Source organism: Manis pentadactyla, chromosome 12 (assembly GCF_030020395.1).
Source record: "Manis pentadactyla isolate mManPen7 chromosome 12, mManPen7.hap1, whole genome shotgun sequence".
NCBI lineage: Eukaryota > Metazoa > Chordata > Mammalia > Pholidota > Manidae > Manis > Manis pentadactyla.
In genome coordinates this window covers 81816643-81948872 of record NC_080030.1, presented here as the reverse complement: position 1 = coordinate 81948872, position 132230 = coordinate 81816643, and the positions used below count along the sequence as shown (strand labels likewise).

Genomic DNA, 132230 nt, shown 5'->3' with positions numbered 1-132230 from the left:
CGAGGCCCCGCAGAGCCCTGAGTCAGCAGCACTGGGAAAGCCCCAGCTCCAATGCCTGCATGTGGGCGCCCCTGAGCAGCAGAGGCCCTGGGTTTCTGAGGAGCAGGCACAGCTCTTGATATGAGACCCAGATTGATTGAGCAGGGTTTGACCTGGAAAACCACTGCTGCAGACGCATGCAGCACCCTGGGCCCGAGGGGCCTCATCCTTGGCTGGTGGCCCCCTCCCTGGCCTTGGTGGTCTCTGGGGGTTCCAGGGTGGTCTCCTCACCACAGCAGGAGTGGCCAGAGGCTTGCAGATGGTGCGGGGTGGGCGGCTGTCCCTTTCCTGGGTGGGGCACCGGCAGGGGTGCAGGGCGGCAGGGTGGGGGTGTGGCCCGCAGTGCTCTCATCCTGCAGGAGATTCCTCTGGGGTGCCCTCTGGGTTCTCCCCCTGACTAGCAGCCTCCCTGTTACCCTGTCCTGCTGTCCTAGGTCTGGGTGCTTCCATCCCTCATGCTGTTTACATAGTGGGTGATAAGGATGTGACCAGTCAGGCAGGGCCAGACCCCTTCTAATTTATGGTGGATTTGGGCCCTGGGATGAGATTTGACCCCAGAACATTTCCTGCACCACTTCTACAACAGACTGAGGACTTGTGTCCCCCAAAGCAGATCCTGAAGCCTGACGGGGGGCCATTGGGAAGTGCCTGAGTCGGGAGGGTGGAGCCTCCATGAGTGGCATCGGTGCCCTTGGGTGAGAGCCCAGAGAGCTCTTTTGTCCCTTGGGCCATATGAGGACACGGTGAGCAGACAGCCCTCTAGTGACCAGGCCCCAGGCCCCAACCAGACACCAGATCTGCCGTATATCAGATGCCCAGCCTCCCAACTGAGAAGTAAACACTGGCTGTTCAGACCTCCCTGCCTCTGGTGTTTGAAATCAGCCATGACCACACACTCCCTTTGTTCTCTGTCCAGCAACACCAGAACGCCCCTGCACTGGGCTCGCCGGTGGGCTGGGCCCTGGGCCCTGGTCTGCTGTCCTGCCCGGCCCCCTCTGGGGCCTCCATGGTCAGGGGCAACATTAGAGTCCAAATGCCCCTTGGGTGCCTGGGTTTGAAAGCTCCAGGACCCAGAGGACCTGCCCAGGAGTTCAGGAATGAACGCACTCCAGAGCTGCCCCAGCCTCTGTGCCCTGTCGTGTTGGCTCTGTGTGGGACCTGAGCCCACAGCAAGGACAACTCCGGAGCCCAGGGGCAGCTGTCTGGGCAGGCCGTGCCCACCACGGGCGACACGGGCCATCCTGGAACACAGAGGAACATGGGCAGGGCCGGGAATGCAGCCCTGGAGGAGGAGGGCCTGGAAGCCAAAGTGGAATGTTCTAGAAAATTACCCTTGCACTGTGGGCACCCAGTGTATTTCCACCCTTTGACTCCTGCTTCTCCAGTTCTCATTATGACATATTTATAGTCCAAATTGCTGAGACCTCTGAAAATATCCAAATCTTCACACCCGTGTTCTCACCTGAGGGGCCAGGCTAAGAAGAGAGAAGTGAGGGTGGGGACTCGGGAATAGACCACGGAAGGAGGGGCATGTTCCAGGGGAAGTCAACGGCAGCCTGGGGCCCCCATCTCCATGGGGACCCCTGAGGTCTGGGGCTAGCAAGGACTCAGTGTCCCCGCAGCCTCTGTATGTGTTTTTGTGGTCCTCCCTGGCTCCACTGATGCAGTGAAAACATGGCAACGGTGGGGAGCAGGGGCCCCAGCGGCCTGGAGCACACTCTGCTCAGAGTGAGAGACACCACCTGGCCATGGGGTGGGGAGGCTGGCTTGGGTGGCTCAGGGCTGGGGCGTCAGTGTGACGGGGGACCCGCGGGGCCCTGGAGAAATCCGAGCTGGCCCCAGTGCTGACGGGCTCTTCCTGGCCCAGACAGACTGCTGCTCCCCCCGGACAGCCTCCTTTCACCGCAGCACTGGCGGTGGCTCCTGAGGGAAAGAGCCAGGCCTGAGAGTGCCCTGGGCACCAAGACCCCCACCCCCAGCCCATGCCCCCTGCTCCTCTCAGGCCAGGACCCAGCATCACCACAGCAGCTGAGGGCAGACTGGGGCTTCTGGGCTGGGCCTTGACTCATCCCATCCCTGCTCCTCACCTCATGCCGCGAGACCTGCTCAGAAGGCACTGGATTGGCCCTGTCCCTGGGCTTCTTCCTGAACTTCTGGTGTCACCAAAGCAGCCCAGGTTCTCTGTGGCCACCGTATGGGGAGCCCCACTCAAGGCCAGATGTACAGACTCTGCCTACATGCACCACTAAGGTGCTCACGTCTACAGGGGTCTGCCAGTCCTGTTCCCACAAATGACAATGCAGAGATGTGATAAAAGCCACCTATCAAACATAGAATTCAACGTCACCTTTCTGTAAAGCCATAAGCCATCTGGGCCTCAGCCAAGAAATGGCCTATAAAATCCTGAGTAGTGACATTTCCAATATAAAGAATATTTTAGGCAGCTGTTTCCAGGATTTATCTGTGTGAGTAATTTTATGCCCCAACCTATTACGTGCTCAGTGTCTGATGCCCTGTTCAGCAGCTCCTACACATTTTATTAATTCACATCTTCATTTGGGCATTATAAATATAAATACAGGTAGAATAGAACATAGTGCAGGGAAGACTCAATGTGGGATTCATTTTGTGTCATCTTATGGATTCCTTGCATTGCTTGTACTGAATGTGATTAAGGCACAAAGTAAGCTAGGTCACTTGTAATAAAACCTAGATTAATCATGGAAATGGGTTGGTTCCAACTTGGGGGTGATAGAAGGACTCCCCCACCATTGCCCGTTCTGTTTGGAACAGTAGGTGACAAGTGACAGGTTTTGCCTAGGTTCTCTGTCTGTCCCTATCCAGTGTATCAGTAGTTCCAGGTTATCACATCCTCTTTACCTTACCTTTATAATTTTGAGATTGCAGGGTAGAAATGAGGAGTTGAAGTGAAGCAAAATGCAGTGGTATTTTTTTCCCTCTGATTTTTCAACAAACCTAAGTAGATAAAAGATTTCATTAAACTTGTTTTTCTTCTATATATGATACTTTATGCTGAGAAAAACAAATGAACTTGATAAAGGCTTTCCAAGAAGCCTATCTTACATGCAGAGAGAAGGATGGTAAACTGTCCTTAAATTGTGTTATTAATCTGTATATGTCTCTCTGCTTACTACACATCTACATACATCCTGGGTAATTATGCCTATTTAGCCTGAACTATATCTTTAAACATTAATTTATAAACTTCCATCAGTAGGGAATGCCCCTCTGTTCTGTTTTGTTTTTTTTCTGGCTTATCAATATTTTATTTAATGGTTCATACTTTTCTGTCTTATCTGAAAAATCATTTTTAAAATTTTGGTATAATTAATCTACAATTACATGAGCAACATTATGGTTACTAGACTCCCCCTCCCATAATCAAGTACCCACCTCTACCCCATTACAGCCACTATACATCAGCATAGTAAGATGCTACAGAATCACTACTTGTCTTCTCTGTGTTATACTGCCTTCCCAGTGCACTGCCACCCCCGCTGCCACACCCCCTACAATTTGTGTGTGAATCGTAATGCCCCTTTTTCTACTTATCCCTCTCTTTCCTCCCATCCTCCCCAGTCCCTTTCCCTTTGGTAACTGTGAGCCCACTCTTGGGTTCTGTGAGTCTGCTGCTGTTTTGTTCCTTCAGTTTTTGCTTTTTTCCTACATTCCACAAATGAGTGAAATCATTTGATGCTTGTCTTTCTCCATCCTGCTTATTTCACTGAGCATAATACCCTCTAGCTCCATCCATATTGTTGCAAATGGTAGGATTTGTTTTCTTTTGTTGTTGTTGTTTGTTTTTAAATTTATTTTGGTGTCATTAATCTACAATTACATGAGGAACATTACGTTTACTCGACTCCCCCCATCACCAAGTCCCCCCACAAACCCCATTAGGGTCACTGTCCATCAGCGTGGTAAGATGATGTAGAACCACTACTTGTCTTCTCTGTGTTGCACAGCCCTCCGAGTGCCCCACCACCACATTATACATGCTAATCATAATGCCTCCTTTCTCCCCCCCCCTTATCCCTCCCTTCCCGCCCATCCTCTCCAGTCCCTTTCCCTTTGGTAACTGTTAGTCCATTCTTGGGTTCTGTGATTCTGCTGCTGTTTTGTTCCTTCAGTTTTTGCTTTGTTCTTATACTCCACATATGAGTGAAATCATTTGGTACTTGTCTTTCTCCACCTGGCTAATTTCACTGAGCATAATACCCTCTAGCTCCTTCCATGTTGTTGCAAATGGTAGGATTTGTTTTCTTCTTATGGCTGAGTAATATTCCATTGTGTATATGTACCACATCTTCTTTATCCATTCATCTACTGATGGACACTTAGGTTGCTTCCATTTCTTAGCTATTGTAAATAGTGCTGCTATAAACAAAGGGGTGCATATGTCTTTTTCAAACTGGTCTCCTGCATTCTTAGGGTGAATTCCAAGGAGTGGAATTCCTGGGTCAAATGGAATTTCTATTTTTAGTTTTTTGAGGAACTTCCATAATGCTTTCCACAATTGTTGAACTAATTCACATTCCCACCAGCAGTGTCAGAGGGTTCCCCTTTCTCCACATCCTCACCAACATTTGTTCTTGTTTGTCTTCTGGATGGTGGCCATCCTGACTGCTGTGAGGTGATATCTCAGGGTGGTTTTAATTTTCATTTCTCTGATGATTAGCGATGTGGAGCATCTTTTCATGTGCCTGTTGGCCATCTGAATTTCTTCTTTGGAGAAGTGTCTGTTCAGCTCCTCTCCCCGTTTTTTAACTGGATTATTTGCTTTTTGTTTGTTGAGGTGTGTGCGTTATTTATATATTTTGGATGTCCACCCTTTGTCCGATATGCCATTTATGAATATATTCTCCCATACTGTAGGATGTCTTTTTATTCTACTGATGCTGTCCTTTGCTGTACAGATGCTTTTCAGCTTGATATAGTCCCACTTGTTCATTTTTGCTTTTGTTTCCCTTGCCTGCGGAGATATGTTCATGAAGAAGTTGCTCATGTTTATGTCCAAGAGATTTTTGCCTATGTTTTTTTCCAAGAGTTTTATGGTTTCATGACTTACATGTAGGTCTTTGATCCATTTTGAATTTACTTTTGTGTATGGGGTTAGACAATAATCCAGTTTCATTCTCTTACATGTAGCTGTCTGGTTTTGCTAACACCAACTGTTGAAGAGGCTGTCATTTCCACATTGTATATCCATGACTCCTGTACCGTATATTAATTGACCATATATGTTTGGGGTAATATCTGGACTCTCTATTCTGTTCCACTGGTCAGTGGGTCTGTTCTTGTGCCAGTACCAAATTGTCTTGATTACTGTGGCTTTGTAGTAGAGCTTGACATTGGGAAGCCAGATATCCTCTGCTTAACTCTTCCTTCTCAGGGTTGCTTTGGCTATTTGGGGTCTTTTGTGGTTCCATATGAATTCTAGAACTATTTGTTCCAGTTCATTGAAGAATGCTTTTGGAATTTTGATAGGGATTGCATTGTATCTGTAGATTGCGTTAGGCAGGATGGCCATTTTGACAATATTAATTCTTTCTAGCCAAGAGCATGGGATTAGTTTCCATTTCTTAGTGTCCTCTTTAATTTCTCTTAAGAATGTCTTGTCATTTTCAGAGTATAAGTCTTTCACTTTCTTGGTTAGGTTTATTCCTAGGCATTTTATTCTTTTTGATGCAATTGTGAATGGAATTGTTTTCCTGATTTCTCTTTCTGCTAGTTCATTGTTAGTGTAGAGAAAAGCAACAGATTTCACTGTATATTAATTTTGTATCCTTCAACTTTGCTGAATTCAGATATTAGTTCTAGTAGTTTTGGAGTGGATTCTTTAGCATTTTTTATGTGCAATATCATGATATCTGCATATAGTGACAGTTTGACTTCTTCTTTACCAATCTTGGTTCCTTGTATTTCTTTGTTTTGTCTTATTGCTATGACTAGGACCTCCAGTACTATATTGAATAACAGTGGGGAGAGTGGGCATCCCTATCTTGTTCCCAATCTTAGGTGAAAATCTTTCAGCTTCTCTCTGTTAAGTATGATGTTGGCTGTGGGTTTGTCATATATGGCATTTATTATGTTGAGGTACTTGCCCTCTATACCCATTTTGTTGAGAGTTTTTATCATGAATGGATATTGAGTTTTGTCTAATGCTTTTTCAGTGTTTATGGAGATGAACATGTTTTTATTTTCCTTCTTTTTGTTTATGTGGTGGATGATGTTGATGGATTTTCAAATGTTGTACCATCCTTGCATCCCTGGGATGAGTCCCACTTGATCATGGTGTATGATCCTCTTGATATATTTTTGAATTCGGTTTGCTACTATTTTGTTGAGTATTTTTGCATCTATGTTCATCAAGGATATTGGTCTGTAATTTTCTTTTTTTGTGGTGTCTCTGCCTGGTTTCAGTATTAGAGTTATGCTGGCTTCATAGAATGAGTTTGAAAAGATTCCCTCCTCTTCTATTTTTTGGAAAACTTTAAGGAGAATGGGTATTATGTCTTCTCTATGTGTCTGATAAAATTCAGAGTTGAATCCCTATGGCCTGGAAGTTTTGTTCTTGGGTAGTTTTTGATTACCAATTCAATTTTGTTGCTAGTAATTGGTCTTTTTAGATTTTCTGTTTCTTCCTTGTTCAGTCTTGGAAGGTTGTATTTTTCTAGGAAGTTGTCCATTTCTTCTAGGTTTTCCAGGTTGTTAGCATATATGTTTTCATAGTATTCGCTAATAATTCTTTGTATTTCTGTGGGTTCCATTGTGATTTTTCCTTTCTCATTTCTGATTCTGTTTATGTGCGTAGATTCTCTTTTTCTCTTAATAAGTCTGGCTAGGGGGCTATCTATTTTGTTTGTTTTCTCAAAGATCCAGCTCTTGATTTCATTGATTTTTTTTTCCTATTGTTTTATTCTTCTCAATTTTATTTATGTCTTCTCTGATCTTTATTATGTCCCTCCTGCTGACTTTAGGTCTCATTTGTTCTTCTTTTTCCAGTTTCAATAATTGTGACTTTATTCATTTGGGATTGTTCTTCCTTCTTTAAATATGCCTGGATTGCTGTTTACTTTCTTCTTAGAATTGCCTTTGTTGCATCCCACAGAAGTTGCAGCATTGTGCTGTTGTTGTCATTTGTCCCCTATATTGCTTGATCTCTGTTTTTAATTGGTCGTTGATCCATTGATTATTTAGGAGCATGTTGTTAAGCCTCTGTTTGTAAGACTCTTTGTTTTCTTTGTAAAATTTATTTCTAGTTTTATACCTTTGTCATCTAAGAAGTTGGTTGGTAGAATTTCAATCTTTCTGAATTTACTGAGCCTCTTTTTGTGGCCTAGTATGTGGTCTATTCTGGAGAATGTTCCATGTGCTCTTGAGAAGAATGTGTAACCTGCTGCTTTCAGGTGTAGAGTTCTGTAGATGTCTGTTGGTCCAACTGTTCTAGTGTGTTGTTCAGTGCCTCTGTGTCCTTATTTTCTGTCTGGTTGATATGTCCTTTGGAGTGAGTGGTGTGTTGAAGTCTCCTAAAATGAATGCCTTGCTTTCTATTTCCTCCTTTAATTCTTTTAGTATTTGTTTCACATATGTCGGTGCTCCTGTGTTGGGTGCATAGATATTTATAATGGTTATATCCTCTTGTTGGACTGCCCACATTATCATCATGTAATGTCCTTCTTCGAGACCTGTTACTTCTTTGTTTTGAAGTCTATTTTGTGTGATACAAGTACTGCAAACCTGCTTTTTTCTCCCTATTGTTTGCATGAAATATCTTTTTCCATCCCTTCACTTTTAGTCTGTGTATGTCTTTGGGTTTGAGGTGAGTCTCTTGTAAGCAGCATACAGATGGGTCCTGTGTTTTTATCCATTCTATTACTCTGTGTCTTTTGATTGGTGCATTTAGTTCATTTACATTTAGGATGATTACTGATAGATAATTACTTATTACCATTGCAGGTTTTGGATTCGTGGTTACCAAAAGCTCAAGGGTAGCTTCTTTACTATCTAATCGTCTAACTTAACTCTCCTATTACGCTATTATAAACACAGTCTGAATGATTCTTTATTTCTCTCCCTTCTTATTCCTCCTGCTCCATTCTTTATATGTTAGGTATTTTAATATGTACTCATTTGTGTTTCTTTTGTCTGTGTTTGTGGATAGTTGATTTTATTTTTTGCCTTTAGTTAGTATTTGGTTGGTGTGCTTTTTTTACTGTGATTTTATTTTCTCTGGTGACATCTATTAAGCCTTAGGAGTGCTTCCTTCTAGAGAAGTCCCTTTAAAATATCCAATCAAAAGACATAGAGTCACTGAAAGGATAGAAAAACAAGACCCATCTATATGCTGCCTACAAGAGACTCACTTCAAACCCAAAGACTTACACAGACTGAAAGTAAAGGGATGGAAAAATATATTTAATGCAACTAATGGGGAGAAAAAGGCAGGAGTTGCAGTACCTTTATCAGACAGATTTTTTTTTATTAGAACAGACAGACTTAATGGACATCTACAGAACACTCTATCCAAAAGCAACAGGATACACATTCTTCTCAAGTGCACATGGAACATTTTCAAGAGTAGATCATATACTAGGCCACAAAAAGTACCTCAGTAAATTCAGAAAGACTGAAATTGTACCAACCAGCTTCTCAGATCACAAAGGTGTGAAACTAGAAACAAATTACACAAAGAAAACAAAAAAGCCCACAAACACATGGAAGCTTAATAACATGCTACTAAATAATCAATGGATCGATGACCAAATAAAAACAGAGATCAAGCAATATATGGAGACAAATGACAACCAGAATTCAATACCACAAAATCTGTAGGATGCAGTGAAGGCCGTGCTAAGAGGGAAATATATTATAATATAGGTCTACCTCAGGAAAGAAGAACAATCCCAAATGACAGTCTTAACTCACAATTAATGAAACTAGAAAAGGAGGAACAAATGAGGCCCAATGTCAGTAGAAGGAGGGACATAATAAAGATTACAGGAGAAATAAATAAAATTGAGAAGAATAAAACAACAGAAAGAATCAATGAAAGCAGGAGCTAGTTCTTCAAGAAAATAAACAAAATAGATAAACCCCTAGACAGACTTAACAAGGAAAAAAGAGAGTGTACACACATAAACAGAATCAGAAATGAGAAAGGAAAAATCACTATGGACACCACAGAAATACAAAGAATTATGAGAGATTACTATGAAAAATTATGTGCTAACAGCCTGGATAACCTACAAGAAACAGACAACTTTCTAGAAAAATACAACCTTCTAATGCTGACCGTGGAAGAAACAGAAAACCTGAATAGACCTATTACCAGCAAAGAAGTTGAATTGGATGATATTGGAAAATATTCAGCATATATTTGCAGTCAAATGCATGTCACAAAGAGTTTATATAATTTGATTTTAGTTCTTCAAAAAATGTTTATAAAGCACACAAATAATGTATCTTGCAATCTGTCTTCTAACTAGGTCTATTTTTCTTTCTTTCATCATTTCTGTCATCTGCCTATCTGTACCTATAAAGAAAACATAGTGGAGAAACATAAAAATTTTAAGAGTATTTCTCCCTGAATTAAGGAGTTATGAGCTATTTTTCTTTCTTATCTACATGTTTCTGCATTTTCTAAATCATCTACAATTCATGTTTTTGCTTTGCATTTTTTTACATGTACCTACTGACAAAAATATATACATTAAAAAGATAAATCATGTATGATTTCTCCTTTTAATCTCTTAGTTGATAATGAATTGTCCTGGTTTTCTTCAAAAACAGTGAAAAAATTGAGAGAAATCTTTACCAATATTAGATCCTATGAGATTCTGTTTGATTTAATCCCTGCTCCTTTGCAAGAAGTAAATGTCAGCTAACTCCAAAACGTTGCCAGATGTTAGGGGTTTATGCATGCATATTTGCTCATTTGGCAATATTAGCTCTGGCTTAAGTCAAATGTTACTTATAGGGGAAGGAAAAACCATTGATATTTAAAGCATCCTCATCTATATATGCCACACACACACACACACACACACACACATTTTCTCTATTTCTGTTTAGATCCTATTCAGTTCTTTCTTCCCTGCCTCCACTTCAAATAATATTTTGAGGGTATTCCTTGCAAGTTATTCTATATAGATCCTACCATCTAGGTAGTGGTGAAGTGCCACCGTTTTGGTAGTGTGACCAAACTACGGATTTCTAGAATTGAGTTTAATGATTGCTACTGAGATTCGGCAGTAGACTTGATTGTTTTAATTCTCACAAGTCTGTACCACTCCTCTGCCCCAGCCAGCAAAGTTTAAAAAGGTCCCATGGACAAATGGAGCTTCCAAAATTCTTTTAATAGGTATACTTAATAAATGTTGTTCTGTTGCTCTCACGTGCTTCAGCCACAACCATGCTGAGCCCCTTCTTTCAGCACAGGTGAGTCCGAGGGCATACCTACGCCGGGCGCTATTACTGGCCCTGGAAACACGCGCAACAGGAAGGAACCCGAGACATCATGAAACTCTCATTCAGCTTTCCCTAAAATAATGCCACTGGAACAACATCTAGAACAACAGCTTTGTATTCATGCCTGTATATTCATTGTTTAATTAAGCCTTGCGTTGCATTTGGCTCATGAAGAAAATTTCTCTCTTCTTCCTTGAAGAATTTTAAAGAAAATTTAAGGTGGTCTTTTCATTCATGAAAAGAAAGAAAATCTATGTTTACATTGTCTACTCTTTTCCAAGGCTTAATACAAATTTCCAAAATAATACTTGAAGACACAGTATAGATCACATTTTCATTTAGAAAGATGTGTGCCCATATAACCCAAAGATTTCCTATCACTATAAGGAAAATTTGGGTATCATCATTTTAACTTAAGCTCCTTCATAAAGCTTAAAGGTACTAGGAAGACTGCAGATGAAATTAAACTCTGACAGAGGCTTTGGACTGACGATAGTATTCCACTCACTGGCTGAAAAGGCAATCAGATATGCGCTCTTATGTCAGACAGATATGAGTGTGAATATATCCTGTCAATTACTAGCACTATAACTTCTGACAAATTACTTTATTTTAAGTAATCTGGGGCAGTAATAATCAACTTACAGAAGGTGGGGAGGTATTTAAGTGAGAGAGCATATATACAGTTACTACAACATCAAAATGAAAGAGCTCAATAAATGGTAGTTTCTCTCTTCCTTCTATAAACAGTGCAAGCAGTTTAGAGGAACTTACTCTAGAGTGTAAGGGGATGGAAACAGAGCCCTTTTAGGGCTCGAATCCTATCCTCACCACTATGATACTTTGGTGTCCTAATTTACACATCACTTTACTCTTAGAGATGGTGAAAGGATTGAATGAGTTATGCTATATAAAGAACACTGGCTGAAGTATAGTTAGTAGCTTTTCTTACTACTGTTTTATTATTAAGGAATAGAAGGAACCCTCTCACCCAGGGCTAACCCATGTGTAGCTACTCTGTCTGCAAATTTGGTGAGATACATGTAAGGAAACAGTACTTCTCCTATCCCTGAGCTAAAGAAGTTTAAGAAATCAATCAACATTTGTACATGATCAATTCTCTTTATTCAATTCTGGTACTTATAACTTGGGGAGCTCATGAGAGAACCAAATCATCTTGTAATTATGCATGGGGAATAATTTTCCTGGGACAAAAATGACTGCATAACCAAACCAGCAAAAACAGTCATCACTTCTTGGAGTCATCAGCACCCTCTGGAATTCCCGCATGTGTGCCCAGGACATTCCAACTTACTCTGCTTCAGTGTATAATTAGCTCAGTTCTCTCTTGCCCTTCTTTCTCTCTCCTCTCTCCTAAGGAGCCAATTTCTCAAGATTTTTTTGAGCATTCTTTCTTCCCTAAGAGTTATATTTCAGTCTTCCCATCTCTAACTAGTTATTTTATAGCCTCTGATAAGTTATAGCTTTTGATAGTCTTCTTTAATGAAGACTTAAGCTAAATAATTTTGCCAGGTATCTTTTATTTACTTGACAAATTCTTAAGAAAATATCTTGATGTTCTATTATTTTAGATAACAATAGAAGAATATATCTGTAAAATTATTTCTTTTCCAGCTTTATTTTGAAAATAAGAATTGTAAAAACACGGAAATTGTAATATGTGTGTATTATGCATGTATGTATATTATATGCAGTATAATAAAAATATATAAAATATTGAACCAATAACCCTTAAAAATATTTTTCTCTTTTTCTCTACCCTACAAACACAGCTTTACCTGCTAAGTATATTTTCTAAATAACAACACACATTTTTAGGAATGAATATGGAAGATGGAATTTGCAATGTCTTAAACATGGAGATTAGTTGTGAACACTCATATGTATGCATGTGTGTACACCTACGTCCTATTTTTATTGTGCATTCCTTACTTCAGCCTAATATCCATCCATGTCAAACCCTTGGTTGTGTAAGATGAGGGGAATGAGATTACTGACTGAGGCCTTGGCAATAAAAGCACAGCACTCTGAGGACTTCAGGAAAGCTTTTTACTCAATGCTTCTCCCTCAGGAGTTTACATTTTCTGTTTTATGTCTGGGATTGAGTTTAGTGACAAGCACACATTGAAAGTCTGTGAGAAATGCCATGGGAACTGCTTAACAGCACTCAGATGAGGAGATGGCATTTGAGTCCCCAGCATCTGGCCTGCCTCTTTTGCATTAGAAATCTTAATCAGGTGAACTCATAGGGTAGTCAGAAAAGAGACCGTCTACATACCTGTTTTTGCCAGTAAAAGATGCATCTTGGTTTTGAATCATATCTAAACGTTAGACACTGGAATAATTTTCATTTGATTGGCATGCCTAAGGTAATAAAGTGACTGGTTCTTTGAAACAACATGTAGAACTTACATTTTTCTACAATCGTTCTATGATGTAGAACAGTTTACAAATTGACCCATTTTATAAATCATGTATTTTGCTACAGTCCTCTGCTCTGTGATTCTGCTCAATTTAGTCTACATTAAGTGGCCAATATGTTTCAAATTATACTATTGTAGTATTTGTGTGGCATTTTAGAGACAAAAATTAAGCTGTTGACTGGTAATCAATAGCAAGCTTTATATTTAATACTCAGGGCTTGAAATGGGTACACATTTTATTTCAAATTGTAATTTAATTGAGTTGTTGCAGTAATCCTTCCACCATTAAATATTTCTAGAATTCCAAGTCTGAGCTGTACAGTGTAATGAGCAATGAAGATATTTTTCTCCTTCATTCAGTGATAAGTACAATGTAATTCATTCAATAGTGCGAAATTTTAAAAGGGACAAGAAATGAATATAAAAGCAAATGACTGAATTGGAAAAGTAATAAAAATCTAATTACTGAAGCTGTTGAGGTAAGGTACTTAGCAATGTTAGTACTCTGAACTGTTACTAAAATATAAAATAATTTCATTTTGCAAGATATTGAAAATTCAGGTAAACCAATTGACTTAAATTTGAAATCTTTGAAGTACAAAGAATTAACCTCACCTTCCAGACAATATACTTGAGGTTAAGTAGAATAGAAACATAAATATGTAAGTCTTATTAAAGGAGAAATATCTGCAGTTTCTGAGTTAGATTTCTTTCAATCAAAAACTCCCATTCTGAAATGCTAGCATTCTGACATGGTGACAAATTGCTGGAACAAATGCTAAATAGTTAAATGGACAGATGATGGATGGCCTCATAAGCCTTGCAGGGCAGCCTGTGTAAGATACTAATTGGTTCTGTGGAACTGGTTTTAGTCAATAAATACACTTGAGAGATTTTTTTGTGTGTTGGACACCTTTAAAGAAGGCAGTGCTGTAGGTGACAAAACACTAGCACACTTAGGCCACCAACAACTTTATTACACACAGCTGTGCATGGCATTTCTCTTCTATGTAGATCTAGCCCACACTCAAACACTAACATTCAATATTAGTGCCCAGGGGAGGTTCTGTATGGGTTCTCAGTTTTACCATCTGACCTTTTGAGACTACTTACTTTTGTCACTCCCAAAGATTCCTTAATTTTTTCTTCTTCCAGCAAGCACCTCAGGCTTTTTCAACTAAAATTTAAGTGATAATGTTTTAAAATTTTCCTATAGAATCAGAATGCAAAGAATAATATTTTTCTTCCAATGTATGTGAAATCTTAGTAGATCTAATATTTTTAGAACAATTTGAGTCTCTTCTTTTTAAAAATAATAAAATCATGTACTATGTATTAAAATTCATTTTCAAATTTCCAGAGTCTTATTTAATGGAAGGGAGGGAGAGAGAAAGGGAAGAAAGGGAGGAAAGGATTAATTTCCAAAGAATACTGTGGCTTTAGGAAGTCACCGAGAAACTAAACTATACTTTCTTACATTAGGAGAAATAAATACTAACAAACCAATTTGTTCATTTTTTGCAACTGCTTCAGGTCTTTCTGTACAGTGACAGAGAAGGTCAGTCACCAATTCCAGTGGTCCAGCAGAGAAGGAAATTCTTGTGAATCCCAAACTGTGATTCCACTTTCAAAATATCCCAGACAATCCTTCCTTCAAGACTGAGCCAGGACTATGAATAGGAGTTATTGTTCTGCCCACAAATATCCCACCTTTGCCCAAAAAAGAAATGAGACAGTTTGTATATGACATGCAAATAAGCTCTGCTGAAGAACTGCATCCATTTAAACTCACTCTAGGATTTACTACTGTGTGACCTTGAGCAGGTTACTTTATCACTTTGTACCTTAGTTTCCTCATACATAAAACTGGCAATAGTACCAGATTCATAAGTCTGTAATTGATGTATGTATAAATTACTAATACCAGCATCCAGAACGTAATAAGTACTCAATAAATTTCAGCTATCATTATTATAATTATGATTATTATTCTGTGTATTTGTTTTCATCTCTTTAACAAACCTAGTTTTATAAAAATTCTGTGAAATGGAGTGTTTAATGTAGAGATTTGGGCTTAATATTATTACAGTCATTATAACGTGAATAGGAAACAGGATATGTATTAACCTACAAAATATTAACCGTAAACCAATGAGTCTTTCTGTTTTAAGGATACTTCTTGCAGCATGCCCAAGTATTCTCTCTGTGTGTATGAGACGCAGCCAAAACTGTGCTAGCAAAGTAAAATGGAAGTTTATCAATTAGCTCAGAAATTTCTGACAGAATGTTGAATTATCTTGGTAACCCTTATTCTCCTGACCTGTATTAACTGATTGCTGTTTTGATGTTATGAATTTTCCTAGCAAATCACCGCTTTTCCTGCTTTTCATGAACAGTGTAAATCTAACCATAACCATTATACAAAATAAAATTTGCTCATTGAAATAGCCAACCTGAAACAAAATGAAGAAAAAGTATTGTAGAGGTTAAAAGTACATTTAGCTGTCTAGAACAACATTAATATCAATAAGAATCAACTTGACCTACAGTGTCCTAAACAAATAGGAGTCAATATTTCTCATAGATGAAGAAATAAGGAAATAGGTAGCTTGTGACATTAGTTTGAGCAAAAATGTATATCTATGGGTAGTAATGGACGTTACCTAGACTTATTGCAGTGATCATTTCACAGTATCTACAGACTCAATATCACAATATCTGAGTCATTATGTTGTACACCTGAAACGAATATAATGTTATATATCAACTATATCTGAAGAAAAAAGGAGCTCAATGATATTGGTCTTAGAATCTTGGAGTTTCTCTACCTTTTTGTCATGGTGGCATGAACTATGCAGCAGCTCTAAGCCTCATGTATGAGTTTAAGAGGACAGACATGAACGGCACCGCTGCATCTGTTCCTATTTTAGGAAATGCAAAACCCTTCTTCAAAGTTTTCAGTACCTTGTATTTGCAGTTCATAAATAAGATCTGTGCCCCATGGCCATACCTCACTGCAACAGAGGTGCAAAAAACGACTAGGTAACCTTTCCAGTCCAGAGAGTAGGGGTGGCAGAAAAGAAACGTGGATCTCTGTCTGGTTAGCCAATAAACAGTATCAGTGCAATAGTATTATTCGTATTCATAGAAATAAAAATAATATTGATAATACTTGAAAAGTGTTTCACCTTTTGCTAAACTGAGCTTTTTGAAAAATGGTTGTCATCCTTGATGTTTACTATATCAAAATTGTATTGTACTTTGGTATATTAAAAACATTTTTAAAAAATTAGATGAAAATGAGAGTAGTTTATTAAGCTAACAATTAAATGAAGCAATAGAGATCAGAAAAATCATTACTGTTATAACAAAGTTAATCAATATGTTCACTAATTTATATGTAATAGATTAAATCAAGAAGTTTTACATATGACTGCTAGAATGAATATATTGACAAATTGATCATATTTTGATGTATAAAACTGTGAATTAATCTCCCCATTATTCACACATTTCTCAGACATGACATATTTCTGTTACTCTTAGAAAAACTTCACAACCTTTTCCACCAGACTATATACAACTAAATAAAATCATAGAACTGTATTTTGGGAAGCAAAAGTTTAAAAAAGTAGAATATCAGAAAAAAGGTTAAGCATTCAAATTAGAAACATTTCTTCAGTAACTGAAATTAAAATGGTGATGCATAAAAAAGCCAAATCTGAATCATCAGTTTCTGACACATTCAATAATAAAATAGTTTTAATGTAATCTTTGATAGTATCAATCATATTGATGTTAATGGCAATTTGATCTGCTCTTCCAGAAACCAGCATTCCATATTTTGAGCACTCATTTCATTTCTCTCATTTATTTATTCAACAAGAAAAAAAAAGTTGTACTTATGACAATGTAAAAGTCATGTTGGGGGTAATTGTAGTTTATTTAGTATCTAAAAAAGGAGAAGTTATCATCTGATATTTGTAAACTGAATGTATTTTAATCCTCTTTTCTCACTTGGTTTTTTCCCCTCCATATAAAAAATATAGTTAAATAAACATAAGCCACATAATAATAAAAACAAAGCTATAATAGTAACAACAATAGACATGTTAATCTCTAAACCTATTTATATTACAAGATTATTGTGGAAAATGCTTTATGTAAACTGGTAAATTATCTAATGATTTTTTTGTTGACTTGGAAACGTGATATTTAGCTATCAAGTGAATGAAATTTAAGGGAGGGAAACATACATTGAAGTAAAATATAATCTTTGTGCTGTTTTTAAGAAAATCAAAGTCATTATGTCTATTTACTATAATCAGAAATATACAGGAAAGAAGCCTATATCATGTAAATTTTTGTCTAAAATTGGAATTTTACCTCTATATGTAATTAACAGACAGTAACTTACATTACAGTGGTTTTCATGAAAATTAACAAATTAGCCTGAATACCATGATGATTAATTATTACAAAGAAGATTATTTTAAGCTTAATAATTTGCTATGCTTCACTGGGGACATCTAAGAAACAAAGAAGCATAGATAATGTTACCAGATACAATACAGGAGGGCAACAAAATTTAAAAACTGGTAAAATTTATGCAATAGGTAACTTTCCAGCAGGAGCTGGAGGAATATTCTTAATATATTAAATTCAAATTTTATACAAATATCTCCAACTTTGTATCTTAGAGGCTTTATATAATTCAGATTCTTGTTTCTGCATTAGACCACTGTCAAAAAAATTATACCAATTATTTTTAAACAGATTGAAACGTAATTGACATACACAAAATTTGACATATTTTAAGTGTAGGTTTTGATGTTTTATGTGTTTATACATCCATGAAATGACCACCAAAAGCAAGAGAGTAGCATGTTCAACACCTTCCTTACAGTTCTCTCCTGCCCGACCCTCACCTCCTTCCCCAGTAGCCCTCTTACTTTCCTTCTTTGTTAGTTTGCATTTTCTAGAGTTTTATATGAATAGAATCATAAAATATGTGCTTATTTTTTTCTGACTTTCTCACTCAGTATAATCACTATGAGATTTATCTTGTTTTGTGTACCAATAGATCATTCTGGTTTATTGCTAGTACTATCCCATTGTATGGATATACACTGAATTCTTAGTATTTGAGGTTGTTATGTTCTATAAATCCGAGCAAAGACTAAATTAGCAGATACCGAGTCATTGCCCCTAAGAAAGTACAGGATTAGGCTCCTGCCAGTCTCCGGTTACATTTTCATCAATCAATCCATTCATAACCCTGTTTTTTGTGTGTTTCTGCTTAAAGGCACTTTAATATACATTTTAATTCATTAACATTGAATTTACAGTCAATAGCACTATAACTCATGTCCCAAAGCAGCTTATCTGGCACATATTTTCTCTATAAGGCAAGCACCAGAAAATGCTTCAGCAGTATGTTTGGGGTCATTTTAAACAAAAGTCACCAACAAAAATCACAAAAATGCAAAAACACGGCATTTAATGTACAGTAAAAAAAAGGAGACTTCTTTACTAGTATGAGAACTGAAACAAGACCTCAGAATGTCACCTTGTTGTTTCTCAGCCTGGAAAATATGTGTGTTGAGTGATTCAAAATTTACACTGTCCTGTGCTCTCTCATGCCCCCCCAGGGCCCATGAAAGTGCTGCAAGTTTTGATTTGGGGGTTACAAACAAATCTCAGCTGGTAGCAGAATTCATAAATGAAGAAATCGTAAGTACAGAATTAGTCAATAATGAGGACTGAACTGCTATTTGTTTATCCATTTGTGCATTGATGGGTATTTGTGTTGTTTTACAGATTTTAGCTATCATTATCACAAATAATGCTATGATGAAAATTAATGTATAGTATAATTGTCGATATGGACATATGCTTTCTTTCATCATAGGTCAATGCCCAAGAATGGAATGGCCTAATCATATGGCTTGTGTAGGTCTAACTTTCAAAGAGTTTCTAACTTTCAAACTGTTTTCCAAAGTGGTTGTAGTATTTTACATTCTCACCAGAAGGATATGAGACTTTCAGTTGCTCCAGATCACTGCCAATACAATCAGTGTTTTCAATTTTACCCATCCTTGTAGGTGTGAAGTATCTCACTGAAGTTTTAATTTGCATTTTTCTAATGACTAATGGTGCTGAGCATCTTTTCATGAGCTTTTTGCTATCCTTAATCTTCACTGTTGACTATCTTTCAAAATTCTCTGCCTATTAAAAAAATTCAACTGTCTTCTTACTGTATTTTGAGATTTTGCATACATTCGGGACACAAGATATATGCTTATTATTTTCCCTCAATCTTTGGCTTATTTTTTTATTTCCCTTTTAAAAGCATAAAATTGTATTTTTAGAAAGTCAATTTCACCAAAGATTTTCTATAATGAATTAATCTTTTGATGCTGTTTTTTTAAGGAAACTTAGCATAAGCCAAGGTAAAAAATTCTCCTGTTTTATTTTAAAATTGTTATTGTTTTAGACTTGACATTTACATAAATGATGCATTTAGAGTTAACTTTTGCATACAGGGCAAAGCACAAATTGTTCTTTTTTGCACACAGATTTTCAATTGTTCCAGTACCATTTGTTGAGAACAGTTACCTTTTTCCTCCTCAATTCCCTTTACAACATTTTCAAAAATTAGTTGTTCATATATCTGTGCGTCTATTGTAGATACTCTATTCTGTTCTTTAATCTATTTGACTATATGCCAAAAACCATATCTTTTCTATTTTTTATTCTAGCCTTAATTTTTTTCCCAAAGTTATTTTAGCTATTCAAGATTCTTAGCATTTTCACACGGATTTTAAAACAAAAGTGTAAATTCTACAAACAAATCCTCCTAGGATTTTTATTAAGATTGTGTTGAATCTATAGACAGGAAAATTTTATATCATAAAGAATGAGTGCTCTGAATCAGCAACACAGTAAAATCTCAGTGTTTACTTGGGTCTTTACATTATGTCAGCAATATTTTATAGTTTTAAATGTGTAAGTCCTAACACATATTTTGTTAGATTTATACCACAGTAATCATATTTTTATTCTGTTGTGAATAAAATTAATCTGTTCATTGCTACAACAAATATGTAACAGAACTGATTTTTATATATTTGATGTTCTATCTCAAAACTGCTAAACTCACTTATACTAGAAGCTTTTCTTGATATAGATAATAATGACTAATACAAATAAAATTTTACTATTCTTAAAAAATTTACCCTGATGGTTATTGTTTGTGGTTTTCTTGTCATACTTTATATGGTTTGATGTCAGAGTGATGATGTGATGATGATCTCCTAATATTAGTTGGGAGATACTTTGACTCTTGAATTTTCTGGAAGGGTTTGTGAAGAATTGGTATTATTTCCTTTTGTTTAGTAGAATTAATCGTTGAATCATGTGGGCCTTGAATTTTCCTCACGGGAAGATTTTCAACTCAGTTATTTAATGGATATTGGCCTATTCAGTTTACCTATTTGTTTCTGAGTGAGTTTTGGCATTTAGTATCTTTTAAGCAACTTGTCTACTTTGAGTTAATAAACATATTGTTATAAAATTGTTCATAATATTATTCCCTTATCAACCTTTTATATTGATAATTTTTGTCTTTTTTTTCCTGAACAGTCTGGCTAAGTTTTTATCAATTTTATTAATTTCAGAGAAACAGCTTCTAGTTTTATTCATTTTCATTATTGCTTTTCTGTTTTCTGTTCATTTGCTTTTCTGTCTGACCTTTATAATTTTCTTTATCTTGTTTACTTTGGGATGAATTTGCTTTTATTTTTCTGGGAAGCTGAAGTCATTAATTTGTGACCTTGCTCCCTTTCTAGGACTAAGCACTTAGTGCTCTAAATTTCCCTCTGAGAGCTAGGTTATATTTTCATTGTCATTCAGTACAAAATACCTTCCAATTTCCTGTTGACTTCTTCTTTGACCTATAGGTTAGTTAGAATTGTGTTTTTGGTTCCCAAAATGTTTGGAGAAATCTTCAGAGATCTTTTTGCTATTTATTCCTAATTCAGAGAACACACTGTGTATGGGTTGAATCTTTTTAAATGTATTGAAACTCAATTTATGGCCCAAATTTTGGGCTACCTTATCCTATGGCTTTTAGGTTGAATGTGTATTCCCCTGTTGTTGGGTGGAATATTCTGTGAATGTCAAATAGGTCAAACTGGCTGATAATGTTTAGATATTCTGTATCATCAATGATTACTGCATTATATGCCTAGCTCCACAGAGTAAGCAGTAAACTATAGTGACAAGAATAGAAGTCTCATCTTTGTAACTCGTTTGCTTATTACAAGACCTGGCACATAGTTGGCATTGTTAAGTACTCATTAAATGAATGAATTAAAATAATTTTAGCATTCAGTATTGGTGAGATTATGAAAGAACTGATATTTCTACATTGCTGCTGATATAAACTAGAAGAAGAGCAATCATGGAATAAGCAGTACTGCCCAGTAAATACACAACGGGAAAGGTGTTCATACTCTTTTACCTTTTCATTGCCGTTTGAGGATTTCTGCATAAACAAACTTTTTAGTTTTTATTGAGCAAGAGATTTTACCTACATTGTTGCTGATCTTTGCACTGGCCCTGTAAGGTAGGTTTTATTTATATCCTAGTCTTGAGGAAAATGAATCTTAGAGAGGTAGAATGATTTGACCAATTATGGGTATTTTGAGTATGTCCTCTTTCCAGTTATTTTGTATTTAAATTAAAATATGAAATCTTAAAGCTAATACATACATTTGCTGAGTGACTAGATAAGTTGGAGTCTGATTTTTTTCAGCGCCACATCCTTTGGACAAATTTTTAAAAATATAATTATATCGTGTTTGCAGTCCAACATTTATGAGAGCAACATATTGCCCTTTCTGAAATTTCCTTCCTTTACTGGTCCACTCTTTCATATCATGTATTTGTTCCCAATTTTCCAAGCTTAGATTCTGTACCTCAAAGGGAGTTACTGTAGATATCATCTCATGCACCCTGGGAAACATCCTTGTGCAAGTACAATATTCCTAACTATTGTAAGGTGGTTTGAGGAAGCATTGCTAACTCACTGACTGATGCATTTTGTCAAAAATCTATTCATCCTGACTACTTTACCTCTACCTCTTGCAGTTCCTGAAATTTGAAAATTGCAGCCCCTCATCTAGAGCATTTTCCTGGACATTAACTGGTATGATAATATGTTTGAATATTAAAGAACCGACTAATCTTAAATGAACATTATATTCTTCTAAAGTAACCATGCTAGACTTAAAGGTAAGAACATTGTCTCTTTAAAAATATGCATAGAATATATAGTTTTATAAAAATACATTTTTCAACCAGTGTTATGCCGATTAAAGATGTGTAGGAATGAAATTTCTTATGGTGGATGATATTAACATGACTCAGAATTGCAAATAATAAATGTCAATAAGAGCAATCTATTTTCATCAAAAGTATCTTGAATTTAAAACTTACTAAAATGGAATTATTATTTAGTTAAACACCCATATAATTTGATTTGAAGTCAAAGTAAAAGCACACTGCTGATTCATGTGTATGTGTTTTATATAAATGGGAGGTTTATCCTGCAGTTTAGTGGCTAAAGACATATGGTAAGTTGAATCGATTTGTAGTTGAGTTTTCAGGTACACTTCTCTTGTTTCAGTGCTGTGTTCAAATAGGGGACATATTACAGGAGTTAAGAGCTAAGCTGTAAAGAAGATGAGGTGGATTTCTAGCCACCTGAGAGCCCTCAGTCATGCTATGTACTTCCTTGCATTTAATCAGACTTTGTGGCTCCACAATCTGGGCCATGGGTCTCTTAGGAATTGATCTATAATAAATATTTAATTTTATTAATACTAAGAACTGTAGCCATACACCAAACTGGACAAACAACTGTTATGTGATTTTCAATAAAATGCTTTACATGTATATGTCATAAAAGCCAAGGGCAGACTTCCCTAGAATATTGAGCTATCAGCTTAACTACTGAATCAAATATAGCTGTGAGATAGAAATTGTCTAAATAAGTAAAATAATTTTATAGAAACACTTGCCTTAGATTTTGTTATTTTTATAAACTCTTGTCCATGATTTGAACTATTTTAAAATTCATAGGTTCTAATATTTCCACAATCTATTCAAACTCAAGCTTGGCAACTAATAAATGTTTCTTCATAGTAGGATATAATGTGCCATTTCCAATTAGCTTTTATAAAATTGGGGAATACCAAGTTCCAATAATGCTATTATTTTCAAGAATAATATCATAAGGCTTTTTTTCTTTAGAAATTCATAATAATTTGGCTTTACTATTCCCTTAGTTAATAATTGAGGTCAGCTAGTACAAAACTAAACCCAAGTAAAGGCTCCTGAAAAATTAGGATTTTAATATAAAAATGTAGCAGATAAAGTTAGGCAGCATTTAATGGTTAGCCTTTATCCATAAGAAACCAGGTTTGTGGGTTTTTCTGGAAGATAAGCTTACAATAAACATTAACCAAACTCTCCAAGTCATGTTAGATTTTGGGAGATATAAAAATGAAAATTACCTTGAATTTACCATTCTTTTTCCTCCCCACAAATTTCTGTGGCTTTTCAGCTATAATCGTTAGTTAATAATAATCATGGGAGACTTACTTTCATGTCAGTGACTTTTAAGGAAATTTTAAGTTAACAACAATGAATGCAAGTAGCTAAAAGATGATGGGTTTGAAACTGGAGAAAATAAGCTAATACTGGTACTACATCATAGTAATGTATTTGTTCTTTCTGCCTTTCTGGTCATTAAAAATAAAGAAAAGGTAGTCATGTACTTGATTTTGCTTTGCTTATTATTAGCATTCTGCTTTTTACTAAAAATCATATCCAAAATTACAGTGCATATACAAAAGTATTCTCTAAAAGGGAACAATGATCAGTTTGATATTTTTAAAGTATATAAAAATATTTGTGAATTGCTTTTCAGCTGTAGTGGAAAAAGTCGTGCCAAAATCCAGTAAGTTTTTCATCTTTGTTTTCCAGCTAACATGTTCAGGGTGTTATCAAAGGAATTACAGGAAGTGGAGGAAGCAATAAGGGAATAAATGGTGATGATATGCTTTGGAAGAAAAAGGTGATCTAGAGATCATTTCTTTGTGCTTGTCATATCTAAGGCCCGTCCTTAAGCCCCCATCAAATTTACCAATTGCTGCCTTAATCATGCCATTCAGAAATCCAAGACAAATAAAAGTAGTCGGTGTCACAGCCATTTTTCTTTAACATTTCACTCTTCATAACTGGAATGTCTCCTGAGAATGCCAAGCTGAGTTTACTGGGGAATATTTCTTAAGAGATATTACTGAGGTCAATCCAGAGATTGCAAACACTGTACTGCTGGGCTAAATATATCAAAGCCATGCTGAGGAGATCAAGTGTATTTCATCTCTAAACTATGAGATCAACTGTATCTCAATCCCCTTGAGCCTTCTAGCTTCTATCATAGTACCCACAATGCACCAGGGGCCGTTTGATACACTGACCTCAAACTGTTACTTGGGAGGTTAAGTAGTAGAGCAAAGCTTGAACAAGCAAGCAGACCACACTGTAAAAGTTTGAAGTGGGGCTAATAAAACTTAGAAGCTGGAATGGTATGAAGGAACTGGCACTGGGGCAAAATATGAATGCAGAGAATTCTTATTTTGAAATTCAAACAGCAGCATTGCTGTGACTAAGCATTCATGGGATGTTTCAGTGAAGAGCGTCTGATTCTACTTCTGTCTGTGCTATATATAATTAATAATAAGGTTATGGTTTCTTTACATTTTCCTCACCATACAGCCCCCGTGAAATGTCCTAGTCAAGTTAGGCTTTATAGTTGGTCCCATAACCCAGAATAGTATCCTCTCCCTTCCCATTGCATCTGTCTCTCTTAAAGGAAGTACCAGCTGGTTCCTCCTCTCCCCACAGTTTCCAGGTTGTGGTCTGGTAGAGTGTGTGTGTGAGCATTGGGAAGACAACGGGGGAAGGGCCTGGGAAATGATTTGAGGTTTTCTATGGCTGTGCTTAAGCAGAGCCTCCTTTTATCAGAGAAGGAAGTGTGATCTGGCAGTAGAGACAGTGGCAGACAGACAGATAGAAAACAGGACAGGCAGGTACTGTGAGAAATCAGCAAAAACAGAAAAAGACAAAGGGGTGTAAGCACAAAGAACAGTGAAGAGAAAGAAAATCTGGGAGAGAAACTGAGTAAGAGAGGCAGAGAGAGACATCTTTGGGGATACTTAACAAAGTAATGAGTGTCTACCTGCCATTATTTTAGGGATGGAAGGCCTGAGAAGATTTTGATTTTAATTTACTTTGTAGAGATATAATTTACATATACTAAAAGCCAGCAGTATTATGTATATAATTCTACGATGGTTGACAATGTACTGAATCATGTGACCACCACCACTCTCAAGATGTAGAACACTTCCACCAAAGCAGCACGTTCCCTCAGACCCCCTTGCAGTCAGTCTTCTACCCCACACGCAGCCTAGACCTGGCCCCTATCTTTTGCTATTAATAGTCCTTTATTATAAAATAATTTTCAGCATGAAAAAATATATAAGGAATAATGTAAAACTCTGCCTACATAGTTACTGCCTGGCTTCCTCAGTCTTACCTTTCTTTTTAAATATCAAATAGAGATAAATTCCATGCTTACCCCTTGCAAATTTCTTTCTCCTGTCTTCATTTGGCATATATCTTCCCTCTGCATATTTTTATTAATTTACTACACACCCCAATGGGCATAAGTTATATACGATTATTTTCTGTTTTTAAAGGCCAGTATAGGTGACATACTACTGAACATACTATGCTGTTGTTTTTGCTCAACATTTGTTTTGACATGTATTAATGATACCTGTTACTATAGGTCATTCACTTTATCCCCTTTAGATTATTCTACTCTACTCTCATTTTTTATATTAATAATTCAGGTTTTTTCCAATATTTTATAATTATAATCTATGAAATAAACATTCTTGCATGTATATTCTTGTACACAAATGTAAGAGTTCCTCTAAGATGTGTATGTGGTAGTAAGTTGCTGATCCAAATATATTTCTCTTAAATTCTCTCATATTTTGATAAATAACTCATCAAAATTATTGAATATATTTACACAAACTCAAAAGTATATATGCGTACATGTTATTCCATTACTTACTACTATTGATATTAAATTTTTCTTAGTGTTCTGACATTCTAATGGTTATGAAAAAGTATTTACTATACTGTATGTAAGCCATTAAATGTTTTCTCCTCTTTGAAAGGCCTTCACATTTTGCCATTGGATGTATCATCTTGTTCTTATTGTTTTGCAGCATTAAAAAAATGTATTGTAGATATTAACTGCATGCTATTCATGTGAGTCGCATCTATTTTCTCTGAGTCTTTGGCACACTTTGATTTTTTCCCCCCGTGGAATCGAGGGAACACAGATGATCATCCCCAGAGGTGGTGGCACCAAGCGTTAAATAACATGAAAATGTCAAGGAAAAATGCCTCAACCACTGTTGGCATTATTACAGTCCTGTTGGAAGACACTGTACCAGGCCACAACATTCCCTTTTTTTTTTGGTAGGTGTATACACAGAACAGAGATCATCTAATGGTGAAAAATGAGATTTCCTAGGCTCAGCTTGTATCTTGCTATTAGAAACTATGCTACAATGAATCACTTTGTGCATATATCATTTCATGTGTGCAAGTACATAAATTCACTCTTTTTTAACTTTTTTTTACCTTTTCACTCTTTCACTTGATTTTTTAAGTGTAAAAATATTTAATTTCAATGCATTCTTAATGCACATATATATCATTCTTTTCCTTTAAGTAATATGTTCTTTTAGTATATAGTTTTAAAATCCTTTATTCATGAGTAGTTATAAATAGATTCTTCTAGGTTTTCCTTTAGGATTTTTTATTTTAGTTCACATTTTTCGGTCTTTAATTTAACTGTAGTGCAACTAAGTGTACAAGAAAACATGAGAAGTTTTTTTTCCCATGCAGATAAAAACTGTCAAAGCCCCACTGACGGAATATTTAAAGTACAGTCTTTCCTCAAGGAATTGCAATCCTGCCTCTGTCTTGTACTTGGATTCTGTTTGTGCACAGGCCTGATTTTTGGCTGTTGTTCCTCTTTCACTGGCCTATTTCTCACAACCACACTATCTTAATTATCAAAGCAATTAGGACAATTTCTGATATTTGGTAGAGTGAATCTGCATCTCATTCTTCAGAATTCTTCAAGATATTCTTGGTTTTTTGCTCACACACACACATTAGATTTTTATTAAGAATTTAAAACATTTTGTTGCTATTGTATATGATACCTATTTAAAAAAACTTTTTATTAAGGTATTATTGATATACACTCTTATGGTTTCACATGAAAAAACAATGTGGTTACTACATTTACCCATATTATCAAGCCCCCACCCATTCCCCAATGCAGCCACTGTCCATCAGTGTAGTAAGATGCCACAGATTCACTATTTCCCTTCTCTGTGTTACACTGTTTTCCCCGTGACCCCCTACACCATGTGTACTAAACATAATACCCCTCAATTCCCTTCTCCCTCCCTCCTCACCCACCCTCCCACATCCCTCCCCTTTGGTAACCACTAGTTCCTTCTTGGAGTCTCTGAGTCTGCTGCTGTTTTGTTCCTTCAGTTGTGCTTCATTGTTAAACTCCACAAATGAGGGAAATCATTGGCACTTGTCTTTCTCCACCTGGCTTATTTCACTGAGTATCATGTCCTCCAGCTCCATCCATGTTGTTGCAAATGGTAGGATTTGTTTCTTTCTTATGGCTGAATAGTATTCCATTGTGTATAGGTACCACCTCTTCTTTATCCATTTACCTACTGATGGACACTTAGGTTGCTTCCATATCTTGGCTGTTGTAAAAAGTGCTGCGATAAACATAGGGGTGCATATGCCTTTTTGAATCTGAGAAGTTGTAGTCTTTGGGTAAATTCCGAGGAGTGGGATTCCCAGGTCCAATGGTATTTCTACTTGTAGTTTTTTGAGGAACCTCCATATTGCTTTCCACAATGGTTGAACTAGCTTACATTCCCACCAGCAGTGTAGGAGGGTACCTCTTTCTCCACATCCTCACCAGCATTTGTTGTTCTTAGTCTTTTTGATGCTGGCCATCTTTACTGGCATGAGGTGATACTTCATTGTGGTTTTAATTTGCATTTCCCTCATGATTAGTGATGTGGAGCATCTTTTCATGTATCTGTTGGCCAGTATATGACACCTATTTATAGTTAAAATTTCTAATGTTTACATGTTGGTTTGTAGATAAAACTTTATAACTGATTATTAGTTTTGTATCAGGAAACCTTATTAATTAATCTCTTTTATTGGTTCTAGTACTTTTGGTTCTGTGGGGCTACATGGGCTATCATTTTATATGCAATAATGGCAATTTATTTTCTTCCTTTCCGAATGTTGCATACCTTTTTTTTCTCAGTGTGCCATTTAGAATTGCAAACAGTATTAAAGAGAAATGGTACTGCTAGCCATCCTGCCTCATTCTTGATTTTTAAAGGAACTATTTCTCATCCTTCTTTGAAAATGAATTTCTGAGATACAGTAGATCAATTTTATCCAGTGAAAGAAATCCCATCTATTACTAGTTGGTAGGAGGATTTTTAAAAATTCAAAGTTGTTGTTGAATTTGTTGGTATCTCTTCCACTTATCAGGATGATCATATATTTTCTCTTTTTTAAATTGCTGTATGTGTGATTTAGCTTGATTATAACTTTAAACAAACATGTATAAGTCTCTGTTTATATGCACTTACATGCACATAAATGTGTACAGACACATTTCTGCATTTAGTTTTTTAATATTTTGTTTATAATTTTTGCATTGATATTTACATGTGATATTGGCCTGCTGTTTTCCATTCTTCTTGTATTTATGCATAGTTTTGGTACCCAGCTTTTACTATTCACATAAAAGTGATCAGGAGACCTTTATTCTCTGAATGAGTTTGTATAAGACTGAGTTTATATGTTTAATTAACATTGGTGGTATTTTGCCTGTAATATAGATAAGGGATGAAATATATGTATGAATTCTATAGCTTAAAACTCATCAGCACTCACCTTCTAACAAGGGAACCTGCTCTTAAGGTTACCAGCAAACCAGAGGGGTTATTCTGTTGGTTTTCCTGTGAAACTCCCTTTGCCATTTTTAAGGTGAGATTTTATACATTTCTGGTTTCTCCTGACTGATTTGGAGCTAATCTCTGATAACAGTTTCAAGTCACTAGTAACAACCTAAACCGTTTCTGAATGTTTACTCAAACAATACATAATAAATCCATTTTAATGTGTTCACTTATTTTATGTACCAGGCATATGTTAAATACTTTATAAATGTTATTTCATTTAAATATGAAGAAAATGTGTGAAGCTAGATAAAGAAACTGAGACACAGAGAGGTGAACTAATTTCCTGTAACTCCACAGGGAGGTGGGGGGGATGGCAGGAATATGTTCCCAGTCTGGTGCAAATTACCTTTGAAGCTGAAATCATTCAAAGAGAGAAATGAAGTGGGAGAAACCCATTTGTGACTTACAAGCAGTTGTCTACTTCTGTTCGCCTGCCCATGTCTCTTGAAGGGCCCCCACCCATAAGATGATGAACTTCCTGCTTCTCTTCCAGGTCCTCGGTTCCCGCCGGCACCACCTGAAGCCCAATCACCCCTCGCCCCCCTAATCCCAGCACCTAGCCAATAGCCACTGGCCCCATAGAAGTGACACCTCAATCAGCTCATGCCCCTTCCTATATAACCCAGCACCTTTCCCTAATAAAGCGGAATTCTCCGGTGAATTGCTGCTGTGTGTCGCTCCTTTCCTTTCATCTCTCACAACCCGACTGCAAAAAGGGACCCCACTCAACCTCTCTGGTCCAGGTATGCCGTGCTCTGCCTTAGAATCACCTATTGATATGGAGATGCACTAAGGCCAGGCCAGAGATTCTGGAAATATTGCAATTTTAATCACACTTCCAAAGGTCATACAGCTAGTGGCAGAGACAGGATTCAAACTCAGGCATTATGTATCCTTAACCCCTGTTTATCTCCACAGGTGATGTGCCTCCCCTCTTTTTTCCAGGTACAGTATTCCCCTAACAGACCCTGACTTTGGCACTTCCTAAAGGCTAACTTTGATACTTAATAAATGTAACATGAGGTATCATTATGTTTTCCAAATATTAACAATTACTAATAGAAAATTAATAGTAAATATATATATGAAAAGCAAGATACTATATGTTTATACGTGTTTAGATTATAAACTATAGAAATGAAAACTTTGCTTTATGCAAAACTAGTGCACTTAGTTGAATGCAGGAAGCTAATTCTATTTAGAACATTCTGAGCTGAGAGACTGCTGTTCACAGAGAAGCATATTGAGGAAATTAAGAAATCAGGTACTTTACATAGAACACATTGCACATATTTGTGCTTCTGTGAATTCTTATTACTTTAAATGGCAAGTACAGTTCTGAGGCCTCTGGAGTTGGCTATTATTAGTTTCTCATCTAAACAAACATTGGGAAGTAGAACCCATGTAGTGTGCTCCTAATTCAGTGTGGCCTAGTTTGATAGCATCGCCCTTACAGTCAACTCACTGGAAATCCAATGGTTTAAAGAAGCATCACAGATCCGTTTGGTGCCCCGGCCTGATCCTCTCAGCATTCCTACCCCGAATAGCCCCCTAGTGTCTCCTGTCAGCCCCTGGGACTCTAGGACTGAAGACTGATTCTCAGCTTACACATAGGCTCGCCCAGAAATGCTGAGGGGTTAATGCCCCCATAAGCAGTCCAGTGATGAATGGAAGTGGAGCTCAAGTTCCCTCAGCTTCCTCACCTCTTTCACAGGGGTTGGGACAACTCTGAGGCATTCTGTACTCTGCAAAGTTCCCCAAGAAGTCTAACCACAGTTTCCCACAGTGCCATCCTATTTAATTATCACACCTTTTTTTTTGGTGGACATGGAAGCAGTTATAACTTCTTTGTTTCTCTTTACAACTCTCTGTTTTACGTTTCTTGGAATCACATCGCAAATAAACTATGTCCTCTCATTACTAGTATATACTCCTATAATTATGACTCTGTAGTTTCTTTTATCTCTAATATTCACATTATCACCCTGAGCAACAGGATTGACTACATAATTTTGGGGCCCCAGTGCAAAATGCAAACACAGAGAAAAAGTGTCCTTAAAGGTACTAAAATATAAAACATTTTTATTTCTTCTGCCATCTCTCTCAACCTGTCAGGGTGTTTTTTATTTGCAATTGAATACTGTAGAATACAGACGCTCAGTGGTGCTAGACAGCCTCACCCTGCCACTCCATAGGTTAGCTCGGAGCCCACAGGCCGCTGGATGCCCCTTCCCACCAGCCACTGATATGCTGATACATGGGTCACTCCAGCCAAGGGCCAAGAAGTCAAGCTCCATTTCCCACGGGCTGGGTGCTCCAACCAATAGTGGACAGGCAAGTCCCAAGGAATTACAGCCTCTGTACAGGACTCACTGAGCACCTGCATCAGCGGTAGGCTAAGGCTTACTCCTACCAAGTTACCCACCAGACTTGCTGTGGTGCTGCAAGCCCTGGGCAGGGATGGGCACAGCCGTGCCCCACTGTGAGGTACCTTGAGACATGCACGTCCAACTGTGGCTCTCTTCAAACATATGTCCAGCCCCCTACCACGGATGAGAGTCAGCAACTATGGCTGGATGGGTACAGGTTGAGGGAGGCACGCAGGTCCCTGGTCACCAGGGGCAGGAGGTGGTAGCTGTCACTGCGGGACCAGTGGGGAGAAAGAGGCCAGGAAGGGCCCAGCTGCTTGCCATTGCTGGGGCGGGCACAGGCAGCACTGAATCTTTCCTGGAAAGGTGGAAGGTGGGGAAAGGGGGTAAACTGGAGGTAGGAATGCATGTGAGTTGAGACTCCAAGCTTTGACACATGTTCTATTGTCCCACTGGACTTCACTGACAAAACACAGGTTCAAAAACCAAATTATTAAGAACTTCAAGATGTTTACCAAAGAGCATTATGTGAAAAGTGCAGGACCCTTCTGACCAGGAGGCCCTGTAATGATTATACTGGTTCTTATATTCGTAGGGCCAGCCCTGCTGCACACCAGTCCATGACCTCAGTTTCCCCTAAAATTACATTCCTATCTTTCTCAATCCTATTCTACTGATCACATCTATCATCTTACAAATCCCTTATGCTGAAGCTTTTGCATTTCCCAGTTTGCAAAGGCTTTCAGAGAAACCACAGACGTACTACACAGTTTACATTATGTACTTACAGGTCACTGTTTATCACTTTTCCTTTTTCAAGTACAAAGACCTATGACACTGAGTCCCCATTCTACCTCCAATTAACTTAAAAAGAATATTCTCCCACTGCCTTAATGGCAGCCAATTTAGAATTTCTTTCTCCATATATATCCTGACATTACCTTCAGCATTTTTAGAATGCCCAATGACATACTTAGAAAGCTAAAGTTCTCTGTCAGCTGCATTTCTGATGAATACCTTCCTCGGCCCACAGCTAGGCTCCTGAAGCCCACCTCTTGAACAATCTTTCACAATCATTCCTATTCTGTTTTAGATCCTGAGCTGGTCTCTGTCTTATGGGGCTCTTCAAAAATGGTGTTGGCTCTCTGGGTACCCACCATCCAGAGGACTCCATGTAAGCCATCGCTGATCGCACACACAGGACCAGAGAAGCAGCGTAGTCAGTGGGGCTGGAAACACGGGGAGAATTTAGAAGGTACAATTTCCTCTGGGTCCTTAATCCAATTATTCCTCTACTAACAAGATCAAATTCTAAGGGACTTCATAATTTACAAATTTTTAACTCCCATTTTCACCACTAAACACAGTTGGAGACAAACAGGAAACTGCTGAGTACAAAGTAATGCTGTCTAACCTTGTCTCAAGCAACACTTGGCAATGCTTCTCATCCGTAAGAGACTCGTGTGGCATTCCCAGGTTTTCCAACTTTCCCTGCTCTCATTTCAAACCCCTCGTATCTCACCTGGCCCAGATACCTGCCTGTCATTCTCTCACAATCACCTCATCCATCAGCCCCACAGAGACCTTCCATACCTCCAGGGGCAGGTCATGGCAGCCACCAGTCTGACGTGACTTCCAGTCAGGTACAGTGTGTGCCTTTATTCCAAGGGCCAAAAATGTTCAATGTGCAAGCGTCCTTAATCCAAGCATCTCCATCCTTATTCAATAAATTGTCTTGTTTCCAACTTTACCAAGAAAAAGACCAGAGAAATGCAGATGCACTGGCTTTGTCCTACAGGTCCACGTCTTTCAGTACCTTTCCTGCCCACCCTTTCTCTGTAACGTTGACCGGTCTATAGGTTCTATCACTTGTGATATGCATGTGACCTCTTGCCTAACTATACAGGAGAGATCAAGTTAAAATTGGCTACCATAGATTATAAAAGAAACTGTAATCTATTAGGCAGAGAACTGAAGTTCATTCTATCTATTGGAAGAAAATTGAATATAAAATTATTTTATATTATTTTTAAAATATTGACTAACATGCTTTAAATGTATAGATTTTTAGCACATTTTTGTTGCTATCTTTTGTGGCATAGCACCTAAATCTTATAGGTTGATTTTTTAATTCCATTTTCTTACCAGAAATTCTTATTAAGAATTGAGTAAGTGAATAAGTAAATATATGACTATAATTACTGAAATAGTATCATAAATAGTATGCTTTTGTAGGGTTTCTTTGTACTTTAAATGGGATATCATCTAAAATTCTTTTCCTACTTACTTTTATTCATATTTCCTACTGTTGGGCAACATAGGGTGTATGGAACTATTTTGACTATCAAAAGTTTAGTGTCAGTGTATGTTCAAAACTTTCTCTTTTATCTTTCTACAGTCCTCAAAGTGAAACACTAAAGGTGAAAAAGTGAAGTGAGAGAGAAAGAAACTTGGTAATAGGAACTCAGGAGACAGCAAAGTTCACATTTTCCACCATCATGTTCTCGCGTTTTTAGCCTGAACTGTTCATTGTTCTTACACTTAACTCCTTAGTGCCAGCAAAAAAAAGGAATGTACTCCCACGAAAAAGAATTACCACTCTATTATAGAGCAAGCAGAGTTTTCATTTAAAGAAAGTTTGTCTCAGTTTTTATTAATGAAAATAAATGTAAATATTTGCATACTCCCTTTTGCCAAACTAATAGTCTGAGAGATGTTTGGAAGCCATTTAAATATTTTTCACTAAGTGGTACTAAGAAAAGATGAGTAATGTACATGTCTCTCTCCTGAAATTCATTTCATGCAAACTAGAAATAATTTTTTTCCAGTATAAACAACTTTTTCAGTGTTAGAAATGAAGTTCACAGAGCTTAAAAATTTTTCTTTGAAGAGGAAACAAAATTCCTCAAAAAACTGCTTTGACTGTATCAATTACTACTTAACCATTCATTCTCATAAAAAAACAACAACCATTTTCTGGTTCCTCCCTGCTTCCCATGTGACTCCTCTCCCTCTGTCGGAGACGCAGGAAGAACCGTGGGAGCCCTGCTCTCCTCCCTCCATTGTGACACAGGAAACAGTTCGGAGTCTTCATAACTACAGCTCCGCACACGCCAGAGTCAGAGCCCTGCCAGTGGCCGACTGAGCGGCTTTGGGAGAGGCTGGGAAGACAAATCAAGGGCAGTGCTTCAGATTGTATAATAGAAGCCTAGAATTTAAGCACACACATTTTCATATTTAGCACCTCTTGAAAGGAAAATTTTATAATAGAACTGCTTTATATTTAGATCGGTACCATCTCTGGTTGCCTTGTCTTGTTACAATCCTCTGAGGACACTCTAGAAATAATAGTGACACAAAAGCCTCAGCATCTTTTGCAGAGGGTAATATTCTTTGTACACAAAGATGTTGCAGCTGGCTCATCCTTACTTGAACCTTTGCTCTGCCTATTTTTAATATGTCCTTGCCTTGTGACTTTGTAATGAAAAGCAGATGAAAACAGGGATAAACATGATTTCTGTTAATGTGAAGTCCATGATGCTTGCTCATTCACTTTTGAACATACAGCACTAGTATGTGCTCAATAATTATTTGTTGAATGAACAGGGCCATTGTGTTCTGACCAAGTTAAGATGTGGTCTTCCTACCATGGCATTTTTGGTAATTAATCTTAAAAACAAACATCCCACACATCCTACTGAGACAGGGACCATGGATGTAGTCAGAGTGAGGGCGTCTGGAAAAAGCAAGGCAGGATAATTACAGTCAGAGCAGTGTGACTACAAGCGAGGAAACCCCCACCAAAACTCCATGTTAAACATTAAGCTCTAGAGTCTTTCTTCAGTGAGATCAGTTGATATTCCCCAGATAAAGGAAAGTAGCCCATGTTTTTATTATACTAATCATTTGTAATCATGTGTAAGATTCACTTTAGCCTGCTAAATGGACTTGATGTCTCATCGAGGACAAACATCCTAAGACCACTTTTAACAAGTCCACACCCCTAAGCCCTTTATCAGTTCCCCCAAATCCTCAACTGCCTGTAAATCCCCTGGACAACACCACCCTGGGCTCTCTTGTCCCCTCCTGGTGCGAGCCAGGAGCTCTGTCGTCTCACTGCATCTCTCAATAAAAGCCTCTCCTTGGCTCTCCTACCATGTGTGTTTGCTAAGTTCATTCTTTGACTCCACAAACAAGAACCCCAGCATCACTATTTTGTTCTTTTTGATACTGTTTCTTATTATAATTGTTAGTCTTATCTATCCTATAAATACAATAGACTTCTGATTTTTATTGCTATATATACTCCCAGAGCCATTCATTTACTTGTCTCACAAATACTTATTAACAATGTACTAAATAAAATGCAGGGAGAACATAGTTCAGCCTCAAAGACTTTATAGTTTGGAGAAGATGTGAATGAAACCATCACATAATGTATTTTAGTCCTAATAAATCTTATGAAGGAAAAGTTCAGGTACTATGATGGCATTAAATGGAGAAAAGTGCTTTGACATTATCGTGTTCTATTGGATAGATGTCACTTTAGTGGGCAACTTTTACCATGAGTTTCATCTCTTATATTTTTGGATCTAAGCTTTGAGATAATTTATTAAATTTAGAAATCTCTTTCACCATGAAACCAATACATAGCTAATAGCTGTATCTAAATTATAAAAATCTATAAATTATAAACACTGATAAAATATATTTCTGATAATTTTATAGCTCATTCCAGTTGAGATGCTATTAGGCAATGCCTGGTAATCGAATTATTAAATAACCAAGTTGTGGAAAAAGTGAAGGTTCCTATGGAAAGGATTCTCACCTGGGCCCGGTCTGCTTGCTCACTACACACGTGTGGACAATACGTTTGTTACTGACTCTATATCAAAGAGCCCTGCCCAGTGCTCTGGGCTGCTGCACAGCTGCAGGGCTGCAGGGCTGCAGGAGAGCAGAGGCTGGAGGGGCAGCAGCGCCAAGGACAGAGGCTGAGACGGCTGCAGGGCAGAGAGGCCCAGAGGCAGAGACCGGCTTGCTGCGTGCAGACTCGCTCTGAGTGGATGGGATTCTAGTGATTGACCCGCCACTGTGAGAATAAAGTCGAGCATAAGCCCTTTCACCCCAAGAAGTTCCCACTCTCATTTTTTTCTATGTAACTCTTATGTGGCTGTGATTGAAGCTTTCAGCAAACCTGGAGAGAAACATGGACCTACTATGGTTTAGATTAGAGGGGAGGAAATAGGGTAATTAGGGCTGGACAGGTGCTGAGAAGGAATATGTGTGTTTTCCATTAAAGAATCTTCTATAGAGAAACTGAAAAGAGAAGGCTAGAATTAGAAGGGTTCCTGTACTACTATCAATAACTTGGAGGGAATCCAAAACTTTCAAACTTCACTCTTCCCATCATTCATGCTAAGCCTCTCAAAACAGAATGGCTGCTGAATAGCTATGTAGCTACAATGTCTACCTTATTCTGAGTAAGATTACCTCTGTGGTACAACGTGCCTGCAGATCTTGAATTAGAGCCCTTAGTAGGTGTGGTTGGGAAAGGGGAATATGTTTTCACCTTCTTGGCATTTAGTCACAGATTCAGGATTTTTGCAACACAGAATGGGACTTAATAGTAGAGATCAGATTTCTCAGGGTTGTTTTGGTAGATACCAGTTCTAGAATGCTACAGGCTCACAAGTAATAGATGTGATCTGGTATCTCTGCACACAAGCAGTGGTGTCACCAGCAAGCCATGTATCCTGATAAAGTTTCAGAAGGGAAGTCCTATGGATGCATATGCCTTATAACACTGTGAGGGGGATGCAGGTGGTAAGAGAGGACTGGTAATTTCTGGAGCTTAAATCTTCATACAAGCTTTCCTATTCAAGGTAGCCTAAATGTGCCTATCTTTTGTTCTCATCCTAGATGCTTTGTGCAATGGCTAAGGACTGGGATATGGTTGCTGAGGTTTTTAGTTGTAACTAATGATTTTGACAGTGCTTATGGATCATTAATCTAAATAGAACTGAACATCTTCCATGAACACAGCTCCACAACAGAATACAGAATTCTCATCACAATAGGATGCATGTCCTTGGAGTGATCATCCAGCTGATGTTCGCACCTTCTTGTGCTTCAGTCGTGTTTGTGCTCGGGATGGACGGCCCGCAACTCTCCCGTCAGAAAGACAAAGGGAGGGATGGTTGTGGCTATGAACTAATAGCCTTGCAGATAAAAAATACACAAAAGCCCACTCAAATAATGACCAAAATAGTTTATATTATAACTTAAAATAAAAAACTGTCACATAAGAAATAGCAAACTGTAACTAATGCTTTTTCTATCATCTTAGGAAAAGGACATTAAAAAATGCTGGACAATAAGACATTAATTGCATTCCTTATATTTAACTTCCACATTTCACTTGCTACCCATAATTTCACCAAAATCGATTTCACCTGTCCTTTACAAAGTATTTCAGTTATTATTCTAGAATTGCATTTATTGGCATGTGGCTATTGAGCAGTTGGAATGTGGCTAGTCCAAACTGAGATATGCTGTAAATGTTAAATACACCAGATGTGAGAGACTTGGAATGAATAAAAGAATGTAAAAATTCCATTTTTATATTGATATTTTAAAAAGATTACATAAATTACCAAAATTAACTTCATCTGTTTCTTTTTACCTTAAAAAGATAAATGTGGCTACCAGAAAAATTAAAAATTACATGTGGTTCCATTATACTTTTATTGGATAGCAACTGGGCCAGAACACTTGAAAACAAAAGTGGTCATATCTTTAACTTACTAGTATCTTTTATACTCATCATCCGCTTTTGGTATGGGATTGTAAAATAAAACAACAATCACACGAGTATGCATGCTTTTTTCTAATGAACGTATATTAGTTTTTAAGTAGAGAAAGTAAAAATGTTATGTTCTGTTTATAATCTTAGAGTTACAGACAAGGACTGCATTTAAGACACACAGCATAAAAGATTAAAACAATGAATAAATCAAATCCTCTTAGTGCTCGTAAAATACATTTTCACCTGATATCGAGTACAGACGGGAGGCAACTAGAGGCAGGAGTAGAGCTCCGAGGGAAAACACGAGAGCTCACCTGCTTCCTGTGCGGACGTCACAGGTCTTGTTAAGTCATCATGGAAGCTCTGCTACTCAGGGGACCGTCCATGTGACTGTGCATGCCACGTGCTCACATTCCTCCCCATTTCCAAGAGAAAGAGGAGCTGCTTTTCTGTCACGGAGAATTGGGAATAACATTTAGTCAATGATGGCTGCATATCTGCGCTTTCCTTTCCTTAGCATGTGTCAATAAACCTTACTGGTTCTAAGCATGGACATAAAGGGACCTGTCCATAAATGATTTAAAGTGTGACTGGTTTAATGATTTTCAGTAAGATACCATAGTGCTATTTTTTTCTTATTGGTTAAGGGCAATTTGTTTTGAAATGTTCCTTTTGTGTTAGTTGCTTGTTGTTTTCAAAACTTCCTTCGAAATTGGCACAATCCCATCCACCATCCATCCCCAAGTCTTCCTGTGAGGCCCTGCGAGTCTCTAGTGACACTTTGGTGTCCTCGGGGCGGCTGCCGAAGCAGCGGGGACCCCCGCCCCCTGCCGGTGCAGCTCTCGGAGGACGTCTAATACGGAGTCCAGCTCTGTGCGGAACTTGTCCAGCTCACGATTCTTCAACTGGGCAACTCTTTTCCACTTCTCGATTTCTTTGCTTTGTTCGGTTTCTACTACTTGCTGGGTTTGCTGTATCATCTGCAAATAGGAAGTCCCTTATTACCGTTAGAGTTCACAGTGGGGTTGTTATAGAAGATCCTCTGAAACTTGACTAAAGTAAAGACAATTTGACTACCACAGACATTTTAAATGACAAACTGCTGGGCTACATTCCAAAGGAAGGGGACAGGGACACCCCTGCCTCAGCCTGCAGGCTGGAGACACAAGGACTGCAAGGATGTTTGCTGAGTCCCTTGAAACAAAATAAGCACCAGCGTGTGCTTACATGCCCCCTACATGTAGCCCTTTCCTCATCCCGATAAGAGCCAGCCTAACAGGTCTGCAGTGGCCACTTCTGTGCAGCAACCACGTGAATGCCATCCACTGTTCCTTAGGTAACCCCTTAATGAAACTCATTTACTCACCAAGCTGGGCTAGTCTGAGTCACTTTTTGGCCTGTCAGTTCCCTCACAACTAAGGAGAAGGGGCTTCTTTTACATCTCCCCAGGAAATTCACAAAGCGGGCAAAGTACATTTAAGAGATTGCAAAGAGCTACAGTGGGACAGTGCCAACTATGGTAAACCAGTGACTGGTGTATCAGAGGAGGGCAGGGAGGAGAGGGCGCCTTATTAACAGGCTCCCCTGTGTCTGAAAAGGTTTGCAGGTGAAGAGGGTAAGAACTGGGAAATCTAGTATCCAATTCTGATACAGAGTTTTATAGTCTTTTTGAAAAAAGCATTTAAAGCATCAGAAAATTTTAATACCTTGGTATGAATCCAAACATCCCTAAAATGCTGTTCCTCCTAAAAATGGCACTTGAGATGCTGTCAAGATAGTTTTAACATACAACATATGCCATTAATGAACCACACATTATAGCACCAGAAATAATGGTAAAACCACATATGTAGCATCATCATGTGCCAGGCTTGGTTTTAAGCATTTTACATGTATCTAGTCATTTACTTTTGACAACATACTAGGAATAGATTTTATGTACTTATTCCCATTTAACAGGTAGGGAAATGGAGACACAGGTAAGTTTAAAGAAAATTTTTTTTGCCCAATGTTCACACACAACCCACAGGAAGCAGATTCAGGATTCACACCCAGGCAACCTGGAGAGTCCTTTGTCTTGACTACCACACTAGACCGCCTCGCTTATGCGGATCTGCTTTTTTCAACTGTGAAATGAGCACCCCCTCATTAAAATGAGGTTTAGTTTTTTCAGGAACCTCCACACTGCTTTCAATAGTGGCTATATAAATTTACCACCAACAGTGCACAAGCGTTACTTTTCCTCTACACTTTTGCTGATACTTACTATTTTTGTCTTTTTGATGATAGCTCTTCTAACAGGTGTGAGGTGGTGTCCCATTGTGGGTTTAATTTGCACTTTCCTAATGATTAGTAATGTTGAACTCCTCTTCATGTATCTGTTGGACATTTAGATATCTTCTTTGGAAAAATATTCAGGTCCTTTGCCCATTTAAAAATGATGTATATACATATATACATCATTTTTGGATATATACCTCTTTGGATATAGATTTATTCCCAAGTAGTACATTGTTTATGATGCTTCTATAAATGGTATTTTTTTTCAGATAATTTGTTACTATATAGAAACAGTATGATTTTTGTATATTGATTTGTATACCTTGCAATTTCACTGAATTTGTTGAGTAACCAAGTTTTTGGTGGAGTCTTTATGACTTCCAATATACAAAATCATGTCATGTGCAAATGGAGACAATTTTACATTTTCCTTTTCAATTCTGGTGCCTTTCACTTCTTTTTCTTGTCTGATTGCTCTGGCTAGGACGTCAAGTACTATGTTGAATAGGAGTGATTAGAATGAGCACCATTGTCGTATTTCTGATCTTAGAGGAAAAGCTTTCAAATTTTTACCACTGAGTATGATGTTAGTTGTGTCTTACTATATATGGCCTTTATTATGTCTAGGTACATTCTTTATATACCTAATCTGTTGAAAGTTTTATCATGAATGGACACTGAATTTTCTAACATGCTCTTTCTGCATTTATTGAGTAGACAAGACTTTTATCTGTCATTCTAGTAATTTTATGTTATCACATATACTTATTGGCATATGTTAAATCATTGTTACATCTCAGGAATGAATCACACTTGATCATGGTGTACAATCCTTTTAACATGCTGTTGAATTTCATTTGCTAATTTTTTTGAGAATTTTTACATCTATATTCATAAGGGATACTGGCCTCTGGTTTTCTTTTTTGGTAGGGTCCTTATCTGGCTTTATTATGAGGGAATGCTGACCTTGTAAAATCCGTTAGGTAATGTTCACTCCTCTTCTATTTTGGAAGAGTTTAGGAAGGGCTGATACTAATCTTTCTTTAAAAGTTTGTTAGAATTTACCAGTGAAGCCATTTGGTCTTGGATTTTTCTTTGTTGGGAATTTTCCATTACTGATTCAATCTCCTTACTAGTCTATTCAGATTTTCTATTTCTTCCTTGTTCATTATTAGAGAGTTTTATGTTTCTAGAACTTACCTCTGTCTTTTAGGCTGCCCAGCTTGTTGACATATAGTTTTCATTATAGTAGTCTCTTACGATCCTTTGTATTTCTGTAATATCAATTGTAATGTCTCCTTTTTCACTTGCATTTTGAGAGTTCCCCCTTTTCTCTTGGTTAGTCTAGCTAATGGCTTGTCAATTTTATTCAACTTTTCAAAGAACCAACTTAGTTTTGTTAATCTTTTCTATCGTTTTCCTGTCCTGTATTTAATCTTGGTTTCCTTCTTTTTGCTTTGTTAGTTTATAAGGTGTTAAGTTAGGTTGTTTGAGATCTTTCTTGTTTTTTGATGTGTGCATTTATCACTGTAACCTTCCTTCTCAGAACTACTTTTGTTGTGTTCTGTAAGTCTTGGTATGTTGTGTTTCCAATTTCATTTGTCTCAAAATACTCTTTAATTTCATTTTTAATTTCTTCTTTGATCCACTGCTTGTTCAGGAGAGTGTTGCTTAATTTCCATGTATTTGTGAGTTTTCCTCATTATTGATTTGTTTCATACCACTGTGGTCAAAGAAGGTACTTGGTATGATTTTCATTTTCCCAAATTTGATCAGACTTGTTTTGTGGCCTAACATACTATCTATCCTAGAAAATGTTCCATATGTGCTAGAGAATATGTATTCTGTTATTGGTGGAAATGTACTGTATATGTCTGTTAGGTCCATTTTTTTCTAGACTGTTGTTCAAATCCCACTATTGCTTTATTGATGCTCTGTCTAGATGATCTATTCATTGCTCAGAGTGGGGAAGTACCTACCATTGTATTGCTGTTCATTTATCCTTTTAGTTCAATTAGTGTTTGTTTTATATATTCAGGTACTCTGATCTGGGTGCATATTTACAATTATCTTATTGATGTACTGATTATCTTTATCATTACATACTTATCTTTTCTCTTCTTTTAGTTTAAAAATTTAATTTGCCTGATAGAACCATAGCTACTATTGCCTTTTTGATTACCATTTGCTTGAAATATCTTTTTCAAATTTTTCACTCTCTGTATGGTCTTTAAAGCTATAATGAGTCTTTCAGCTTTTCACCATTATGATGTTAGCTTTGGGGTTGTTGTATGTGGCCTTTATTGTACTGAAGTATATTCCCTCTGTACCCACTTTGAGTTTTTATTATGAGTGGATGTTAATTTTGTCAAATGCTTTTCTGCATCTATTGAAATGATAGTTTTATCTTTCCTTTTGTTAATGTGGTGTATCACATTGATTTACAGATATTGAACCATCCATGCATATCTGGAAGAAGTCCCACATGATTATGGTATGTGATCCCTTCAATGTATTGTTGAACTCAGTTTGCTAATATTAAAGATTTTTGAATCTATGTTCATCAGGAATGTTGGCCTATAATTTTCTTTTCTAATAGTGTGCTTGCCTGGTTATGGTATCAGGGTAATGCTGGCCTCATAGAATGAGTTTGGAATTTTTCCTTTCTCTTCAATTTTTCTGGAATAGCTTGAAAAGGATGGGCATTGACTCTCCTTTAAATGTTTGGTAGAATTCTGTGAAGCACTGTGTAGTCCTGTTTTTTTTTTCAATTTAAAAAATACTGCTGCAATTTCATTACTAGCAATCTGTTTGAATTTTCTATTTGTTCCTGGTTCAGTCTTGGGAGATTGCATATCTAGGAATTTATCCATTTCTTCTAGATTGTCCATTTTGTTGGAATATTATTTTTCATAGCAATCTCTTATAAATGCTTGCATTTCTATAGTGTCAGTCTTTTTTCATTTTATTTATTAGTGTCCCCCTTTTTTTTCCTGATGAGTCTAGTGAAAGGTTTTTCTACTTTATCTTTTCAAGGAGCAAGCTCTTAGTTTCATTGATTCTTTCTATTATTTTTTTAGTCTAATTCATTCATTTCTGTTTCAATCTGTTATTTCCTTCCTTCTGCTAACTGGCCTTGCTTGTTCTTTTTCTAGTTCCTTTTGGTGCAGGGACAGATTGAGATTTTTCTTGTTTCTTGAAGTAGGTCTGTATTACTATAAACTTCCCTCGTAGAACTGCTTTTGCTGCACCCCATTTACAAGTTAACTATTTTTAATATTGTGTACCCATAACAAATTGATGTAGTTAAGGCTATTTTAATATGCTTATTTTTTAACTTTTAACTGAGAGTACTAAGTGAATTATGCATTACCACTATAACAGTAGAGAATCTGTCTTTGACAATGTTTACTATTACTATTCATTTTGACACCCACATTTATGATTTTACTGTTAAATAGCATCTTTTCATTTTCACTTGTTGACAATTATAATGCTTCTTGGTACAGCACTTATTAAGTTCAATCCTTTTGTGCTCCTCTGGGCCTCATGAATCTGGATATCCATGTTTTTCCCATTTTGGAAGTTTCATTATTACCTTAAATACGCTTTCTGCTCTTGTCCTTTTCCCCGTCTGGGATTTCTATAATGGGGATAGTTTGTTCTGATGGTGCCCCCAGAAGTTTTGTAACATTTCCTCACTTTTTCACTCTTGGCCTTTTTAGTTCCTCTGACTGGTAATTTCAAATGACCTTTTTTTTGTTAGGTCAGATCTTCTGCTGAAGCTGTCCTTTGAATTCCTATTTTGTCATTGTATTCTTCAGCTCTAGGATTTTTTTTTTTTTTGGTTTGCAGTTTTTTGTTGAACTTGTTTTTGCTCATGCGTTATTTTTCTAATTTTGTTTAGGAAGTTGTCTTTCTGAGTGTTCTTATAGTGCACTAAACTTCAGTAAAAGGATTATTCTGAATTGTCAGAACAGTCCACAGATCTCCATTTTGTTATGAATAGTTATAAGATCTTTATTTACTTCCCTTGATGGTGTCATGTTTACCAGATTTTTCATGACCCTTGAGTTGATATTTGTGCATTTAACTGGTCTCCTCTTCTGGACTTTACAAGTTTGCTTCCACAGACAGTCCTTTCTAGTCAGTTCAGCTCAGGGTTTTGGACAGGGCATGGCTGGTGGCATTCCTGGGCAGGTGGGGCTGTCTACTGGGGTCTCTTTTTTGGATGAGGCCGCTGCCTGAGCACCGAGGAGAGGGGGATGCTGGCAGCTGGGAACAGCTGGGTAGGACTGGTAGCTTGGTTTGCTGCCCAAGCACTGCTATAGGATGTGCTCTACAGGTATCTGGATTCTCATCAGGCTTTCTAGTTGGGTACCACTGGTCACTATAGTCAACTTTACATGGGGCTAGGAATTAGTTTCCTTTCCCAGGAGGGGCAACAGAATGTGCCCCAAGGTAGGCACTTATCTTTGTTTGGGGACCCAAATCAAGTAGAACTGTGGACAAAAATCCCTGGATAGATGGTGTTACTAAGTAAATTGGGTTACTCTCCAGACAGGCAGACCTGTTGGCTGGGCTTTCGGCACAAATGCCATTGTAAACAGAGCTGTAGGATGGACTATGTGGCTTCTTGCTTGAATGGGGCAGGAGGCTGTATTCAGCAATAGACGGGATGATTAATTAGCTTCCCCGTCCAAGCACAGTGGCTGAACAGGCTCCAAGGCTGGCGAGTGCTGTTGTTTGGGTCCTGAATGAGGCAGACTGCTCGCTGACCCCCCTTACCAGACAGAGCCACCATCTTGGTTCTGCAGATGGATGCAGCACTGGTTCTCTCTCTACTTTGATACAGCTTTGAGGAGGGCCTCAGTCTACCAAGACCTGAGTGGTGCTTGCATTAACCCCTGTGCCCCTTTTTGATCACAATTTGATGTCCTGTGGTCAAGCTTCACAGATTCTTCCTGAAATCCCTATAATTTGAGAAATGAGTGGGCCTCCTGGGAAGCAACCCATAATGGTGGGTGAGCGCAGTGTTAACCCTGGGCTCTCTTTTTTCCCACTGGAGAAACTGTAGGTTTCTGGGAGTCCCCTGTTGCAGTACTGTGCTAGCCTGGGTGAGGAGGATGCCTTCAGCATGTGGGCACTCCTCTTACCCTTCTAATGCCATCCTTCTTGGTCTCTCAAGTGGGTGCTGCAGTCGTACCTCTGTGTCCGGGATTGTCACAGGTGTGTCTTCTCCATGATACATGCTAGTTGGTCTTCTTGTGAGGGAGACTGAAGTCAGGAATGATCTATGAGAACATCTTGATGACATCCTAATTTAGCGTTTTACCATGTTGTATATGAAACACATCTATTACCTTCTCTATAAATGCCCTACAAGGATGTCCTACAAGTCCTACTACGTTTTTGCTTAAGCAAAGAAAAGCCAATTTTGTAGACCATATTGAAATTATATATTTAAGATAAACACGTATTTGTTGAAAAATCCTGTATATATTTTATAATTGTACTGTATACTATATAACTTACTTGTGTACATATTAGTTGTATTTATAACAAGACTATCAAACAATTATTGGTGATACAGCTATAATAAAGTATGTGCTTATAACAAGTAACAAAGATAATGTTAAACAAATTTATCAACTTATAACCATTTTCTAGAACAGGAATTACAAAGTCCTATACACATATAGGTGTGTCTGTTGAAATGGTGATGCACTATGATGCCTTAGTTCTACTAAGGCTGATGTTTTCTTGGTATTCCATGTTTTTAAGAGAAGTCCACAAATAAAAGTTTAAGAGTAAGAATGAGAAATCAGTTACATTAACTTCTTTGTTCTCCATTTTATATTTCAAAGTTCCTATAATGATGAAAAGCTAGAACTAGGGTTTCTCTGTGGACGTCAGGTCAACCATAAAGCTTTGCATGTATATGATATTTTTTATTTTCAAAGATTATATAAATTTATACTGTTATAGATGGAACATTTTTGTGTGCCCCCACTCCCATTCATCTATTGAAGCTGCAACCCACAGTGTGGCCACACTTAGGGTAAGGAACTAATTAAAGTTAACTGAAGCAATAAGGGTGGGGCCCTGATCAGAGTGCAATAGTGTCCTTGTAAGAAAATGCATCAGAGAACTCTTTCTTTATTCCCCTCCCCCAGCCTGCAGTCCACACACATAGGCAGGGCCACCTGCAAATCAAAGAGGAGAGTTCTCACCGGAAACTGAATCAGCTGTAACCTTGATCTAGGACTTATGGCCTCAGAACTGTGAGAAATGCTATTTCTATTGTTTAAGCCACCCAGTTTATGATACTTTGTTGTGGCAGCCCAAGCAGATTAATACACTGTTTATGTGAAGCTAATAACAGCACCAAGGCTAGCACCTAAAAATAAATCATGTCCTTAGTTCTGCTATTTTTAATTTCTATTAATTAAATTGTTTGTAAGTAAGTGCAGTAATCATACTACTAGTGGTAGGCACATATTATTTTAAATGATCACATTTTAATATAAATATATTTCTTACAAATATTTATTGAAATCACTTGAATATGGAACATGTTTTCCAAACAAAGCCCTGTTCCCAGGGTTTAAATGCCAAACTTTTTAAGTACCAATCAATAATTAAGAAAGAACATGATATAAGTTGCTTCTCTATTTTCCCAGATAAAAGGCATACCAATATTTAGGTATTTGAAATTTGAAGTCTTATTTTGTCTCAAAAGTTATACATTAATTTTTTTTATAAACTCAGCACCCAGTGAAAACAATAAGAAGTTTTGCTAGGGATGACAATACTATAGCAAGCTAGAGATACTTAAAAGTGGCGAATTTCATAATACGTAAATGTGATTTACTACTTTACCTGTTGAAGTTCCTGCTCTCTTTGTTCATGTCTTATTTCCATCTGTTTAATTTTCTTTTCTAAGCCCATGAGATGTTTCATCTCTGGTGTATGGTTTTCTTTGGCTTCTCTCAATTCCTCTAAGAGTTTTGCTATCTAAAATTGACGTAAGAAGTAAATGAAAAACTATGATAAGGAAGTAATTTTTTAACAGGTAGTCTTAAGGGGTAAAAATGTTCATCACCTCTTCTCTGCATAAACTTCTCTAGATAAGAGGTTTATTGTTACAAAGGTATCTTGAGTAGTTAGAATAATTAATAGCTTTCATTCCATATATCAAGGAAGTAGAGGTTCATCCTAGCCCTGAAATGACCTCATATTCCAAAAAGTTTCCAGATGACTGGACTGCCTTCTCCCTGCCACATATACCAGGCTAGTTATGGCACTCAAAATGAAGTTGGGCATTTTTTTTGGTGTATTCAGCTTTGCCATAAAGTGTTTAATAGGCGATTACTTTTGGGATTAAATAACGCATTGAAACCACCCAACACACAGAAAGAATTTAAAAACTATGGATCCTTCTTTAGTCCACTCCCTATAATTCTATTTGCAATTCTCTTCTAGATCTTATTGCTATAATTTATAATAATTCACTCCACAAATAAATGTATGCGTATAAAGTAGAGATAATGAAGTACTGAACTCTTTCTTTGCTGGCTGCTGTTTAGGTCGTGAGGATGCAGAGACTAAAGACAGTCCCTGTCCTCATGGAGGGTTGGTCTAGTGCAGTACCTCCTTTTTCATACCATGGCTCACAGAGAAAATGGTAATATTTTTGGGGCACCAGGAGTAAAATGGAAAAGATGTGAGGAATCTCTAAATTGGGTTTAGTGAAACAATTAATTGCATTTTCTTTATGCTATATAATTATGATAATTTTGTAATTGTTAACATCAAAAGGCAAAGTAAAAAACAAGCAAATGAAAATGGTTAAAATGAACAAATTCAATGTTTTACCTAATAGCAATAATAGTAAAAAACAAAACAAAAAACACCACATACTTCTCCTAAGTAAGTTAAAAAAATGTGAAAATACAAGCAAATTAAATCAGAGTCAAGTCTAAATACTTTAAATGTGGAACATCCCCTGATGGCATCATCAGTGAAAAAAGAAACATGCAGATGTGAATTGGGATGGTTTGCAGAAGGGCCAGGGAGAGGCCTTACAGAACATGCTGTGGTGATGGGTGCCGGGTGTAAAAATCTTATATGCTAAAACAATGATTATTAAAAATTGTAACAAAACAAAACAAAACAAAACAAAAGGATTATTGAACTAAGGAAGTTGTCAGAAGCATTGTTATAAACATACTGGTCAAATATCAACTTTTCTGTCAACTTTACAAAGATTAAAAAATGATTCTGAGTTTGTCACAAGAACACTTCCAGCTATTACTATCTCGTGATCCATAGGTAACCCACTCCTGGGACACCAGACGGGAAGTTCTAGTCCAGTGAGAGCAGTCGGATGGATATGAATTCTCATCGGGTGAGCTACTGTGGAGAGATGGGGATGCGGGAGGGACACAGAACCTAGAGTGGAGGCCTGTTCACTGGACGCAGCTATGTTTAAACTGATGCTTAAATGACAAGTAGTACTAAGTCATGACATTATCATGTGCTTGGCACTATGCTAAGTACTTTATACATGTTGTCTCAGTTACTTTTATTTATCAAACCTTACATTTATTGTCTGATTCCCCAAGTAAAGCATAAGCTCCATGACAACAGGAATTTGTCTACTTTGTTCTCAGTATTCCCACCACCTGTAGCTATGCATGGCAGAGAGTGTTTAACAATTATTCATGAATTAATTAATGAATTCACCTTTCACTGATTATTCATTTGTAAATTACATAAATTTAGAAACTTGGTTCTAGACAAAGAGAAAACGTCCCTTCATTTGTACTCATTTGAAAGTAGCTCTTAAGAGTATAAGGTGGAATATTTTTAAGAAAATCCTTGTAGTTCAGTGAATTTATTAGTTTCTGGAGGTAAATGGGCACACAGACAAAAAATGCATGATCAAGAATGCTTCCTGCTACTTGATACTACAGAAAAACTTATATGGTACCAAATGGCAACAGCCTGAATGTCCAACGGGAAGGCACTGGTAAACTGTAATTGGGAGCCTGGGAGCTAGAATCAGAGGCCCTAGATTCTAATGCTGGCACTTCTACGTATTGATTGGTAAACCTCAGACAAGTTATGTCATTTTTTGTAGTATCAATGTCTTCATCTATAAAAGGAGAATAACAACAATACTTTTGGGTTATGCTGAGAAGCACAGAGCACTTCACACAGTGCCTAGTACATACTGAACAAATGTTTATTATTACTATTTGACTATTATACAAATGTATAGCAAAAGTGGTAATAAAGATATATTAGATATGAAGATGGGATGGGTGATGTCACGATGGTGACATAGGTTATTCCTGCTCCCCTTCACAAGAACAGCTAACAGCTATTCATGAACAAGACACCACTACCAAGAGAATCCTGGAACACGAGGCTGGGGCTGAAGCACTCCTGCACCAGCCCGACCAAGACAGGCCATATTAGAAAAGTAGGAGCAGCAGCTGCATGCTGCCCACACCGCCCCTCCGCCAGGCTGGTGCACACCTCACCGACAGAGATCTCCCGAGCCTGTGGCTCCTCCAGGTGGAAAGGAGAGCCCAGGATGGAGATCCAGCTCCGCAGCATGTGTGTTACTTCCTGGAAGCCCCAACTCTGGTCTTGCCCCATGGAGATTATGGGGAACTCCGTGAGGACTGACTACTGGGAATCTGACTGTGATGGAGAAGTAGGGAGGGGCTGGTGACAACCCTGGCACTGGGGTCATGGCAGACTGAGTTCCATGGTAGACCTGCAGCACCCGGACAGCGATCCCAACTGGCAGTTTTGCTCATGTGTAGAACCAAGTCAGTGGTGCCGTCTGACAAGGTAGTGGGGTGAGGGTGTAGGTCTCCTGATCTGGGTCCTTGAATGAAGAGATTTGCCAGCCCTGGCGCCTGGTCTGTACCCTCCCAGGCATGTGAGCTAAGTCATGGTCTGGACCACTTCTAAGTGACGGTCGCAGCCCCACCCGACCAGGAAGTTGATGGAGCATCTGGAAAGCTGGGTAGCCCAACGACACTAGAGCGGAGTGTGGAAGTCAGAGCTGACAGTCTGCAGAGCAAAGCCAGTGACCTGTCTGGCCAGGGTACTTAGGCTGCTTGGCTGGGACAGGACCACAGACAAAGAACCTCACTGGTATTGGAGCTGGGTCTCCCACCGCCTGAACCAGGAAGGAGACTGACTGAAGGCCCTGCCCACTGCTGCGTACAGCTCTCAGCCTGCCGGACCGCGGGGTCCAACCGGAACACACGGGAAGCTGTGCAAACCTGCAACAGCCCTGCTTACAAAGGCACCTGAAGAGAGCACAGACTCTCACTCACTCTGTCTGGCCAGAGAATTCACGGCACAGGTCTTGCCTGGTTTGGGTCTCCAAACACCGAGCTGAGCAGGCCTTGATGGGGCCCATAACCCCACCTACTGCTGAATATAACCTCAGTCATGAGAGGCTAGTGAGCCTGACCGGAGAACTCAGGCAACCAGCGTTTTCTACCAGTGGACAAAATCCAACCAAGAATTTCACACTAGGCCATCCTCCTCCTGCCTCACTTTGGCAGGGAACCGAGGCAGAAATCTCACCCAGCTGTGCTCAGCCGGCACCCCACTCACCCAGCCTGAGAGCCGGGGCAGTGGCCTCACCCAAAAACAGGCCCCCAGGGCACGCTCCTCCTGCCCAGGAATGTTACCAGCAGACACACCCAGAAGCCCAAACTGAGCCGACTGGGAAGAACTGTCTCTGCCAAGTCAGACCTGTAACGTATTAAAGAGAAGACTGGTTTCTCAAATATGCAGATAACAAAAAAGGAATCAAGGACCATGAAAATCTGGAAACCGCCATCAAGATAAGTAATAAAGCTCCAGGAATTAACCATAAAGAAACGGACATCTATGAACTATCAAGGAACTCTTAAATTTAGAGAAGAACAAGAACATAGAGACAACTAAACAAAATTAGGAAAACAATACATGAACAAAATGACAAGTTTTACAAAGAAATCAAAACCATCAAAAACTCCAAAACAAGTTGAAATTCTCGAGCTGAAAATACAATGACTGGTCTAAAGAATCCAAGAGAGCCTGAACAGCAGACTCAACCATGTAGAAGACAAGAGCCCACAATCCAGAATACAGGCAATTTAAAATTGTCAGAGGAGCAAAAAGGAAAATAAAAATGGATGAAGAAAGCCTATGGGGCTGAATGGACACAAATAAAAGAAATGATATCCACGTTATGGTAATTCCAGAGGAAGAGAAAGAGTCAGAAAGTATACCTAAAGCAATAATGGCTGAAATGTCCCAAATCTGGGGAGAGAAGTGGATATCCAGATCTGTGAAGCCCAACAGACCCCAAGGAGGTTGAACCTGAACAGGGCTACACTGAGACACACCGTAATTGTCAAAAGTCAAAGACAAAGAATTTTGAAAGCAGCAAGAGAAGAGGAAAAAGTTACATACAAGGGAACTACCATAAGACTATCTGTGGATTTCTTAAATGAAATGTTTCAGGGCAGAGAATGAGGTGACAGATTCAAAATATTGAAAGAAACTGTGAATGAAGAATTCTACACATAGGAAAGTTGTTCCTCAGAACTATAGGTTCTGAACAGACAAAAGCTGCAAGAGCTCATCACCACCACACCTGCCTTACAAAGAGGGGATTCTTTGAGGGGAAGTAAAAGAATGGTAACTAATGCTGCAAAAACTTAAGAAGGTAGCGTGAAACTCATTGGTAATGGTATATATAGAGTAAGTTAGATTTTGTAATATGGTGATGGTGGGGCATAATTCATTTATAACTCTAATTTAAGAGTTAAACAACTGTGGCAATAATAACCATAGTTATAATAATCTGCTATTAAATGGTATAAAAGATAAAAACTGTAACATCAATGACCTAAACTGGGAGAGGGAGAAGTACAAATGTAATGTTTAGGAATTCTATTGAAGTTAAGTTGTTACCAGCTTAAAAGAGGGTGTTATAATTTAAGATTACATTACATATATTTTATGTAAGCCTCATGGTAACCACATGGGAAAAACCTTAGTATTTACACAGATGACTATAAAGAAGTAAAAGCATACTGATACCAAAATCAAAACACACCAAAAAATGGAAGGATATGAAACAAGAAATAATGGATTTATAAAACAGAAAATAATGAACAAAATAGCAATGGCAAATTGTTACCTATCAGTAATTACTTTAAATATAAAAGGATTAAGTTCTCCAGTCAAAAAAAACCTCCCCAAATGGCAGGATAGATTTAAAAAAAACAAGGAAAAAACACGATCCAATGATAGACTGAGAGTGAAGGGATGGAAAAAGATATTCAAACAAATGGTATACAAAACAAAGCAGGTATAGCCATACTTACATAAAACAGACTTTAAACTAAAAATGGTAAAAAGAGACAAAGAAGGTCATTATATAATGGTAAAGGGGTAAATCTTTCAAGAAGATACACCAATCGTATCCATTATTTATGCATCCAACTTTGGAGCACCCACGTATATAAAGCAAAAACTATCAATGCTAGAAAGAAAAATAAACAGCAGTACAATAATAGTTGTGAACTTTAATACCTCACTCTTAACAATGGATAATCCACCCAGAAACAGAATAAGGAAACAGGGGATTTAAACATCATCATAAGCGAAATGAACATAACAGTCATAGACAGAATATTTAATTCAGCAACAGCAGAAGACACATTCTTCTCAATCACACATAACATTTTTGAGAACAGAAAATATGTTAGGCCACAAAACAAGTTTTAGAAAATTCAAGAAGACTGAAATCATATCAAGTATCTTCTCTGACAATAATGGTATGAAACAAGAAATCAATGAGGAGAAACTCACAAACATATTAACATTTCATAATACAATTAGTTGGTTTGCTTGTGCTAATTTAATAAATCCCTTAGTAATAAAAAATGGTGTATATGCTTCAAAGAATAGAAAGCACAGCTTATCTGGTTTTTTGGACTTTCTAGAAACAAAAAGATCTTAGACTCATAAAAATGGTGTATTTGCAGGGAGATCTATTTCCTGTGGTGATACTGTCCTGGGTAATCCAGCATCACTGCCATGATTGCTTTACCTATTTCTTTACCAAATTAAATAGTGTAGTACTTAATGTAGAAATGGCCTTAACCATTCAATTCCCCACTGCCCAGAAAATCTCAAAAAAACCCCCACAAATATATAAGTTAATCAGTTAAATATTTGAGCTTCATCTGGAGAAAGCATTATTTCCATAAAGAAGTTATAAATATGTTCTTGACAGGTGACAGGTATTTTCAGGTTATATCTATTTCTGCATTTAAGTTGAACATTTATACAGAAAGATGAATATGATTGAAACAGTTAAGAAATGTTATGTTGGCTCAGTATTTTGTTTATTTCTTACCTCTTTCTGTAGAATTTCTTCTCGAACTTGAGAAACTACAAGAGACTCCTGTTTACCCTGCAGCTCATTAACCTGATTTTGGAAATGCTTTATAAGTACCTAGGAAATTATGTTAGAAGTACAATGTAAATAAGTTTTTCCTTGAACATTATTTGAGAAACAAAGAAAGCCAACTTTTTTTGTATTAAAATATTAAAAAGATCTTAATATTTTAAAATGACCAAATTCAATGTCAGAAATAAACTGCCACAGGTATAAAGTTTGTTGAATTAATTAAACTCACAGAATAAATTTATTTTGTTTTTTTCAACATTTAATATAAAGCATCATTTGTATCACAAATTAATGAATATGAATCTATTTGGTTTCTTTAGTACTCTTCTTCTGAAGTTCCAAAAAAATACCATTTAAAATAAACCTCCATAAAGTCCAAGCATTTTGAAAAGTGACCAATTATCTTTGTAACACTGGGAATAAGTAGGACAATGTTTCTATTAAAGGGCAACTGACTGAATAAAGACAACATGAGCCTAATAATATCTGTGAAATAACTGTCACTTGTATTTTTAGACAAAGAAACCAAAATTTATAAATACTTCCATCAAGAAACTGAAAAAACTTAGGGAATATTTTGATCTCTTATCTCTAATCCTTTTTAAAAAAATTATTATTTTTATGATCAGACTGTGCTGACTTTCATTTAACATACAATTTACCATGTTACACTTAAAACTCTGGGAAAATAATCCTCAGGGCCCTCCAGCACAATGCCACTACTCCTCCTGCCTCTCCCAGACTGCTCCTCAGTCTGCAGTCGTTTGGTACAATGTTTACGCTGCCCACTACCATCCCACTCCTACGTGGGAAGAACTAGACAAGTTATTTGCAAAGTTGTATAATGGTTACTTTTGTAAAGCACTTTACATCTTTTTCATTGAAATATTCAATTCGTTTTTCCGAGCTACTTGAAATTCAATTACAAACCTCATTACATTTCACCCTAAATACTCCAAGTATTTCAACATGCGTCCTTATAAGGGCATTTTCTCATAAAACCACAACATTCTTATACCTAAGAAAATTTATAATAATTTCAAAATATCTAATATCCAGTCCATATTTAAACTTCCCCAATTAAGGGATTTGTTTTTAATCAAGACTATTAAATAATTATTGATGAGAGAGGTGGTGGTGAGATAATTATTCTTAAAGTTTTTCCCCCTCAGCTTGTGTTTTACAATGAAAACCTACAGAAAAGAAAAAGAGTACAATGAATATTCATATATTCTTCAACTTGATTTACAAACTGCTAACTTTTTGCCCTATGTGCTTTTTCCTTTTCTTTTCTGGGGACATGATTTGAAAATAAGTTGGGGATATAAATTCTACTTTAATGCTATGTTTTCACCTTGTTAACAAGCACAGAAGATGGGCCAAACAGTAGATATTCACAGATATTCCAAGTAGGTATATACACTAACCAAGAAGGAAAATACATTTATTCAAGGAAATATGGATGAGCTGTCAGTTACCCTGTCGTTATTCTTAGAAGACTATGCTTCGTAATACTAGAACTGTGGCTACAACTTTGTCTATCCCTCTGTTCATTATTTTGTCCCCAGTGCCTGACTGTAGGCGCCGAATCATTATTTGTTTAATGAATGAAAAGTAATGGGGCAGGAAGAACAACTAGGATAATTACTTGTCAGCTGGGGCTTGGGAAGGAGGGAGATGGTTCAACATTCAAGTACCAAGGTCTTGACCATCCATTACAACTAACTTAGGAGAACACCTGTTTGAGAAATGTAGGGACAAAACTGTGAAATAAGATATTTAAAGGGTATGATTTTAAAGTACAATAGTTAAGCATATGGTAATGGCATCTTGTCCTATTAACAAAAAGCCAATCATTTCACATTTCTATTACCAACCTCAAAAAAGTAAAGTAAAAAACATTACCCAGTTAAATAATGTTCGGCTAACAGTCCTGAAAACAATCATGTTAAAGTCAAAGAAAGTTTGTTAAAGTCATTACCTCTTGAGTTGCTAGTTTGCGATTTAATTCGGCTACTTTAGAAGAAGAATTTTCTACTGCATTTTGGCAAAGGAGTTTCTCTATTTCCCTCTGATGAGAGGCTTTCAGAGACGTGATTGTGCTGCAGCATCTTCCTTGATCCTGTAGAGCAAATTAAAGAAAACCACACATAAAAGCAGCTCTTCAATTGAGAGTTAGCACAAAAATAGTATAAGAAGCCTGAAACTTAAAGAAGCAAAGGGAGAGCATGCCCCAGTATTGTCCTGTGCGAGGTGCTTTATACATTATTGCCTCTGAGTTCTTAGAACCATTCCACAGGCTTGTTATTATTTGCTGAATTTTATAAGGACAAACTTGAGTTTACGAATGAGTGATGTACCTGGGGTCTAGATCACTAAACTGCAGAGTCAGGGTTCAAACACAGCAGAGTTGGACCTCAGAATCTGGGCCTTCCATTTGACTCATCTGGGGCTGAACTTTTGGAAGGAATTAAAGGTTCTAAATGTCTGTGTGAATTTAAAGCAAAGGGCTTGACATTTTACCTTTTAAGATAAACTTAGATTTTTTTGTGCAGACTTTTATTTGGGTAACCTCAGTTCCCTACAGAATCTCCAATGCATTGTCTCTAGGCAACATGCCTCAGTTCCTGGTCTATGCATATGACTCCGGGCTAGCTACTGCGTCACAACAATACAGTGATTTTTATGGCGATTATCAGGGCCCAGGGTAATGTGCACCGAATTCATTCGGACCATTAAGTGTGAGAAACCATTGGTTTTTCTCTGTGACAAAATCTATACACTCAGAGGCAGTTAGTAAATGGTAAAGTTCTGACTAAAGACTTGATACATTTCTTACAGAAAAACATTTTCTCTCTTATTGGGAAAATTATTTTAAAATGACAGGGTTTGAGACTCAAAGCAGGTACTTAGTAAGTCATTGTTGATATATAGTAATATGGAAATTCCCAAACTATAAACAAATTTATCAATTGCTTACTTGAATATATGAATTATTTCTTCATGGAAATAGTGAGATTAGGGTCCTAGGAAGAGCATAAATAGCTAAAACACCCATGATGTTACTGATCTAAAGTGAAAAAACAGCCTAAAATCTGGGACTAGGGAAGATTACTCCTCACTTCTCAGGCCGAGTTATCTGAGAAACAGACTGACAATACTAAAAAAATTACCAATTATTTTTAGGACAATTTATAAGAAAAATCTTTATTTTTAATGATTTCTAGGAAAACATGTGATTCCTTCCAAATAGCTCCACTGCTACTATTGCATTCAGGACTAAAGAAACAAGGTTTCAGTTTGGAGGCAGTATAGTTGCCACGATGATTCAGTCACGTGTGGCTGCCAATCAATCAGTAAGCATTTGTTGGGCGCTCCGGATGCTCATTCTGCTCCTACACCAGGTTGCAGAGTAAGTGTGATCTTACATCAGTTCCCGGGCGCTACAAGGCCGTGTGCGGGCAGTGCTTTCTCGGTACACATCACAGGTCACCCAGGAGTCGGAGGTGGGAGCAGGACACTTCCTGCGAAGCTCCAGGTAGTATTTGGTGGAAGAGGTAGGGCTTGAAACATGCAAGAGGCAGCGAGTATAGTGAGCCCCACAGTGGAGTATTAGACCAGTGATGGGACTCGTGACACGAGGCAGAGAAATTCAGTCTTGATTCTTCAAGAAGCTGGGAGTCAGTGGAGAACAGAGTAACTCAGACACAGGAGTGCTTAAAGAATACTAATGGTTTTTAAGCAAGATGAATGGGGGAGACAGCAACCAAAACCAGGGCGGTCAGGGTGGGGCACCGGCTGGCATACTAGGGAGGCCGCTGCACTGTAGTTCGGAGGAAAGCAAGATGGGACCTATTTCTAAAGTACCCCATAAACTGAACCCAAGAAATGAAGGAAGTAAAGCTGCGCCTGGCAATTGAAAAAATATGGTTATAAACAGAGATGAGGAAGCTGGGAGGAGGACCTAGTTCACAGGTAGAAAAGATAATATTTGAGATACAAGAGGAAGAATCCAAAGGAAAAAAAAAAATACACATATCTATGAACCCAGGGAAGAGAACAAGCCTTGCAAAGTAAATCTAACGTCATGGCTCATAAAAGCCATATGAGTGATGAGTTTGGCAATGGAGAAAAATAAACAGAAAGTCTAAAACTGAAACCGTGGCAGAAAGTCGGATTTTCAAGGAGGGTGAATGAGAGTCAGGAGTCAGTTAAAGGGAAGAGAAAAGGAATTTCGGTCAGAGCTGCTGAGTCATGGAGGATAAGGGGGGAAACTGTTTCAGGAAAGGCGGTGTGTTCAACAACGTCAAGGAAAACTACGCTGACCGGGAAAGGTCGTTCCTGAGAGACCGGGTTTCCAAGAGTGGTGAGGATGAGAGCCGTATTTAAGAATAAGTGAGGCAGAAATGAAAGAAGCTGCTGGCGGCAAAGTGGTACTGAAAAAGGAACAGCACTTGGTTTGATCAAGTGCAAAGGTCTGAGCATGTGGGGCGGCTCAGAGGAGAGGCAGTGGATAGTATCTGAGACTCTGAGGGAGCAAGGGATGAGCAGACTCATTCCTCAAGGAATGTATGGGTGTGATCACTAGGCTAATTCGAAGAATTATTTGGGAAAATAGGACCTTTTCCTCTTAAAATATCACCAGTTTTAATAGTGGCTATATTGTGACAGCATTTTCCTGTGGTAATTATAAATAATGATATTCATTTGTAAGAAGGCCGAATGGGTCAGCTTATCAACGCCATTTGGACACTTGCAGAAAAACAGGACTGGTCAGCCCAAGGGCATGGTTTGGTTTGACGTGGAGAGTCTGCTTCATCGGATTCTGGGCACAGGTAGAGGATCCTACTCTGAAACAGATCTACGCTTAGCAATGTAATACAATTTCTTAGGATTTGTTAATAAGTTCAGATCAAGGTCAAACAAATTACCAGAAGAATTACATCTTACTATTTTCAAATTTTTATCTTTTTATGTCCCCATGTATTTTTGAATTCACATTTTACCTTTTCATGGAGTCTTCTAATTGATTCATTGCTACATCAGATTTCATCTGCAGCTCATTCATCTCTACAGTTAATCTCTGCAGTTCACTTTTCAATCTGCAGTTTTCTTGTAAAACCTCTGGAAGATGGGAATCTATAAAAGCATCTGGTTGGTAAAGTCTGTCCCCCAGCGCTGCAGAGGAGGAGAGCGCGTCCCCTTTCCCTGCGGGTGGCACACCTTTCTTCACCCTGTTTGTAGTCGCTTCCTCTCTACCCTCAGAACTGACTAGAGAGCATTGTCCTTCTCTCCTTCTGAAGCCTCTCCACAGTTTTTGAAAGGTCTTCTATTTCTCTCCCCTTTGCAGCCAGCTCCTCATTAAGTCTCATCAGTTTAGCTTTGGCATGAGCCTGTTCCACCTGGAATTCTATAGACTGGAAATCTTTATCATCTTCATCTTTTCTTTTGAGTTCCAATTCAGCTTTCTGATGTTTAAGAATGCCTATCTCAGATTCAAGGTTTCTTACAGTGACTTGATGGGCTTCCTTCATGTCGCTGAGTTCCTTCTCTGGTGCTTTAAGTTTGGAGGGGTCCCCACACTGGTTCTGAGGTGCTACCCTCAATCTGGAGGCAAGTAGCTCTCTTGCTCCTCTAGTCTCTGTTCATACCGAAACTGAAAGGAAAGAATCCACGTAATGCCAAACCACTGCTATACATTTCACTAGTTACTGAAGGCCTGTGTTCTCCCGTTCATTCATTCAGGCAGTCATCACATATCCTGATGCCTCCAATTCTATGTTCCTTGGGTCTGTCACGTATTGAAATCCCAGTCTTAGAAGGGCATACCATTATATGTTCTCAAGGTATTTTATATAATTTCATAAGTAATGTGTTTCATAAACATTACACTAGACATTTTGCTTCATAAACACTACATCAGACATTCTGTATACCCCAAAACTTATTTTAAATCTCACAAACTTATTATTGTGTATCCTTCTTTATGCAAACTATACTCTGATGATAAATAGCGAAAGCAATTGCTGGTATTGAAGTCTTTAAGAAATAGCACAGTTTCAACTTTCTAACATCAACTTAGAAATCTCCTAGGTAGTAAGTCAGCTTGGAATTTATTTACTGGAGCTTTATTATTGTAAAAGTAATAATCTAATACTTTACTCTGCATAGGGAGGTGCAGCAGTGTTTGTTCATTTACTTAATGAGTATTTATTGAGCTACTGCTGAATGCCAGGCACTGTGCCAGATTGTAGAGGGAAAGAAAGTCAGTTCTTGCCTTACGAGTTCCCGGCCTGGTTAAGGAGAGTGACACGGCAGTAGCTGCAGAGTCCTGTGACTGGGATGGTGGGCCTCCTGATGCAGGGGGCACGAGGCACCTGAGTTATCTGGATGCCCGAGTGAAGGTGGGCAGACTACACATTTAAGTTCAGCCGTGAGGAATGAGTATAAATTTGGGGATAAGTGGAGGCAGGGACATTTTGGAAGTAGGAAGAGCCGTATAAAGACAAGCAAGTGGTTGGTGTGTACTGGGAATCAGAAATGGAAGAGGAATTGGCAGGAAGTAACCAGGGCAGGAGTGAGATGTGGTCAGGGACTGCGAACAAGAAAAAGGGATGGGTAGATTTAGATATATAAAAATGGGGTCATGGGTTGGAATTTATGCCTCTTTTTGGTCAGTGGAATATTAACTGTAATTATTGCAATCATTTCTTGAGTGTCTGCTGTGCTCCAGATATGACACAAGGGCTTTACATACACTCTGCCACTCAATCCTCCTGATACCCTATGAATTTTGGATTAACTAGTTAAAGTGTTTGAGCATCTACTCTGTGTCAGGCACTTTGCTGAGTGGCGGAATACAACAGAGAGCAGAAGTGAGGTGGTCATGACTCCCAGAAGCTGGATGGGGAGAGAGGTCACTCATGATCCTCCAGATGGGGTGGATGCAGTGGAGGGGAGGGGTGCGGGATGCAGTGCTTGCAGAGGGAATCTGTCTGCCCGCGAGTCCAGGGAAGGCTTCACAGGGGAAGCAATGCTTGTTTTGAGAGCTGGACAGGATGCCCTAACTGTGAGGGCCGAGAGTACCGTCAGAGGGCAGAGAACACAAATTACTGTGGCTGAAAGACACGTGGCAAGGAGGAGAAATAGGTCAATGTGAGTGGGCGGTGGATGCATGGTGTGGGGAGGCACTGCGGGGCACAAAGGGGCCTGGCATTACATGCATTCACAGGCCATTTATTTATCTTAAGGGGAACAGGAAGCCATTGAGGGGTATAAACAAAGACAGGTGTGTGTGTGTGTGTGTGTGTGTGTGTGTGTGTGTGTGTGTGTGTGTAAGAGATGACAATATGATTTTGCCTTTGGTGTCAAAAGCTGATTAGAGAACGGGGTGAATGAAGTGGGTATGGGTAGACTAGTCGGGAGGTTCCAACAGTAATTGAGCCATCTTTTATTAATGACAGTAGGAGAGTGACACGGTGATGAAAAGGAATAGAGGAACTGAAAGAAACTTTGGAGTAAAAGTGACATAACTAACAGTCAATCAGTTTTTATCTGTTTTTTACATGAGGAAACAGGCTCGAAGAGGTTAGGTAACTAGTGCAAAGCTGTGAAGCTAAAATAGTGAAAGTCAGCCTAGACGGAAGGTCGGTCTGACTAAAGACAGTACACGTTCCATTCTGGGAGGAGAAAGGAGGCAGAATACCTACGAGGAGGGGAGAGGCAACAGGAGCCTGACAGAGAGTCTGGAGGGGGTGTTCCAGGGAAAGGAGGAAGGACTGATCAACCACCTGCAACGGGCTGGCCCAGCAGCGCAGAGAACCACTGAGACTGGCCTCCCCTCGCGGCCGTGCACACACCTCCCCGAGCACGGCTGTGTGAGTGGGGAGTGGCGGAGACCAGCAACCCGGGGCAGAGGATAAGTCAGGGAAGCTGAAAACTGGCTGGTTAAAGGAGGAGAGCAACTCAGAATTCAGGGAAGTGAGACAAGAAAACAAACCAGGTAAGCGCTGAAAGATTTGAAGAGGGTGGAGTAAAGGAACCCCCACCTCCGTGGTAAGACCTTAACTAGCAGGCCAAAGAATTTCCAAGTTTTCAACCTTTTCCTGTTTTTGAAACTTAGCATTCTACCGTTGTTGCGTCTCTGAGGACAGAAACCTACGGGGAATGAGGTCCGCATCCTAGAAGCAACGCGGCGCGAAGTTGGAGGCTTTGCTCTGTGTCTCGTCAGCAGCAGAACCTCGGGCAGGAGTTAAACTGCGAACATCTCAGGTCCCTGATCTGCAAGGTGAGTCAGCAGGATCTTTCCCTCACAGGTAATCGGAAAGATTACACTGAATGGACCGAAACGCCTGTGAAAGCGTCCGGCATCTTTGCCCTCCAGATCAGCTTCCAGTATTTTTACCCTTTCTTCCATAAATTCTACTGTATTTCTGTCCACTGTATCACCAGCAGCTGATGCAGCCAATATTAAAGCAGGTAAAGAATTGGGATATCTTCTCTTTAGAATTCCTTCCATTTCCTTAACCTATTAAAATATTTTTGTACGTTTGTAAGGTCTGATGTACATTAAAATTAAGCAGTTTATATTTTATCAATCGTGTTTAGATTTCAAAGAGATGTTTAATCTATTTTAAAATGATGTCTTTCAATTAGGAAGCAAGGAGGAATAGGTGATATTTAATGATGTCTTTACAACACTTCTCATTCAGTCTACCATGACACAGCACATGGTCTTTCTGTAAGCTAGAACTGCATCAGGGTCCACAGAAACTAGAGCTAGCTATTATATATGCATATGTGTGCATATCTGTTTTTGCTAACGGTATTATGATTTAAGATGTTTGGAAAACATATGTGAGGATCAAATGACATTTCTCCTGGTAAAATGTGTAGGTAGCAGAGTGCCTAGCATATAGTAAGGGCTTGATAATGTTCGCTTTTATTATAATCTGATCTCAAAAATGACGTTTCCTAGGACAAGATGGGTTGCTGGTGCTGAAAATCCTATTTACAGACTGAACATTGTTCATGTTAGGTATTTAAGGGTCACATCATTTGCAAAACTAACAGCAAATATTTCCATTCATGAAGATTACTTGCACATTCATACATATAATGGAACTTGGGATATAAATACAAATATTTATACAGATGCAAATATTGATAATTACATCTGAAAATTTTCAAAGTTTTGCTTCCTCTGGTATTAAAAAACTAATTATTAGATGTGAGGATGTAAAGGTATATACATACATATGCCACATATATTAAAGAGATTTAGATTTTTAAAAAATCAGTGTTTTAATATACTTACAATTAATGCATTCACTGAAAATTTTAAGATGTATTTTCAATCTAATTTTGATATCTTGAAATGTATATTACAGTTTTGGGGGAAAATTAGATTTTATTTGTAGCTTCTTTAATTTGCTTTTTAATATTCTTTGGTTACAGATATCATGGTGGCTGTCATACAAAGTAAAATATTTTAAAATTCTCACTGGAAATTAACCTATGGAATATTATATTAAATAAAAGCATGAATGCATGTAATCTGAAATTTTCATTGTAACATGCATTTCTAATTAGCTTCATTTTTACATATGCACTATTTAGAAAAGATATTTTACTGTATAATTATAATCTATTTTATATTTATAATTCATACATATGTATCTATAATCTATTTATAGTTATATCTATAATCTATTTTAGAATATGGCTCCAAAATGATTCTAGATATTTTGTGATGTACATTTATTATAAAATATATATTAATATTTAAAATCATAAGGCTAGAAATGTTCATGGTCACCGAATAAGATCTGAAATGTATATGCAGCAAACTACATAAAATGGTATTAATGCATAATATTTTAGAAAGATATAATCTAAGATGATTAAGCAATACATTTTTAATGAAAGTGTTAATAAAAAGAGTATTTACTTTAATAAAGTGTTATATTTCTCATCAATATGGATCACCACTTCAAGTCTTAACTTTGCTTTTGAAACATGCTTTATTTTTTTATTCTAATACATTCAGTTCTACATTACTTCTCTTGAAGTTATCAGGAGGAGGAGTAGTTTCTTTGCTCTTCTCTCCCTCACAATTCTGTATGGTAAACACTGAAAATTCTTGTTTTTACTCATTATTTTGATATAGAACTGCTCCCACTTTAAATAAACCAGCTCCTCTAAATCTTAAACACTGAAAAAATGCCAAGCAATCCTGGACTACATTTATTTCAGAACATTTCTAGCTCTTCAAACTACCTTGTCCTATTTCTTTCCTGGCCACTGAGCCAAACTATCAAATCATACCTTTGATAAAAGAACAGGTCCTGTGAAAGTATCAAAGTTAGTATTTTGCTTTTTTTTTCTTTCTCATAAAACTGGGATAATATTCAGCCCAGTGATGACCTCACCTTTTTGGGTTTGTGATGGAATAATACCTGTATGTTTAAGTGTCATGACTTGACTACAGAATCTTGCTCTTATGAATGAGGCTGAACATCCTTATTTTGTTTAATATTTAGTTATGAATAAAAGTGTTACTTTATAGTTTTAAAAGTAGAATGGAAAAGTTAATATTTCACCTTGAAAAACTACATCAATGAAAAAAACTTTACCCTAATTAGTGTACTATGATTTTTGAAGAAGGTCGTCCAGCCACATTGACCATGAAATATTTCTGAGCCTGTACAGTGAACAAGAACTCAAAATTACGGCCAGCTCTTTGGGAGGCTGCCTGCTGTTTCTAGGGTGTCTCACCTTTCCCGAGCACCACTACCACGGTCCCCGCTCATGGGTCTCCCTTGCTGTACTCCTCTCTCACCTGTCTTTCGACAGAAGGAATTCTAACTCCACACCCAGTGTTTCAGATTTCTACTTCCTTCTTCCCAGATGTCTAAAAAGAGCTGGGATGCAAAAATAACTTTCCATCAATAGTTCTACCATCTAATGAGGCACATTAGTCTAAAATCTCTTTATGTGTAAAGCCACAGATTATATAAAGTGATGCTGTTTACTACTTTTATTAATGTTACTTTAAATGCTACATATCAAGTTTATTTAAAGTGGGAGCAGTTCTATATCAAAATAAACGAATAAAAACAAGAATTTTTAGGTTAATATATTTTGTAGGAACTCCTGGAGCAAAAGAGAAAATAAAAATGCACTATATATGAAATACCTTAATGAAAACTTACCCTGAATACATACTTGTCTCTCTAGATCCTGAATTTTTTTGGCATCAGCTGCTCTATCTTTCAAGTGTATCTTCTGCTGAAGAGAAGGATTTCCAGATTCAGCTTTCAGTTTCTTGACCTGCCAGTAAGTGAAGAACATGTTAAGAAGCATATTTAAAGCACAGCAGAGAAGCACAAGCAGGGCAGCATGATGGTAGTTCCCTCACTCATGCATGAAATCCCAGACGTGGCACTGCATGGAGACAAAGCGGGCAAACAAGCTAAGTCCCTGCTTTCAGGGCACTTACACTCCAGGGAAAGGAGACGGCTGATCAGCTAACAAAGTAAGTCACTCAGTGAATAAAATAACTTCAGAGAGTGACAAGTGCTATGAAGAAAATAAAACAGAGTGAAGGCATGGGAAGAGAGTCGGGGACGACACTGACAGCTGCATTAGATTAGAGAATGTCAGGAAAGGTCTCTCTGGGGAGAAGTTTGAGATGAGACTTGAACAAGGAGTGACACAAGGGAAGAACCTAGGCCAGAGGCATCAAGTGGAACAGGCTCGGCATGTTCAGGAACCAGGGGGAGGTCTGGTGCGGCTGGGGGACAGTGACTGGGGCTGAGGTATGATGACTGGGCAGGCAGGATCCAGACCACATGGGGCCTGACAGGGCACGGCGAGCAGCTTGGATTTATTCTCAGTCTAATCTAAAATAGGCTACACACCTAAAAGCAACCAAATGCCAAACCAGCAATTTGAGTGAACAGAGTTTAGATATTGATTCATGGACACTTACAAGGCTAAGAACTAATTATTGAAGGTAATGGGTCACCTACAGAAATACATTCTGAAATGACTACCTCAAGTCTGAGCTTCTCAATTTCTTCATTTGCTTCTTTAAGCCGAACTGCATCTCTATCCAGAAGTTCCTGATTTTCAGCAAACCACTATAATCTTTTTTGCAGAAGACTGATTTCTTCTTTATGTGTTTCTTCTAAAATTTTTGTTTCATATAATTTTTCACCTATAAGGTAAACTCAGTAACTTGACTGCAATTTTTCAAAATATGGAAATAAACCATATTAAAATATTTTACATGAAAACCAATGCTTATCTTATAAAAGCATTATGAAAAAAATATGAGGTAAAAAACAACTGATGTGTGCCAGGTGGTGTTTACTTTAATCTAGTATTAGTAAAGAGAGTTGAAAATTGTGTTCATAGTCCAAATCCTCAAACTTGCAGCAAAGTTGGCTATGTAGAAATTTTTGATAAGTCAACTATTTTCCCACTCACTTTCATTATAAAAGTAAAGTAATTTCCATGAGAAAATAAATGTTAGACCTGAGAGATAATAAGAATGAAGAATTCCTATAATTATATTAAGTAAAAATTGAAAACATTAAAGAATGCCTATTATGGATGATTTTATCTAGCACAAAAAACTTACATGATGGATACTATTATTATTATCATTCTATTTTACTAGTGAGAAAAGTAAATGTGGTTTTCTTACAAACAGGTAAGTGGACTTTATTGTACGTATCTTACACTGCAGATTATACCAACACAGAGGAAAGATCCTTACTTGAGCAGGTAAGGGCTCCTCCGATCCACCTTCCTAGTCCTGTGCTCTCCCATCTGAAGCTCCAGTCCACAGGTACGCTCAGTAACGTGCTCATGACACACCCTGGGCAGCCCCTGCCACTCCACTTCTGAATTTTCCCATCTGTCAGGACCTGGCTCAAATGACAGCCTTCCCTTTCTGAAACTCTTACACAGCACCCCATCTCATGTTTATTTGCAATTTTTAAAATATTAAATTTTTCTGCATTCTTATCTTTGATTTCCATGGTGGGGAATACCATATTTATCCTTGTGTTTCCTACAAAATTTAGTGCTATTTGTTCATTTGGCAAATAGGTGGGAGCCTATGTTTCAGACCCAGGGATAAAAGGACAGACTATGCCATCAGGAAGGTCACAGTCTAGGTGGGATGACAGACATGTGAACAATGTTTGTCATCCCACATAAAATGCCACAAATTCAAAATAATCCTTGATTTTCTTTAATCCTGCAATTACTCCTGCTAAAACCTATTAAATGTACATACCTATTACAACTAATTAAAAAAAATGTCTCTAAAATTAGGATATACTTCAAGGAACAGCATTTTGATCACACTATCCAATTGCTGTTACTTAAATTCAAGAATAAAGAACAGCCATGAATATGAAGGTAAGCTGCTCCAGCCCAGGGTCTTACCTGTGGCGTAAGCAATCTGATCCTTGGCCTGGATCTCTCCTTATTCATTTTTTCCAAGTCTACTTCAAGAGCTTGTTTGTCCTGTTTCAGTCTTTTGATGTCTTCTAATGAACTTATTTTTTCTTTCTTGATATTCATAGAATTACAAAAGCAAATTATTTCGAACCATAAAAAACTGTGGTATAATCTCTTTCACCCAGTCTATCATAAAAACTGGTGCTAATTATTTTTCCTAAATTTCAGCTCTGATTTGATCACTTCCCACAATTACCAGTAGCTCCCTAGGGCCTACGAGTCAGTTTTAATGATCTAACCCAACGCAGCCTGAAGACCTTCCGATCTGCTCCTCCACCTCCCCTGGATCACTGCGCTGACCTCCTAACTGGTCTGCCTCCTCCGCCTGCAGCACATACAGTCTGCTCTCCTCACAGCGGCCACAGGAATTGTGTTAAAGAATCAGTTACGATCACTCCTCTGTCTGAGGCTCTCTGGCGGCTCCCATCCTCCCAGGGCAAATCCAGAGTCCTCACAACGACTTTCAGCGTCACGTAACCCAGCCTTGCCCACGCCTCTGACCTCAGCTACTACTGATCTTACCCCCCAATTCCATTTCAGCCAGAGACTGCTGAGCTCTTTGAGCGGACCCAGCACACTCCTGCCCCGAGGTGTCTGTGCTGTGTCCTCTGCCCCCAGAGATGTAGGCGGCTCACTTTCTAACTTCATTAGGATTTCGGCTCAAATGAAGCCCCAGGAAGTTCTTTCTAACACAGCAAACCCCACTCCTGTTGCTTTATTTTCTTTTTGCAATGCTTATCACCACCTTTTATGTATTTACTTAAAATTTACTTGAAAAAAGACATCATGTATTTACTTGAAAGCAGTACTTTATTTTGGTAATCCTTTTATCATAAATGCATAAAAAATGCTTGGCATATCAAAGCACTGTTGCATGAATTCTCAATATGCTCTATGTTCCATGCTACTCTTAGCCCCCCTTCCTCTACTTGATAAAAATCATACTTACCCTTCAAAGCTTAGTTCAAATGAGTCTATTCCTGCTATCTCCTCCACTGCATCACCATAAACTTTTCATTGTACCTCTAGTCTAGCATTTATCTCTTTCTGTCTCCTATGACATTGACTTGTGTACAAGCCTCTTCTCTTTATTAGGCAGAAAGCTCTACGGGGACCAAGACTGATTTGTTGCTACATTAGCTCCCCCATCTGTGGTGTTGCCTTCTGAGGTTTCCGTTATGCATGCTGGCTCATGATGGCTTGTTTCTCTGTATAATTTTTAACTGTAGGTAATTATCAGTGGGTTTTTTACCTGTAGGAATACTGTGTGAGCTGGGTTAAGGGTGTAGATTCCAAGAGCACACTTCTAAAAGGTCACTAAAAATAGCCTTTGAATAAAACTAATGCTGTGGTTGGAACCTTACGATTCCAAGAGCTGTTTTGAATTTGTTCCTTCCAGACACACTAGAGGTTATCATTGACTCAGGACCTCAGTTTGTTATTTTTCTCAGTTTGAGCAAAACCAACCCTTGCAGATAGTATCAATTCAAGTATTAAAATACAAATGAAGGTAGAAGGGATGACATTTATATTGAACAGCTGGTAAAACATGGGCACAGAGCAAAGGAGACCTCTACTCTGCCCCATGTACAGATGAAGTTAAGACAGAAAAGCTCTCTTGACATCCTGGGCACTTATGCAGGTGACTGGATTTTTTTCCTAGTTCATTGTTTCATGAAGGGTATGGCCCTTTGAAGTCCTGATGTCCTCACTTCACTTTGCTATTAAAGCCCAAGCCTAAAATGCAAGCCTCACAGTAGATGTTTACTGTTAGGTATTTTTATCCCTCCTTATTTCTGGCCTCTAGAGAGTTCCCTTACTTTTCTTAAGAGCTGGGTTATGCATTTACAAGATGTTTATTATATTCTATGTGGCATTTTCCAGTATTTTCAGTGGCAGTTTTAGTTTCCTATTTGTCAGAAAAATATGTTCAAAGCAGCACACGTCTAAAAGGTCACTAAAAACAGCCTTTGAATAAAACTAATGCTATGGTTGGAACCTTATCATGTTTTTTTCAGCCTTCATGAAATATGGCACTCTTTTAACTTGTTAATTTTTTAGGTCTACTTGATAAGGGGAGGAAAGTGCAATCACTCACTCTTTAATCATTCTATACATGCATACATACATGCATCAAAAGAAAGTTCCCTAATGGATTCATATTTGAAGCTGTACTTTATTTACTACAAAAACCTGTTAAACATCAGTTATTAAACTATGGTATGTTTAGATTTCTATGTAATCTAATTTTATATAATAAATTTATTCTTAAAGGTGGCATGTAATTGGAATTTTTCTAATTTATACAATCATTCAAATAGACTGGAAGGGCCTTTTAGTTCAGTGGTATGGTTCTTAATGGGAAGGAGTGGGGAGAATTAACTGCCCTCCCACAGGGGATGTTTTGAAATGTGGCAGTAGTTTTGATGGTTAAAATGACTGGTGGGTGCTATAAGCACATAGTTCTGGTGACAGGGGTGATAAAAGTTATGCAGTATATGGAATTGTTCTGCTCCAAATAGAATTAACCTGACCAAAATTTTAGAACTTCTTCCATTGATAAATGTACTCTTGAAAATTCTAGAACCGTATGTTTTATAACACAAATCAATAAAAATAGAGAAAAAAGTTATGCAGCAGCTATGGCATTTCACATCTATGTTAGGAAAATGTGATATAAATAGTTGTAGATACAGTCTCTGCCCTTTAGAAGTACACAGTCCACTTAAGGAGACAGGTAAAAAGCTAACGAAACTTTCTATGGTGAATAACTATCTCCAAGTTATTTCCTATTTTAGACATACATTTCCAGTGAGGGATTTATCTGAATAAGGTGTACATGCCCCAAGCGTGGTGATGCCTCCAGTATGACACCATGCGGAAAGTGCCCGGCAAGAGGTCGGATTATAAAAAGACGCCATCCAAAACCAGTGTGATGTTGTTTTCTGTACCGTAAGGTCACAAGCTAATCTTGATATTTCTTAATTTTTTAATGGTATGAAATTTAAATGTTTACTCATAAAGTAATAAAATTTTTTACAAATATAGGAATTTTTATAATCTTTACTCTCATTGATATTTAAAATCCCTATGCAACTTACCTGTGCCACCCGTAGTTCTGTTAAGAGATCTGTAAAATTCCAGTTTCCAGAAGGCTCTGAAGTCTCAGCTACTTGAGGTAGGAAATGACTTTGGTGCATCTGCTCTCTGATTTATTTTGAAAAGAAAAAAATTTTATTTTTCTTTTTACAAGGTACTCCATTTGATGCAAAATATTCAATTCTTAAAGATTAAAAGCTGTAGTGGATATTGAAACCATGTGAGATGCTAAGGAAAAAAGTTTATTTAATCTAAAGTTTAAAATACTAAAAGAAGTTATTTTAAGGGAAATTTTAAAGTTTAATATGAAAGAATAGAATCCTGAAGTTGTTTTTAAAAATATTTTCTCCCAATTCTTAGAGAAAAAAAAAAAATCAATGTCCCAGAAAAATGGGCCCCATTTTTCCTGTGGTAATGTGTGTTGTCACATCATCCTAGACTCCTTTCTGAGGAATACAAGTTGCCAATTACACGTGGAAACTGACAAATAAAACCAAACACAGTCTACTATTTGGACATTAGAATTGTATTTGTTTTTCTAGAGATACTATAGCAAGGAGTTTAGGACTCCATGTAAGAGCATCTAGCCCTAATGTACTAATGAAACAATTAATTGTGAAAGTTCCACTGAGAGCTTCAGTTTGGGATTCTGGAATAGATCTTTTTTAAAAGCTAGACGATATAAGATGACATTTTAAAATACTGAAGCATTGAAAAAAAAGCAGATGTAAATGCTTTCATGCACTGGAACTGGCAGATTATCACAATTGGCCTGGGGTTACACTTACCAGGATTAAGAGGTATTTTTTCCCCTAATTTACACAAAAGTGCCCTTACTTGCCACCCTGTGTACTGTGTAGCTTTGTTTATACAAGGTGTGTCTTTTGCTATTTTGCATAAAGATCAGCTGGAGCTGGCAGCAGCCCTGCCTCTTACTCCCTAGGTTATCTAACAAAAGAATGAAAGAAATATGTGCATAAAAAGAAAGCTCATGACATTCATGGCCAAAGAAGTTCCTTCCAATAGCAGTCCTATCTGAGTGATTAGATATTTATGAAAATGCAAACTGGCAGCCATTTCCTAAAAGCAGGTAGTGCCCTGACTTGCCCATGTTTGCGGGTCTGGCCTTTTACCTAACATGTTAAAGTCGGACGGAGAAACATCCAAAAGATCTTACAGTCTGAACTACGACTCCTAAGTAGGGGCTGGCGTTGGTCGACAACAACTCAGAAGTTCTCTTCCTCTGGAGAAATGCCTTCAGCCCACTGAGAGCCCTGCCCCATGGCCTGGGGAATATCCCCCAGCCCCTTCCTGGGGCATACCTCAGCCGGTGGTATAAAAGGCTAGGGGTAAAAAAGGCTGCCTCACTGGCCTCAAGCAGAGACCAACTCTGTGGGACAGTCTGTTCTCCCAAGCTTCCGGTCAGAGCAGAACGCAACCATTCTCCAGCTGAGACCATATGCTTACTTGCCTTCCCCCACCCCCGTCTTGCTTCTCTTACTCCCTTTCTCCTGAAAGTTATCCTCTAGGAAATGACCTCCCCAAGGATCCTCGCCTCAGGCTCTACTGCTGTGGTATGGAACCTCTCCTAAGACATTACATGATATTGTATGATACATACTTTTTATTATTGTTAATCCCATGGTTCCTTAGGAAATGTTAAGCATCTCAGGCTTAATGACTGATCAAGAAGAATACTGTATATTCAATTTCCTAAAACTGATAATCAAACTCAAATATGAATAGGCTGAAAATACCGAGGTATCCATTAGTCATCTAACACTAAGACAGACCCACTGAATATTAAAATATAAAAGTTACAAAACGATAAATCTTCATTTCTTAGTAAAAATAAATGTATTCTTAATACAATAATAAAATACTTAGAAATAGTCTGTTGGGTTTTAAGAATTTAAAAAGGACTTACTTTAAGGAAGCTAACTCGCTGAATAAACTCTGGTTTTCCTTGAACATTCGCTCCTCATTTTTCTTGTTTTGTTCTTGGAGATCTTTCACTTGATTATATAGTCTTTCATTTTCCTTCATAAATAGAAAATCACATATAGTTAAAATTGCTAGTACTTATAAAACATAAGTATATATGCTCGCAACAGCTATATCCTTTAAATATTTTTAAAGTCTTTCAAATTTTTCAGTTTTTCAGTAAGCAAAATGTTTTTCAAACTACTTATATCATCTCAGAAAAAAAGTTTTACCTGAAAACAATTCTTTCCAAAATGCTTACTTGGAAAAAAAAGTTGCAAAAATGCCCAGAGCCAAAGGGCCTTATGTCAGTTTTGCACATTTCACAGGAGTAAGTGGGTGTGTGGCTGTAGGAATAAGCACATCCTGACTGTGTGGACCAGGGGTGGAAAGGCCAGGGGGGACTATCTGCACCCTCTTTTTTCTGTTTCTGGCTTGGCTTCCCGCAATGAAGAAAATGAAGAGATTGGATACAGTCACAGTGGGCATTCATGTTTCTGGAACTTTCTGTGAGCAGACTTAGAGACTGGATATTTCTGAAAATGTCAGGATGAGGGAGAGCAAGGACTAGACCCAGTTTACCCCCAGCCTTGAGTGACTCAAACTGAGATCAGAAAGCACCAATCTGTGCTAAGGTGCTCTGGGTTATTAACCTCTTTAAGAACCTGATGAAAATCAAGGATCTTTGAAGATCTAATGAAAACCATGTACTATCTTCACTGTATCTGGCCTAATGCCTGGCAGATGATCTGTGCTTAATGTTTGTAGAATTATTGAAAACCAGAAAAAAATATAAATATATACACAGATACACAAATTTTGTGTTATCTTTGTGGGAGGGGGTAGCTGGCATATTAATGGGTCTGTGAAATCCTTAAAAATGCATGTTCTAAATGGCATGATTAGAATGGCAGGCAAAGGGTATGGACGATTCTCATGAACTTCAGGGCAATGTGTCTTTTAAAATCAGTACTTCCACAGGTAGTAAATGTAATCACTGACACTGTAATGCTTTCTCTGGATGTCCCTGGAAGACAATGCTTGTTACTGACAGGTTTGATTCTTAGGCTATGTTGTCAAAGGAGAAAAAGATGAGAAAGGGAGGGATTAAAAAAAAAAAAGGGAGTGGTGGGGAAGAAACTAAGATGAAATCTCATGCTAGGGATCACTAAATATGTCCCGGCCGACTGTCAGGTCAACATCACCAAGGATCCGTCATGGTTCGCAAATGTCTGCCTTCTACAGGACACAAAGATTTTCTCTAATTCATTTTTCACTCATAGTGCAAATGCCAACTGATTTCAGATTTGTATTTCTGAATATATCAAAACCTTCCACTGTAAAGTGTTATAGAAAACTAAAGAAAAATGGGATAGTTTTACGGAAATGGCTATTAAAAAAAACAGGCAACATTCATTAGCTAGTTACTGTGTGCCAGGCACTAACAGGTTGGCTTACACTGTCTTATTTTCATCACAAACTCCATATGAGGCAACTACTACTATCATCATACCCAATTTCACAAATGAGGAAACTGGATTATATGAAAGTTAAAGTGATTTGCTCAAGGCTACACAGCAGGTGGTGGAACTAAGACCAAACCAGATTCTTTGAATCCAAACCCACGCTCTTAAACATTTGAATTCTGTTCATGAAAAAGTTCAGACTAGTCAAATTATTGCTTCCTCATATTTTCCAGAATTGCCATTACCTGTTAAATGAGCACAGGAATACTTTAATATGCTTTGTTTTATAACAAAAGGTTCTCAAGAACAAATTCTTCTTTTGCGAAGTGTCACCTTGCCTGTTGATATCCCTGAAGGAGTGTCTCCTGTTCTTGTATTTCTATTTGGATTTGCTTCAGTTTTTCTTCAGTGACAGGATCAGTGTTTCTTCAAAATGTAACCCACCTCTGTTTTTTGTTTGTTTCTTCAAAGTTACTTAACTTTGAGAAAATGCAAAAGTTGTTTTTTCATTTGGAAGGAAATGATTGAGAAATGAGGAACAGTAAGAAAACTCAAAAGCGCAAAGGCCTAATGCTATCTTATAACCACTATGGAATTAACATAATCATAGTTAAATAATATGAATAGAAACATCTGAAATGGAGTCAGGAATGTCAAAGGGCCCTAAAATAAGGCTGAGAGGCCTTGGGGAAGTTGATCTTATGCACATCCATAACTAGAAGGAACATGAACTTCTGCACTGTGCTAACTACAAGTGGCTATGCCCTGTTGCAGTCTCAGAATGAGGCTTATTTTGCTGAACTCCAATCTAGCAACTAACACAGTGATCTATCCTATATGGAGCAACACTAGTTATTTTGCCTAGGCCATCATAACTCTTTCAATACAACTTACCTAAGACTGCTTTTTTTTTTTGAATAAAACTGTCTTTCAACACCAAGACATATAATAATTAAAATGGTAAAGATCAAGGACAAGGAGAGAGTATTAAAAGTGGCCAGAGTGAGAAAAAAGATCAAGTAAAAAGGAAAGCACATCAGGCTATCTGCAGACTTCTCAGCAGAAACCTTATAGGCTAGAAGGGAGGGGCATGATATATTTAATGCAATGAAACAGAGGGCCTCGAACAAAGAATACTCTACCCAGCAAGATTATCATTTAAATTTGAAGCAGGGATTAAACACTTTCCAGATATGTAAAAGTTGAGGGAATTTACATCTCATAAACTATCTCTCCACAGTGTATTTTAAAGGAACTGCTATAGATGGAAGTGCTCCTAAGGCTAAATAGCTGTCATCAGAGAAAATAAAACCACAGTAAAGGAAGTAGACCAGTTAATTACAAAGCAAATGCAAAATTAAATCAACCCCACAAAGTCAGTCAAGGGATACCCAAAGAGTACAGAATATGATACCTAATATGTAAAGACTGGAGGAGGAAAAAGAAGAAGGGGGGAAAAAAACGAACCTTTAGATTGTGTTTGTAATAGCGTAATAAATGCGTTAAGAAAGGCCATTAGATAGTAAGGAAACTGCCCTTGAACCATTGGTAACCACAAATCTGAAGCCTACAATGGCAATAAGTACATATTTATTGATAATCACCCTAAAGGTAAATGTACTGAATGCACCAATCAAAAGACACAGAGTTATAGACTGGATAAGAAAACAAGACCTATCTATATGCTGCCTGCAACACACTCACTTCAAACCCAAAGACATACACAGACTGAAAGTAAAGGGATGGTTAAAAGATATTTCATGCAAAAAATAGGGAGAAAAAATCAGGAGTAGCAGCACTTATATCAGACAAAATAGATTTCAAAACAAAGAAAGCAGTAAGAGACAAAGAAGGACATCACACAATGATAAAGGCATCAGTCCAACAAGAGGATATAACCATTATAAATATCTATGCACCCAATATAGGAGTATAGGCGTACCTAAATATGTGGAACAAATACTAACAGAATTAAAGGGGGAAACAGAATGCAATGCATTCATTTTAGGAGACTTTAATATACCACTCACACCAAAAGACAGATTAATCAGACAGGAAAAAAGTAAGGAGACAGAGGCAATAAACAATGCATTAGAACAGATGGACCTAACAGACATCTACAGAACTCTACACCCAAAAGTAACAGGATACACATTCTCCTCAACTGTACATGGAATATTTTCAAGAATACATCATATACTAGGCCACAAAAAGAACCTCAGTAAATTCAGAACGATTGAAATTGGGCCAATCAGCTTCTCACACCACAAGGGAATGAAACTAGAAATAAATTATACAAAGAAAACAAACAAGCCCACAAACACATGGAGGCTTAATCACGTGCTTCTAAGTAATCAATGGATCAATGACCAAAAACAGAGATCAAGCAATATATGGAGACAAATAAAAACAACTTAACACCCCAAAACATATGGGATGATACCGCGTTCGCTCCTTGTGGCAGTGACGACAGCGATACGTACACAGACCTGGTTCACTTCAGTTCTTTATTGTTGCTCGGAAGGTCGGGAGAAGGTGAGTGAGAAGAAGCAACAGCCGGAGGGAGCGAGTGAGAGGAAGAATGAGAGGAGAGAGAGAGAGAGAGAGAGAGAGAGAGAGAGAGAGAGAGAGAGAGAGAGAGAGAGAGAGAAAGAGAGAGAGAGTGAGAGTGCTTCTCTTTCCTGCTTACGCCTTATATAAAGGAAGCTGGCCTATGGTGATCAAGATCATGCGTGACCTTTCAGCTGATTGTTAGCATGCCTTCTGCATGAGTTGAGCACGAGCGCGGAAGCATGGGGCAAGCCTAGAGGAGCAACTTCCTTATGCTAATGCCACCAAACCAGGAAGGGTGGCGCCCAGGAAGCGGGCGACATCTTAGGGCATTGGTCAGCTACAGTGGAAGGGCGGTGTTCAGCCATAGTGGGACTCAGCCTCGGCCGTAGGCCGGCCCCTACAATAATCATGGTTTATCATTGTCTAATCTAAAATTTAGTGATGTGTTCTATTTTTATTTTGGTAGTCACAAACACTAACATTTTGAAATAGGGAAAAACACTCATAAAAATATTATTGTCTTCAACTATCAACTTCTACATCATCCCCCTCTTTTCTTTTCCACCTACTGTGACATTACTTCTGTCTTCATTCTTAGTAATTTCAATATACTCACAAGTGAAACTTGCAACCCCCTGGCTTCTGGTTCCTTATACTTCTCTCCACCTAGCTACTTACGCCCACTGGCATACTCTATGTCTTTTTCTATTACCAGTAAACCACTCCTGATTCTCAGTCTCTGGCATTTACGCTTTATCAATCCTGTCTCCCACCTCCCTGGTACCTGGATTGCAAGAACTCTTGGACCCCACTGGGACCCACAGTCTATTGATCCTACCTGTTTCACACTGTACCACACCACTTGATGTTCCTTCTTCCTTCATTACTCAACTTAAATTCCACATACATCATTAGCCCTGTCTTCCTCCTCTCTCAGTTGGCAAAAAACACTCTGATCTCATCTCCTACAATCCTCTTTGCTTACTCTGCCCTAGCCACATGGGCTTCTCTGCTGTTCCTTGAACATGCCAGGCAATCTTTTGTACTTTAGGATTTCTGCACTATTTCATCTTTCTGGAATATACTTCCCCTAGATATCCACATGGCAACTTTTTTATCTCCTACAAGTCTTTGTTCAAATGGCTCTTTTTCAATGAGGCCCACTTTGCCTACCCTATTTAAAATTGTAACCTGCTGGACTCTACCACTAACACTCTTGCTGTACTTTCCATTTTTCTTACATATAACATCATTTACTTATTTATTATGCTTCTTGTTAAATGTCTGTCTCTCCTCAGCAGATGAAAGTGCCACAAAGATGGGGGAGGGTAAATATCTCTGCCTGTTTTGTTTACTGATGTATTGCATGGGCCTTAACTGCCTGACCAAGGTAGGTGCTCAAAAAGTATTTGTTAAATGAATGAATTTGGATAAAGTAAATCCAAAAGAATGTTGGAGGTTAATTTATCTAAAATAAATAAATAATATTAAAAACAAAACTTCCTCTTCTTGCTCCCAAAAAGTACAGAATGAACACTCCTAGAACATTAATGAAACATTTTCATACTCCTCTTTATGATTCTAAAATCTGAGAAATGTTCCAGGTGCTTTTTTTAATCTTAGGTACTAGACCCAATGGACAGTTAATTTCTAATGAGTAGCTGACATCACAGACAGATGTTCCACAGAAAAGAGAACACAAAAGACTTCTTAGGAGAAGGGATTAGGGGTCCCTAGGTTAAGAACAGGAGAAAATGATGCTTGTATTAATCCTCTACAATCATATTTTTGTCTCCCCAGAATAAGCAACATCTACTCTCTGTTCTCCTTCATGCTGACAAAAATCAGCCCTAGGCTTCCCATTTCATATGTACAAGTTACCACAGCAAATATACGCCCACAAGGACAGAAGTAGTAAGTTATTAATGCCTAAAGAATTTTAAATGTAGTCAAAGGGGTCCTGGAATTCACAGTTATAGGAAAAGGCCAGGAAAGATACTGTAAGCTAGAAATGAATTTTCCAATAAAGGTAGCTCTCCTCATGACAAATATCACCACATAACAATGATAAAATTGGTCATTCATTCAATTTAATACAAAAGAAAGGACAAAATGCTTCTGGTTTCCTTGCTCTCCCTTCTCCACTGGGGTCTAAAGGCAGCAGAAATGTTGGTCTGACCTGAACATTTCTATTTCTTTTAATAGCTGCATGGGCTTCTGAGTTGAATATAGTCAATATAAATGACTACATTACGAAATAACAGAAATACTGTGATGTACACAAATGTGTATTATGTGACATGTAAAACATCCTGCCTCTCCAAGTCTATACTGAACTACTCTCCAGATAATTTCTATATTGTAGGTTACCATTTGCATTCTGAATTTATTGCTCTTCTCTGGAAAACATTTTGGATGTTACAAAGCCAGCCAGATGAAGAGGGGTTTGAAACTCCCATCTTCTATTCACTTCCCACACTATGGATCTCACAGCAGGAGAGCCCAGAACTAATGACAAAAATCTCCTGTAAATTGAACCTTTCAGAAATGGAATGTAGTACCTTAAGATTAATCCTTCTCCATAAGGAAGGAAAGTTCACAGAAGAGAAGGAAATAGGGAGAGTAAAGAACATGGAAAGTAAACTAATACACTATATGCACAGAATTATATGATGAAAGGAATATATGATTACCTTTTTTCCTAGTTTGATTTGATGTGGGAATGGATCTCAAGTTTTTGCTTTTCATGCCCTTTGAAGTTTTCTTTTCAAGAGTAGAAAACGTCTTGAATGGTGAACTGGGTTTGCCGTAGCCTGAGCTCCTAACTGACGCATATAGTGCACTCTGGGGTTTTCTCTTAAGCAAAGAAGGGGCACTTCCAGTCTCCTTGTATGGCACCTGTTTCCCAGTTACAGCCTCTTCCTCTCCATAGCTGAGCTGAGATCTGTAAGTCTATGCACAAGTACAAACTTCAACTATAGTTGTAAACATTTAACAGATGGCAAAACCATAATGATTACTAAAAAACATAATTTATGGAAGACAAATCCCTATGTTAAAATTCTCTAATTCATCAGAATTTTAGTATTTTGAAGCACATCTTCAAAGTCAGAACTAAAATAAGCAAAATAATAAACAGAATCAGCTTGCAGAAATCAAGACGTGTAATTTGCTAGTATGAACATGGAGGAGAGCAGGGATGAGCACATTTTGAAATGACATAAAATCTTATCTCTTTTCTCTAGGTTTCTCAAGATGAATGTTTATTAACACCCTGCTTTAACTACACAAGCTCTGGAGATGATTTATAATAAATGTGTAACTCAAAATTATAAAATAAAATAGAATATTGGAATCATGGAAACTATCAATCAGAACAGATCAAGAACAGAGAAAAAAGGAACAGTGAAATAAAAGTTCTCAACAGTTGAGAACAGCATTTATATGAAATGCCAACTTACCGACTTCTGCAGAATACAGACCTACTGGGAAGACTGAGTAAAAAGCACTAGAATGATGAATAAATTTTATTTTCTTATACTACTCAAATCGTAGACTATGTTTACTTAAAAAAGTAAAAAATAGAAAAGATGACTTCTAAAAGAAAGCTAATGCTATAGTGGAAATTTCCAATTTGGGGACTGCAGGGTGTTATAATAAATATTGTTCACAAACATACAGGATCTATATGGAGATTAGTGTCTAATTAATTGCACTAGCTTAAGAAATAATACTTACAGACAGTATTTATATAACATAATTTATCAAAATGTCAAATCTATTTAGATCATAAACACTTACTTTATTTAATTTGTCATCCTGAGGTAATAATGTAGGACCAATAGATATCTTTTTCTTCAAAATATCAAGGTACATTTTATCTATATGTTCTTCCATAGTATTTACTCTTGGACAGCTATTTTCTATACATTTGTTTGTTGTCATTTGTAAAACCACATTCTCTTGAGTTTTGTCAAAAAAATTGGTTGCCAATTTGTGGCTCTTGAGATATAACATTTGAGTTCATATTCAGGAGTGAAGGGCTAACAAATTCAGTTTCTTTACTATCGGCCAATTTCTTACAGCTATAAAACAAAACAGTACATAGATAATGAACCCTATATGACTCCTCAAATATCAGTTTTATTAATACAATCCACACACACACATAATATACATATAAATATATTTGTATTATTAACATATAATATTTAATGTATTTAATATTTGTAACTATTCAAATTAGGTCATTAATGTCAAATACATTATTTACAATTCTGGCCGAAAGTATATTCACATGGTATCATATAATTGCTTTAAATTTTAGGTAATTCTAATGCAGTACAATACAAGGGATGGCATGAATGACTGCGAGACTCTACATCAAAGGAAAGCCAAACCAAGCAAGACTGAGACTGCTTCTGTGCTAGAAAAAAATATAAATTTCTAAATGGCCTTTTTGTAGTATTTTTTTATCAATAATATTTTATAAAGTCAGCATGCATTTGAGGCAGGAAAAGTATTTTATTATTTCTAGAAGAAACTAAAGAAGTAATTGTTATTTATGTTAATGAGGCATGGGGTGTAAATATTAAAAACCATAAATTTCATCACAGTATAGAAAAACTTTAAAGTAGAACAGGAACATCACTAAGATTTTGAAATAAATCATTTCTGTGGTTTAAAACACCTAAATGCAATAGAACATTTCAGACAAGTGGATCTTAAAACTATGGGAATCCCTTAAGGAAACATCCTAAATGTGGTTAAATATCAGCATATTCTGGGGGTTCCAAAAAATATAGTCATTGCTGCTTTCAAACTAATAATGGTCAATTAGATAATTTAATTTTATAATTTATAAAATGAGATTTAAAAAATTAATAGGTTACCATTTCCATAAAAGTAAGGTAGAATGGCTTTTTGGTAATTGTTAGAAGCCTTAAAGTAGCTAGAATCATTAGAAAATAAAATAATTCTTTGGCTCTTTGTGGTAGCAGAACCTGACTAGATGCTCATCAAAACTTGCCTGTGCCAGTTAAACTACGTTTGCTCCCTCCCTCGAATCTGGATGGGTCCGTTTTCTAGTCCTTCCCTTTAGAATGGGAGTGCTCTGGTGACAAGAACCTCAGATACGTGTTGTTGGCTTAATGGCTGGGTTTTGGACAAGGCAGCATACTAACCAGAGGCCAGAGGGAGGCAGTGCACATGTCACAGTGGCAAACATTTGTTAAACTGTCACCCGCAATAGTTTATGAGGCAGACCACATGGCTACAGAGTCTGGGGTATCAAGGAGAAATGGCAGGAGAGAAGAGCGAGTTTTTAAGTGCCAGCTACTATTGGCTACTTCTGGCAATTTATGATAAGAAAGATGAGCTCACAATAGAGTGGGCCAGTCCGAGAGAAGCAGTCAAAGGGAACAGAGAGTCTAGAAACTCAGGGTTTCTTAGGTTCACTCTGTGTCTAGGTTTAAACAGTAAGATTTGGCATTGAAAAATGCTATGAAAAAGCAAGATTTCATAAGACTTCTTGTTTGAAAAGAGTGATTTCAGTTCCTTGGCAAAGATCATATTAAAGGTGTCATCTTCACACTTAAGGTTGTTATTCCAACAATAGCCAGACAGCTGCAATTAAACTGAGAGAAAATAACAGAGGGACAAGAAAGCAAAGACACAAAGCATGTTTAAAACCTTTGTCTAGCAAAAAGTTGTAACTGCAGTTGTTGGCACATGGGACTGAATGGAACCAAGTGGACCAGAAGCCTACTAAACTTTTTGAAGGAACTGTAACGACAAAGAAACCACAACCCTACTTAAAAAAAAAAAGCGAGAGACTTGTTCAGGAGCTTTAACCCACCAGCGAGTAGGAAGTGACCACAGGAGGGCATCCTCCAAGATGGGCACACCCGCCCCCGAAAGCCCACTCCGGCTGCGGCCAGGGGTGACAAAATGCAAGACAAATCTGTCCGGGATTGGAGCTAGGAGCTATGTGAAACAATGTATTATAAGGCAGCTCCTTCTTAAGAGCAGAATAATGGTCTAAATATGGAAAATTCCCAACTTCAAAGTAGGAGGTCTTTATAAGGTCTTTCCAGTGGATTCTGAAGTTGCATTACTGATTGCATAAGGAAACCAAAATCAAAAGTTTCCTCAGAATTTCCCTTTCTGAATGGGAGTATTTGTTGCAGTTTCAAATTACTGGGTGAGGGTGAGGAAGTCACTGCACAGCAGACAATGAGGAGCTAAATCAAGCCTGATGGAGAGGACTGTGCTTCACCTGGCAATCCTGGCGGTTCACATGGACACAGCCCTGAATGGGACTTTGGGTTGTTTGCTTTGGGGATGGGATGAGGGGGTCTTTGTATGAAAAGAGTGAAATGCATACTTGGCTATTAGAATGGTAGATTCTATAAAGACTGGCTAGATGCCTAACAAACTCATATTTCACTTTTCTTTCTGAGCACATAAGCAAACCCCATTTCCCAGCCCTCTTGGACCTTGTTATCTAGGCATACTGGTTCTTGTCAATAGAATATGAGCTGCAGGGATGCAAATGATTCTGTGCTGAGGCAGCTAAAAGGAAATATTCTAAGTCATTTTTTTTTCTTTTCTTATCAACTGGTTGGTTGAGACCATAACAACCTTAAAACCATGTGTCGATGATCAAAGTAGTCTAGGTCCCTAAATGATGGTGGAACAGAGTCCCTCCCCAGCCCCACAGACACACATATGATATGAGCAAGAAATAACTTTCTGATGATGTTAAGCTTCTGAAATTTCAAGGGTTATTTGTTATAGCAGCTAGGATTGCCTACCCTACAGTTTACTAAAGAGTATTTGGATGTGTGTACTAAAGTTTATACTACTGATATTTCTATAATTATTATGTCTTTAAGGTAATTATACTGGTTTCCAACTTCTTAACACAAGCATAAAAAACTATATTTAGAGTTCACATTACTAGCATGGTTCCACCTATGCCCACAAACACACACGATGGGTAAAGAGAATCTCTTCAGTTACACTACCAGAGCCCTAAACAGCAATCCTAAGTGGGCATAACCTGCCCCTTATAAATGCCAACGAGCACTGGAGGTCAGCAGAACAGCAGACTTAGCATTCAAGTGGGTGGGCTTTAGAGTAAGCTTCACTGCATCATTTTCTCTCAACCAGCACAAATGCAGAAACAGGGCAAGCAACACTCCAAGTGACGCACACGATGGGGCCTCAAAATGAATCTGTTGAAAACACAAATGAATGAATGAATATGTGAAAGGATGATAGGCTTTTGACAGAAATATTTCAAGGAGATCAGAGAACTGACAATATATGCGATTAAGAACACAAATTTCCCTGGTTTTAGCCATGTGATCTTGAGCAATTTATTTAACTTCTTTAAGCTTTATTTTTCTTATCTATGAAATGGGGATAGGATAATGATGGAATACACTTCAGGGAGCTGTTCTAAGATGAAATGAAATCTAATATGGAAAGCACTTTGTACAGTAACTCGCCTACTATAAAATGTGATAAAAATGGTAGCTATCATCATCTGGTTCTGGTGAGAGCTCCACCGCTGGACTGGTTCACTTCACTTTCATCACTTGAATAACAGAGATAAAGATGCCAGACAGTCACATGAGATAATGGATGTGATACCCTAAGCGTTACACATACGTAAAACTGTCTTACGACAAAGTTATTGTGAGGTGCTACTCTGTGTGTTGGAAAATAACAGCAAGGTCAAACAGGTTTCCCTTAAAGGGCAGTGGAGCGGGGGCATTTCCAGGAAGCCCATGACTCTTGTGACCAAAGACTCACCCTTGTGAGCTACTGGCTGGTCTGTGACTAAGTGTAAAACTAGCTGGTTTATAAAGAAGGAAATCTATGACTCATACACAGAAGAAAATTCATGTTCCCTCTCACTGTTCAAATCAACTGTCCGAGATATGTAAAGCTGAAAGGATTTTGCTTTTCAGTGAAAAGCTTTAAGACTACTTAATGGTAGCAACTTTTTTGGTAGCATCAGCCTTTTGTTTTAATTTTAGCACTAGAAGAATTTTGATGAACTAAGTCAGGACTAATAAAGAAAGCAGTGACTCACAGGTAGACTCATACAAGCTTCGCATTTATTAATCATTCACTAGGAATAATTAACTAGAAAAATGACTCTAAAATTTTTCAGTGACAAGGCAATAAACAAACAAACTGTACAATTCATTCCAAAAAACTCATACCTGACAGGTTGTAAGTCAAAACCACTGACTCCAAAGGAATTAATTTTGATAGGTTTCATCAGCTCCTCTACTGTGGGCAGACCTAAGAGAGGAAAAAGTTAGAACAGCAACCAAAAATGTTTTGTAAATTGCTAAATTTAATGTCACCACCAAAATTACATTTTCTGATTGACACACTTAGCAAAATGTCATTAATAATAAACCCCGTTTCCCACTGTAAACTTGCTTGTACCAAAAAAGAAAAAAACCTCCTTTGATGTTTACATTTGAAATACATATGCCTATGTACTTGATAGATCGATACCATTTATGTATGGAATATCTAAGTATTAAATGTATGTATATGGGTGTATCCACACACAATCCCTTTCTCTCTCTGTTCTCTGTTCAAAAAGTAACTTCGGTACATGGAAAAGGGTAAAAAAATTGAAAACACTTAAGTGATTTCTTCATTTGGTCAAGGCAATTGGAGGAATAATTGAAATTTTATCCCATGTTCGGCTCTAACTTCACAGTTAAAACAATGATTCCAGATTTCATTTGAACCCTTTAAATAAATTCCGAGATGAGAAACAATCATTACAGAAACTGTATTTAAATTACACTACACTGGAAACTGTTCAGAGAGAGTCTCAATAAATCAACTTTTACCAGATTCTGTAGTAGAGATGTGTTTAGGGGACTCTGTCTTCCTGAGGATGATCTTTCGCTGAGCTCTCGGCTTTCTCCAATGCACTGCTCCCAAGTCCTTCCTCCCCTGCGTCCCCCCTGGAATGGGCTAGATGGTAATAGGCCTGATGCAAAGCTTCAATGTCACTGCTGCTTCGCCCACAAGAAACAGCTGTTGAAATATAAATGTGATCTACACCATAATCACACAAATACATGAGAAACGTAAAACTCTAATATTATCCCTTAATCTGTTAGGAATGGTAAACAAGGCGATAGGACAAGGCTGATATAAATACAAACACTGGTAATACGCAGCATAGCCTACCAGTATGACATCACAGCAGGCTCAATAACTTTTCAGAAAGTCAAGATGTGTCCTGACAAGGTAACTATAAAATCTAACCTCATGAGTTATTGCCCTCTCTTCCTACTATGCTTAATCAACCCCTCTACGTGGGACAAAAAGTCCTAAATGTCCCAAACTGACATAATCTTCCAAGAACTCTCTCTCCCTTACCATTATCACTCACTCTCTCTTTCCCTTCCTATCTTTTTCTCTCTGTCTCTGCTTCCCTGTGCCAACAGCATCTTGTAGTCTGCATTTCTCCAGCTGAAATTCACTCCTCTAACTTTACGATCCAATTTCTTCTTTTCTTCAGCCCTGTAGAGACATCTGACACTGCCCTCTACCTGGGGCTCTTCCTTCTGCACAGGTTCTTCTCCTTGTTCTTCCCACCACTTTGTTTCTCCATCTTTTATGGCCAGTGACTGATCTCAGGGCTCCACCTTTAGCCCCCTCCTAAAAAGTTCTCATTTACTTTGTTTTTGGCCAGGCTATTTCAACAAGACCCTTAGCTTAACTATTACCCATGTGCTCATGACTCTCAAATCTGTCTTTTGTCCTTTTTTCTGAATATTAAACTTTCTAACAGACATTTAGATTGTTAAGGAAATCATATTTAACATATCCTCAATTGAATTAATTATATTCCCCAACAAAACTTGCTCTCCACTACCTCGTTTTGGCTAATGGCACCACTATTCACCCAGTCAGCCAGACAGGAAGGCTGATGTCATGGTTACTTCACTCACTCCTCCTTCCCTATTGAGCTCCTCTGCTACATACCAACCGATAAATAAATTCTGGAAAAATGAATTCAAATAACCTAATGACAATAATGATTTAAGGTTTTTATGAGTTATTTTCTTACTCATTTTGTACCTTTCATTACTAACAGTGGAATTTTCAGAATTAGAGAAAAGAATACAAGAGTCATAGAAAAGTGGAAAAAAAGAACAGAAACAGGATGACCAGCCTACTTTTCTCATGATACCCACGATCAATTTTAGTGCTTAAAATGTAATAGAATACCCATCCTCCTCTTCCTCTCTATAAGTTGTAACTTGCACAGTATACACTTCTGAGAGGATATTTCCAACTCCAAACATAAGAGGTCGCCAAGTGCCACATATAAGACTGTTTAAGAATGCTTTGCAATGGGATATCCTTCTATCTAATGTTTCAGGTTACCACTGCTATTTGAAGCACACCCAATAAATATGATTTGCTTAAATAAATTAAAAACAAAAAAGTAGGGACACTGTTAGAGAAGAATCACTAAGACTTAAGTGGCAGGGATTTTCAGTAGGATCTGAGGAAGAAGATCTTGCCTGCTAAGGTAAACCTAACTTTCCCCCTAAACCATCCATCAGACCCAGAGTAGCACGACTGAGGGAGAAAATTAATCTTTATGAAAAAAGAAAAAAGGCACAAGGTGTTTTTTTCTCCTCTACAGAAATAGCACAATACTTAAGTATGTGCTGAGTATATAAAAAAATATATGACACGTAAATAGCATAGCAGTACTGAATGCTTATACTTAATTTAACAGGTGTGAGGTGTCAAGAAGAGGTTCTAGGCTTAAAGCAACAGTAAACACTCAGAAAAAGAAATGACCTAAAAGTTAGAAATTAGAAATGGAAGACAGAGAGGTATGAAGGGCTGTTCGGAATACAGAGCAGGGGAAGTACTTTTCTCTTGAATCATGAATCCAAACTGATATTAAAAATAATTCCAAGGTCATATGAGTTAATTTTTTTCATGCATTTTATGAAAAGGGCTGAATTTTCTGCCTTTTAAATTAAAAAAGAAAGACCCACTGTGGTCAAGAATAAATTACTAGGGGAAGCAAGGCCTGAAGTGGGCTATCAGTTAGGAGGCTCCTACAATAGCCCAGGGAAGAGATGACGGCGGCTGAGACCAAGGCAGTGCCGGGAGAGGGGCTGAGGGGTGCTCAGATTCTCGGCATGTGGAATTAACAAGGTCTGCAATGATTCGATGCTGGGTGTGAGAGAAAGAGAAGAAAAAAGGGGGACTCCATGGGTTTGGGCCTGAGCAACTGGAAGGGTGACAGTGCTTTCAGCAGAGGAGATGGTAGTCAAGTAAGGAGTGGGGAGATGAAGAGGGCAGATTTGGACACCCCTGTAGAGGGGAGGAGGAAAGTACAAATCAGGTGTCCTTGAAGCCCAGTGAAGAAAGCATGTGAGGGAGAAAGAAGTGGAGGGACTGACTCTGCTAAGGGCTGCTAGTGGGTCAGCTAAGATGGAAACTGAGCGCTGGATTTAGCACCATGGAAATCATTTGCACCATTCATTACTGAAGCTCTCAGGCACTGCACCATGCATGAAAAATTCAGGTTCTGGGGTGTGGAAGGAGCTGGAAGGAAAACCAAGCTCTTAACTCCAGTTTCTGCTGCTGTGTGGGGAGTCAGAGCAGCAAGTCGCACCCAGACCAAAGGGCATCATGTTACTGATACCAGCAGGCCCCTCTTAGTGAAGACAGACAGGTAGCAGCTGGGAGTTCAGAAGGAGGATTCCTCATTCGTAGCCAATTAATGGGCTCCTGGAATATGTAATGAAAACAAACAAGCCAAAGTAGTTCAGAAGCAAAGCAAAGTAGTATTTGGAGAGGCGGCAGCAGCAGTGGTTTTATGAAGGTATCAGAGATCTAATCACCGCCATTTCCAGAAAAAAGCAATTAAGAATAATTACTAAGTTCCCTTAGGGAAGAGACTCTCTGCTTCCTAGCTATACCCTAGGGCTGTCACAAAGTAGATGCACAATAAATATCTGCTTGTTGGCTGGCTGACTGTCATGCATGGTACCTGTTATCTCATTTAATATTCACAACACCCTGTGATACAATAGTGCCAAGAGGAGACATACCAATTAAAAAAAAGAAGACAGGACTCTATGTAATTATTTTATATATTACTGCAAGTCAAGATTTTTCCAATTTATATTTTTCCACTTTAGGAAGTTGAAATATATCAAATCTTGTTTTGCAGAGCCAAGGGTCTAGTCATGGAACAATACTGTCACCCTGACTGTTCTAGTCATACAGCCAAAGCTCAAAATGGTACTTGCCCATGAGATAAATGGAAATATGCAAAGGCTAGCTCTGGCCCTCATTTTTATAGTTACCAACCTTTCCAAAATAATAAAGCACAAAAAATTTCATAAATATTATTTTAAAAAGATGATCTTTGATAATGCATCATCTGAACCTGTTTAATACTGGAAGAAACATGGTAAAAAACAAAACCAAACAAAACAACCCACTGATCTTTTTCACTTCTTAAACTGATTTGAAGATTTTCAAATAAATTTTTGAAATACCAGATAAATTCAATACCCCACAATCAAGAAGTATTTATACTGTATGCCTTCAGGTTTTTAATTATAATTTGTACTATTAACAGAGGACTAGTATAAATAATAAGAAGAACCATACAGTTGCTACTGCTGGTTGAATCTTAACAATATATGCAGCACTATACATGATCTCAATCGACCAACCCAAGATCTTGTTATAAAGCGGCTTAGAGGCACTAATTGTCCAATGTTACACAGCTGATAACTGGCCGGGCTGGGAATATAAACACAAGGTTACACAACAATAAAATCATATGCTACTATCTTCCAGTAACTGACTCATCAAACTATTTCAGAGTCAAGAATATTTAAGAAGTAAGACCAAAACACTGTAGTTTTATATTACTGCTTGGATAATCTTAATAGAATTTTTATTTTCAGTAATACATTTTTTTATTTCTGAGTTTTTCTTATAACCTACAGCAGTAATATTCATACTGTGTTTTATAAAAAACCATGTTTTCAGAGAAAATCATGGGTTCTACAGATGTTTGGAATTTCATTTAAAATTATCCTTTAAAATATAAGAACTATAATAAAAATTAATCTGTACATGCAAATGTGCCATGTATGTAACTGTAATATTTTGAAGGCCACTGAAGTGCTAACTTTTGTCTCCTACTTTGTTTACATGCATATCTTAGAATAAAGTTGTACTTCTCTGGCCATCCTGTACATATATGAACTTCCCTCATAGGTCTACAAGATCTACACTGGTCTTTTAGAAGAATTCATGTCTGCTTATGAAAATTGTACAAGTGGACTGACTATCATGGCACATGTGTTTCATGTATATAAATAAACAGCAGTAAGACAGAGGAACATGTGCTCAGCACATGCTTCCATAGTGGCAGAACATTCAACTGGGTAATAACAAGTAAGGGAGTAACATGTATTGATGGGAAATTCTGTTGTCATTTTTTCACTTTCATATTTGTATTTTAATATACAAGTGGATGAAATAAGATAGTGGTGACTCTTAGAACGGCAGTGACTAGAAAGAGGAAATCTGAGCGGGCTTTGTGGTTTCAGTCATGTTTTGTTTTTTTGATCTGGTTGCCGGTTACATGAGTGTGTCAGTATTTGAAAGTTCATCAACTTGCACTGTTATGATACACTAACTTTTATATAGGCATATTACACTTCAATAAAAAGTGCAAAGAAGTAAAAAATAAAATGCAAGCAGATGTTTGGAGTTGGTTAGTGATTTATCATTTCTATTGCTCTTTTTTCCCAAGTGTCTGTATTGGTTTAATGGAGGTTTGCAAAGCAACCTAATTAAGAAGTTCCATGTGCAGTAACCCAATAATATTTTTATATTATACTACAAAAACAAAATATAAAAACATATTGGAAGTCTGATGATGATATAAGAATATAAGAAATGCCTGTAATTTCTGATTTCAAAAATTTCAAAATTTCAACAATTTCAAAAGACCATTATTGTTCTAACTTTATAAGTAAATATTACAAATGTAAACATATTTATACCAAAAAAATACCATTTTTATCTACGCAGAGAGTATACTACATGAGATTTCATTTGGAAATAAGTATTCCACCTACTGCTTTAGAAAAAATTTTGAAAAAACAATCTTAAAGACTTTTACAACTTTAAGTCTAGATGGTCCTAGGCATTTCAGAATTTGGAGATGTGATCTAGCTTTTTCCTACAAACAGGGAACTATGGAAAATCAAAGTAAGTTCAAAGTCTCATTTTTCCTGCACATGGCAATTTTAACTGAACACTTTGGAGGGCCATAGAAAATTAGTTACTATTTACCTACAGTGCTATACTTTTTATCAACAGCATTTATTCATTTATTAGTAAGTATTTACTTGAAAACACACTTGACTTGGCTTACTAGTATTAAGTGTCACCATTAATAAATTCAGATAATTTAAGTTGTCAAATATGGTAGAAAATGTGAGACTTAAAATTTTATTGTCAACATAGTTATTATACATATTATTATATATAACATATATTCCCCTGGAAGTGTAATCAATTAATAGAGAACAGCCAGTTTTTCACTTTTACCTGTTCCTGTCATTTCATTATCAGTTATTTCTGGCAGGGTTTTTTTGGCTTAGTTGTTGCTCTATCCTGTTCATCAAGGTTGACCTCTGCAACAGAGTCTAATGAATCCAGCAGCTCCACTGGAACAACATAAAAAAAAATATATTAGGAATATAGAGAACTTTGTATAGTTCCTTTAATGGAATATTTTAATTATATGCAAGCTGTATAAAAACAAAGAAATATTTACATATAAAGAATATGTAATCATGTATCTTTCACAAGCATGCCTTTCTTAAGCACAAGAGATCAGACTTACATCAACATACATTATCTGTGCTTATATATAGGTCTAATGTACATTTAGGTGTAGAAGGCAAAGGGGATGAGGAAAGTAACAGAAAGAAATATTCTTTTTTCCCCCCAGCTTTATTAAAGTACAGTTGACAACTAAAAAATTGTAATTTTTACAATTGTAATTGTACAATTTGATGATTCAATATATGTATACATTGTGAATACATGTATTTACCACAATCAAGCTAATATATCCATTACCTTATACAGTTATATTTTGTGTGTGTGCTGTGAGAATACTTAAGATTTCCCCCTTAGCAAACTCAAGTATACAATATTTTTAGCTATAGTCACATTGTTAGACCTCCAGAACTTACTTGACTTGCATAACTGAAACTTTGTACCCCTTAACCAACATCTTCCCATATTCTCCTCACCCAGCCTCTGGTAACCATTATTCTGCTCTGTTTCTATGAGCTTAACATTTTTATATTTCACACAGACATCAGGTTATGTAAGATTTGTCTTTCTGTATCTCACTTATTTCATTTAGCATGATGTCCTCCATAATATATTATGCATGTTATATTTTCTTTATTCATCCATTGATGGATATTTAGGTTGTATCTGTATTTTGGCTATTATAATGCCACAAAGAACATGGGAGTACAGATTGTCTTTGAAATATACCCAAAGGTGGGACTGCTGAATAATAAGGTAATTCCATTTTTTTTTTCAGAAACCTCCATACCATTCTCCACAGGGGCTACACCAATCTATATTCTCACCAACACTGTACAAAAGTTCCCTTGTCTCCACATCCTCACCAAAACTTATCTTTCCTCTTTCTGATGATAGTCCTTCTAAGTGTGAAGTGATATCTTTTTGTATTTCTCTGATGATTAGTGAAATTTAGCACCTTTTTATATACCTATTGGCCATTTGCATGTCTTCTTTTGAGGAATGTCTATTCAGGTCATTTGCTCACTTTCAATCAAACTGGGTTTTTTTTTTTTTTTTTTTGGCTCTTGAGCTGCATGAGTTCTGTGAATTTTGGATATTAACCCCTTACCTATTATATGGTTTACAAATATTCTCTCTCATTCATTCCACAGGTTGCGTTTTTCAGTCTGTTGTTTCTTTTGTTATGCAGAAGCATTTTAGTTTGATGCAATCCCATTTGTCTATTTTTGTTTTTGTTGCCTGTATTTATAGGATCATATCTAAAAAATTATTGCCCAGTGCAATGTTAAGAAGCTTTCTTCTTGTTTTCTTCCAGTAGTTTTGTAGTTTTGGTCTTTGAGTCTTTGATCCATTTTGAGTTAATTTCTGTAGGTGGTGCAAAATAAGGGTCCAATTTCTTTCTTCTGTATGGGGATATCTAGTTTCCTGAACACTGTGTATTAAAGAAACTATCCTCTCTTCATTGTATATTCTTGGCAGCTTTGTTGAACATCAGCTGACCATAGATACATGGATTTATTTCTGGGCTCTCCATTCTGTTTCATCATTTTTATATCTGTTTTTATGTCAACGCCATATTGCTTTGATACCTATAGCTTTATAATACATTGTTACACCAGGCAGTGTGATGCCTCCAAGCTGCGCTCTTTCTCAAGCTTGCTTTGGCTATTTGGGGTCTTTTGTGGTTCACCACAATTTTTAAAATTGATTTTCCTGTTTCTGTAGAGAATGACATAGGGATTTTGATAGGGATTGCATGCAGACATGTAGATCACTTTGAGTAATATGGACATTTAAAAAAATACTCATTCTTCCAGTCCATGAAAATGGGATGCCTTTCATTCATCTGTGACTTCTTTAACTTCCATGTTTTATACTTTTCAGTTTAAAGGTCTTTCACTTCTTTGGTTAAACTTACTCCCAAGTATCTTATCCTTTTGGTTCCTGTTGTGAATGGGACTGTTTTATTGATTTCTTTTTCAGATAGTTTATTGTCCGTATATAGAAAACAAGACTGATGTTTGTATGTTGATTTTTTTACTGAATTCGTTTACTAATTCTAACAATTTTATGGAGTCATTAGGGTTTCCCATGCATATGATCATGCCATTGGCAGCCAGATATAACTTTACTTCTTCCTTTCTGATTTGGATATCTTTTTTCCTTGCCTTCTCTAGTTAGAACTTGCAGCACTATGTTGAACAAAAGTGGTGAGAGTGGGCATCTTTGCCTTGTTTTGGATCTTAGAGGGAAAGTTTTATCATTTTTCCCCTCTGATTGTGATGTTAGTTGTAGGCTTTTCATAGATGTCTTTATTGTGTGAGGCAGGTTCTATTTTGTTGGGAGTTTTATGAATAGATGTTGAACTTTGTCAAATGCTTTTCCGATGTTTATTGAGATTATTAGATTTTTTTTGCTTTCATTTTGTTAACATGTTGTAAAATAATGACTGTCTTGCACATGTTGAGCTATCCTTGTACCCAGGGATAAATCCCATTTTGTCATGGTATATGATCCTTTTAATGTGCTGTTAATTGTGAGGGGTTTATTTTGTATTTATTTTCATCAGGGATATTGGCCTGTAATTTTCTTTCCTTCCCCTCTTCTTGCTTTACTACATTTTACTATTATCAACTAACTTTAAGGTAATTCATATCAATTGTCTCTGTATTCTTTCTGAATAGTATCTTCATAGTATTTCAGCATGTTGTTATCTTGCAATCAATATGTAAGTATTTACACCATAAAACAGGCAAAATCTACAAAATAAGGCTTTTCTTTTCTTCCAGAATATTTGTGTTAAACATATATCAACATATCACTGGTTGGGACCCTGTAAATTACTTTTCTTCTTTAATTAACTATGTTTGTTTTTTCAAGATTTACTGAGGCATAACTGTCAAATAAAATTGTAATATATTCAATGTGTACAACATGATGATTTGATATATGTATATACTGTGAAAGGATTTCCGTTAATTACATCCGTCACCTCACATGCTGTTTTTATTGTTGAGAACACTTACGTTCTACTTTCTTACCAAATTTCAATTACATAATACAATATTAATTGCTCATCATGTTATACACTAGATCCTTATAACTTATTCATCTTATAACTTAATATTTGTACCTGTTTACCAGTCTCTCCCATCCTCCAACCCCCTAGCCTCCTGCACCCTCCATTCTACTGTTTATATAAGTTGAACTTTTTTTTTAAGATTCCACATATAAGTAATACTAGGCAGTATTGTCTTTCTCTGTGGTTTATTTCACTTAGCATAACACTCTCCAGGTTCATCCATGTTGTTGCAAACGGCACAATATCCTGTTTTTTTAAGGATGAAAAATATGCCATTAGTATATATAGTCCACATTTTTATTCATCCATCAACAGGTCGTTTTCATACCTTGGCTATTGTGAATAATGCTACAACGAACATGGGAGTTACAGATATCTCTTTAACACTTCATTTTCTTTGAATATATTCCCAAAAGTGGATTGCTGGATCATATGGTAGTTCTCTTTTTAATCTGTTGAGGAATCTTCATACTGTTTTCCATACTGGCCACACATTTACATTCCCACCAACAGTATATGAGGGTTCCCTTTTCTTCACATTCTTGCCAGTTTTGTTATCTCCTGTCTTTTTGATAATAGCCATACTGACAGATGAGGGGTGATACCTCATTGTGGTCTGGATTTGCATTTCCCTGATGATTAGTGAAACAGAACATCTTTCCATATACCTGTTTGCCATTTGTATGTCTTCTTTAGGAAAATGTCTATTGGGATCCTTTGACCATTTTTAAAAATTCAGTTGTTTTTTGACTATAAAGCTAGATGAGTTCCTTGTGTAGTTTGGGTATTAACCTCTTCTTGGACAAATGGTTTGCAAGTATTTTGTTCCATTCACAGAATGCCTTTTCATTGTGTTGAAGGTTCCCTTTGCTGTGAGAATGTTTTTAGTTTGATGTAGTCCCACTTCCTTATTTTTGCTTTTGCTGACTATGTTTTGCTGTTAAATCTAAAAAATCATTGCCAAGACCAAAGTCAAAGAGCTTACCTCCCAAGTTTTCTTCAGCTGTTTTACAGTTTCAGGTCTTGTACTCAAGTATTTAATCCAATTTTAATTGATTTTTGTGTATCATGTAAGATAATGGTCCAGTTTCATCTTTTGTTATCCAGTTTTCCAAATACTATTTATCGAAGAAATTATCCTTTCCTCACTGTGGATTCTTTGTGCCTTTGTCAAAAATTAAATGATCATATATTTATTTCTGGTTTCTCTAACTGTTACATTGATCTCTGTGTCTATTTTTAAGACCAATACCATACTGTTTTGATTACTATAGTTTAGTAATATAGTTTGAAATCAAGAAGTATGATGCCTCCAGCTTTGTTCTTCTTTCTCAAGACTGCTTTGGCTATTAAGGCTTTTTATGATTCCATACATGTTTTAGGATTATTTTTCCTATTTCTGTGAAAAATGCCATTGGAATTTGATAGGGAGTGCACTAAATCTATAGATCACTTTAGGTAGTACAGACATTTTTAGAATATCAATTCTTTCAATCAATAAGCACTGAGTATCTTTCCATTTATTTGGGTGTTTTTCAATTGCTTTCATCAATGTTTTACAGTTTTAAGTGTACAACTCTTATCTCCTTGATTAAATTTATTCCTAAGTATCTTATTTGTTTTAATGCTGTGGTAAATGGAATTGTTTCTTGTGATTTTATTTTCTTGAGGTACCTTTGTCTGGTCTTGATATCAAGATGATGCTGACCTCATAGAATGAGTTTGGAAGAATTCCCTCTTTTTCTGCTTTTGGAAAATTTTAAGAAAGAGTGAAACGAATGTTTTTGAATGTTTGGTAGAATTAATCCATAATGCCATATGACACTAGTCTTTTAAAAAAGGAAATATTCCTAAATATAACAAGATGGATTCAAAATAAACATAAGGTACATTTGTTGAGAAAATTTGTGAACTTCAATTCATTAGATATCTAACAACAGAGATAGTGATTCAGAATAATTTAGATGCAATTCTGAACAGACCAATTTTTTTCCAACTAAAATATACAAATATAAATATTTACCATTAGCCAGCATACCAGTTTTCTCTTCTTCCTAAATTAAAAGAAAACAATCATTTGACTTGAAACCAGTTACATAAGATGACCACAATACAGATGGTTACAAAATTTGAAAGTCAGTGCTTTACTCCATTATTAAAAGGTCAAGAAATGTGCCTTCTATGTAATACTCTGTGTCAACTACCCTTCAATAAAAAAATAATTATCTACAAAAAAAAAAGAAATGTGCCTTCTACGTTTTTTCTATCACTCTCATTCACCAATAAACCTACATCGTTAGAGAATGTAACTGCGAGAGAACTTCTACAGTCTCTTCAGAACCTTGGCAATTACTGGTAATTAATTTAGGCTTTTATAACCTTGGTTAGGAGTTTCTAGATGCCATCTGTTCACCTACCTTGCTCAGAAATTCTATTTTTCAAACTTCAAGGTAACATGACTATTTTATACATAATTCCTTCTATTATAACATCACCAGTCATTTTCCCCTTATTGTTCGAAATTAATGATCAAATATAACTTGTAATCATTGTTTCATGTATATTTTGGAAAAAAATTTTTCAAAAAGGCAGGCCATCAAATGGCATGGAAGTTAAAATTTGTCAAAACTGTAGGTTCCTTTAAAGTAAGTTTTCTAATTAGTGTCATCTACATTCTCCACTTGGATAGGCAGTGTGTAGGATCATCCCAGTGAAAGAGCTCTAACTTCTTCCTATTTTGATCCTTACCCAGATGGCTCTCTATTAGGGTTCCACATTTAGGATGGCACATTTTTATGCAAGTTGTACTCTCCTAAAATACCAAACTATCACCTCTTCTACTGACCTATTTATTTTTCACAAAATATTGTAATTGCCATATTACAAGTATAAATCCAATTAAGTACCTAAGAATAATCATGTCACATTAATCTTTGTGTATTTCTAAAGTCATCTTATCTTTCCCTCCAAGCTGAGTAACATAGACACCCAAGGACAAAGTATTAAGTAAATTTAAAAATAAGAGTGTTTATTAATACCTGGAAAGTGTCTCTCACTTCTATTTAGAATCTACGGTTACATAACATCTTCAAAACATCTAGTCCTAATACACAGTTCCAAAAGAGACCGTGTCTGGATCAAGACCAATATAACAAATAGTGATTATTCTACTATTTACTATTAGGGATCTTCAAGGATAAATTTTACATGGCAAGCAATATGGAAGAGAATACTTGGCCAGTCTTGGTAAGAACTGCGATACCAGAGAACTAGAGTACAGAAACAACGAATGTGAATGTAGTAATTTAGCCAATTAAGTTTCAGACAGTAATGTCACTATTAGTATAAATACTGAGGAGGGGTATTTACTGTACTTCACAAGGACAAGACCTACCAAAGAAAAGTGTGTTTTAAAATACCTGTTTAAAAATACCAAGATCACAGGGTCAGAAAGTCAAATTTCAGAAAAAGACTGGATTACCAAAGGAAGAAGTCTGTATAAGAACAATTTATTAAAATGTTAACAGAAAGATAGCTTTAGAAACACCTTTTTTTGCAAAGATGTAATAGAATTCAACTCAAAAGACAGGTTTATTTCATTTTTCTTGTACTTCAATTAGTTATAAAAGTTTTACCTTTTTAATCTTTTATATTATTAACTGACTAAAATATTATAGGGCTGTCCAAAAGATTTTATATCGTTAAAACAAATTTTAATATTTGTTTTCAAAGATAAAAATCTCAAACTGTTTACATATAACTGTTACAATTTTTGTTACAAATCATTATATACAAATTGTTACAAATATTAAAACTCTTCCACATAAAAAAGAACACTGGAATTTTCTAAATAACAGTAGATATAGTTAAATTCACAAAACAGTTATCAAGAAATTACTTTGTATTAGACATAATTCTGGGTGCTAGGACTAATATATGATAATTAAGATTCTAATGTCCAAGGTAGGAATGACTGAATTTTAAGTAACCTCAGGGATTAGATTTGTTTAAGTAAAAATGATGAACAAGTTGAGGAGACCTGGGAGGGTAGAACAGTGAATTTAGACAATACTCGAGTTTTGAGAACTCCCTGAAATCAGTGGAAGGAGGTGTAGTGTCCGCGTGACTGCTGAGAGGTAGTATAAGCAACAGTTCACGTAAAACAGCACAGTGCCTAAGAGCATAACCAGGAGCCTGAAGGTCTGCATTCAATTCCTGGTTCTGCTACTTTCAACTGCAGAACCATCATCAGGTCAAAAATTCTCTTTGCCTCATTCTTCTCATCTATAATGTTGGAATAAAAATAGTACTTATCTCAAACAAAAGGTCATTGAGAAGATTAAAAATGAAAGTGTTTAGAACAGGGACTTATACACTATGCATTATATATACAAGTGTTAGGTGTTATATTTAGTAGTAATAATTATCTGTTAGTATTACAGCTAGCATTGTACTTACTATGAACCAAAAGTTAATAAAGCCAAATATTTCTGATTGGGAAAAGTGCTAGTCAATTGTGAATTTTTAAAAAATAGATTTTGTCAACTGCACTTAGCAACTGAATAGTCTATAGGCAAATATTGTTGTCCAACATATTCCTTCCCCAGGGATTTGTCATGAATAAACTAGGTTTGAAGTAGGAAGAAAATGTCACTGGTAGATAGAAATGAGATAGATAAAACAAGAAATAAAGGGAAGGAAAATAGCACATCAAAGATTCCAGAAATAAATACCAAAGCAAATTAAGTTTATACAAAAATGGAAGAATAAAACCAAGCCGAGAAGGTGGTGCTCAACTGAGAAATATCAGAGCTAATCCCCAGGCTCTCCCATATTGGTTGGAAAAGAAGGAGAATATTTGTAGTGTTCCGATCTTTGTAGGAGGAGGATGTTACACATACAAGGTACTATTTCTATTATTATATTCCCTACCCCTGTCACTTTGAAAATAGTATTTGCATAAATGGAAAATGTTTTTAAAATTCAAATAAACAATACTCAATTTAAAAGCTCTAAATGATACATTTTGGAAACATTTTTCATTGTTGGAAATTAGCTGCAAATTTTGATTCAAGTAGGAAGCACACTAGAGGACTTTCTCCTCTACCATGTTGGATTTTAAGGACTTTGTAAACAATGAGTCAGCTGAACAAAATGTATGAAACAACTGTTTTCAGACACTGGACAATTGGCAGCACAAAAATTTGATTTCCAAGAAAAGATTAACAAGTGAGCTGATCCCTAACGTACTTAAAAGTGTATATATTTTAGAAAGCTGAGCAGGGAATGTGGAGATCAAGATGGTCTTGTGTTAAGCAGACAGAGATAAGAGATCAGAAAAGTTGAGGCAATTGGAAGTTACAGGGCAGTGATAATGATAGGAAGTACCTACGTAGAAACAGAGCTGTAGAAATCTGCCTGTGGACTCCTTGAGTCCTTGCTGAATACTAATCCATTCTTGTGTAGTTTTAGCAAAGAATAACTGGGATGATTCAGGCTGGACAATTCCCAGAGTTCACACAGGGTAAGAAGACTGGGGCTTTAACCATCTTGAGTGGAATAAGTCCTCACTGTGAAGTAAGGGCATTCAGCAGAAACCTCAGGGGGGCTGTGCCTTAGCAGTAGTGCCAAACTCAGCTAGGTCAAAGGTCACTCTAGACTTCCCCTGACGAAACATAAGAAAAGCCTGAAAGGATTAAACTGGCAGCATCAACTGCCAGAACGAAGCTCAACACTCTTAAAGAAGAAAACAAAATCCAGACAATTAACAATGTAAAAATCTACATATCCAATACCCAACTAAAAAAAAAATCACTGGACTTACAATAAGGTGGAAAAAAATGGCCGTAACTAGAAGTCAATAGAAAGAGACCCAGAAATGAACAAATGTTGGAAATATATTGGAACAAATGTTGGGAACACATGCAGAATATGCTCAATGCTGAGGACTAGAGAAAAAAATAACCCTGAGGGAAGAGACTAAAGAGATTTGGGGAAAAAAAATCCAAAAGGAAATTCTAGAGTGAAAGAAAAATCATTTGATGAATTAACAGAAGATTAAAGAAAAGAAGAAAAAAGATTAGTGAACTTGAACACATAGCAATAAAAACAGAAGCACAGAGAGGAAAAAAGCTTTAAAGGAAACAGTCTGAGTAACTTGGGGGACGGAATTCAGTTTTCTGACCTGCTTGTAATCAGGGCCAGAGGATGGGGAGGAGGACAGAAATGATGTCTGAAGAATTAATGGCCAAAACATTTTGAAAACAGAAAAAAACCCACAATATATGCAAAATAACAATAACAGGGATTACCAGTAACTTCTCTTTATTATCAGAAGATAATAAAATGAAATCATTAAAGTGCTCAAAGAAAAAAACTCTGCCTAGAATTTTATATCAGGCAAAAGTATTTTTCAAAAACAAAGGCAAATATATTTTCAGACAAAAACAGAATTCATGGATAGTACACTTGCACTACAAGAAATTTGTTAAAGGAGGTTCTTCATGATGAAAAAAAAATACTGGGTAGAAACTGAAAATAATACTAGAAAGCAACTATATGAAAATTACCAAGAGAACAGATCTTAAAATTATCACAAGAGAAGCAAATTATTTTTTTGTAATTAAGTAAGGTGACAAATATTAACTCAACTTGATGTGGTAATCATTTTGCAATGTATATATATGTCAATCAGTATGTTGTACACCTGAAAAATAATATGTTAATTATACCTCAATTTAAAACTAAACTTTAAAAGATTCATTTCAAAATAAAAGTTAAAAAGGAAATTCAAATCTGTGCAAAGGAATACAAGCACTGGGAATGGTAAATATGTAGATAAATAGAAATTTTTATATAAATAAAAATTTTTTATCATCCTTAAGAATTAAGTGATAATATAAAAGCATTAATATTAATAATGATAAGTAATAATGTATTGTGGGGGTTTTTAAGATACATAGCAGAAAAATGTATGACAAAAACTGAGTGTTTGGAGAGTGTTACTGTTAAGACTTGTATAAACTAGTATAATACAGACTAATAAGAAAAAGACATATTGTGAATCATGGGACAGCTAAGCAAAAATATAGCAAACAGGTATAACTAACAAGACAAAAAAGGGATAAAATGGAATGCTATAAATAATCCAATAGAATACAGGACAAACACAGTAACAAGAAAAAAAAGATGGAGAGCTAAAAAACAAATGGCAAACAATAAATAACCATTGCCAATGGATGTTTGTGTAAAGGGTATAAACATTTCAATTAAAAGTCAGAAGTTATCAGATTGGCTAAAACACCAAATTACAGCTATATGCTATCTATAAGAAAACCATTTGAAAAACACAGGCACATCAAATATCAAAAGATAGAAAAAGAAATACCCATTCCCGTCCCCCAACCATGCTTTGGAGGTGTTTGTCCAGGCTCCACAGGTGCCCTGGGCTTAGCACAAAAATCCTTTTTTCTGTCTTCCACTGGTCCACTGCTCACTACCAACAAACAACGCAGGAGGGCACTTGCAACAATTTCTTAGTAGCTCAGATTGTAACAGGGAATTCACTCTATTTGTTCAGAGCTCTTCCCAAGATAATTTGATTTTACTTTTAACTATTTTTCTCTTATTAATGTCTTTATTAAAAGCTATATTATCTTTTCAAATATTATAAATGTTATAACCAGTGAAATTACCTGGCTGTTCTTCATGTTTTGATTCATTCTCCTCTTTATCTTCAGTAAATTCTGCATTAGCTTGATTACTGGAAAAATATTTACTTATTTAGTGTTACATGTTAATAATACACCTCCATGCAATCCTTTGTGCTAGTTTTTAAAAACCTCTAATATTATATATTTTTTCTCAAGTACTCGTGTTCTATGAAAAACTAAAAATTCGGGAGCTACAAGGATAATGCTTTGAAACTTTTTTAAAAGATTCTCAAAGTCTAAGACTAACTTAACTGCCAAATACAAAGGGTAAAAAATGTCACTATTTCTTAACTTCAAACATAAATATACAATTTTATACCTAAATCTATCCATTTACATGTCTTAGGGCCCAGATAGTCTTTCTACAGGGAAGATTAGGAATTGACCACAAGTGATGAGACCAGTGAAGTCTACGTGGAGGCCAGAAAAAAAATGCCAGGGTCAGCATTTACATGCTAATAAGCAATTTAATCGTGAAATGGAAGCTGAATAGGAGCCATAAACTAATAAATATTCAGACAAGCGACAAAGGAGCTTGAGCAAATCACCTACTGCTTTCTTTCAAACCAAGGAATCAGTTCTACCTTTTCCAATCCATCAACCTCGTCTTCTGTGAGATCTTTAGCAGATACAAGAAACTGTAAAACTACAATAATAAAAACAGCAAACAGCATTGCATACTCAATGCTATGCAGCACTCTGACTAGCTTGTTCTAGAGCAGAAATAACAGTGGGTAAGAATATTTTTAAGAAATAACAAAAAGTTAAGAACTATTACAAAGGGTGAGGCAAAAACTTGTGGCCAACAAGCCTGTGTGCTTAATCTGCACTGACACGGCGGGGAGGGGCAATCCGCGCAGGTCCTCGGGTGGCCCTTGGCAGGGCGTGCCGCGAGCTCCAAGCACAGGCGCTCCTTTCCTAGGGCATTTCTCCGGGTTGTGCTGGCAGTGAGACTTGACAAAGCAAGCAACAGCATCGCCCAAAGAGAAGGCGTGGCTCCACTAACTGTAAGAGCAATAGGTTCCGCAAGCTCAGTGATCCTCTCCTGGGAAGCAGCCGACTGCACGTGCAGACAACCATCATGGCGCGGTGTGCTGCCTCCGAGGGCCTTGTGGGTCATGGGGTACTGAGGGAAGTAACCATGACACGTGGGCACTGCTTTTGTTGTGAGGAATAGTCCTTCATTTCTGACCCAGGAATCCTGTCTCTCTAATCCACATCCACGGAACTGGCAGGCTAACTTGTCAGCTTGCAGGGAGGGTAAAATGAGGCAGTAGTGCACTGAGGAGACTTGTCAGTCCCCGCACGGCTAGTTCATGACAGTCACTGTACTGCTTTATCCGTTGTCTGCAAGAACCTACACAGCCTAAGGGGGCCAGGTACTACACATCCAGAGGTTATGATTCTCTGCTCCTTACTTTATTAACACTTGGTGTTTGTAAAGTTGTAATCTGACTTCCATCTGTAATTTTAAAACTTAAATTGAAAACTGAACCTGAGGAAATTAAAGATACCAGGTGTCACAAAGGTGACAATGTCAAAGGTCTACTGTACGTACCAGAGGACCACTTCAGTCAACCAGTAGGATTTCCAGGATACATGGACACCTCCTGATAATCATCAGGGTGAACCATCCACGAAGGGAGGACACAGACCAACCCTGCCTGCTTCCCCTTCTTTCCTGTTCCTTTTCTCCCTGAAGCTATAACAGCTCCCTGGACTTTCTTATTTACCCTCTCTGTGGAAAATCACTTTCTAATTACTTTCCTAGTAGGATCTTTTTGGCAATGTACTGTTAGTCTCAGTATCTCAGGCATGAAATTTCAGATATCTGGAGGCAAAGGGGGCTCTCAAATACAAATCAACATACGCCATTCATGTAGCAGTGATATCCTGACCAAAATAATGAACAGAGAAGACTTAAAAATAAGATCTAACCTTTGCCTGTTACAATGTTTACCATTAAGTCCACGCAGATATCACCCTTCCAAAAACATACACATGAAAAGCATTTAATGATCAATTTATGTTGAATTTACATTACCTATGTAAAGCTTTAAAATGTATGGAGTCATTAGAATCTAACTCCTTATTTAATCTTGAATAATCAATGGAAGATGTTAAGCCTTTCTCAAGCCTGGCAAAAAACTGTTCTTTTTCTTCTTGTTCTTCTAATGTGTCCAATCCCAATCCAAGGACACTGTGATTGAGCTCAGAAATTACCATGTCTAAATGGAAAGCACAAATATATTTTATTAATGTACATAAGTTTGAAAAAATTAATTATAATAATGCCTTTCTTGACATTTATAGTAATTTTTTAAAAATTAAAACATAATCTCTCACCCACCAAACAGATTTAAATTCATAATCAATATGTAAGGTTATAAGGCTTTTCTAGATGTGTAATTCTAAGCTATTAAAAGAATTAAAGATATTACAGCTATTTCATGGTTCAGTCAGTAAAGGCAGCTCCAAGACAGTTATGAATTAATTTTTGTAAAAATTCTGATTATAAGCACAGTAATTAGCCTGTCAGCTCATATCCCTTACATTTCTTACCATTTGTTTCTAAACTGTCAATACTTAAGACAGAGGTTCCACTGTTCTTAAGAACCTGAACCCGTCTGGCAGAGGGCTCCTCTGTTTCCGTAATAGGCTGAGCGGTCTGCTTTGTTTTCAAATAGCTTACATTTGTTCCAAGCAGTCCTAGGGATGAGAGTTAATATCGTTAGATATTTATGTTTAGGAAATTTTTTTCAGTACTATATCAACTCAGTAATACTGTTATACTAATTTTGTGGACAGTAGCTACAAAATAAATCTTGGTTTACTAAATAAATATCCATCAGACCTAAAATTCACAAAAGAAAAATTTAGTTCTATTTGCTAGCAGTAGATCTTATTAGATAGACTATTTCAAAAATTTGCATAGTGAGATGATATTTTAACAATTATTTTGAAGCACAAGTATTTAATACAGTATACCATGCCACCTAAGAGTATCTTCATCCTTATATGAAGAGAAGGATGTAACTGGGTGAACTGGAAAACAGAGACAATTCCAGGCAGAGGAAGAGACGGTACAAAAGGTCCACAGAACACATTTGAGGGTGTGTGCAAAAAGGCCAGGGAGGCTGGATGCAGAGAGTAAGGGTGCATCTGGAGGAAATAAGCCCAGAGCAGGAGTTGATGGTCAGACCATTCTTGTCCTCTAGGCCAGGTAGGGGTTTGCTCTTAATTCTAAAAGCACTAGAAAACTGAAACACTGAGAAAGCTATTTCTCTCTCAGAAGGTTCTACACTTTTGATGTCAGGAATCATATCTTGGCTTTGTGTGCTAGTGTCTAGTACTCAAAACATAACATAAACTCAATAAATATCTGTGCTGAATGAGGGACCAGGTTATGGCCTTGGGCCGAGAAACCCTCTCCCTTGTTTAAGTGGATACTGTCAGTTTGCTTCTTAAGTATCCTTCTTTGTCTCCCTTATTAATCAAATCTACTTCTGACTGACAAATTATTTTTTTTTAATTACTGGTACTTCAGTCAATTTACATTCAAGTGTTGGTCTATGGCCCAGTCGTCTTTCTTTTTGGGGGTGAACTGCATACTCCATCTCTGATTTATTACTTTCTAGAAGTGAGACTTTAATGCTAATAAAATTTCAAATCTTTGTCAACAGTTCCAATAGTACTTCATTATATAATATCCTTTTCAAGCACAAAGGGGGAAAAGATTCTAAAAAAGAATTCCTTACATGCAAACTTCAGCACTGTTGCATGGTTTGGGGTTTTATGAAAAAAATGCACTGAATTTTCCATTAAGACAATTCCTTACTGTATAGTGTTAAGAAGAACAGAAAAGTGACTGTCAAATTCACTCTAACATTCATGTATTAAACACATTTTTATTTACTGTTCAGAGTCAAGGGATACAAGAAAAAAGATGTGTTTCCTGCCCTCACAAAGCTCCTAACCTCAGTGGTAACCTTATAGGCTAAGACTATCAACACAATATGTAAGTGTTTATGTGGTGTTTGGACACCAAAATAAAGGAGAAAACAATTATGTTACAAAGGAAGCTAGAAGAATTAGGGAAGGAGTGCAAAAAAGAGGTAATGCCAAGCTTTACTGGACAGGAATGATGAGAGGAAAGGAATTCTAGAGGCAAGAAAGCATGAGCTAATGCACAGAGGCATGGAGCCAATGGCATTTCCAGGAAATGAGGAATAACTGAGTGTGGCTGGAGCACATGAGGCCAGAAAAGGAGGGTTCTAATCAGACTATGTAGAGTACTAATTATCACATTAAGGAATTTGGGCTCAATTTTATGTGTAAAAAACAAAGCCATGGTAAATATTCCCCTAAAGAAGAGATACAAAAATCCTATCAGTTTATAAAATGGTGCTTCATGATCCACAAAGAGTGTGAAGGTCGGTACTTAACAGAAGTGGCCCGGGGTTCCTTACAGACCCAGCAGTATCCCGTATAGCAGGCATACTGAAGAAACATCCCAGAGTAATCTCCCAGTTGTAAACACGTGACCAGGAATAGTTCTGGGAAAGCTGTACACAAGTACAGACAGACTCAATAATTAGTTTTTTTACCATTAAAGCAATAAACTATTTTTTACTATTATAAGTAACAGATTGTGATATCAAAGTCTATAGATTTGTTAAAACCTTTTCAATGTGATGACTAATTAATATATTGTCATCATATTTTATTAAATCACCTTAAATTAATTTATCATTAAACATAATATGTAAACGTACTGGTCATCATAATTTGAGAAAATATAAATTATCTCAATGTAAAGTAACTGATAATGCAGAAGTATTTCTCAATTATGTAATAAGTAAAGTAATAAAGAAAATCAATTCATACCTCAAAAATTCATGCTCTAAGTATTGCTATTTTTTTATATATTATAGCAAAGTAACAAAATCCAGAATTAAAGTCTTGACTGACCCCTTGTGGTCACATCATCTTAAATTAAAAATGAGTAATATTTACTACCATCTTCAAAATCATCTTCACTCATCCACCAAGGCACTGTATCTTTCATTTTCACTTCTCTTTTGGGCTGTCTTGGTGTTTTGTTTGACTTTTCAAAGATTCATCTGAAAACTGAATCAGATACAAGTTACTGAATTTAAATTCAAGAATCCCAGATTCATGACTAAAAATGTTTCTCTCACTGTTCAGCTGCCACACACATGAACAGTATTCTCAGCAATAATGGATAAATTCATATTTCTAAACATGTGGCCAAAACAGGTTAAAAATCAAGCATTTATCTCTGAACATTAATTTAATATCCAGAATTAAACATGTAAACTAGCCAGGGAGAAAAAATCAGCGACAACAACAATGAAATAAAGACAAGGTGACCAAGAAACTTAATCAGGAAAGGAGAAAAAAGGATACAGTCCCCTTCTAGACATTCTCTAAGATCGAAGAATAAATAATGACTGGGCAAAATTACCTAGCATCAGTCTAGAAGAACACAGAAGTCTAAGATTGGTTAGAATTGAATTTTAGGCATTTACCAGAGAAATGAGCATTCATCGCAATGATTAATAAGCTTTAATAAGCGTTTATTTATTCTTTTTTGCTCTTCAGGTCCAAATTTTACTAATTCTAAATCCCTACTCTAACACGAAGCTACCCTCCCTTGCTCGCAGCCAATAATCTGGCCTTTGTCTTCACAGAGAAAATAAAGACCTTCAGTCAAAAACCACCATCCTTCCCCTCACCCCGCCACTAAACTCACCTACTAAGATACTGTCTTCCTGTCACAGAAGAGCAATTCTTTCCTCCTCTCCCAAACAGAACCTGCCAAGGGGTCACTCCCAGCTCTCCTGGTTTTCTCGCCCTTGGGTATCCCCTGTCATCACGGAAGCTCCCCTGCCTCCTCTCTTTCCCCTCCTGCCTCCCTCAGATCATAAACCTGCCCACCACTGCATCCCCAGGCCTAGCAGAGCACCAGGCACAACCGTGGAATGCAAGCATGAGCACTCGGGTCGACACGACCTTTTAAAAAAAAGAAAAAGCAAAGGAAAAACAAAACAGAACAACCAGGAAGAGTTCCTTATCCCCACCTCCCTTTTACTCTACTGATCACTTCTTTATATGCCAACTTTGTGAGTTCACCGCTCAACCCCTTAAAATCTGTTTCCCGTTCAAAACAGCCCTCCAGACACCAAAGATCGCCTACAACCCACAGATAAAGGATCCCTGCCAGTCATCCTGATCACATCACAGAATTTGACACTGGTGACCAACTCCTACTGCTTGAAAGTCTTTACCTTGGCTTCACAGCATCACATCCTCCAGGTCAGACTTGAGCTCTGTGACCTTTCCCACTCATCCCTTTTAGGAGATCCTGGCTCTTTAACACTAGACTTCCCTAGTGTTCCACTAGGATCAGCTCTTGGTCCTTTCTATTCTCATTCTACACATTTTGTGTGGTGCAGAAATCAACATTTATTTCATGCCTGCTCTTTTAGGATATATACCTAGGTTATGTCACCCCTTAAGTAATCTTAAGCAATCCTGAAGCCCAAGTTTCTACTGTGAGTGTTACAGAGCTGGGATTCAAACTGAAGCCTCTCTGACTAAAACCTGCCTGTCTTCCACCACCCTGTGTTCCGGGGTGACTTTATAAACTTCCACACTTTCCCCTGCCAACCAAACAATTCTACCTCAATGACTTGTAAGAATATCCGTTTTTAAATATTAAAAAAAGAACTGATTGTCTTCCCTGACAACCAGGCAGGAAGTAGGAAGAAAGAAAAATATTCTTTATACCATCTGAATTTTAGTTGCATCACTTTCCAATCAGTCTCTAAACTCACTATCACTTTGAAATGTGCCACTTCTCTCTCCTCCCTACATGTCACTGTTTACCAAATGCAGACAATCTGCCTGAGACTCAGTCTATTCCTTCTAAACCCCATGGCCTCATAAGAGTGTGGAAGGAGTGTAGGTTCTAGGGGCCAGGCAGGTTTTCAGACTTTAAAATATGCTAGCTCTGTTGTTTAGGGAAAGTTACCCCTCTTTTCAGTTTATACATCAGTTATAGTCATAGTACCACTGACCTTGCAGGGTTGTGGCAAAGATCAGAAAAAGAAAAGGAGAACACCCACCACCTACCACATAGTTGGTATTCTCACCTTCGACAGTCTTCTGCTTTCTAGATTTCTATCACTAAAAACAAACAAAACAAAAAGCTGGTCGCCAGATAACAACAGTGCTGGCAAAGATATGGAGAAACCAGAACGCTTCTCTACTGATATACCACTGTCGGGACATAAAATGGCACAGCTACTTTAGAGAACATCTGGCAGTTCCTCAAAAGATTAAACATAGAGTTACCATATGACCCACTGTTTCCACTGCTAAGTATATAAACAAGAGAAACAAAAACACAGTCCACACAAAAACTTGTACACAATGGTTCATAGCAGCATTATTCATAATTGCCAAAAAGTGGAAATAACTCAAAGTCCATCAACTGGTATGTGGCTAAACAGAATGTGGTAAATCCATATGGAACATGGTTTTGCTATAAAACGGAAGTACTGACAGATGCTTCAACATGGATGAACCCTGAAAACGTTAAGGGGACGAAGCTGATCACAAAAGACTCCATACTGTATAAATCCACTTCTATGAAATATCCATAAAAAACATATATTCAGAGACAGATTAGTGGTGCCGAAGGCTAGAGAAAAGGGTAACTGTTAATGAGCACACCGTTTCTTTTTGGAATGATGAGATGTTGTGAAAGTGTTTGGGCTGATGACTGTATAACTCTGAATATACTAGAGAACCAGTGAATGGTACACTTCCAATGGGTGAAGTGTATGGCATATGATATCTCAATAAATCTGTAGAAAAAAAAGGCTGGTCTCATCAATCTCCGTATAAGCCAAGATATGTAAACCATATCTTGAACAAAGAGTTTGAACAATAGTTTATCAAAATGACTAAAGAAGTTAGCGTTGACTCTAAAATCATGGTTTTCACTGTTAAGAATGAGACACGGCCTTACACAAATCTCTAACATGAGGTAAGAGCTTCCGTGAGTTGAGGCTGAATATGAAAGGAAGGGAGGGAGGAAGAGGGAGAGAATGTTGAACGGGTTGTAAATGAGGGTTGGGAAAAAAATCAGTCTGTAATTGCTTTCTTTTACAATGAAAATATTTCCTGTAAACCTAATTTTCAAAATGTGCCCATTTTTTACATTAAAAAACTCAATTTTCAAATAGGAAGTGGTACTCATACCCTGAATGTCTGCTACATCCTGGCAATTGGTGAATGTTCTTTTAAATCCTGACAACAATCCTACAAAGTAAGTACTATTTTTCCTGTTAGATAATGAAACTGAGGTTCTTTCTACTATCAACTCCCTTTATGAACAAGAATGTTAGCCTAACAGTTTAAAATGTCTCTCCTGAATGTCCTGCAAGGCCTCTCCGTGTATATAAGTACCTAGGATGTAGTACAATCCTCTTATTTATTCATTCAGCAAATATTTATTAAGCATCTATTCAGTATGGCAGGTATAGCAATGAACATACAGCCATCACATCACAGACCATACATTCTTATGAGAGAGAGGAAGAAAACAGACCTACACGAGTAAAATAATGAATCATGCTAAATGCCACACAGAGCATTAAATATGTGGTCCACTAAGAAGTGCCTTGGTGGTTACTTTTTTACTGGATAAGCTCTCTTAAGATGAAATCTTCAAGTAGTGGTATTTAAAATTAGATCTTTGACAGCCAGCGAAAAAATAGGGGAACAGCATTATTGGCAAAGGGAACCGCTAGTGCAAAGCTCCTAATGTGAAATGGCTTGGCATCCCTGGGGGAGAAAAAAGGCCACTGCAGTGTGAGTGGATAAGGGAGGAGAGTAGTATAAGGTGAGTAAGGCAGACATGAGCAAAATCACCCTGGGCTTTATAGCCACGGGCAAGAGTCTGGGTTCTGTTCTACGCAATGGGAAGCCAACAGTGTTTTACATAGAGGAGGAACAGTCTGATTTACAGAACAATCATGCTGGCTGCAGTGTGGTAAAGCAATGCTTGGGAACAGCTGCAGTAGCCCAGGTGAGAAGACTGTCCTGGACTAGGATGGTAACATGAAAAGGGAGAGGCCTACGGGGTTAATAGATATATCCTGGAGGCAGAGTTGACAGGGTTTGGTGATAAACCTGTGACACTGAACAAAGGAAATCTCATTTATAGTGGAGCTGAGCAGCCCAAAGTGGGAGCTCTCACACCCTGCCAACCCCTCGACTGCAAATCCTAGGATGACGCTTACCTTACACTTTCCAACAGGAAAAAGCCTACTTTACTCCCCCAGCAGGAGGCAGGAAGGTTTTCTCCAGGCCCAGCAACAGCCCATCCAGTGAGAAACGTCTACAACTCAGCCAATGGGAAACCACCAGCCTGAACTCTGGCTTTCCTCCCAACGACTTTCATTCACAGCAGCTCCTCCCGGCTTCCACTGTTCTCTATAAAGTAACATTCCTCTCCTTTGATCTCTGGGCTTGCCTATCGTTTTGCCACAGCTTGCATGTCCCGAATTGCATACCTAAATTGCCATTCCTAAATAAACCCATTTTTCTGGTAAAACAACTGGCTGCTTTATTTCCAAGGCTGTCGTCACTTGGTGATCAGAAGTAGGACCCAGATGTCCTCCAACAACACTGAGGCTAGTGAGCGCCCAGGTGCTGATTCCCTCTGAGCTGAGTGCTTTCTGGCTGACCCTGGGGGTTGGAGGGTCAGTCTCTCTCGGATCCACGCTCCGCCCCCTTTGCATTTTGAGCTTTCCAGCTTTATTCCGACTCTGTTTAAAGGCTTAGTCACTCTTGCTTTTGTGAAGGCTTTGTCCCTTCTGGTGAGTACGCGTTTGTTTTTCTGAACGTCTGGCCTTGAGGAATGGGATCCCAATCCTCTGAAGTCCCTCAGGAGAGCCTTCCTTCTGGGACCCCAGCCAACTTTAGGTTTAAAGCTATGGTCCCTCCTCATCCATATTTTTACCCAAATGGATCAACTTAGCTAAAGATAATTTAGACTTCAATTGCTGTTATGAGGAATGTTTGATCCCTCCAAAGTTAACCTTTCTCAAAAGCAAATTAGAAGACCACAGCTCTAAAATTAAACAAAGTGAAAAGAATGCCTATTTTAATTGGTATCAAATGTATTCAGGACACTAAAATTGCCTCTTTGCAAAGTCCAATTTCTAAATTATCCAAGGCAAAAAAACTACTGAAATAAGTCAAAATGGCTTCCGAGGCCTCTCTTTCCCTTTCCCCTCTTCTTTGTCTTTCAAGCCATCTTGTGTCAAGTCCTGCCTCCAGAGCCATCCTTCTTCCCTTAAATTCTCTGCTTCCTTATTCTAATCGTCTCTCTGGGCTTTCTTTTTTCTCCAGGCCTTGAACCTCTCCCTGCTCCCGACTCCTCTGAACTGATCAGAACCTGCCCCTTTGAAGTTAAGTCCTCTGAGGATCTGACTGCCAAACCCTTAGTTTCTTGTGTTCCCTGGAAGAAAGCTGAATTACAAGCTAAAGTCAAAGACTTTTGCAAAGTGACTGAAGTTCTGCATAGATTAGCTGAGGAATTTAAAAATTGTTATTTAAATCTATCAACCCAGTAGTTCATATGCTTGTTGGTGAGGCCCAGGCCCAACACTGGCTGACACGGGCCTGATGAAAAAATCCTAAAAGGGATTTAAAAAACCAGACCTCACTTTTGGCAGGAGGCTGAACCCTGGCCCTAGGCCTCCACAGAACTACAAGAGCTTTCCCTACGCCTGCTGACTGGATCATAATTCACACTTACACATAAAAGCCTGATGAACCTGTTCATGATTACCGCAATCAACTTCAGTTTTTAAGGAAAACTCTGGTCCTCTTTTGGATGTCGAGTCCACTCAGGTAGCCCTTAATTCTGTGTTCATTAATGGATTGAGCCAAGATCATTGCCTTCTAGTTAAGAGGACCGGGATGGAATGGGAAACTATGTCCACCCCAGATTTAGTTAACTTAGCAAACCAGCTTGCCCACACTCTAGATGATTCAACTTAAAGGAAAACCACTAAAATTCTTCATTTTTAACTCCAACAAAATGGAGGTCCTTAAACAAAAACAAAACCCGCCTGATCTCTGACACTGATGCAAAAAACCAGGGCACTGGAAAAAAGACTGTTACAAACATGCCCTCCAGATGCCTTCGGCCCTCTACCCAGTCTTTCCAATGTCCTCTTAGTCCCCAGTGACGGGGCTCCAAGAGATACAGGGCTCATCCCGTCCTCCCTCTGACCGGCTCACAGAAACGCCTCTTTAGACTGGGAATGAGTTTCTACCTGCCCTCTCTGATACTGAGCTACATTCTCAGGGCTCTGCCCACTGGAACAGAGCAGCCTCTGCCTCAGAGAACCAAAACGGTCTACACAGTGGGGGTCTCTAAGAAACCGCAACAGTTCCCGTCTCCACCCCATCCCTTTGCGTTAGGTCCTCTGAAATACACCCACCGTTTTCTCCTCAGTTCCTCTGACCTGATTCACTTACTGGGCTAAGATTTCTTGGAAAAATATCATGCTGGATTTTTTTTTCTTTAAAAAGGGGGAAATAATTATAGAATTTGATAGCAGCAACTAATATAAACCTGGGTAAATCAAGCAGCACTTCAACATCTTTTACTTGTTCCATCTCTGATGGCCCTGGAGCTGGTTCTAAGGACACTAACCACTTGTCACTGTTGGGTCAGCTACCACCTACCTTCCCTATGGGCAAAACTCTCAACTGATATTGGCAGAATCCACAGTGCACCTCCTAGTAAGATTCAAATAGATCCCTCACAACCTCTACCCAGAGTTAACCAATAAAAACCCTATAAATAAAGAAGCCATCACGCCTATAATAGATTATAAGGCTCAGGACCTCATTATCCCCTGCACTAGTCCTTGTAACACCCCTATTTTACCTGTAAGAAAACCCAGCGGCCAAGGATGTTGGCTTGTGCAGGACCTCCAAGCAAAAAATAACATCAGTACATCAGTATCCCTCAGCACCCTGTTGTTCTTAACCCCATCTACTACTAGCAACTATTCCTACTGAGATTTTTCACTGTAACTAAAAGTCCATGAAATTTTTTTCTATAATTGATCTATGCAGGGCATTCTTTAGTATTCCAGTTGATAAGGCTAGCCAGTATCTTTTTGCCTTACTTGGAAAGGAAAACAATATACCCAGACAATATTGTTCCAGGTTTTTTCTGAGTTCCTGTTATTTCTTGCAAACCTTAAGAGCCGACTTAGATGACACGACCTCTCCTGGAGGACCTACAATGTGTGCATGACTTGCCCCTCTGCTCCCTTTCCCAGGCATCTCCACAGGGGGACAGGGGTCACCCAGGAAAACTTTCAGCCTAAGAAGAACATAAAGTCTCCAAAGAAAAACTGCTGTTTGTTCAAACTTAAGATTCAATATTTAGGGCACCGATCTCGGAGCAAGGACTACATTTAGATCCAGCTTCACAGTATCCTGAACTTCCCAATACCTAAAACTAAGAGCCAATCATGAAGTTCTTCTCAGGCTAGCTGTTTACTGTCACAATTGAATTCCAAGCTTCTCTTATAGCCCAATCCCTGTAAGTTTTACTAAGAAACAACAAACCTGACTCTATAATTTGGGAAATCAAGATAACATAGCCTTTGGGGCCTTAAAGAAAAGCTTAATAAAGTCCCTGCTTTCAGACATCCCAATTGTCAGCTCTCCTTTTTCCTTTTTGTATGTGAGAAGAAAGGGAATTGCCCTTCAAGTACTCGCCCAAAAATGTGGAAAGCATCATTAACCCATAGGGTATTCAAGCCAACAAGTAGGCCCTGGGGCCCACGGACAGCCCACCTTGTCTCAGAGCCATTCCCGCCATTGCCCTTTGGGTGAGGCCACCAAGGAAATGACCGTGGGGTCCCTCCAACCATCCCTGCACCCCGTGAGGCGGCCCTCGTGAGTCCACACTGCATCCAGTGCTTTTTGGCAGTCATCTTACCTCCTATGAAAGCCTTTTGCCAACTGCTCCTGCTTGAACTCTTTCCTGCTGTAACAACCTTAGTCTTGCTATTCTTCTCCCCTTTCGCTGACAAAACCCATCGTAGCTGCTTGATGCTGAAAAGATCATCTTTCGACTCCATGATATGTACAGAAAACTTCTCTAACCATTGCAGATTTTTCATGGTTTACTGACAGGTCTTATTTAAAAGATGAAAATGGTAAGTATCACGCAGGGTGCACTTTTTAAACTCCTTTCCAAGTCACTGAAGCAGCACCTTTACCTTCAGCCCCACAGGCCTAATTGTATGCTCCTTAGCTGGGCGTGTACCTTGGCCAAGGGTAAAAACACAAACATCTATATACTGATAATCAATATGCCTTTGGAGTAGTCCATGATCTTGGGATGTTATGGAAACAGCAAGTTTCCCTTACTTCTAATGGGATAAAATTAAAATGGCTCTACCGACCAAGTTGGTTAGAAGCCATACTTGTGCCAGCTGCTCTGGCTATTACTGAGGTTCCCGGGCATTCCAGCTCTGACTCCCTGGAGGCCAAAGGAAACTCCTAAAAATGCTGCTCTTAAAGGTATCAATAACCAAACCTCTGCCATGGTCCAAAGGAATGATTCAGCAAATGATCATCTAGGAAAACTGACAAGAGATGCCCAAAATGGACCCAGAAAGGTAGAAGCAATAACAGCAATCTAGTAATTGTTGCTTTGCTAAAAAGAGAGAACTCCAGCTTGGGCCAAGTAACAGTCTAGTCCTGCCAGAGACTAAAATCCCTATTGCCTGTCACTGTACATGCATTAAGTCACTGGTCTACTGACAAAATGACAGTCTTCCTGAACAAATACTGGTGGGGAACCATTAATAAGGCTGCAAAAAATGCCTATTTTGCTTATCCACCAATCCAATATATAATTCTGAGAAACCCATCCATGAGACCCCCCCAGCCTAGATTTGGCAAATGGGTTTTATTCTGTTCCCCCCTCATGGATATAAATGTTTTAGTCATGGCTCGTATGTTTGTTCATTTTGACTGAAGCTTTCCCTTGTAGACAGGCTATGTTGCCTTTTGTGGCTAAAATCTTATTAGAAAATATTATTTTTACCTGGGGAACCCCTCTCAAATGTCATAGTAACTGGGGAGCCCACCTCATTAGTCAAGTCCTTTGACAGGTCTGTGCAGGTCCTATAGCACTCGAACTGCTTACTGCCCTCAACCCTCAGGGCTAGTTAAATGTACTAATGGCATTATTAAGACCCAACCGGCAAAATTTATAAAGAGCCTTCAAATACCCTGGCCAAAAGCATCCCCACTGATCCTTCTACATTCCAGATCTACCCCTCTGGGACTCAAATTCTCTCCTTTTGAGACTGTTGCAAGGTGTCTGGGGCCCCTGGCTCCTGCCTCCTTTGATTCAGAGCTGAAGAAAGGAGATCTGCTCCAGCACCGTAAAGGCCTTACTGCTGCTGTTGAGAATGACCTGTGTAGCAGAACCATCCTCTCACAGCATGCTCCCAGGAGACAATGGTTGTGAACATCACACCTTGCAACCCGGAGATTTTTGTCTGTTGGAAAAGACACCTCTACAAGTACTCTCTTCAACCTTGCTGGAAGGGCCCCTACCAGGTACTATTAAACAATCCTTGGGCTGCCAAACTGCAGGGAACAGACTTCTGGATTCACGTCATATCAAAAGAGAGTACCAAACCCCGACTGGACCTGCACACCGACTGGTGACCTGAAAGTAAATATTTCTAGGAACTGAAGCAGATGACATCTCATGGAGACAAAGTTTTCCCAAGATGTCCAGACTAGTCCTGTGTACCTCTTTCTCACTGTTGCTTCTTATACTATATTTTCTCCCTTTCTTCCTCGGACAGATAACACTCATCCACATTTCCCATCTATTGCAAAAGGGTGAAACTTCTCTGACTGTTTCATTTGTTACCAGAAACCTCAATCTGTTCACAATAACAGTGATCCCTTAGTTTACCCTCTAAGTAATTTAACTGGAATCCTGAAAGTCACTGCATGCCTAAACTGTTCCATAGTTCCCCTTTATCATGATAGAACACTAAATCCACAAACCCTTGGTCCTGCTCAATTTAACCCAACCCCACATACATATATATATAATATATACATAAAAGACACTACAAAACAGCCAATGTAAGTTGACCCTTTGTAAGCTGGCTGTCATACCCACATATAGGAAGGCTTTCTGTATGTGATAACATGGTATTTGGGCTTTGACTAAATGATGCTAATACCTCTCTACCAACAATAGGTCCATAAATACTACTACTTAGGAGGGAGCCCTATGTGCATCTCCTGGCTACCCTTTTCTGTGTGAACATTTTGGTAATGGCCTCTAGGCTTGGGCAGCCCATCACCTTGATGGCTGGAGAATAAAAGGACAGTGTGCTCTTGCTGCACTCACTCTTCTCCGTTTTTCTTCATAACAAAACAGTAGCTTCCCTCTGGTGAACCTTCATGGGCACCTTAAACAACTTTCAAGAGGTGTCTGAGACTCCAGGTTTGCCTCCCCGGGGAGAGCCTTTCTCCCTCAGTGGGAATAAGTACCAGTGACAACACGATCAGCTGTCCCTCCCTAACATCAGGGGAGTCGGCCGCGTCCCTATTCAAAGCAGAAGCAGCCCAACAAGGACCACTTGACTAATTGTCAGAAGCAGTTTTGGACAATCACATCGCCTTCTTTTACTTACTTTTTGAACAAGGTGTCTATGTGATAGTAAACACCACCTATTGCACGTGGATAAACTCTGGGGAAGTAGAAACCCAGTAGAAACCCAATTCCGTAAAATTAGGGAATAAGCACAGTTACTACAACAAATTTCACCTGATTCTCCATGGTCCTTTGATTTGTTCCGTTGGTGACCTTTAGGCCTAGGGTCCTGGTTCAGAACCATCATACAATTTAGAATAGCCATGTTATTTTTAATTATGTTTGTATAAGTACTTTTAAGTTTTATAACTGTTGACTATCAAACCTTTGGAGAAACAGTGTACCAAATTAGGTGTGAAGTTAACTCAGTGCTTCAGGATGATCTCCAATGTGTACAACCTTGAGAAGATACAGATTCGGATGGCAAATGCTTGAGAGTTCTCCATCCTAACCTCGAATGTGGCCTTAAATGGTTTCCAAATGCTGTGCACTTTCGCTCTGACATGGGACACAACACAGGAAAGGTCATTCCTGGAACTGAGGGACACAGATGATCCAATTCCTGGTCAGCGATGCTTTCAAGGAAAGACCTTGATCAAAAGGGGGAAATGTGAGACTGAAAAAAGGGCACTTCACTTGAAGTACAGCTGGGAGGGCTCTCACACCCCACCAACTCATCATCCATCGCAGAACCCAACAAGGGAACCTTACAGTTTCCAACAGGAAGAGCCTATTTTCTTACCCCAGGAGGAGGAAGATTTTTTCCTCACTCAGCAACAGCTCACTCAACAGAAAACCGTCACCACCCTGAATTCTCTTTCTTCCAATGTACTTTTATTCAGACAGCCCCTTGCAACTTCCTCCTTTTCCCTCTATAATGTTCTTCTCCTTTGTTTTCTGGATTTGCGTATGGTTTTTGCCATAGCTTGCTTGCCCCAAATTGCCATTCCCAAATAAACCCACTTTGCTGGTAAAATAACTAGCTGTCTTATTTTCAAGGTAGGCAGACTGTATCTTAGGGGTGAGAGAGAACTGAAAGATGAATTTCTTATGAGACAAATTTACAATAAAACTTTTAAAAACATAAACTTACCTCTTTCATGAACTGTTCAAATTCTTCATCCAGCTCTTCTTTGGAATAGTAAGCCATAATCAGCAGTTTTCACTTCTCAAACTAAACATTCCATTGAAAACATTGAAAACGCTATAAAACAAGAAACAATAATAAACACCTTTTTGATGAAATCCACATTACATCATGAAAACAACCAGACTTAAACCTCAAACACCTCTTATTTCTCTTATGACTTAGCATATATGCACAATACGGACCAGTCAGCTGGACAAGAGATTCCTAATTCACTAATAAAACTGATCTGGAAAAGCAGCTTTCACAGTTTGTCATGCACTTAAGATCCAGAATTACATTTTCATTGTTAACATTGAATTGTTAAAAGATGGCCTCCACAATATTAACTAAATCTATACACATTAGAGGGGTGTGTGTGTGTGTGCGTGTGTTAACATTTCTTAATCAAACCAAGTCCTCTTGAAGAATCTTTTAAAAATTGTAAATTAGCAACCCAAAACACTTTCTTTTTTGCAAAGCACAGGACAGAGTTTTTGCACCTTATGGTTCAGCTATTTATCAATCCATATTAACAGTTTTGCGAACTAGATAGCTTACAGATATGGATGTTGCAGATACAGACAAATGTAATTTTTTAAGACTCAGAATCTACCAAAAAATTAAATTAATGGAGTATTCAAACCAGAACGAATTTTGTTTCTTTTGAAGAGAACAAACTATGCAGCAAAAACTATGCAATAGTGACTTGGAACGCAAAGCTCTCTTTGAATCAAACTTCAGATCTGCTACAGATTCTGGATTGTAACTCCTTGAGCAGCTCAAACGGCAGCTTATTTCCAGAGGCAAGGGAGGGAGAAGTATGCGTGTGCAGACCTGGATAATACTTTGCTCAACCTGCAGAACAGTTCCTCCCACACACTGCGCATTTCTGATTCGGCTCAGAGTGTGTGTGGTTAAGGTCAGGGCCTCAGACCTTGGTGAGAGGCGGATCCCCCCGGAAGGGCTCAGCTCCGCAGCGGGCCCCAGCAGGAAGCGTGGGCTCCGGACTTGGCCGGAAGTCAAAGGCGCACCTGCAGGGGAGACTGGGCGGAGGAAGGGGAGAGAGTGGCCCTGGAAAGCTAGCCTGAGGACAATCTCGGCCATGGTGAACCGGGTGCAAAGCGAGAGTCCGCGACTCATCTACCTACCTCTCTAAATTCCGCGCTTCCCCGGAAGGCTGTGGGGTCCGATCAGTTGCCACGGTAACAGACTTCCGCGGCCCAGCACCGGGGTCACATGACACTGGCCTGTCACGTGGCTCGTGCCCGGGCTGGAAAATTGTTAGTATCTTTTTGCGGGTAGGAAGGAAGGTGGCAAAAGCCTTGGCCCACAATAATCTAGTGGATCAGAGCCGCCGCTGCTCCATCAACGAAGACTCCCGCGGCTTTCTCTGCACTCCTTAGAAGACCGGCTAGGGCCCGAGCTCGGGCATGATGGGTGATGTAGGCGCAGCCCGAGGCCTCCTGGGAAATGTAGTTTAGCCCCCTCCCCGCGGTCCTTTTATTTCCTCATTTCTCATCACTTCGCATCTTCTGTCTTCCCTACCCTTGTCGTTTCAGCTCTTTGCTTTCCATGCAGAAGTTTTGAAAAATTTTAACTTACTTGATATCCTCCATGTGCAAAGCCCTGTGGGGGCGTTTCAAGAAAAATGCGAACCTATGGGAAAGAACTGTTGTCAGGATAGGGACTCTTCCACCATCTAGTGGGCAAGAACTGAAAATACACCTACACACCGCAACCCGCTACTCTTTTAAGAATATCTCAAGATGTGCCGGTACCCCTCCTTTCCCCCCATATAGCGGCATCTTGCAATTACTTATTGGATTTTATTTTATTTTAGCTTTTTCTTCTTTCTAAAAGGGAAAAAAACCCCACAAGCTGGAGTTTCAGAGGGCAGCATTTAGGATTTCACTAAGTAAAATAGTTGAAAGGGTTGCTACTAGCGGCTCAGGGTTAAGGAGCTCCATCTCCGGCCCTAACTTCTCATTCAGCAAGTCTATTATGATACAAATGTATATATTCCAAGAACTGTTGCGAAAATAAAGATTTGGATAATAATATTTTTTAAAGGCTACTATTTATTGAGCACTGAAGTTGATAGCTTCGCATGCATTATTTCACTTAATCCTTACGATGTACAAGTCAATTCAATTTAGGATATTTTTTGGTTGGTTGTTTCTAAGTGTGATACATGAACCCTTCGGCAAGACAGAGCTGATCCTTTTGGCCCCAGGATGGATGATGTCTTGCCAATGGGTTTCAGCCTCAGGGAAGTTCACTATGGATTCAATGAGACCGAAAAATGACAATAGAACGTTCTTGGGGTGAAAGGGTTTATACTCAACTTTATTCCCACGGTGGCAGGTCAGTCACTAGAATCCCATCACTCAGAGCAAGTCTGCATGCAGCAAGCGGGTCTCTGCCTCTGGGCCTCTCTACCGCTGCAGCTGTCTCAGTCTCTGCCCTGGTGTTTTGTGCCAGGTGATAATGGTGAATGGCAAGTTACAGCAGTTATGTACTGATAGCGGCAAAGCAAGCCAAACCCAGACTAAGAAGGTCTGAGTCACACTATCAGGTAAACAACCTTAGATCAACTTAGGTGCTGGCCAACACAGAAAAACGTGTCATCAGTAGAGGAAGAGAGAAATGATGACTATCAACATGGCTTTGGGACCACCCGCAGCAATGGGGACTGGCTAGTTCACAGACGCTCTTGCAGAAACCGCGGCTGGCCTGCACCTTGGAGGCTCAATGGCAGACTGGAGTTAATGGACAGTAAATGTAGGGCTGAGAGGATTTTGAGTGATGCACAAACTTTCCTGACATAGAAATGTGCGATTCCCACTGAACTGCCTTGTGAATGCAATCTACAACTGGTTATGTGGTAGTCAAAGTCCAAAGCATCAACTTCACCCAATGGGACATGGAAACTCATGGAAAAATCCTTTTTATTTCATGGATTTCATTAGGGCGACTTGGTAGGACTATGGAATCCAGCATTGGTTGGCCATAGCCATGGTCATTCTGATAATGCATCTGTATTTCAGCTTTTCTTCTTTCCTGTTTTTACCACCCCCCTTTCATTATTCCTGATCTCTGGGTCATATTCCCAGATAAATTACTTGTAGGGAAGCCTTTTTGGGAGAAACTGAAGCTGAGACAGTTACCTTATCAACAAAGTTGAGACAATAAGTAAATCCAGGTCTTAATATACAAATATACTTCATTTTCATATGTACAGAGATTTAGGAAAATTCTCATGATTTTTGAATTTAAATAATTGTTTCAACTAATCCAAATTTTATTCAATTTACATTTTGAGTGCTACTGGTCACATTAGTAAGTTGCTTTATCATTAGGATGTTCATTCTGCTATATAAAGTGCACACATATTTAGAGATTTAAAGACTGTGAATAAGAGGGTATTTTTATTCTTTAAGGGGGTATTAAATTGTCCAACATTCTGTCTATGTTTATGAATAATTGATAACATTACATTCTCAAGGAAATAATGTATGAAAAGAAGGGAAAGGATCTTTAATAACAAGGTAAATGGAATTTGTGGCATTATTTCCATTGATATTTGTAATGTTCACGCTTTCGCCATCAGAGGTCATGAAAGGACAATGTTGAACAGAAAATTTGAGCTTTCTTTCAAAATAAATGTAAGTTTGAAATTTGAGTTGTAACATTCCTAGAATGCTTTGTTAAAAAGAAAATCACAATCTACTTAATGTCATTTGTAAAGGAAGAAAATAATTTTTAAGAATGTAATGATCTGATGGGTGACAAGAACATCAGGCTATTATTTGACCTAGGTGCTCTCAATTTGTAGTCTAAGAATAAAATTTTAAATGCAAGGTATTGATGACTATTTGTCTTAGAACTATATTGTATTTAATTTCCACTGGACTTGGGTATGTAATTGACAAAAGTATTCCACTTATTTAAAAAAAGGCAATAAAGTTAAAACAGAAGTCTCTAGGAATGCATCTCTTAGTGAACATAGCATATATTTCATAAAACATAGAAAGATATGTCTCATAAACTTTGCATCTGATAAACTAAATGCAAAATGTATTAAATATCTTATTGGTAATAAATTTTATTTTACATGTCTACTGTTGATATGTATTTTGTTTATCATAGGTAGCATGTGTTGGTTCAAAACTTTTCTTGCTCTAGGTAAATTAATTTTTTTTTTACACTTTTGTTTTTTTATTATTTTTATTTTGGTATCATTAATCTACAACTACAGAAAGAGCATTATGTTTGCTAGGTTCCCCCCTTCACCAAGTTCCCCCCACATACCCCTTCACAGTCGCTGTCCATCTGCGTAGTAAGATGCTGTAAAATCACTACTTGTCTTCTCGGTGTTGCACAGCCCTCCCCGTGACCCCCACGCACTATACATGCTAATCGTAATGCCCCCTTTCTTTTTCCCCACCCTTATCCCTCCCTTCCCACCCATCCTCCCCAGTCCCTTTCCCTTTGGTAACTGTTAGTCCACTCGGGTTCTGTGATTCTGCTGCTGTTTTGCTCCTTCAGTTTTCCTTTGTTCTTATACTCCACATATGAGTGAAATCATTTGGTACTTGTCTTTCTCTGCCTGGCTTATTTCACTGAGCATAATACCCTCTAGCTCCATCCATGTTGTTGCAAATGGTAGGATCTGTTTTTTTCTTATGGCTGCGTAATATTCCATTGTGTATATGTACCACATTGTCTTTATCCATTCATCTACTGATGGACATTTAGGTTGCTTCCATATCTTGGCTATTGTAAATAGTGCAGCAATAAACATAGGGGTGCATCTGTCTTTTTCAAACTGGAGTGCTGCATTCTTAGGGTAAATTCCTAGGTAAATTGCTATAAATGCAAAAAGTAAGTTAAAATAATTTCCATTGGGGTAATAAAAATACACAAGTCATCCGTTGTCATTGCCCTTTTTTTGTAATAATAATAAAAACCTTTTATGTTGATTGTTAATTTTTTGCATTAGCATAATTTTATGTTTGTGAAATGTCTATGGCTCATGAAGTGAGTTATGAAGGACAAATGTTGATTCCACTTATTATGAGGTAGATATCTAGAGTAGTCATATTCAGAGACAGAAAGCAAAATGGGTCTGTGGATTATTGAATGGGTATAGAGTTTCAGTTCTGCAAGACTTGAAAAGATGTCTGGGGAATGGTTGTATAGCAGTGTGAAGGTACCTAACACTACTCAACTGTACACTTACAAACACAAATACTTAAGATGGTAAATTTTGTTATCTTACTATAATTTTTTAAAAATGGGAATAAAACAATACTGTGGCACATGAATCGACATTGGGCAATCAAAATCCTTTCCACTGAAGTTGGAGTCCAATGTCACCAGCACCTGGAGCTGCCTGGGATGCCTCTCAGCAGCTGTCAGTCTGGCCAGCCAGAGGAGCCACTGGGGGCAAAAGCAATCCCTGCAGGCGGGGGCCTGCTTGGGAGACTTGTATTTGACTTATACATAAATTTAGATTAAAATGTGACACCATCCATCCTAAATTCCTCCTGATTAAGCAGGCACAATAGTATCTACACAATAGTGTTGTGAGGAATAAATGAGTTAAAACATGTAAAAATGATGAATGGTGACTTGTACATCATAATGCTCAATAAACATTAGCTGTCATGTCATTTGTGAAGCAAGTCATATGGTGCATATGGTAAACAATGATTTGATACTCATTATTATCACCATTATTATGCATTCTATTTTTCCCACCTAATGTATGAAAAGACTTTTGTGTTTGTCTCTTTGAGCCCCAGGAGTATCACAGTTATCAGAAAGCCTTAAAAATAATAATTAAAAAACCCTCATCTCTGTGACTAATAGAGGAATTCATTTTTATGGACTATCTGTTTAAACAGTCAAACCTTAGTCCTCACCAGCATCCGCACAGTTGTCTTTCCCCTCATGTCTGCTGTCGTCTTTGAGTCAGTTCGGTCTTACTGAGTTTACTCTCTAAGACTCCCGGCCCTCGGGTCGTGGAGCCCAGCACTCTGCTGACAGGCACAGCACGTTCCTGCCTGAAATCACTCTCTTCCCATACAGTGACAATGGGTGTGTGGTGCTTGGGGAGGTCGGCTAGAATCTGGAGTTTCTGATATCTTCACCACAGATTTTATTATTTTAACTCATGCTCTTTCTTGATAATAATAATTATTCTGAAGTCATTCTTTGTTTTCTTTTTCCAAAATCAGTTTAGAGTTTTTGTTTCTCACACTTGCTTGATTCATTAGTAAACTTAGGGTCCATCACCTTTAACATGAAAATAGATTCTGCTATCATATAAATACTGATGTGTTCTGTTAGAAATATTTTACTCTAATTTTGTTTGGTTTGGTTATGTAATCAGTCTTAAATGGAAAACTATACATTCTAAATTAATATTCAATATGAAATGGGAGAAAATTTTGGTTTTTTTCTTGAAGTCATTCTCTGAAGAACTCCTTTATCTGGAAAGTCAAAGCACACGTACCGTTTCCTAGTCACCATATAAATCTCATTGATGGAAAACAAGATTACTTTGAAAGACAAAGAAAATATAAAGAGACTGTTTCTACAGTTCCACCAGACCTTTCACCAATGCTTCTAACAAGTTCCAAAATGAATTTCATCTGCATCCCCTCCCTTGTTTGCCCTCTGCAGGAAGTTTTAATGAACAATGATTTGGTTCTTATGATGAAAGCCAGAGGAAGAAAAACCCTGGATAATCCACCACCATCCTGCATTCAATAATCAACGACACTGAGAGTAGCATTTGGTCCTATTTTATTGTCTAATGGTTTAAGTTATAACTTAAAACGTCCTAAGTGTTAATACTGCTTGAATGGTTGTCCCACGTGTGGGGGTCATACTCTCCCCACAACCCTCACCTTGCAGCCCACTGCTGTGCATTAGTAGAAGGATTGTCCTTGGGCCTAAGCATGGACAACACGTTATTCCCAGGCAGGAGTAATAACAGTTACAATATAATGTGGTGGTCCACTATTACTTTCTCTGATAACGATGATGGCAATGATAACCAAATGTCTAGGGGTAAAAAAATGAGAAACATGGGAATTGTACAGACTCTTCTATCAGCTCAGCAGTTGCACAGCGTCAATGCACATGTTTACCTCCCTAGGGTCTAGCATATGGATGAATAAATTGCTTCTTCTAATCTGTATGTTGCATCAATGGGAAAATTCTTTCCTTTTGTGTCTTAATTCTGAAGGCCTGGAACAAATAAAAAATCTTGGCTAATTGCTTACTGCTCCGGAATAGGGCTCCTCAGAGTCCTTAGGATGAGGGTGTCCAATGGTGGTGCCTCCTGGATAAGTTACCTGTCTAGTGTCTTTGGGAAGCCTGAAGAAGCTTTGCTAACTTTATCATATTTTTCTCATAAATTAATGTAACTTAAAGTAACTTTCTTCAGAGGTTTCATTTCCTTCCTTTTATAACAATAAGCACATTTAGGCTACTTACCTACTCTGAAAAGCTATTTTGTAATACATAGGTAAAGATGGAGAATTTATGTCCCCTCCCAGCCAAGGAAGAGTTAATGCTTTATTTTTCTTTAAAAAGATAATAAAACCCATTAGGTTATAACCTCCATATTTCAAGGTTTGTTGTGAGATCTTGATACTTTTTTAAAGGAGGTAAATTTGATTTAATTTTAGTTGAAATTGACTTTTTTATTTGAAAATATGTAACACGGACACTACAAGAAATAAAGAAGAAAGTCACATGATAGCATTGGTAACATTAGCCCTGGGTTGTTAAAGCATATTTGTTTTTGTAAATCTAACAAGAGGCCATAGGCTTTGGTTTTAAGTGGGGAATGGACCCTTGACAGAGCTTGGAAATATCACCACCGTGAACGTACTTTGCTTGAAGCAAAACATCTAGTGGGTTTGTTTTGACACCAGAAATATGTTAGACAAATGATGCAGAGATGGCTACCATCATGGAGGATTAAGTTGGACAGTCTGAGAACTTCCAGCCTTCTGCAGCAGAACTGCAGCCTGGTGAATCATGCAGGTGGGGAGGCAGGGCTGGCAGGAATCATCGTGAAAACCGACTAGGGACATGCTACTGAGAAAGTAGCATCTGAACACTAGAAGAGAATTGTATACTTTCGGCCTAGATCAAGTCTTTTAAGGTCAGATAACACAACCAGAATACATGGCTAATCTGAGTTTGTTTTACATTTTTAGTTCTGGCAACTCTTCAAGGACAAAAAGCTACTTTCTATTTCTTTTTATTTTTAAATTCTGGAAAATTCCTTAGTCTTTGAAATCTTAGTATATGACAGAATTTAAATATCACATTGAGAATTTGCAATTCAAAATTTGTTATGTATGGATACATATAAACTCAGAAAAAAATGCATAGGCTATACATGAAAATTATCTGGGCTGGGAAGGCATATTGGATTAATTTTTTTATACTTTATTATATTTTTCTAATTATCTTCATTGGAAGTATAGTCTTTTTGAAGTTTAAAAAAGGGGAAGTACAAAATAATTTATGAATCATGCAAGTATGCACTACTTTTGTTTACATGTTTAAAAATTTTGATTGAGATGTTTTTTGGGAAAAAATAAATGATCAGATATAAAGTACAAGTTCTATATTTAATTGTAAAATTAAATACGAAATTTAAGTTTCTATTTAAAATATATTTATAACCAGAAAAATCAATAAAGCCTTTAATTATCTGAGAAGTTATTATTAACATAGTTGAATTTCACATGTTTATGCATCTTCCATGGGCAGTTCCTAATGTTAGAGTTTTATTGAAAAAAATCCATAGGCTACTAAATGATCAGTGAACTTTAAAGTATATTTATAGCTTAGGTGATAATAATATAAGTTGTATGTTCATAAAAAAGACTTCATGTTGTGGAAGGGGCCCAAAATAATACTGCGGTAATAATAAAATAAAAAAATATTAAAATAGGAATGGTTAATATGCAGGTTGAACCTTAAGACTTTCTCCTTCCGTGTTGTTTCTTTATCTAGGTCATGATGAATCTAAGTATTTCTTCATAAGTCTGGAAACTCACTTATTATTTGATTTCTTGTTGTACTGAACAAAGTGCAGGGGTCCAGGGTGAAGATGAGAAGACCATTTAGAGACAGAAGTAGGGAAAGGACAGCAATACAGTTTAACAGTTTCTAAAAATACTGTCCACACCTACAGTGGCAGAACATGTGACCAAACACAAGGAAGACTGAATGCAGTAGAAAGGTTCTCAAAGACTCAAGTTAAAAAATTCTAACAAAATACATTTCTGAGGACTGCTGGAGTGTGAAAACTTTCCAGGCACCCTGATGAAAGCAGTCAGTTGTACAATGAAAAAATTAGTGTATATAGGTATAAAAACAATATATCATTGACTCTCATAATGAGAGAATAATTACATTTCCCCCTGAATTTATGTGTATTTATTTCTCACAGTTTTCCCATTTCAACTCTTGTAACATTTATTTTTTCAGTTAGCTATTTCAGCTTAATTTCCTTTTAGCAAGCTTGGTGCATGTTGGTGGAATGATCACCGTGCTTTCTGACCGCTACCTCTCAACTGCCTGAGGAACAAAAGTTCCCTGTGCCTCCAAGAAGCATCCAGCTGACAACTCTCAGTTTTGTTTTTTTTTTTTGCTGAGAATCATAATGTTTTTATGCTAGCATTTAAGTGGGTACCAAGTAAAAAAATTTCATCCCTAAAACAAATGAACATTATTTACAAATATTTTAGCTCTCAGTTAATATTAGTAGTATAAAGAATGTTATCTTCCATTATGTCATTGATCAAAAAGCTAAATACTTCACATGAAATTTACTATCTTTTGAAATGTAATAATGCATGCTGAAAATTATTAAATTTTATGTTATATTGACATATTATACAATATTAAAGAGTGTAAAGAATTTATCTAATTTCAATCTGAAATCTAGGTAGAGACAATGGGCTCTTTGCTATCTTCATGGCACAGGGAAGACAATATAAATTTTAGTGTCCATGAGTATTACTTTACAGGATTTGGATACTTTAGTAATTCCTTTAGCCCTCATTTATGAAACAATGGAAAAATTTTCACAAGATTGCTCTACTACCCAGCTTATAGCTAGTTTGGGCAGTAAAACAGCCACACATAAGCTTTTGTGTAGGCATAACCTGCATATGCCAAAGACCACACCATAATGAAGGTCAGAACTGAGAATGGAGTTAAGAAGAGGTGTTGGTTACAAGGTTAACAGTCAGTGTTCATGCCTGGAGCACCTTCCAGCTCGCAGTTGTTTTTTAAAGTTCTGGGAACTGTCAGTTTCTGTCACTGGGCAAGAGGAACCTGATGCCTCTACTTCGGACAGTAGAGGCCAGCATCTCCTGGGGGTCACCCATAGACTCCAACACAGTGTCCCTAGGGGAGCCACAAAAATTATTTAACAATCTTTACTGAGGACATATCTTGTCCCAGGTGCTCTGAAGGCATGAAGATAAAATAAGTAATCCCTGCCCAGAAGAACTCACTGCTGAGGTGGGAAATTGAATGGTGAAATGACAATTACAACACCCTGCTACAGTACCATGTGGTGACCACCAGCCGAATGATTACCAGCTCTGCCTGGTACCAGCCACTACTTCACAGCAGAGGTGATAAAAGTCTTTCCCTTACTAGAAAACAGGGAACCATCTTTTCAAATATTGAGAACAGCATTTTTTTAAAAGGGCAAAAGCAGTACGTCTCCTTTGGAGAATGTTGCATAGCCCACAGAGCTGGAGTATAGATCGAACCTCTGTTGACTTTTTGTTGTCCAGCATCTGATACCACTTTTTGTGGCCAGTCTCGCCCTGTGAAGCTGGAAAATCTGCTTCTTGTCATTGTCACCCTTCCCACCCCTCCCTTCTTGGCAAGCAGTGGATATTTAATGCAGGCTATGCCAGTCAGGCAGAGCAAAGGAGGCAGAAAACACACTGAGTGGAGAGTCCTTCTGGTGTTAACTGCATCACTGGGGCTACAGCTTCCAAGGGCAGTGGCTGTGGGAACAGTGCCCCACTCAGTGCCCAGAGACAGTATCCAGACAGAGCAGCCGTCATGGTCCGAACCAAAGGACCAGTGTTCTGTGGTGGCAGTTAGTGGTGGTCTCAGCTGTCTTGGTTGTATAGTTTACTTTTGGCTGTCATTTTTTTTAGCTTAGCCTCCCTTCCCTCCTGCTTTTTCTGATCCTGATTCTTCAACCTTCCCAAGATTTCTGTAAGCTCCTCAGTGTATGTCATGAATTCCTTTCTTGTTTTATAAGCCATAATTCTTGGAACTAATGACCCTGTTTAGGTCAAAATTGCTCTTGCTTGAGTTGGGAAGGTTAGGATAGAATATGAAGCATTTCGAATGCCGTCCCAAATAGATTTTTTTTCACACTGAAGGCTTTATCATAGGGAAATTATATGATCATATTTTTACTTTTAAGAGACAATTCTGTTATCTATGTTGAGATTGGCAAGGAGGAGAATGAAGGCAAGGAGTCTAGGTAGAAGATTTTTGTGATGGTCAAGTAAGAGATAATGAGGGCTTTAAAAGAAAGGAACAGTGAGGAAAGAGAAAGGATGGAGAGATTTTACAGAAGGTTAAGTGTATTGGTTTGGGTAACTCATAGAGTGGGGTGGAGAGAGCAGGAAAGAGGCTGTGAGACTTCTAGCTTGGATGACCTGATGGGTAGAGGAGTGATGGGGTCATTGACTGAATAAGCTAAAGGAGCTTGGGTACACTGAATTATTGAGTAGAAGGTGCAGCTGGAGATATCCTGGGACTGGTGCATATGCAGAGCAGAATTTGAGTTGGGAATCAAGGGGTGGAAAGACATGGATGGCCTTTCAGATGGGCAGGGTTGATGGAGTGCCTGTGAGAGTTATAGATGTACACAGCTGGCTCAAGAAAATATCCTCAGGAATATCAGCAGCAACCACTCTCAAAGGTACCTTAAACTTTTCATCTATTACCAGCTATCTTGCATATAACATGTGAAAGGGTGTTCATTGATATCCAATCTTATGAAGGTGTCACAAGAAAAACAATGTGGTTATTACATTGACCCTTATTATCGAGTCCCCCACAAAACCTATTGCTGTCACTGTCCATCAGTGTAGAACAGATGGACCTAACAGACATCTACAGAACTGTACACCCTAAAGCAGCAGAATATACATTCTTCTCAAGTGCACATGGAACATTTTCAAGAATAGATCATATACTAGGCCAGAAAAAGAGCTTCAGTAAATTCAAAAACACTGAAATTGTATTAACCAGTTTTTCAGACAACAAAGGTATGAAACTAGAGATAAATTATGCAAAGAAAATGAAAAATCCCACAAACACATGGAGGCTTCACAACATGCTCCTAAAGAACCAATGGATCAATGGCCAAATAAAAACAGAGATTAAGCAATATATGGAGACAAGTGACAACAATAATTCAACAATGCAAAATCTGTGGGATGCAGCAAAGTTGGTACTAAGAGGGAAGTATATCATAATGCAGGCCTACCTCAGGAAAGAAGAACAATCCCATATGAACAGTCTAAACTCACAATTAACAAAACTAGAAAAAGAAGAACAAATGAGGCCCAGAGTCACTAGAAGGAGAGACATAATAAAGATTAGAGCAGAAATAAATAAAATTGAGAAGAATAAAACAATAGAAAGAATCAATGAAAGCAAGAGCTGCTTCACCAAGAAAATAAACAAAATAGATAAACCCTGGGCCAGACTTATCAAGAAAAAAAGAGGGTCTACACATG

General features: G+C 37.8%; 1 long non-coding RNA gene and 1 pseudogene across 1 annotated transcript; both read right to left on the bottom strand.

The window, feature by feature from the left end:
* Nucleotides 1-37846: 37846 nt before the first annotated feature.
* On the bottom strand, nucleotides 37847-121434 carry LOC130679806 (centrosomal protein of 162 kDa-like; annotated as a pseudogene).
* Nucleotides 102633-107526, bottom strand: LOC130679834 (uncharacterized). The gene is made up of 3 exons (XR_008992790.1): nucleotides 107399-107526; nucleotides 105074-105220; nucleotides 102633-104739 (listed from the first exon to the last, which is right to left on the bottom strand). It is a non-coding gene; the product is annotated as an uncharacterized LOC130679834 (long non-coding RNA).
* Nucleotides 121435-132230: the final 10796 nt, after the last annotated feature.